This window comes from Marmota flaviventris, chromosome 6 (assembly GCF_047511675.1).
Source record: "Marmota flaviventris isolate mMarFla1 chromosome 6, mMarFla1.hap1, whole genome shotgun sequence".
Classification (NCBI taxonomy): Eukaryota; Metazoa; Chordata; class Mammalia; order Rodentia; family Sciuridae; genus Marmota; species Marmota flaviventris.
The window spans coordinates 27482607-27626785 of record NC_092503.1 but is presented as its reverse complement, the minus strand read 5'-3'; the positions used below and the strand labels follow the sequence as shown (position 1 = coordinate 27626785).

The 144179-nt window shown below is 37.4% G+C and overlaps 2 protein-coding genes, 1 long non-coding RNA gene and 1 pseudogene across 3 annotated transcripts; 2 read left to right on the top strand and 2 right to left on the bottom strand.

Moving 5' to 3' along the window:
- Positions 1-52890: 52890 nt before the first annotated feature.
- On the bottom strand, positions 52891-66710 carry Il22ra2 (interleukin 22 receptor subunit alpha 2). Its single transcript, XM_027938415.2, has 5 exons — positions 66650-66710; positions 65068-65203; positions 62469-62647; positions 53964-54133; positions 52891-53040 (listed from the first exon to the last, which is right to left on the bottom strand). Exons 1-5 carry the CDS (start codon positions 66708-66710, stop codon positions 52891-52893), a joined length of 696 nt encoding a protein of 231 aa, XP_027794216.2.
- A 10684-nt stretch (positions 66711-77394) lies between these two features.
- Positions 77395-112242, bottom strand: Ifngr1 (interferon gamma receptor 1). The gene is made up of 7 exons (XM_027938419.2): positions 112072-112242; positions 103775-103889; positions 98973-99139; positions 97079-97248; positions 93739-93922; positions 80333-80463; positions 77395-78756 (listed from the first exon to the last, which is right to left on the bottom strand). Exons 1-7 carry the CDS (start codon positions 112154-112156, stop codon positions 78178-78180), a joined length of 1431 nt encoding a protein of 476 aa, XP_027794220.1. The 5' UTR covers positions 112157-112242; the 3' UTR covers positions 77395-78177.
- On the top strand, positions 82472-83430 carry LOC114095244 (tropomyosin alpha-4 chain pseudogene; annotated as a pseudogene).
- A 318-nt stretch (positions 112243-112560) lies between the features above and the next one.
- On the top strand, positions 112561-121311 carry LOC139706191 (uncharacterized). The gene is made up of 4 exons (XR_011707838.1): positions 112561-112650; positions 115694-115820; positions 117910-118033; positions 119147-121311. It is a non-coding gene; the product is annotated as an uncharacterized lncRNA (long non-coding RNA).
- The last annotated feature ends 22868 nt before the right edge of the window (positions 121312-144179 follow it).

Genomic DNA, 144179 nt, shown 5'->3' with positions numbered 1-144179 from the left:
AAATCCCAAGCTTTATGGGTTTGAAAGCATTAACTCATGTCTTAGGAACATCCCCGATAGATTGTTATAATTCTTGATGTGCTGCCTGACCATCTGCTTACCTACAGGAATTACAATCAGATGGAATGGCCCTGCTCAAATCTAGACTCAGAAAAGAAATATGAGACTACCTGAATTCCTTTCTGTTTTGTTGAAGCAGCACTTTTTAAAATACTCTGCCCAGAATAATAATGAAAAGAGTGTTAATTTGTGACTTTTCTGGCTTCCAATTGATTGTGAGTAGGAAAATATTTAAACAGATATCTTTATGAGTAGGGAAATATTTAAACAGATATCCTCTTGTTCTATGAGAATATATCAGTGATCTTGTTCAGCATGCCAGGAAGCTAATAATACTTAAATGCTTGATGCCTTGTGTCTTGCTACAGCTTTAGCTTAATTTTGGTTTGCAGGTTGAGCAAAATCGAAGGAAAATAGCAGCTCTAGTAGGTCACCTGGTCATGGTTTTAATGGAAGAAGAAAGGCAAAGTGTGACAGAATGATTTGATTTCTTTATATTACTCCTTCCTGATAATTAAATGTGAATTTCTTTCTTTCTATTTCTTTAAGGTACCAGGGATCAAACCCAGGGGCACTTCACCACTAAGCTACATCCCTAGTCCTTGTTACTTTTTATTTTGAGATGGGGTCTTGCTAAGTTACCCAGGTTAGTTTTAAACTTGTGATCATCCTGCCTCAGCCTCCCCAGTCACTGGGATCAGTGGGTTCATGCCTCTGTGCCTGCTCAAATGTGAATTTCTTAGTGGCATGCAGAAAACATGAAAATACAAAATTTAAATTCCTTTTACCCCATTTTCTCAAATAACCTTATATTGTCCTATGACTCTATCCAGCTATAAAATTCAGATGGATTCCACTTAGTATAAGAACTACATTTTTTTTTCTTTTAAAATACGAGTGTTCTACCACAAAGACTGGTTAGAATACAGTGTAAATGAAAGCAATGATGTAATTAAATGCCAGTTAATTATCTTCTATTTCATGGCCATGGACTATACTTTTATGCCACAGGGCCCCTGGAAGACCAGAGAGTGTAAGTCCATCATTACTCTGGGAAAACAACCAAAATAGAAAACTCAGTTCCTTCTTTCCTTCATCAAATATTTTATCAGCACCTGAAAGTGCTGGCACAGGGCTACTTCTGAGGACCCAGAGGTGAACAAGGAGGCAAAATGCCTTATCTTATAAGGATGATATTCTAGTGGGTGAGACAGAAATAAAAGCTCTCACCCAGAACCCTGGGATCCCAGTGGTGGTGAGTTCCATGTCCCTGTTCCTGGATTTGGGGAGAAAAACAGAGGGGGAGAGGAGGAAGAACAAATTGCTATCAGTATTTTCTTAAATGAACTTTCACTGTTATTTTTCTGTCAGAAAGAAACACTGTAGAATTGAGCAGGACATTTCTCATCACTTTCTTTTGTCCTCTCCACTTCTTGGCCATTCTCAACAATTATTTGTTGGTGTTTGAGCTATACACAATTTTATGATAAAATAGTTTAATTCTAATGCCTTTATTAGTCCCCAAATCATTATACATCCCAAAAGCTGATATTTTTAAAATCACTTTCTATTTTTCTTAGAAAAACTCCTAATATTGTCTTGTTTAGGTTGTATCTTTAGGTTGTATCTTGTTTAGGTTGTATCTTTCAAGCACTGTTAATTTCCAGTTAGACAGAGGTCTGTTTTTCACTTGAGCTTAACAAATTTCAAAGATTTTTATCTTAAAAAAAGTGCTGATTTTGGTGGGTGATTAGCCAGTCTGCAGGGGGAACTGGGGGAGGAGAAAGACCTAGTGGGACTGGATAAAGGCCTGGAGGAGTAGAGCACCTGCTGGTGCAAACCCCAGGACCCAGCACATGTGGTTGATTCTGGAATTCTAAAATGGAACCAAGAACTTAAAAAAGAATTTCAAGTATGTAATAAATATTTAATATATTTAATTTCATATATTCAAAATACTATCATTTTAATATATAAGCAATATAAAAACTATTAATGAGGTATTTTGCATTATTTTCTTTTACAAAGTCTTTGAAAATCTGAATTTATAGCTATGAAATTTCCTTTCAGTTGACTTATTTCCCTCTGAGCTTATTTTTAATTCTCTGTGAACTCTAATTCCAGGGGATGTTAGCAAATGTTATATGGGGAAAAAATCCTCATAATTATGTGTAGTCATAATGCTCCTATAAAAAATAACAAAGGTAGTGCTTTAAAAAGAAAAGAAAAAGAAACAAAAACTATCTATGGTAAAATGAGTTTCTTCTGCCAGACTTCTGAGAAATTTAAAAATCCAATGTGCATTCTGAATCATCACGTCAGGAATAACAAGCAGTTATACTCAATTTTTTTTGATGGAGAATCTCTGTTTCTATTGAACATCTTATAGGACTAGTTGGTACTCCTTGGAATAGAATTTGGGAAACACAAGCTTAGAATACTTTGCTAAAGAAGTTTTATGTCTTGAGGATATCAATGGATGGCAGGGATGATGCTTCATAGCATTTAGAATAGCAGAGAAGAAAGTGCATAGCTAGCCAATGCACAAAATGGCTAAAGTTGAAAGTGGACAGTTGTTATTATTTAATTTCACAATGGCCTGGTGAAGATGATCTCCATTGTAGTTTCTATGTATATTGTGAGATTTGGCTATAGCAACCTATTCCATGTTCTTTTAGGATCCATTAGTAATGTTAAAATCATTTTGATTTCATTCTTTGAATCCATCTCAATCAATTTAAAAATATTCTTGATTCTTCTTTTGATTTAAATATCACTAGTTTATAGTATGTTCTTCCTTGTTTTACTAGGAATGAGTGTTCTGCTTAGGATGTGGTTTCACTGGAGATAAATGAACGTAAAATATAGCTGAATGCTGCATGATTTCATAACTCTGTAAAAACATATCGACCCGTTTGAATTGGTCTATCAAGATTGCTTTCTGTTTATCTCAATATCAGTTCCTAATGACTCTGGCTCCTATGTTCAGTGGAATTTTATAATGTCTCTTTAGTTTCTATTGTAATGCCCTGCCAACTTCTTTTTCCTAATTTACTGATAGAGGAAAAAAGCAAATGGAGCTATATTTGTTGTTGTTGTTATTCATTGGCACCTTCTTTTCTAAAACTAGATTCTTAAATTTATCTTTTTAAAATCATTCTTCAACTCATTGGCTATAGAAGTAGAAATTTTACTTATAGGATAAAGTAAAAGCACATTTCAGGTAGATGGAAATGTCCCCATTGAAATAAAAATGAGGTCCCATCTTGTATCCCAGAGGGGAAGGGAGGTGATTCTATGGCTATAGAATTAAGAGGAGTGGGTTATGCCTTTAATGTTTGAATTGACCAATTCTACCAAGTGTTTTTTTTTTTTTTAATCATCCATAAAAGGTATAAAGTTGAGGCCAGGTACAGTGGAAGGCACATGCCTATAATCCCAGTGGCTTGGGAGGCCATAGCAGGAGGATTCCAAGTTCAAAGCCAACTTCAGCAATTAAACAAGTCCCTGTCTGAAAATTAAAACAAACAAACAAAAATAAAAACAAAAACTAAAAAAGGGCTGGGAATGTGGCTCAGTGGATAAGTGCCCCTGCATTCAATCTCTGGTACCAAAAAAGAAAAAAAAGTTATAAAGTTGAAAATAACTTTTCACAGTTGTAATACTTTTGTAAAGATACAAAAATCCATTTGGTCTAATTTCCATTCTGCCACTGAATTCTTGGGGGCGACTTTCCTGAGTCCCTCAGTGCTGCCGACTCTCCATCTGTGGCATGGGTTAAGCCTTCTTTCCACACCATAGATTGAATGAATCATTTATTGTACCTCCACTTTTTGCTAAGTCCTAGTGTAATTAACCTTTGTTATGTAAGTGCTCTAAAATCCATGGTCATAAAGCATACCAGATTAATAAATTATTATAAGGCATTTGTAAATAATGAAACCTTGTCTGAACATTAAATAATAATGGAAGGAAAGTGAAGCTTAAGATCATTTCTGTCCTGGGGTGTTCTCATACCAACCTAGATCATGGGAAACTCTAATTGGACTTTTCCATCAGTTCAAATGTGGGATTCCTTTCTTTTCCTGTTTTCCTTCTTTAACGATCTGCTGTTAAGGGTATAGGATATAATTTTGATTATAGTGACTTTTAAAATATAAAGAAAGTCACACATCCACTTAACAATTGTGGATGGGTGCATATCATATGCACAGAGATTCCCCTTCATTTTTCCCCTGTCCACTGAGCCAGAGAAACCTATCCCTACAGGGAGAGGGTATCCTCTTGGCATTGGGACAGGCAAGTGGCTGACTGAATACATGGTTAAGACTGTGGCTTGGAAAGCCACAGTTCCAAAAGGTAGTGGGCTTAGATAACTGGTTATGACCATTCATTCATTAAGTTTAGCCTGAATTATGCCAGAACATGTATTTGCAGGGTCAAAGCTTAAAGTAGAACAGATATAGAAATTGCTGTCCAAAGCTAGAAGTCCCAGATGTTTCCTCAGGAGTGGCTTAGAACAGATAGAAGACTGTACAATAATGGCCTAAGTGTTTCAATTCTCCCCTCTTGGGGCTTCTAGGTTTTTCAAGATCTGGTATTTTTTTGTTCTAGGTAAAGAGTTTTAATTAAACTGGAGCAGTAATTGCAATAGTTCATGGGCAGTTCAGGATAGTGCTGCTAACAATGATTCTCCATGCATATTGAAGCATTATAATTTAGGAAGAGATTTCATAGGGACTAATTACTTTAACGTTACATCCTTTAAGGTTAAAGGCTATGAACTGTCAATCTCATGTAGACAGGAAAGATCAGGAATGTCTGTCTACATGACTGTTCTCATTTCTCTCCCTGACTTGCCTCCCAAGGTTTAGAGCAGGAATCAGCAAAGGAATCTGGGCCAAATCCAAATCCAGTTGTTTTTGTTTTCTTTCTCCATATTTTTATTAGTGCATTATAATTGTACATAATGGTGAGATCTGTTGTTACATATTTGTGCATGCATGTGATGCAACAATATAATTTTGCCAATATCATTTCCCAGTATTTCTTCTTTCCTGGCTCTATTCCCACCCCCTGATCCCTTTCCTCTACTCTACTGATTTCTCTATGTAAATTCAGCTGTTTTTGAGTAGCCCATGACCTAACAATAACTTTTTATACTTTTAAAGGATTGTAAAAACAAAAGAGAATATGCAACAGAGACAAAGCCTAAAATATGTATTGTGTGACCCTTTATGAAAAAGTTGGCTAATGTTTGGTCTGTAAGCTTATATATTTTCTTCCTGTTATCTAGAAACTATTAATAAAAATCACCCCAGAAAATATCTGGAAACATATGCTGTAACTCAAAAATTTTTTTCAAAATTCTTGTAAAATATTCTTAAAAACAAATCAGTTTGGGCTTACTGAAGAACGTGAAGAATACCAACCTAAAAATAGGTTGAATATGTCCCTGGACCAGAATGTGTAAGTTGGCAGCTGGAAATCAGCTGTGATGGAAATATTTACACCTCAGAAACTGGCAATGTCTACCAACTGGGGCCTCTTTCTCCCCCAAAAGCTGATTTTGAAACATTTATCATATACCTCTAAATATATGTCATTTGATGTCTGAAGTTGTTTATACCTGAAACTAATGTGGTTATTTTTGTGAGAAAGAGACTTGAATTTTGTAGAAGCTAATTTTTGATGATATTGATAAATTTGGTTAGAAGCCAAAGTCAAGAACACATACCTTCCACCCCACCCCCCCACACATAAGGAGAATAAAAATAAAAATAATTGGATAATTGGGTTGTTGTGGAAATTAAATGTTTTTATATATACACATACATACACACGTGTGTGTGTATGTATGTGTATATATATTTACATAAAGTTTCAGTAAAATTTCAAAGGTAAAGCATTCATAGTAGTACCCAACATGTCCTAATTATTCTATCAACATCTATCTCTATATTCATATCCAGACTTTAATTCTGTTCAATAGAGAATATTCAGACAAATTCCATGTAGATCTTATCTGGCGATGACACTGGACTTAGAGTCAGGGGAATAGACTGTTCATCTTTGTTTTGCTCTTTACTACCATGTACAGAAGTTGTCCCCATATTTGCAGGTTTGTTTCCCTTGGTTTCAAAATATTAAATAGAAAATTTCAGAAATAGATAATTTGAGAGTTTTAAATTACATGCCATTCTGACTAGTGTGATGAAATCACAAATCATTTGTCTGTCCCACTTGGAATGTGAGTCATCACTTTGTTCAGTGTATCCACTCTGTATAAGCTCCCCACCTGTTAGTCACTTAGTAATTCTTTTGGTTATCAGATCAACTATCACAGCATTACAGTGCTAATGTTCCAGTAACACTTATTGACTTAATAATAGCTCCAAGTACAAGACTAATGATTCTGGCAAGTTGGATACACCAAAGAGAAGTGACAAAGTCCTTTATTTAAAAGAAAAGGTGAAAGTACAGTCAGATATTTTGAGAAAGAGAGCAAGAGAGAAAAAGTGAGAGAGAGAAAGAGGGCACACATACATTCACATTTTTATTACAGCGTATTGTTACAATTGTTCTATTTTATTATGAGTTATTATTAATATCTTATGTTGCCTAATTAATAAATGTACATATAAGAAAAAAATAGTATATACAGGTTTGGGTACTATCTACAGTTTCAGGCATCCACTGGGGATCTTAAAATGTATTTCCCTTGGATAAAGGGGAACTATTCCAATCTCAAGTAAGTCATGTCACTTACCTTGCCAGTTAGTGGGAGGATGAGACAAGATAATACATGGGAAGGTGCCTTGCTAATAGTAGCATACCACATGAATATAAGGTGTTATTATCTTAACTGCAGCATGATCTTGACATGTGTTCAGTGAGACAGGCTGACATTTTGTTGAAAAGAAGAAATAAATGATTCATATCTTCCTCTGCCTCTCACTCCCTTCTGTCAAAAATGGTGAATCACTAGCCAGAAACGACAACAAAGCTGTCATCAAGACTCATATGAAAGTCTGCCTTCTACTTAGAAGAGATCTGATGGCCCCATGTGTGAGAGAAAAACAAAACTCTTGACTAGCAACAAAGAATCAAAACACAAATATGTTCAATATAGTTTATGTTATATAAAGTACATTTTTATAAAAGTGTTTTTATTTTACCCTCATTTTAAAACATAAGTTTTACCTAGACAGAGTTGCCTGTGCCTTTAATCCAAATCACTCAAGAGGTTGAAGCAGGAGGATTGTGAGTTTGAGGCCAGGCTGGGAAGTATACATTTTGCTATATACTTGCAAAAATGTTCATATATATAAACATTTTTGCTTCATGTATTTATATATATACACACACACAATTTTATTACTATCATAAAAGTTATTGAAGAAATTTGTTGTAAAATACTACCTAAATGTTGACATGTTCAATAAAATGACAAAATAATAAAATGATAAATAAAATAATAAATGATAAAATAATAAAATAAAAATCAATAAAAGTATTTTAAAAATCTATAAAGTCACTATAAACTAACATACTGAAAGATGGAGGTGGGAGAGAAAAATACTGCATTTTCTTGTTAATATGGCACCTTACTGCTCAAACGTTAACATGTGTAGGAGACACCTTGGGGTCTTGTTAACATACAGGTTCCATTGCCCTAAATGTGGGGTGGGGTTTGATACTGTGCATTTCTCACAGCACCAGGCAGTACACACCGCTCTTCTGCAGACCACACCTTGAGTTGCAGACAGAGGCAACAGAGTCAGTGGGAGAAAATGATTTTTCAACCTCTGTTGATTGATAACAAACTCTCTCTGGCTGCCAGTTGTTGTGGTCCTCAAGAGGTTTGCCCCTCTTTTGTGTCTAAGTTTTAAACCAGTTGGAAAATGAGGGAAAAGGTAAATTTTGAAGAAAGGTAGCATTTTTTTATGTTCAATATGCAAGTTATTTATTTTTAGAAATAATTTTGAACATTTAACTGGAATTTCTTTTCTCAAATGCTTCAGAATCATTCCGACAATAGAAGTTTTATGAAATAAAATTGTCAATAGCATAAAATTTCATAGAAATTAAGAAACAAAGAAAAAAACTGAAATACTAAGTTCTAGACTGACTTCTGACTAAAAAGAAACAACAACAAATGAGCAAACTTTGTTTCATGGTATGGCTAAAATAGAATGGCATTAGGAAAAGTGGCTCAGGAAGTCAGAACACAATATCAATCAGTAAGACTTTCCATACCTAGCATCTTTATTGACGGGAGTCTAATATGTAGCTTAGCATGAGAGCCAAATGGGTTGTTTTCTGACCCACAGCCAGGCCATTTTACCCACCCTTGAGCAATGCTAGCCTGTAGAAATGCCTGAGCAAGAAAATCGGAGGAGAGCTCCTGCTCTCTTAGGCTAGCTCACTCCCAAGAGGAAGAAGTGTGTGGTGGAATTAGAGGGCTGAGATCTTCTTCCTAAAGCCACCAATCATGTAGTGGAATCACTGCAAAAACAAAGGGTTGGGGCTGGCTTAGAGTTTCAAGACCTCATAGGAAGTAAACATCCAGAGGATCCAGGAAGCACTTCCTAGTAACATCAGGGATGGAATTATCTCCCTTATTTAATTTTTAAAATTTATTTAAAATTTAAAATTTTTTGGCAGTGCTGGGGATCAAACCTATGCTAGGCAAGCACTCTACCTCTGAGCTACATCCCAACTCTATCTTTTTTTTTTTTAAATGATTCACTCATTCATTTTTTTCATTTTCCTACAAATGCTTTTTTCTTTTATTTTAAAGTGTCCTCAAATTTTCAAATCCAAAGTTTAGTATCTTATTTCTGTGCACTCTACTTGGTACTATGGGAGCACAACATGCAGTCTGTAAGTGTCACCACTGTTGTCTCTCATTACAGTCACACTCTGAGTCTGGAGAGTTTTTGCTTGTTTGTTTGTTTGAAATTTGCAAATTAGACTCCTTCCATCTGACTGACCAACAATGAAGGTTTTTAGTACACATATAAAAATAGGGCTGGGGATGTAACTCAGTGATAGAGTGCTTGCCTACTGCACGTAAGGCTCTGGGTTTATCACCAGCACTGCAAAAACAAACAGCAAAAAAGATCTCCAAACAACACGAAAGTATAAAGCAGTATATGCTAAGTGTAGAGGTCCAGAGGAGGTGATAGTACTGTGGGCAAAGCAGTTGTGGAAGCCTTCATGGGAGACATTAGGAAAAGATGGAAAAGTAGGGGAATTTGAATCCTTTCTTCAAAATCCCTTTTGTGCATCTGACTTTGGAGAAAGTTACATTTTTGAGCTTCAATTTTTCATCTTTAAAAATGAAGATGAGACCATGATTGTGATGATTAAGTGAGACAATGTAACACCTGCCGGATGCCCCAAACATAATAGGTACTTAAGAAATATTTTTAAAAATATGGAAATTGTGTTGTGGGCAAATCATTAAGAAATAGACTGGCTTTTAAGTAGAGGAGAATACAGTGACAACTCATTTCCCGGTTATGACACTTTGGGATCAAACCTAGGGGATCATCACTGCAGTTGCTCTCCTGTTCTCTGGCTAGGGTTTTAAGTGCAAGAGGGCCCCTTGAAATATGGCCACAAGGGGTCAGTAGTGTTCCTCAAAAAAAGCAAAAACCTCTGAGCCCCTCAGTGTAGCTTGTAGCTCCTCAGTGTACCTCCCAAGCTTTCAGATAAATTGACAGGTTATATGGAAGAATGTATGCTTTGGTTTATAAAATGCAATGGGCTCTAACCTGTTCATAAAGATACATGTACTATTTTACTGGTGTGTCTGAAGAAATGGGTATTTTTATTAAACCTGTGTTTTGGTTAAGAATGTTACCACAGATGTTATATTTAGATTACAACTTTTCAAGGAAAAATAGACATGTCAAACATATACCAAGTATACGAAGGATAACTTAAAATTTCTTTGCTATTTGGAATAGCACTTCAATGTCTTGGATCTTGGATCATTTGGGGGCAGTTTCTTATCTTCTTCTAGCCTTGGTTTCTCATCTTTAAGATTGTATAAGAGAGAAATAAGCTATTACTATAAGTAAGTGAGAAAATGTAGGTGAAGTGCCCAAGATCAAGCCCTAAACATTTTAGGGTTTTGGGTGCCCAGTGTCTTTAATGTTTGGGGAGAATGCAAAGATGGGTAGAAGACAGCATTTGTTTCCCACCTAAGCAGATCGTTTTTTATATTCTTTGACTCCTAGCTGCTAGAGCACAGGCATATGACCAAAGAGTGTCTAAGAAGATGCTCCCACTGGGACTGGGCATCTCAAAGGCTCAGGGCCACGTGGGTATTATTTGTGATGGCATAATGTGAGGGTAGTGGCCCAACAGCAGGAATCCAGCCCAGATGTTGATGGGGCTTTGCCTGCCTCAATTTCTGCCTAAATAAGCATCATTAACTTGAGCTAATTTATATCTTTCTAACAAATGCATATTTTATTTATATTATCCAGAAAATGGGCTGCTGTTTGTAATCAAAACCACTGAGAAGTGCAAAGCTTCAACTTTATGTTTGCAGTAAATGTGCAAAATTACTACCTAAAGAAAGGTTCTGGCTGGTGGTAAGTAGAGTTGCTCCTGAGTTTATATAATTATATAATCGATGGCTGTAAAAGAAAACCTATATTATTAAAACAAAGGGCCAGTTTTTTGACATGACAGTAAACATTGTATCTCCGAGGCACAGAGAGAATTCCAACTATGGTGTTGTTGTGAGCCAAACAGCAGGCTCACTTGAGAATGGACTGTGGTTGCTCACCATCTTTTGGAGGAGTTAACTTGTTCCCGGTGGCTTCTACTTCTTCTAGCATGAGAGGCTGCAACCAAACTCAGTTTCCAATGGGACCTCTCTCAGACCCCTATCTGCTCCAGACTTTAAATGAGACTAACTTTAAATACCTCTCAAACACACAGGGAAGACAGCAGGAGAAGCAGTGGGCACGCATGAATATGTGTGGACACACTTCAATATTAAACACTGATTCCTAAGCAGCAATCATACAATGGCTCCATGTGGTACCCATCAGTGTATCAGAAGGTCAATATTTTCTCTTCAGCCATATTAGAAGAATAATTTGCTCAGTTTCTAAAGTTCAATGTCACCTGTTTCTGAAGTGTTTCATTATGACCCAAAGCCTGTAACTAAAATTAAACCTGCACCAAAACAATAACAATAAAATTCTAAACCACTGCCATCTGTATCAGAACTGATCTTTCTGCCTGATGTCACACTTGCAGTATCACAGAACAATCTTCTTGGTGGGAGAACCTCCATTTCCTCAATCCCCCCACCCCCACCACCTTTTAGATATTGCCAGTGGAAAGAAGTGGTCAAAGAAAATGATCATATTGGATATCTGTGAACGTGAATGAGTATGTCACCCTATACTATGAAAAGAGATTTGCATCATCATATTCTAGGTTGACGATAAAACTACCTTATAAAACTGATTAATTAAGCTAGGGTTTAACTGTTTATTATGTTGGAAAAGTAGGGTTTGGGGGCAGGCCTGAGATGAAGAGATTGGTCGTAAGGGAAGACTCAATTTACAGCTTTTATTACCAGTAAAATCTGAAGCCTTGCAAATTCTCAATGGTGCCCAATTATATAAAAACCAAGGTAATTTTTCTTGCATCATCAATATTTAAAAGCCACTTGGCTGACCATGTCGGGACACCTATGTCTTGAAGCATGTGAGGAAACAGCTGTGATCACATTTATAGTGTTCTGTTGACTAAGATGCTCCAAATCCAAGATGGATAATTTCAAATCTGTAATGTTTATAGACATGTTTGTGTCCAAAGTAGCCAAAAGAGTTAAAATGAGATAAAATCTTTAAATGAAAAGCTGCAGCTCAACCTCTTTTGCTTTTTCGGCCCCCTTTTGGAACTTAAAAATGCTTTTTGCATAATAGTCTTTCTTTTTGAACATTTTGAAAATCACTTTAAAGTCTTAAATGCCTCCTTTTCATATCAGAGACCCACCTGGCGTATCTCCTCTCACCAACACTAATGTGTAAACCTCTGTATCAACACATCTGGAATGTTGTAGAAAGGATGTTCTCTCTCAAAAATAAACAGAGAAAAAATATATGTAGCAAAATATAATAAAGGGAATGCAATTAGTATCATGGTATAGTAGGAAAAAAACAAGCTACTCTTTCTTGCATGATTGATATTTACAAGTCACTTGATGAGCCATTTTGAGACCCCTCTGTTTGCAGCCTGCAAAGTTAGCAGCTGGGTCACATTTATGGCATTCCACTCAGTAACTCAGAGTCCAGGTTTGGATTTTCTGATTTGCAATTTATAGGCATGCTTGCCTTCAGATATCAGACAACTTTTAAATGGAAAAAGCAACAAACAAACAAACAAAAACATTGCAAAGAAGTCACATGTTTATTTTTTTCTTCTTTTGGCAAGTGAAGAAATACTATTAACATGATAGTTCGTTTATATGAAATGGCCCTAAGATCTTAAAATGTCCCCTCTATACCAGAGCCAGAATTAGCAGTCTCTTTTACAGCTGCCCCAAAATTCCCAAAGCCAACCCTACAAAGATTCAAAAATAGTTCTTAGTAGGGCCTATTGTTGGCTTTAATGATTTCTCCAGCTTCTGATGACGTGATGTGTTGAGAAGTCACCTGGACTGTGCAGCTTGATCTATCTGTATTGCAACTGCAGCTCAAACACCCTTGGGCTTGATCTCAGGGAACCTTGGCTCGCTCTCTGGTGACATGCGTAAGTCGATACCAACTTCACAGAATTGTCTCAGGATTAAAAAAGAATACCAATAATACCTAAGAGTCATGAAGGACTTTCCACATGCCAAGTACTGTCTGGGAGTTTTAAAAACACTTCACACATCACACAGATCTAGTGTACATATGTGCTGCATGAATTAGGCCAGAGAAGTGTGATTTATTCCTCCATCCTATTCTTGTAAGAATGATTTTTAGTAAGATTGTAATAGCCCAATGGACATGCCTATGTACTTTAGCGTTTCCCTGTAATTGAAGTGCATTGAGATTGTTTCCACTTTTTGTTCTGCTATTAATTATTTTAATTAATATAATTATGATATTATCAATAAAATAATAATTACCTTTATATTCTATAGTATACACTGTAGTAAATATCACTGTGATGAATTTCATTCTGCATTAAAAAATATTTTTACCCTTGGTATATAGGCCCCAAAATGCAATTACTCAGTCAAGGGATGTGAACATTTTAAAGCCAATTTGCTTTCCAAATTGGTTTCCCTAATTTATTGATCTCATTCCATCTTTGCCAAAATGAGTATCATAATTTAATCTTTTCTAGTTGGTAGGTCTAGAATAGTATTGTATTTTAAGATTTTAAAATTATTGGTGAATTGAACAATGAAAAAAATGCTGACAATTTGTATTTCCTCTCTTGAGAACTGTTTATGTCTTTTTCTTATTTACCTGTTGTTTAGGTATTTTTATTATTGACTAATAAGAGTTCTTCACATATTAAGAATATGAACTTTTTGCTTATTATCCTTACAAAGAAAATCACACCTCACTATCTTTTAATTCAGTTTATGCTAACTTTTGTGATTCAGAAAGTTTGGTTTTAGGGAGCAAAAATATATCAATATTTTTCATTATGACTTCTTCCATTGTTAATACTCTAAAAACCTTTTGTTTTCCAGAGAGCAGAAAAATAAAGTACTTTCTTCTACATTAACTTTTATTTTGAACTTTTTCTGTTTCATTCTTTGATTAATCTAGAATTTGTTTTGATGTATGATATGAGAGGAGGGAAGGAATTTTCTTTGAGTGAACCACAAAGATGGACACATATACCTGGGTCCCACTAAAATAAAGAAACAAAGACACTCAAAGCAAATCCCTGAGGCCAAGAAATCAGTTCATACATCTTCTTGGAAACATTATTTTTATAAAAGAAAAACATTTAGGAAAGTTTAATGTAACTTCAGGTTTAGCTCAAGATATTTTAAACACAGTGAAGTCTCTTCTTTTTCTCATTCAATGTATATATTCAAGGCACATTACTTTTACCTTGTTTCAGAGTTATTTCTGTTGTTTGAAGACTTTGAGGTCCCCCCGCCCTCTGCATGTGAGCGTGTGTGTGTCTCCATGTCTCTTTCTCCCCATAGATATTTCTCATTAGGCTACCCACTCACCTCCTAAACCTACAGGAAGCAAAATTATCAATTTCAGGTGAACGAGGAATGTATAATTGTGACACAAAGGACTTGCTAGGTGAATTCCCTGCCACATTGTGAGTTAAGCCCTCAGGAGGGGATCCTGATTGAGATTGAAGCATATACATAAATAAGTCCCCAGCCAATGCTTGATTTGAATAGATATATGGGAGTTGGGGACAGAATTGACCAGATGCTGGACCATATGATGAACACAGAGGATCATGGTGGGGTATAAAAACCGGGCATTTATATGGTACAGCTGGCTCTGCATAATCTTCTCCTAATTTATAAGGCAGGAGCAGCTGCTCTCTAGCTGCTTGTCTTTCCAATTTTCTAACAGCCTTATCCTTGAGCCTCTTGTTTAATTGAGCAGCCCATGATGCTGCAGGAAAGAAAGGAGGGTCACCACCAGGAAAGAATGACATAGCCCAGATTCCTGCCTTCCAGAGAAAAGAGGGAGAAAGACTTTGATTCTTGGTCTCCTCCTGACTCAGCTTTCTCTTTTGGAGAGTGGCCTTTTGAAACAGCTCTTTTATGGAGAGTCTTGGGCTGCTATACTGGGGTAGGGTCTTTCTCTGTAAGAAATGTCTTTCTGCCCCTTAATCTATCAGACAAAAATTTAGGCCAAAATAAAGCCTCATGTTGCTTTCATTTAGAGTTTGTATTAGTTTTTGTTTAATTCGAATCATCTAGTATTCATGGGAACTGTGCAGGTAAAAGGGAGGCAAAATCTATAATGCTCTCTTGGCCTTACAAGCCTCTACCCCCACCCCATAACCTTTTGAGAAGGCCTTTCTACTCCGTATTCTTTCCTTTTCTGTCATTTTTCTTCCTACTTCCTGCCAGGGAAGGAGGGGTAATGATAGTGGCATGCCCCTCATTACCTACTAGACAAGGCCCAGCCTTCTACAACCTCTTTGCTCAACCTTGTTAGTTTGTGGAGGCTTAGAATATTTTTTATTTTAAAAGGGACTTCTAACACCAATATTAAAAGATTCAAGGAACGGAAAATCTTAATGGTAGAATTTCATCTCCTGGCACACATAGGTAATATAAAGAGAAGGACCACTTTACCTTCAAATAATATTATTTGAAAAGAGCCCAGGGTTTAGTTCTTATTCTTCCACAAATTTAGCCTTGTGATGCTGGTCACGCCACTTTGCTTCTTTTAAGAACTTCTCAGAACTTCTTAAGAACTTCTTTTCCAGAACTTCTCAGTGGAGATAAGAAGACCTCCAACTCATTTTATAAGAGCATCTTTTTAAGATATAAGACATTAGACAAATATAAGTGACTACAATTAGATCCATGGAAGTATGGAATGTTAGGGCTATCAGTAGAGTGACATATACCACATCACCCAAGCCAACATATTTTTGACAAGAAATAAAGTGAGGGCTACATAAGATATAGATAATAGTAATCTATTCAGAGAAAACCTGGACATACTGTTCTCCTTGACCATAAAGATTCTAGAAGCTATGAAAGTTATCAAAATGAAAATGGAGTTGCTTATGTCATTCTTTAAAAAAATACATATAAATGAATAAAACTGGGAGGTTATGATGGGAAGGTTGTCACGCACAATTGCCTGACAGTAATGATCACAAAATACTCTGCCAGAACCACAATCTTCCACAAAAGCTACTGCGACCTGACACAAAAAAATACTTCCGCAAGAGCAAATGCCAAGCAACTGACTGTTTAACCTCAGACTGGTGTGACCCTTGTTATTAATCTTTGTGGCCAAGGACTGTTGTTTCAAAATGTTTTATGCAATCGCTCTCATTTCACCTTTGAATGATTCCCCTTGTCTCAACCTCTTTGAATATGCTCATAGTTCTCTATGGCTTGTATATTCTCAATGCTAGGCCACTTTATTCCCACATAAATATCATTTTTAATGGGCTGTAGTTGTGGCTCAGTGGTAGAGCACTTGCCTGGCATAAGTGGGGCCTGAGGTTTGATCCTCAGTGCCACATATAAATAAATAAATAAATAAATAAATAAATAAATAAATAAATAAATAAAATGAAAGATCCATTGACAACTAAAAAAATATTTTAAAAAATCACTATTCTTTGGAGAACCTCTCTGATTGTTAGTTAGGTGGACAAAATCATATGTTTTGATTATTCATTATAGTAGCTTGGTGTTTAAATATGACTGGACTCCTAAGAGAGGAAAATAAATAAATAAAAATAAATAATAATAACCTGTTCATGAATGTGTTAAGTGTTTGAGGAAACCAAGTGCATTCAAAATACTCATGACTTTCAAGTAGCATTCAGTGACCTTCTTATGTTGCTCCTTGACCCAGAAACATGTTGGTCATTTGTAGTCCCATGAACCTTCTGCCTTCCCCACTCAATGGAATTGATAAGGGAGTATCCAAAACTCATGCCACATGATTGAGATGGTTACTGCTATCTTTGCATGCAAGGACCACGGGGTCAGGGAAAAACCCTCACCCCATCTTTTAACTTTACTCATTTCTCCTGGGACCTACAGGCTGTGTTTGAATGCCCATGATCTCTCCACCATGTCCTGCTCTAAGACCATATTCAGTGATGGTACCCTGGGTTTTGGGATAATAAAGTTTTCCAAACTCTTCTGAGCACAAGAATCACCTGGGGTCCTCACCTGATAATTCCGAGTCAGAAAGTTCCAGATGGAGACTACTGATCTGTGTATTTGACCAAGTTACCAGATGATTCTTATGATCATTTGAGTCTGAGACACACAGATTTAATAAACATGAAAGTAGAAAGATACCTTGTGATTAAACCAGTGGTTCCTAAAGTGTGCCTCTCCAATCAGAGCTTCAGCATCACCTGGGGACTTGTCAAAAATGCAAAGCATGGGCCCTACTGAACAGGAACTTTGGAGGTTGGCCCAGCTGCCTGTGACTCAGCAAGCTCTCTGACTTTTCTCATATTGGAGAAAATTCTACAACCACCAGTGTAAACTTTTCTGTTAACCTCATTTTACAGATGAGGTATGCTGGCACTTTTTCTCTCATTTTGGGAACTTGGGTGTTGAGGTTAGGGAGAGTGATTGTGAGCAGGGTGGGAAGTCAGATGGGAAGGAGGGACTGAGGATTGGCATCCCTGGGTATGATTCTCAGCTCCCTCTCCCCTCTCCCTGAGCAAGGGGTCTTGTCTGTCCATAGGGCTTATGGTTACCAAGGGCTCTGCTAAAGGACAGGAGAATTCTGAAGAGCCAATCTCCTGTGGTAAGCCAGAGTCTGGGTGCTAAAAGTGACGCCCACCTAGAAATCCCCTGAGGACTCAGCCGCCAGGAAGCCCCAGTTCCCTCTAGAGAAAGAGGTGTTTCAGTCTCAGAGAAGTTTCAGCTCTGCTTTCGGTGGTTAGGCTGCACTCATTCTCAGGGGGTTGATGTAAGACTTGTAATTTGTACTGCAGACGATCATCTGAAATTGGAACCTGTGGGCAGATACTGCCGAGGTTGAATCACACATCTTCCTGTCACATTGAGTGGGAAAGAGCAAGGGTTCAGCTATGGTTCAGCGGTCCCTGTTGTTGTCAGCATTCCCAAATGCTTGTCATTTGACTACAATTTCCACAATGTTTCCAACCTTCAAGTACAATATGTACTATCATTTAATAGTTTCATCTACTGAACTTTTAAAAAATATTTTCGAATAGTTTTAAATTAGCAAAATAACTGTAAGGATAGTATAGAGTTCCCCTATGTTCCACATGTAGCTTTTCCTCTTATTAGCCTCTTACATGTGTAGGGTGTGCTTGTCAGAGCTAATGAATAAAATTGATACATTAAGTAAAGTGTTTTTCTCTTAATTCACATTTCCTTAGTTTTAACCTAAGGGTCCTTTTCTTTTAGTTCCTGTATACCATTTAGGACACCATATTAAAGTTAATTGTCACATCACATTTGGGTCCTAACTCAAACCTATTGAGCTATGAACTGATGCAAAATGATGATACTCTGGCTACTGAAATTGCTGTTTTAAAGAACTGTGTGTCTGTTTCAGGAGTCTCCAGTCTTCCATAAGCATCGAAGAAACATTGACAGACCAATGAACTAGCTTCCAAGTAGGGTAAAAGAATCAGATCTCTTATAGTCTTGACAACTGGTTGTTCAATTGAAGTATTAAAAGATGGTAGAAAATAACTTAAATTCATAAATATTTAAAATAATTAAGTTGTAGAATCCTTTAAAGTGACTATTAGGAGTTGTCAGATTTAAAAACAGGGTTTATAAACATAAACAGATTCATGCACAATAAGGCTTGAGATGAACTTAAAAACTCAAGGAATAACAAGAGATTTGAATTTGTAGTTTTCATTTAAAAAAATCACAGCATGGGGCTGGGGCTGTAGCTCAGTGGCAGAGTGCTTGTTAGCATGTGTGAGGCACTGGGTTTGATCCCCAACACTACATAAAAGTAAACAGATAAAATAAAGGCATTCTGTCCATTTACAACTACAAAAAAAAAAAAAAAATCATAGCATTCTCCAAAATGACTTTTTTTTTTCTGTGCACAAAAGTCACTGGCAAGAATGCTATAAAATTCATACAGATATTACTAAACCAACCTTGAGTTGTGTTCTTTGGAACCTATCCTCTAAATTAATTTACTCAAAAGTGTTAATGGCTAAGAATGACCAAGCTCTATAGGTATTTACATTTTAGCACAAACGGAACAGCATTATCCAAAGAAGAAATGGAATGAATGGTGAAATTTTAACACGAGTACTGGATTAGTGCTCATTAAGTCACATTGTGAGGTAAGCACCTATTTTGCAGATACAAAGAATAAAACAAAGATGCTCTCCAGGGCCTCTTGGTCTCGGCTGAAGTCCCAAGATTTAGAACTGGCACATAATTGGTGCTTATGAACTATGTGTTAAAGGATTGCAATTGAATGAATCAGTGACAGATTTTTAGCATGGTTAGATTTTAGTTTGCTTTCATTCTGGCTCTGATATGAAAATTAGCAGGGAGGAGGCCACACTGGGTAGAAGACCAAGCAGGAAGTGTGTGACAAGCCTAGGTAGCAGCACACAACTGAGGCTTCTAGGGATTTGAACCTGTATACCATTTTCTGTTGCAGGTAATTTGTTTCATTCTGGAAAACAGCTATTATTTTAGTGTCAGGTCTGGAAGGATGCTGAAAATCTGTCCATGGGATGCTGTGTGATCATGTGGCCCAAGCACTCCACCATGAAAAGGGTGGGTGTTCTCTGGACTGTCAAGCCATGAGCAAGAGGGACATCTCAAGACTAGACCCAACCATGTTATGTGAAGCTTGGTGAAAGCCAAACAGATTCTATCTTATGTCTCTGACTGTCATTTTGAAGGCTGAATTAGTTGGGTGTGCATGACTAAACAACTCCCTGATGATGCAGAATTGGCCCATCAGGAGATAGTCTGCAGGTTGTCACAAAACAACCTTTTATGCAATCTTGTATCTGCAGCCCCTGTCAATCAATCCAAAAGTTTCTAAACAAGTGACTCAAGATCAGACTATTTCTGCTTGATTCCTTTAAAAATCTCCCTTCCCTCTCCCTTGTCAAACACACCCTTTGTTGTGTGCCAGAATTGCAATTTCCATTCTCAAATAAATACTTCATTTGCTTATATTAATATTATGTTATATTATATCTTGGTTGACAGTTCTTATAGCACAAATGGGCTATGGGATGTTGAGGATTGAGGGACAAGTGGCCTGCTCTGTGAACATGGAACCTACTCAGTCTCTTTTCCAGACAACCATGGTTTTCTCAGTGTGCACGAGAGCAAGTGCCTGTGCAGAGACAGAGGCTCTATCGGGTTCATCAGTGTGGGCTCCCTCACCTGAGACTGATCTGGCTGCTGCCAGTCTAAGTGCCCCATCAACCAAAGGCAGCAGCACATGTGTTAGACACATCTCAGTTGGTTTGGCTTTCGTAGCCCAACATGCTTCTCTGTGGCCCAGCACCATGGGCTGATCAGAGACTCATTCGCCATGTTTCATCACACACACAACACTGCTCCTGACAAAAGGACTCAAACTGGTTTTTGGGTCTGGTTGGCTCTGGGTCTGTCTTCTGCCAATTATCTGATCCAATGAACATGCTCAGATTTTTTTTCTGAATGTAGATCTTCTGAACAAAGATATCATTTTTTGGTAGCATAGAGGTTGGACACCCTTCTCTTTCCTCTTCCAATGGCCTTGAGTGAACCTGAAAAAAAAATTGGCTTAAGCAGGAAGGCAACACCCTGAATGTGTTCTTTGCCTGAGGCTTTCCCTCTTTGGCTGAGGATTTTAACAGGCCTTTGAGCAAGAGTTTTATGTTATGCCGGTTGGGGTGTGTTATCAGTTGACTTTTCAAGCCTTACAAAGTGTCATCCTTATGGATCTCTATATTTTTCTCCACCTCTGCTTACAGACTTGTCATTTCTTGCCTTCATTCACTGCATTAAAAAAAAAACAAAAACAATTTTTTTCAAACAGAGCAACCAACCCACATTAACATTCTGATTCTTTGCAGCAGCTTCCTTTGAAGGAACAGAAGGGATGTGCTTTTCCAGTTATTATACATGATAGTTTTAACAAATATTTTGTGACAGGAAAGTCATGAACCTGTTGGTCTGAAATACCTAGTTTCTCATTGCTACTGCTTTCCCATTATACCAATGCCATGTTTCAGTGTTTCATGATGACAGTATTGGGTTCCACTTCTGTATGATTTATGGTGGGTACTAAGCCTCTGTAAGGAGAATCGAAAGTGCCCTTGTTTAAATATGACAGATATTCCTTCTCAGTGCAGGACTGGTAAGTGCATTCTGCTCCATGACATTGTTGAGGAATTCACATGAACGAAGACAAGCCATTACCTTCCACAGGTAGTAGCTTCATGACTGCTGGGGAAACAGAAGAAAGAAGGGTGATTCAAAAGTAAACAACTTTTAGAAGGTGAAATAGCATGCATACACACCAGTTTCATTCATTTCTGACTGGTGAAAACTTAGGTGCCTGGCTATTACCTACCTGCAAAAAAATTTGAAAAATGTCATCTCAAGCAGGGCAGTCCCATCCTCAAAGAAGGGTGAGAATGTCTGGGGGCGATAGCCAACAGTCTGTCACGCTGGACAGGGGTCATGACTGCACCATTTGTTTTACACCACCCTTCTAGAAATTAGCTTTGCTTTTCAAAATTGCCCCTTGTGAGGTTGATCTTTTTCTGTTCTTTTTCTCCTTTGCCCAGCACAGTAACTTCTAAAAGAAAGCTCCTTTAAATGACAAAGCTATGAACTATTACAGTCAACCCTCCCAGGAAAAGAGGAAAAGCATGGGTCCCCAGACCTCAGAATCGATAATCTTTCAGAATACCTGGTGATCTTCAAATAACATCAAAATGTGGGCTAAAGATTTGCTAATCCTATTCTCTAATTAAAGGAAAAACAATGTACAACTTGCATGAAAATAAAGTGTTTATCTAAAGGATTGCAGAACAGTCCCAGGAGTAAGGTTGTTGGAATTGCAGGAATATTCAACAAAGTAGTAGAGTTACGTACCTAAAGGTTCCCGAAGGTACCTAAGTCCATACATAGCTTTTCCACCCATCATCTCACTTCTCAGGTTTTCCCCCTCATAAAAATCCTTTCACATACCAGGATTCTCTGAGATAACCATTAGGGCAAAAGTCCAGCCATTTTCTTAGTAAGTGTGCTTCGGTAATAAAACCTGGTTTCCTACTCAACAGCCTTACATGAACATTTAGGCCTTGTCACTTGGATAGCTGTACCCAAGTGGCCCTCTGAAGATGTGGCAATTATTCTCATCCTGGGGGTATTCACTGTGCCTACTTTTCCAAAGGTTTACAAAAATGCTTCTTATCAAACTTTTTAGTTTTTGCCAATTTAGTAGATACTAGATGGTGTCTTGTTATAGTTTGTGTTTTATTAATTATGTTTCGCATTTTCTCTTTATAAAATAATCTTAAGTCTTCTTTTTTGGAATGCCTATTTTAAATCTTTGCCATTTTTTTTGTTGGGCTACTGGCACTTTATTATAATCTTCTGAGCACTTTATCGATAGGTAAGGCTTCTTCAATTACAGTGATCCTGGGCCTCCCTCTACACCAAGGGTGGCACACCATGACCTGTGGTCCAAATATCTCCTTATGTGAAACTCCTGGTAACACAGGCATCCCCGTATTTTTACATATTGTCTGTGGTTGTTTTTGTGCTACAGTGGCCCAGTTGAGTAGCTTTGACAAACATTATATGGCCTACACCTTAAAAGATTTACTCTTTAACCCTTTACAGAAAAGGAATTTGCTGATCCCTAACCAAACTCACAGAAATAATTCCCAGTATTGGGGACTGCACATCTATATTTTGATAAAGCTCCTCAGATTTTTTTTTAAGTTCACCAAAGTCTAAGTTAGTGGTAGAATATAGAAAAGTCAGTTAGTGGTAGAATATAGAAAGTCAGTTAGTGGTAGAATATAGAAAGGCACAGTTTCTCACTAGGCTCTTTTTCAGTTCTTCTGCATTTTTCTCCACTTTCCCAACACATCCAACCACCCCAAAACCAAAGTCTTAAGAGAAATGCATAGGGGCTTTCCAGGCAAGTGTGTCTGGTTACTAAAGCTTTGCAAAAATTCCTTAGATGTATTTTAAAACAGTAAAAATTTTAGGCAAAGAGCAAGAAATTGGCATTTCTTCTGTGTCAAAAAAGAAAAGGAAACAATTCTCTTTAGAAAATAATTGTGACTTGCAAAGGTACATGTGTGAACATAGACATGTACTTACATGGTAATACTGTGTGTATCTGTAGGCATGACCCACACAGACGTATGTGTGTACATATGTATCAGAAGTGCCACCTTGGATCAAATGCATGATTCAGGCAGCCCAGTCCTTTGCTTCTGGGAAGTGTCCAAGAATAAAGCTACCCTAAAATCTTTCATGAATCAGGAAATAACCACTCACTAACTGAAGCTTTTACTTTGATGTCAATCCAAAGTTAAAGGAGGAATCTGAACAATCCTGTTTTCCCTTAGTACTCCATGTGACTCCATGACTTTATTAGATCATCTATAAAGGTTATTTTTATTTTTGTCTCTACCCTTGCTTCATCTCACCAAAGTGCAGTAGGGCTCTGCTCCTAAAAACAGAAAACACTTGGGGTGATGGCATGTAATTACTGCACGAGTCACTAAACACAGCATTTATCTACTGTGTTGTTTTCTCTCAGGAAATCTGTTTCAATACAATGCTCAATGTCAAGTAAATGCCAATATAAATACAAGTATTTTTACCTAAATGGAAATATATGGCATCTGCTAAATGAGTAGGGACATCTTCACACGCTGCATTGATGGCCTATATTCTTTTCATGTATGGATTAGCATTACAAATTGCTTCAAAACTTATAAAAATAGAATGGAAACACATCGAAGACAATGTACAACCATTTTATATGCTTCTTAAGCTTGTGGTTTGGAATTGATATTTCCTTTTAAATGACACTTTTCATGCCTAATATTTTAAGGGACTAGATTTCATCTAATAGGTGCATATGTTAAAAATAGTACTTTGGATTATGAATTACTCATATTTTCTAAAGTAGGAATTACAATTATTATTATTTAGAAAAAGAATTTATGTGCCCCATAATATTTCTGAGCCCTGAACACATCAATTGTGGAAGTTGGTGGTCGGCCATGACCTCCTCTGACTGAATATTGTATAAATTCAGTGTGTGGGGATTATGTGCCCCATTCCCCATTTCAGAAGGGAATTTAGCTCGTGTGCAGAGAGTGTACCATGGTATAGTTTCTATGGAAAATAGTTTGGCAGTTCCTCAAAAGATTAAACATAGAATTACTATATAATCCAGGAATTCCATTGTTGGGTATATAACCATAATTTATGGTTATATAAAAAGCAGGGACTTGAAGAGATATTTGTGTACTCATGTTCATGGCTGCATTATTTGTAATAGCCAAAAATAAAAGCAACTCAAGTGTCCATCAACAGATGAAAATATGTGGGGTGTGTGAATGTGTATATTACAGAATATTTTTCAAGCTTCAAAAGGAAATTCTGACACATTCTATAACATGGATAAATCCTGAGGAGATTATACTAAGTAAAATAAGGCAGTCATAGAAAGACAAACACTAAATGACTCTACTTCTATAAAGTATTTAGTCAAACTCAGAAACAGAAAATAGAGTGGTAGTTGCCAGGGGCTGATGGGAGGGAGAAATGTGGAGTCACTTCAATAGGTCTGGAGTCTCAATTCTTCAAGATGAAGAGTTTAGGAGATGGATGGTGAGAACGTAACACAACAATGTGTGACTCATACACTTAAAAGTAGTTTAGATGTTTTAGATGTTTTATGTCATGTCTATTCCACCACAATTTTAAAAGTCCACAACCTCCAATCTAACCTAGACCACAACAATCATCTCATCCAATTCAAAGTTTCTCCTACCCTGCCCCAGCTCCTCCTCCATTGCTCCCAACAATGAACTGAACTATGGTTCAAGTACCTATCGCAACAAAGGGCCTGGATTCTATTTGTTCCCTAGATTTTACTACTTCCAAAGTTCTGGTTATAGAAAATATGTTTCCAGTATTCTGGGTTTTCCAAGGACAGGACTCAGAAAAGTTTCTTTTTGCTAAGTTGGTGCTATTTATTATTCTCTTGTCTGCTGTCATGTACACCATTAGGGCAGTATCCAAACTCAATTTGTAAGGTATAGATAGTGCTCTTGTGAGATTTCCCTTGAGGAAGTCAGTGCGTTCTCCAGCTGTTCTAGTTATCTATTGTTGCATAGACATTAATTCCAAAATTTAACAATTTAAGACACAAACATTTATTATCACATGTTGTTGAAAGTTAAGAATTTGGAATGGCCTAGGTGGGTGGTTTTGGATCATGAAGTTGCAGTCCAGCTGTCAGCTGGAGATACAGTCATCTCAAGCTTCATTTTAGGCTGGAGGATGCAAACAGAAACCCAGGCTCATTCAAGTAACTTTTTTCAGGATGCCTCAGTTTATCACCTATGATCTTCTCTATAGTGTTTCTTCTGACATGGCAGCTGGCTTTCCTTAGAGAACTCATCTCAGAGATTGAGATAGAGATAGAGATAGATAAATACAGATATTATATATATGTACATATATAATTTATGATTATATATATATTATGTATATAGTATTTTTTATAACCCAATCTCAATAGCAGTATTCTCTTACTTCTGCTGTGATGATCAGATCTAGTTTGAGATGGGACTACATAAAGGTGTGAACACTCAGGGGTAAGGATTATTGAGCACAATCTTGGATTCTGGCTATTACTCCTCAAGTTTCAGCCCTCAGGAGACTACCTTATAACCAGTTACTCCTGGAGTACTCTAGCTCCAGCAGCCCTGTTATTTTGGATCCCTTCAAGATAGCTAGAACCCAGTTATCCCACATAACGTATGAGAAAACCATCATCCTGGCCATGCTGAAGGATGGAAATGCAGATGTAGGTTACTTCTTCCCTTTCTCCTTATGCTGCTATGGTGGGTTGTGTTAGCCAGCTCCTGCCTCTAGAATTCTTCAGGAGAAAAGGGAGCATCCCCATCTATATATGAGTATGTATGTCCATGAATCCAGGGAACACATCATTTTATCCCATGAGTGTAGAACTCTAGGCTCTCCCAAGAGCTCTCTCACCAACCGTGTGAGCAATGGGGTGGCTGATGAGTTCCAGCATTTCAGTGGAACACCAGCCTCCCCCTTATGTAGGTTTGTTCTTGGAGTTCCCTCAGATTCCTTGTGTGAGTCTCCTCTTACGAATTCCTCTCTTTTCAATTAACTCTTCTCTTCTACTTTTGTAAACTGGTTGAGGGAGTGGACATGAAGATTAAAGGACAAGTTTGTCCTCTACTTGGCAGGTCTGGAGAGACATTTGGCAGAACTTGGATACATACTTTAAAATATGGAGGTACTTGCCCCATGCACCACTGCCGGGTGATGGAAGAAGTCTCATTCTTCTTCCTGTTGGATATGTGATGAGAGAGGAAGGGCTGGATGACAGGGACCTTGGTGCTGCCTTTTGTCTGAAGAGCAGACAGACAAGTTGTTAAACCAAGCACATTTTGATCTGCATCCTTGACAAATGTGCCTTTATAACCACAAAATTAAAAGGCTATACTTTGTAAGGCTATAATTTTTATGTAACTGGAAGTGGGTCATATACCAAAGAGGACTGAATTTAATTATTATTACATATGTATAGGAAAGATATATAATAATAATATATTATTATTACCTACTTATTAGCGTTATCTATTTATGATCTATTTACTTCATAACATCTACTGATCATGCCTGTATTACCTCTTTTCATAATTACTAATTACATTGTTTTAATCAAGATTTTCACTTATTTTATGTTCCACTGGTGGTAATGACAAATTTCTACAATCACTGTAGTTCTTAAATAGTTTTTTTACTCATTTTGATTTGCATAAATTTTGTTTTGCTGAAGTCTATGAATTTCTTTGAAAAGGCAAAGTCACCAGCCTTAGACTGGTGGTATTGTCTTTATTTTATTTTTAGAAGACTTTGATGATTTTATTAATAGTGCACAACAGTTCATACCAAATAACTTTAGAGAATAAAAATTCAAAATTTATTTTATTTTCCACCAAAAAAAACCCCATGATTTCAGAGGACTTCAATATTCACTACACTCTTTTAGGTCATCTTACATCTTACATAAATTAAAAACCAATTGAATGAGAGTACCTCCTCAGTATGCTCATTCTTTTGTTTAAAAGCTGTTTGTAGGATGTGTTTCAACAAGTCATTTCACCTTTAGGCAGATGAAAATATTTGACATAATCTCTAAATTGCTCCAAAGAATGTTATTACTATTGATGCAGTTTGGCCTTGTCTACTGATAATAAATTATAATTATATAATATATGGCACAAGGAAATCATCTAGATATTTGATCAAAATCATGGGTGTTATCATTTTTAGAATATCTTGTTAAAATAAAATGTTCTAATTAATGACTAATGTATAATTAATACAATTATATTTATAATTTGATGGAAATATAAAATTACAATTACTTAAATTAGGCTGAAACTTTAATGTTCTGGAATTTAAATAAAATTTCATTGCATATTTTTATTAAAGTAACATAATTTACAAGTCTAGCATTTCATTTTCCTTTAGTTGTCTAGGTAAGCTATTGGTGTTATCCTTCATGATGTTACATCTAGGCCTTTTGTATACAATTTTAAGAAAAAAAAAAGAATTGTTCAGTATTGCAAGGAATTTCTTAGCGACTGTGTGTAACTGCTGCACATGCCACACTTGTGAAAATCCACAGAAACATGTATTGAAGCATGAACAGAAACAAGCAAATGCATGCTCTGGAAAGTGATACTTAACAATACAAATGTGTCTTAATTTAATTCTATAAAGAAGGACGGAATTGGCCAATTAATTTACTTTTTTTTTTTCTTACTAAGCACTTCTAACTCTCTTTTCCTCAAAGTCTGAAGCTACCTGCTTGGCATACTTGGTGGCAGAACCCAACGTGCTACCATATTTTGTTTTCAGATACAGAACAAAAGACGTAGAGAAGTGTTTCCTGGTGTTCTTGATTGTTCAAGAAAGTATGGTTTTTAGGATATGGCTTACACTGTGTTAGCACATTGAATGTGATGCTCAAAATATGTTCAGTATATTTTTATTAAATCAAAGAGTCTCTTGTAGTTAGGTCACCATAACTGAAAATGGGTCTAGTGTTACTATGGCAGTGGAACTTAGTGAAGAAGAAAGTTTACAGATTCTTTCTAATGTTCCAGGAACTTCAGTGCCTGAAGAAAATATATTATTTGATGGTTGTAAATTGTTTAGTGTTTGATTAATAAACACTGTAATTTATTAATCAACTGAATTTTTTAAAAAATTCCCTAAAAGATTACATAATACTTACACAAGTAATAAAAAAAAAAAAAAAAACGTTATGAATTTAACCAGTTAGAGTGTTCAAGCATTTGACATTTATTAAACATTTAATCAAATCTCTTTTAAAATTTTACTAAATCAAGACATAAATGCTCTAAATCCCATAAGAGACACATGAAATATAAGCTATTTAAAGTTTATAAAACTTACTAAAGCCTTTTTACCAAAATGATTCTAAATAGCATAGATTAAACATTAATTTTCATTCTTATCCTTCACATTTTCAGGGTCTCATTTTCTACATTTTTTGGAGGCTTGGGTCATACAGCCAGCCACTGTTTCACTACTTGCTTAGGATTTAGTAACTCTGCCAGACCTAAAGGAAAGTAATGGAAGGCATCACCCAGAAGCTGATGCTATAGGTTCTTGGGCTGCACTGTCCAAAGCAATTCAAACCCCAGTATTTATCAGAAGCTGAACCTGTTTTATAAAACAGTTTTCATTGTTTCACTGTAGGAATCTTATTCCACTTGTTTGAGGAAGAGTCTCGACTTTTGAAATATGAATTCGGGTTAAGCTGACCACAGCCATCCTGGGTTGTAACCAGCATGATTGCCCCCCAGTAACCATGGCTGGTTTTTCCCACATGTTTTTCTAAATTCTACTAGTAAACAAGACCATTAGAGTGATGTGGGGAGATTAATGACCGGATTCTGGTGCTACCAGAGTCAGGCACATGCCCAAGTCTTTGACATTAGCTTGAGATTAACTAGGTACTTCCCAGCTGGGATGAAGGCACATTGTCCTGACAATTGTGTATGCCCCTGCTACTGACCAAAATGTGCTGCCAGGACCACACTTCTGCAAGTCCCCCCAAAATTGCACTCTGTGCAGTCCTGGATCTGTCTGCCTCTTTTTTTTTTTTTTGGTCTCACAGCACCTGGGGGGCATTTCTCATACACTGGGACCACATTGTTCTTTTTTCAAATGGGGTCTCCTTCAAGTTTTGTGAGATTAGCCATACATTTTATTATGTCAACAGAGACAGCTGATATATTTTACAGCACAAGTATTTATCATTAGTATGTTATTAACATTAATTAGCTACAGTAGTAGTTTTTCTTTCCTAAGCAATGGGAAATGGAGTTGGCCTGGGTAGCTTTCTTCTTCCTCTATCTCTGTCTCACTCTCCTCCTCCTTCTTTTTCTTTTTTTCCTACTAAGGATTGAACTTAGGGGCTTCTTCCCGGGTTGGTGGGATATAGGCATGCTCCACTGTACCCAACTGGCAATTTTCTTCTTTTGGGGATATTTCTGAAAGTCTCCTTTTGGCAGCCTCCCTCTGGCTACCTTTCTAATTCTTCTTCCTGAGTAGTCACAGGTGCTAGCAAGTGCTGGGCCCCTGATTCCCCTACTGCTATAGGAAATCAACTGAGCTCATTTCTGCAGTTGGTAGAGTTGCTACTTTTCTGGGACTGTGTGGCTCATTGGACGTTTTTGTTCCCCCTTTTCTGTTTATGCAGATTGAAATGAATACATCTAAGCATTCTGAAATATGGATATGCTCAACTGAAGAAAAGAAATCTTCATGAATATCACCATTGGCCTGTATTTAAAACTCAATAAAAATGAACATAACCTGTTCTTCCATTTCATTTTTTGTTGCTACTGCAACCAATTTTTTGTGTGCACGTTATACTGATTTTTCTCTTTTTAGCTTTTTGAAAATCTCATTTTTGAATTGGCATAATTGGCTGTTGATAACCTCCCTACACTGATTTTACTTGATCATTTTAGCTCTGTCCCTGATGTTTTATGACAAAATTAGTATGCTCCAGATTCATCCTGATTTTTTTTTTTGTTCTGCCATAAGGACCCTTTAAAGAGTCCTGTACAGTGGCAGTTTGGTGGGAGATATTCTGAAAATCATGTTATTTGGCAGTTTCATCACTGCGTGAAAAATCACAGAATATATTTTCACAAACCAAGATGACTTCAATGTCATGAGGCAATAAAATTTTTTGGGACAACCATTGTACATATGGTCTTTTGTCCATAGAAACGTCATGGGGTGCATGACTGTACCTTTGAGATGGAGGCTTGTGTTAGGGACCAAAATCTGAGGGAGAGGACACATGGAGAGTTGTGAAGAGTCTGAGCTGCTGTTGCGGCTGCTTGCTAAATAGGAAGGAGAGACATTTTTAAGGTTATGTCTCCCCATTAATCTTTCAAATTTATTATAAAGTAATATCCCATTTTCATTATAATAAATGGTTCCATTGATCACAAAGATATTCTTCTACAGTGGCAACATGAAACTCAATAAAAAGGGAATATTTCCTTTTTTTTTTAAGAGATTAATGAGATCCCATGTCTGGGTCATCCAGAGGGAGATTTTTTTTTTTTTTTGTGTGTGTGTGTGTGTGTGACATATATGTAAATGTGAGGTGTATATTATGTAGTCCACAAGGTGAATGCATGTGTGTTTGGTACTGTGTATCGTGTATGATAGTGTGTGATGATATGGTGCATGTGTATGGTGTGGTGTATGTTATATATGTATGGTTTGTGTATGTGGTATGTGCATGTGGTGTGTCTGTATGTGGCAGTGTGTGTGTGTATATGTGATGTATGAGGCTGGCAGGATGGGGTGGGGCTGAGACTTAAGCTAAGTCAGGTGTGAGACTCCCAAGCATTCTTGAAATGTTTGATATAAAAATAGTGTGTGTTATTTTCTCCAATTTTGATGTTGATTAGATTAAGAGGTTAGATAATATTTCTTCTGAGCAGGCTGTTTCTGGAAGCATTTTAGCTGAGTCAATGAGGAAACATTATAACATTATACTCCTTTTGTCTACTTGAAACAAAAAAGAAAGTTCTCATTCCTTGAAAACAAAACTTGTATCCTCAGGACTGCTGCTTCACTAACCAGAGAGAAAGTCTACTGGGAGCTATGGTGACTCGTAAGTGATAACCAAGTGACTTATGTACATTCAGAAATTTGCCCCAAGAAGGATTTGTATGTGGAAGCTGCTGGCCAAGGCTGTCACAGCAGTGCCTGAGTGCTGGGGAATCCAGGCTCACCTTGTCTTTCCACCTAAACACTCTCTTGCTTATTCAGGCTTCTGTTCTGACTTCTGTTGCCTCTAGGTTGTAAGATGCTATTTACACATTCAGGATGACTCCTCTCCTCTCTGCCATTGGGAACAAGGGGGAAGCGAGAGTGAAAGTGTGTCAGTGTTTATTTCATAACATAATTAAAAGTCTTCTTCAAGTTGGGTGCAGTGGTGCACACCTGTAATCCCAGCTATTCAGGAAGCTGGGGCAGGAGGATTGCAAGTTGGAAGCCATCTGGGTAATATAGCAAGATCATGTCTTTAAAAAAATTAACCGGGAAAATTAATAAGGTTTGGAAATGGATTAGATATGAAGGAGGAGGGAGAGGGAGGGGCTGAGGATGATGCAATCTTTCTCGTTCTGGTACCTGGGAAGATTACTTAGAGAATAAATGGTGGGGGTTGTATTTTGGGAAAGGTCATGAATTTAGACAATTGCAGCATGAGATGCTTTTAAAACATCCATAAAGTAATGTAAAGTATACAATTGGATATATTTGTTTTACTTTTTCCTGTAAAAAGAGTTCTTTTGTCAGAAGAAATGTTGTCTAGTAAAACACAATGCATGAATGAGATGTTGAATAAACTCATGGTCCTGGCTACACAGACGCATGATACAGTAAGAAAGAAAACTCAAATCTAGAGGTGTTCACTCCAGGGAAAAATCACTGTCCCTTCCAACACACATTAATATGCAAGATGTTTGCAGGTTGCTGCTGGCATTGACTGATGGGGCTTTCAGAGGAGGGTGTGAGGCCAACCTCAGGAAGAGGGAGCCCAGGCCATTGAGTCTGGTAAAACCTCTGTCCCTGCTGCATGGGCACTCTGGCCTCAGGCCCATGTGGCCTGCTGCATGGGCCACATGATCACATGGCTCCCATGGACAGGTTTTCAGCCTCCCTCAAGACCTGACACTAAATGCTGCTTTCCAGAATGAAACTAGTTACCTGCTAAGGAGGATGGTATGTTGGCCAAAACCCTCAAAGCCTCAGAAGTGCAGCTGCTATCTAGGCTTCCCACACACTTCCTGCATGGTTTTCTACCTAGTGTGGCCTAACTCTTCTAATTTTCATATATACAGTGATTTTTCTTAAGCTAAAATCTGACTGTGGCTAAAACCTGTCACTGATTTCACTCAATTGCAATTTTGTAACGTGTAGTTCATGAACACCAATATGTGCCAGTTTTAGATCTGAAGGATTCAATGAAGACCATGCTAGACTCACTGTTGATCTAGTGGAGGATGAGAGTAAATAAAAATAATGCAGACAAGCAAAATGGTCAACAAGTGTGATGATTACAATCAGGGGAAAAAAGTCTTGCAGTATACAGTAAGGGAAAGGGACTTGTTTCCCATAGAATGACCAGGGAAGGCACTCAGTTGAAACCTGAGAGTGATGAGAGTTGTCTGAGGGTGATGCCAAGTGGAAGTAAGCAAAGGACATTCCAGGAAGAGGGAACAAGATGCCTTTTCCATCCTGATGCTCTCCATGCCTGAGAAGCAAAGTCCACTAGACAGTGTCAATAGAATCTATTTAAATAGGTCTGACAAAATACCCATTAAGGAATAAAAACTGTGCCTCCTATGGGGAACCAATGCCCTCCGAAAACTGGTCCAGGAGATGTTCTATGATTTACAGGGCTCCAGGTATATAGCTGGTAGGGAAGCATTAATAAAAAAAATAATTTGTAAAGGAAAAGGGATGATGGTATGTCCTTTGGTTGTTAAAACAGACTTATACTATTTTGGGGGGATGATTTATGAGTCAGTTTTGGGCTGCAATGACAGAATACCCTAGACTGGTTGACTTAAACAACAAACACTTATTCCTCACAGTTCTGGAGGCTAGCAAGTCCAAGACTGAGGTGCTGGAAGATCCTTACCTGGTGAGAGCCCTCGTCCTGGGTTCTAGCTCTCTGTCTTCTCATTCTAGTTTCATGTGGATGAGAGAAAAATCATCTGTCTATGACTCTTCTCGTAAGGGCACTAATCCCTTCCTGAGAGCTCAACCCTTATGACCTCATCACTGGCCCCTCTCCTGATACCATCACATTAAGGGTAAGGATTTCAACATGTGAATTTGGATGGGAGACACAAACTTTCAGTTCATGTTAATTAGATGTTAGATGTTAACTTTTAGAAAACTGAACGGCATGTGAATTATTCTCTAGAACAATCCAAGTACATTTTTTCTATAAAAATATAAAAAGTTTACTAGTAGAAAAGTTAATCCTTAAAGTTATGGTTTCATTGGCCTGTAGACATTAACATTTGTATTTAACTTAATATTTTTCTTTCAATGAGTATAAATATTTTTCTCCCATAATCCTTTGAAAACACACACACACACACACACTTAAATATGCCTAAGTAATCACTAGAATGACTAAAATTAAAAATGTTAACAATGCCAAATACTTATAAGGATGTAGAACAACTAAAATTATATTGCTGATTGGAATATTAATTGAAACAATCACTTTAGAAAAATGTTTGCTGGTATTCACTAAAACTAAACACACTCAAACTCAATGACTTACTTCTGGGAATATATCTTGTTGGGAGGGGTAGTTTGAAACACGGTCTCTGATTGTCCTAGAGCAGGAGCTGTGCCTGCTCTGGAACTTCCTGTATGAAGGTTGAGGTCAAGACTGCCCAGTTGTCATGGTGATGCCCTGCTTAAAGGAGGTTCTGTGCTAGGCACAAGACTATACATCTTGACCCTGAGTTCAAACATCAGCTGCCAGGGATAGAGAATTATGAGCACAAGTTGATAATTATAATTGGTTGTGCAATACTTCTACCTTCAATCCTTCATGTTTTGAAGAAACTTTCTCACAGAAAATACTTTTGATGATAAAATCTATATAATAAACCTGCTGAGCTAGCTTTGGGTCATTGCTCCTCTACCAGAAGATGGTGTCCCACCTGGTTCCAGCTTTCTTTCTCTCTCTGTGTGTTTGTCTTTTCTAATCTTCCATTGCCCCTTGCAGGTTTCTGAAATGTCTGTGCAGCTCGAGGAAATAGCTAACAGAAATCTGTGTTTATGTCTATTGAAAAAACAAATATAAGGAGGATGTTGGAAATTATTTTCAATATTCCCAAACTGAAGGCAACTAAATGTTCATCAATGGACTATGTGAATTCCATTACAAATATACAATGGAAAACTACATATTAATTTAAAAATGAACTGTTTAAACTTTGGTTTGTGTAGAGGGGAGTGAGGGGAGGGGTGGGGTTGTGGGGACAGGAAGGACAGTAGAAAGAGACAGACATTATTACTCTATATATGTGAATGATTACACTAGTGAAGTGACTCTGAACCATGTACAACCAGAGGAATGAGAAGTTGTGTTCCATTTGTGTACTATATCTCAAAATGCATTCTACTGTAAAATAAATTTAAAAAATTAAAAAATGAACTCTTTATGCATGCCACAACACATATGGATTTTATGGACATAACACTAAGTGAAGGTAGCCAGATGCAAATGACTGGCTAGGGGGACACTAACTGGAAATGCTAAAAGCTTAATATAGGGGGCTATATGAAGAAGCATTCTGTGCGCTGATAATACTCTGTAGAGTGGGCCCTTTCTATACCCTGTTGCCTCCATCTTGGGACTCTCCGCAGCCACTGCCATAGTCCCCTATGCAGTAATCTGCCTGCACCTGGGGGCATCTCACAGGCTCTGAAGACAGCCAAAGCCACAGGAATGAATGTCACAGAGCTCATCTTTGAACACACTGCACAATGCCATCACCCAGCTCTCCTACCCCACCCAACACCCTGGCAGCCCACCTCCATTTTGGCTCACCTTCCTCGCTATATTTGGTGGGGGCAGCTCCCAGATTGGAACTCCAGCTGGCCGGGTACCCCATTTCCAACTCCCCTCTCTCCCCATTGATGGTAACCTGGCACAGTAACTGCCCGACACAAAACAGCTCTCAGTGGGATGGGTGCTCAGTGCCACCAGGGCGCCGCCCACGAGAGCCCCAGTGAGAGAGGTCCCTCAGTTGGGAACTGCTAAGGGAGAGGGAGATGGTGCAAAAGTTCAAAGACTAACAGAGAGACCAGGAACTGGGAAATCTTCAGGCAAGACAGGGAGATAGGACAGGGTGCTCAAGTCATAAGAGAGGTCCCAAAATGAGATCCTTGAGGTGCAGTCTCCCACCAGGGATTTGTGGGCGCCATACTTGCTTTCAGGCACCCTGCACCAGAACCAGCCTTCCCACCCTGGTTACCTTCACCATCCTGAGGGCAGAGATACCACCTAAAAACAGACAATTCCACCTATTAGATGAGAAGGGAAGCAGGAAAGATACTGATCTCTAAAACTATCAAAAATCCTGGCTTCTTCCTTTGAGATTTTCTTTTTCATTTTTCTCTTTTTTTCTTCTCCCCCTCTAACTTCCTGCACTCACATCCCCAACATATGTGAAACCAAGTACTTTGCATGAATTAGGATTTTGAGGACTGGGACATTTGAATAATATACTAAAAGTGTGTTTAATATGCCCCCCTTTTCCTTTTCTTTCTTTTCCTCTCCAATTTTTACTATTTTAACATCCTTTAATTTTTCTGAATACATACGTATGTTTGTTTTGTGTACTCTACTGTTTTCCCATGCACTTGTCTACCCCAAGTTACTTCCTATGTATTCTCTTGATACTAACCCTCTTCATTAGATTTCTCTTTCACACTTCCTAAGATATATTAACTCTATATCCCCACATTCTACCTCATCAGCATATCATCCTACACCTCACCCCCAGTTCATTGTTCACCATCAGAAACTGTAAATCCTTTTACAAACCTACTGATTATATTATAGATAATAATCAAATTCAACATTTCTGTACATTGTGACCAAATTGTAAACGTCTTAATAGCAGCGAATTGTTCACAGGTGGTATATTGTTGACATTGGGATCTGTTAACATTTTCCTTCCCCACAAAGGAGAAGTTTTGGAACTGTACAAGAGGACTCTAAGCCTACAGGGTAAAAACAACAAACACCCCAGACCCGCAGTGCTAGAAGGGAAGACACATGAAAAGACAAGGGAAGAAAGTGCCCCAAACAAATCAAGATTCCACATTATTTCAATCCATGGCAAGCACAGCAGAAAAAATGATAGAGAAGGAATTCAGGATATACACGATTAAAATGTTCTATGAATTGAAGAATGATGTAAGAGAGCAAATATAGGCAGAAAAAGATCATTTTGACAAGGAGATACGTAAACAAATACAGGAAGTAAAAGATCACTTCAACAGGGAGATAGAGGTTCAAACAAACAAACAAAAAAAAAAAAAAAACCCAGAAATCCTTGAAATGAAAGAAACATCACCAACAGATTAGACCACTTGGAAGACAGGACCTCAGATAATGAAGACAAAATATATAATCTTGAAAATAATGTAGACCACACAGTGAAAATGGTAAGAAACCATGAGCAGAACACTCAAGAAATATGGAATAGCATAAAAAGACCAAATTTAATAGTTACTGGGATAGAGGAAGGAATAGAGTTCCAAACCAAAGGAATGAATCATCTATTCAATGAAATAATATCAGAAAACTTTCCAAACATGAAGAATGAATTGGAAAACTAAATTCAAGAAGCCTACAGGATGCGAAATGTACAAAGTCACAACAGATCCACACCAAGGCACATTATAATTAAAATGCCCATCATACAGAATAAGGAGAGACTATTAAAAGCCAGGAGAGAATAGAGTCAGATTACATGTAGGGGGAAATCAATTAGGATAATGGCAGATTTTTTTGTTCAATGTTTATAGCAGCACAATTCACAATAGCTAAACTGTGGAACCAACCTAGATGCCCTTCAATAGATGAATGGATTAAAAAAAGGTGGCATGTATACACAATGGAATATTACTCAGCAATAAAAGAGAATAAAATCATGGCATTTGCAGGTAAATGGATAGAGTTGGAGAAGATAATGCTAAGTGAAATTAGCCAATCCCCCCAAAAAACAAATGCCAAATGTTTTCTCTGACATAAGGAGGCTGATTCATAGTGGGTTAGGGAGGGGGAGCATGGGAGGAACAGATGAACTCTAGCTAGGGCAGAGGGGTAGGAGGGGAAGGAAGGGTGCCTGGGGTTAGAAATAATTGTAGAATGTGATGGACATCATTATCCAAAGTGCATGTATGAAGACACAAATTGGTGTGAATATACTTTGTATACAACCAGTATATGAAAAATTGTGCTCTATATGTATAATATGAATTGTAATGCATTCTGATGTCATATGTAAAAAAGTAATAAAATAAAAAAATAAATGAAAAGAACCAAAGGACTTGGAGGAACTTATAGGACCTTGGCAGACTTGGATGTTCTGAGAGCCAAATTTGAAGGCTGAACAGCCAGAAATAAGGTCTCCATTGTGTCACAGAGTGGTCTATTGGATAGTGAGCATAGTCATTGTAATATTTGCCCCTTAGAACTCTAACATTATATGCATGAGTAAGCCACTGAAAATGTAGCCACAGCTGTGTCTGTATCACTCACCCTCCACTCAACCCAGATACTTGAACTTTAGTTGCAAGGGAGGTTGGCAGAGAGAGCATCTGCCCCCATGTCATAAACTGGGAGAATTCGTCAGACATCAGAAGGAGTTTCTGAGAGGCAGCCTCCTGCAAAGATAACAAATTCTCCACAGGAGAGGTAGTTCAGTTAGTCAACCAATACTCACAATGGACCCATGCTGTACTAGCCACTGGGCTGGCAAAGAAAATCCTAGGAGCTGATTTCCTATTAGATCTATGGTTTTTCCTCATTCAGTTGCAGGAAGGGAAAGGAATTGGTGTAGTTGTTGAGAGATTAGATTCAGGTCTTAGTATCTGATGAGCCTTTTCATTTCAGACAAATGAAGATTTGCTTTTGCTTTTAGGCTTATAAAAAATAAGAGTAATGATCTCAACTACGTTTTCCTTAAAAGAGTGAGATCGACTACTTCTAATAATAAACTTAAATTATCCAGATACTTCCTTCATTAGTAGCAATGGGTCCCAGCTTGTGGAGGCCTTGACTGCCTGTCAATGTCTTACCTTCCCAGCTCTATTCTTGCCATTGTTGCAAAACCATGCGTGGGCCCATTTGTGCCTTGAGGTTGTTCTAAGAAGAAACAAACAAAGGTACCAGATTAATTTTAAACAATGGAAAATGTTGTTCTTTGCACAAATATGAAGGAGAGTGGTGAAGTCAGGTGTGGCTGGACTTTAGGGAGAAGAGAAAGTCTGATCTTTGTGGTCACTTAGATTAAGGAGTAATGCAAAGGACCAGTCTTCCTTGTAATCCTACATTGAGAAGCAGAGTCACTACTGTATTACAAAGCTATGTTTTTAAAACAATAAAAATGAAGAGCTAGAAGCCTGCATTGGCAAGTGCTAAGTGTGTGTGTGTGTCAGACTGAGAGAGAAATCATTTGAACCAAGTATGGAGGGCATTGCAGAATTGCAGATGTGATCTGCGCAATTGAGTTTTGTTTACCAGCATTGTCAGTACCATTTCTGGCCTGAACTTGGAACATGAAAAACAAATGACTTTCTGACCTCAAAGATTCTATCACTAAAGCAAAAGAGAGAGATTAAAACATACAGGTTTGGAGACTCTCTAAAATCAACAGCAATTTCCTCAGGCTAAAAGTGAAGACTGACAGGGCTTCAAGCCCCTAGCCTGACAGGTGCCAAGGAAGCAGAGGGTGGCATCATTCCTGCCCCCACCTGACCAGCACAGATTAACTAAATCTACACATGTATATCTCTTGCTTTTTAATCTCACTTTGCTGCCTCTGTGTCTTCTCTTTTAAAAATCTTCCTTGCCCTTAGAAGCTCTGAAGATAAAATTTTGCAAATGATAGATTTCTTCTACCCTTTTTCAAAGGTAGCTTTGCATGAAACATTTTTCCTACCATCTTGATTCAGAATATTTTCAGAGGTACAAGTAGCATAGCCCCACCCTTTCCCCAGGGCGAGATTAGTGGTAGCAATATTGACTCTTTGTTTATACTATTCATATAGCCATATGACTTTTGAAGAATATCACATGGAATCTTGATTGGCTGTCATAAAAAAATGAGTAGAAATAAAACCCTACTTTTACTTAGTGCCAAGAAAACTGAAAATTGAACAAGTGAAATAACCAAGATGAGAGTTTGCTGAAAACACTAGACTTTGACACCATCTCTGATGGAGCCCTGACCAGAATAACCCTGCACATTTCTGTAGGGCTTTCGGGTGCTCCAACTGCATCCATTGTGTCATCTACAGAAAGCTGCACTTTTCTAGCAATATTCTTCTCCATATTTAAAGGTTAGAGTAGACACGAAACAAGTTTACTTTGATTAATACAATATATAATTCATGCCACAAACACTTTTTCTTTTATTCCATTAGGCAAGAATCTTTGGGTTAAAAGTGATAGAAGTTTCAGACAAAACAAAGAAATAAGAAAAAGTAAATAAAAATTTTCCCTCAGGGTGAAAGTTCAGGAACTGGGCTGGTTTTCAGTGCAGCTGGATTTGCCTGGACATCATCAGGGATCTGTCTCTTACCACCCCTGCTCTGCTTTCCTTCCTGGGGACTTTCCTTCCTGCTGGGCTTTCTCCAGCTGCTGGAAGGTTGCCCTTGGCAGCATCAGGCTTAGCTGATCTTACTGCACGTGACCAGAGGAGGGAGCAGGCTTTTCTCCTCCACTCCCAACATTAGTATTTGGAAAGAGCTCTGCTCTACCTGTCAAGTCCTACCAGGAGATGCCCTGGGTATGTGTGTGGGGGAGGGAGGAGGATCCTTTGATAAGGTGACAAATAGGGACACAGAATGGAGGGAGCAGGGCTCTGTGGGTGTCGTGTGGCAGTCTTAGTGTTGTTGGAAGTGGGATGCCAGTGCAGGTGCTATGCCAGCTCCTTTCGTTCTAGACCTTTGAAAAGTCTAAACAGACCCATCTCTGGGACCATCTGTCTTGGGTGTAGTGTGATTACAGGGGCAGGGGAAGGGGCCTTTCTGCCTAAAATATCTACTTCCATTTGCATAGTGTTGTTTGGAATGATTTCCATTCCGAGCAAAGCATTTTGTTCTGAATTAATCTTTTACAGATAAAAGCTCCAAATTCAAATATCTGGCAGAACTGACTCCTTTGTGAATGTCAGACAAGGGTAACCAGCTACTTCCTGAATCCGAATGGGCATCATAAAGGAGGAGGATCTAGGACTCCTGAGAGGGAAGGAACGCCCAGGGGACCAGACCCTGCCCACAACAGGCCAGATTTGGGAAAGAAAGGACAGGTCTTGTTGAAAAAGTGCTTGAAAGGAATTGGGATCTCAGCTGAAAAAAAAAAAAAAAGTATATTTTTGGGACACTGGGGGCAAACCCTAGCCTGCAGAGATCAATTTTTGGGGTTCAGCTTAGGCAACATCCAGCAGTTGGCTACTAGATGAGTTTTGCTGGGAGCCATTAGCCAAGTAGGTATGACAATTTCCTTGCCAGCGTACCCCATGTTGCAGTGACATTGAATGTAGGTGACCTTGCTCAAGGACCAAGGTGGATTAGGGCGTTTCCCGGTTTAGGTTCCAGGTTTAAGGTTTAAGATTATTCCTGCTGGGAATAGGGCGTATCCTGCTGCCTGAGTTCCCCTTGAGTTCTCACGGGATTCAGACAGTATTTTTTGGGAGACAGAAGCCCAGTGGAGGTGGATTTGGGCAGAGAACGTGGATTTGGGCAGAGAATGTGGATTTCCCCAGAACGTGATTGTAGACGGCTGGTGTGAGTTCGGGAATAAAGAGTTGCTGTTTGAATCTACAAGCTGTGTGGTGGCTCGTGATTGTGTGCCCAGCCAGACTGCGGCAGAGTTTGACCATTGTTTAGACAGGAAGTCCTACTTTCCTTCCCAGGAAACAAGATCTCAACCAGCAGGATAAAGTAAACCAAGAAAATTCACCAAAATAGTGAAAAGAATTCTGTTTTCCTAGTTCACTTGTTTTCCTGGGTAAATGGCATACAAATTAAGGAAAGCAAGGAATTTGGTATAAGAATTTTAAAATGGCTATAGTTTAAAAATTAGACTTGTCTACAGTTCACTTGAAATCAGATTTCATTCATCAGATACTTTTTCCTAATTGAAAAATTGGAGCTTGATTTTTAAAATGAATTTCTGTTTTTCTTTTTCTTGAAATCAAGGTATCATAGAAATTACTGACAACAGCTTTAAAAGCAACTTGAAAAGACTGAACATTGGACAATAAATGTATAGACTTAAAAATTTTTTCTAATGAATATGTACCTTCCTATAATGCAATTACTTTTAGGTGCATTTTTCTTTCTTCCTAAGAGGCATGGACATCTACCAGCTCTCCTGTTGCCCCCATCAGATCTCTCTATCCCCATGCCTAAAGGTCAACCCTTTGCCCTTCAGTGTACTGACATTTTTTAAAAAGTCCTCAAGTTCAGTGGGGGCAAAGTTGACATTTTAGAAAGGAATTTTAAGTAAGAGATGAAATAGAAATCTATATGTACTAAGACCTAGAGGAAGTTCTTGAGGATGTGATTAACAGAGCTAAAGCTAAGGGGTTTTCCAGTCCTTGACAAATCACTTAACCTGACAGGGGATCACCTCTGAAATAGAAATAATCCTGACGACCTTGTAAGCAAGGGTGAGGGTTGAAGAAGTAGTGTACCTGTAGGTGTGGCACTTGGGCAGGCTGGAGCTTGGACTTAACTGAGATGTGCCTCCAACCAATGTCACCGCCAAGTCATAGGATTGGGCTAAGACTGTCACCGTTTGCTTGTTCCTGGTGAGCAGGCAGACCCTTAACCAGATTCCTCCAAGACAAATGAGAGGGGAGCCAGGAGAGTGTCAAATCCACAGGAGGATGCAAAGAGGGCCTCTGACTGGGGGGACTTATTCTAAGCAAATGGCAGTAGCCTTGAGCCAGTGTCTTAGTGGGGAAATACAAGGGGGGACCTGGGAGCTTAACTCCTGTCTTGGAGATGTGTGTTCTCCTCTATCATTTGTCATCTTGCCAGAATTCCATATCCTTTGCCTTTGAAGAAGGCATCATGTCTTGCGTGTCCTTTGGAATCCTCCCTTCTGTCTCATCACCATCCTGTGGGCAGTCCGTCACCATGAAAGTGCAGCACATAGAAGCCAGCTCCCTTCTGATGCCCCTCCCTCCAACAGCTTTGATCCAGCCCGAGATGAAATAGGCTTTTATGTTTCTAGGACATCCTGGTTTCTCATGGTTCACTCCCTCACCTGGACCCTGTCTTGAGGATGCTCTCTAAAATTCCTTTTTGTCAATGTGGATATGACCTTTTTATATTTTCAGTTTTATTCCCTCTCACCTTTTGAAGAAAATATGGGACAGGACTTCTGGACTTGACCTCTGGATGGGAAGAACCTTGGTTTTGATGTCTGGGAAAAGAATGACTTCTTCTCCCTCGCTTATCCTTGCAGGAAGATGATTAACCTTGCAGGTTGCACAACATTTCAAGAAAACCCTCCCTCCCATTGTTCTGACCCACTCCTCCCATTCTCTTAGTGGTTCCACTCTTGCTTCATTAATCTATTCAGTAAATGTTAATTGAATATCTACTATGTCCCAACTTTGTTCTAGAAAGTGAAGGTAGAGCTATGGGAAAGAAAAAACTTTACATTTTGATTGATGAGGGGGAAGACAAATAATAAACAAGATCAATGAATAAACTATATAGTTTATTGATTTAGGTAATTAAAGTGGTATGGAGAAAAATGAGGGATATCAAGAGTTGCAGTGGTAGATTGTGATTCTAAATCAAATAGTGAGGGAAGCATCAGTGATTAGACAAAGTGGTCCAGCAAAGATCTGATGGAGCTGAAGGAATGAATCTATGGAAATCGGGGTACAACCTTCCAAAAAAGAGCTGGTGCAAAGGCCCAGAGGCCAGAGCATTTGTATTTAAGGGAAAGTAATGAGGTCAGTGTGCTGAAATGAAGTTACCAAGGTGAGAGGGAATGAATGGAGTCTGAGAGGTAGTGAGAACAGGAAACAGGTCATCTAGGGCCTGGGAGGATAAGAAGGGCTTTTATTGTTAACCTTTAGATATGAAAAGTCACTGAAGGTCTTAAAGCAGAAGAGTGACATTATCTGATTGTATTTGAAGGCTCACCCAGCCTACCCTGTTGAACCTAGACTGGAGTGAAGCAGCAGAGCTGAGAGTCAAGAGGGGTGGACGGAATCCCAACCAGATGGGAAATGATGGGAAGAGGTGGTTGTGAGAAGCGTCATATTTTAAGGAGGTCCAATAGAACGTATTTATGCTTTGAATATAGGATGTCAGAGAAAGGGAGGAGACAAAGATGGCCTCACAGCTTCTGGCTAGAGCTGGAAGTGTGGAGTTGCCATACGACCATCAGGCACTCTCAGAGAGCGGCTGGCATCTCGCTCAACACCGTGTGCTCCTTCCTGGGTGGAACTCAGTGTAGACGGCCAAGTGGGATTTTAACTGACAGAGTTAAATACTGTATTCTCCTAAAAGCCCACTTGACAAATATTTCAAAATGCAAGCAAAAAAAAGGTGGACGTCACTGCCAGGCCAGGAGGTCCTTTCTCTGGGCACGGCTTCCGCTATCTCGGAAGCCACTGCTGCTGACACCCAGAGGTCTTTTCTCCCAGCGAGGCTGCGGCCCACATGCTTCCAATGCTGCTGGTGCTGTCACAGCTACTGAGCCCTGAGGTCCAGGTAGCCTGCAGGTCTTCTCTCTGGGTGCCGCTGCCCATGCAGCTGTAGCCAATGGCTGCCACCAACACAAATGCTCCCATGATGCTGTTGCTGATATCTCTGCTGTCCCCCATTCCAGGTTGCCTGGTTGATGCTATCTCTGCTGTCACTGTCCCACTACCACTGCTACCACTGCCCAGAAGTCTGCTGCAGGGGAGACTCCAAGTTTGGTTGCACATGGCCACATCCATCTTTGGACGCAGGCCAGGGCCTGGGGAACCAGAGTAGTAACAGGTTTGCAGCTGCCTCTGTCTGGGGACTCCAACAGGACGTGGAGGTCCAGTGTGGGGGTGCCTATGGGTTTGGCTGCACCTGGGGTCATCCTGCTGGGAATGCTGGTGATCCCTGTCTTGCTGCTACTTCTCAGGGTCCCTCCTTTGTTTGAGTGTATCCTTGAGGATCTCTCTGCAAGTTGGAGCAGCGATGAGATCTTGGGACTCCAGTGTGGCCAAGGCTGGGGTATTCCAGCCCAGATCCATGGGATAGTGACTGGGCCTGGTGGTCCTGTGAGATGTCAGAGACAGGGCTGAGAAACTTTTGAACACTGACACAGAGAGATTGATTTTCCATGGAGATTTATTTTATTTTATTATTCTCTAACATCTCTACCTTATTTGGAACAGGATTTATGCCTCAGTGTGTGGAGGATGGTGATATATGAATGGTGTTTTACAGTTTTGTTGTATCCTTACATTTTTAATTTTTTCTATTGTTCCTCTCACTTGTCTGTTTTCCTAGATTCTCTTTCTACCTTTTCTCCAACCAATAGCCAATCTCTGTCAGTTCCTCTTCTGCTCTTCCAGTGACTTTTTGCTTCTAGCTTCTCTCTTCCTCCCTCATGAACATCATGTACTATGCTACTTCTGTTCTCTCATCCACCATTTGAAATTGTAAACTGTTTTATTAAATTTTCTGCTTACACTATAGACAGTTCTTGAACTCATCATTCAGTTTGTGAGGAAGCAGTAGATGCCTTAGTGGGAGCTATTAGGTTTAAAGCCATATTTTGTTTACACTGGGTGCTATTGATATTGGTCTCACCTTTAAAGGCAAAGTACTGGAAATATTCAGGGACAATGTAAGTCTATAGGGTAGAATCTGTACTGCCTCAGATCCACACTGCTAGATGGGAAAACACAAACAACATGAAAAGACAAGGGAACAAGGTGCCCCAAACAAACCAAGATACTCCAGTAACAGAATCCACTGACAGCACAGTAAAAGAAATGTCCAAGAAGGAGTTTAGATTTTACATAGTTAAGCTGATCTGTGGAGTAGAGGATGATATGAAGAGTAAACACAGAAAAAATACAGGAAGTGAAAGATCACTCAATAAAGAATTAGAGAAGATTCTTTTTAAAAAAATCAGAAATCCTTAAAATAAAGGAATCAATAAACCAAATTATAAATTCAATCAAAAGCATCACCAACAGACTAGACCACATGGAAGACAGAACCTCAGGCAATGAAGGCAAAATACATAATCTTTAAAATAAAGTTAACCATACAGAGAAGATGGTAAGGCTGAACAGAACTTCCAAGAATTATGGAACAACACAAACAGACCAAACTAAAGAGTTATCAGTATAAATTAAGGAGCAGAGATACAAACCAAAGCATTTTTTTCAATGACATAATATCAGAAAATTTTGCAAACTTGAAGAATAAAATGGAAAATCAAATACAAGAGGTTTACAGGACCCCAAATGCACAAAATCACAAGCACACACACACCACGACATATTATAATGATAATGTGTAAAATATAGAATAAGGATAAAATCTTAAAGGGCGAGAGAGGAAAGACAACAACAACAACAACAAAACAAATTACCAGGGGGAAATCAATCAGATCTCAATTGATTTCTCAATCCAGACCCTCAAAACTAGAAGATTTTGGAATAATATATTTCAAGCTCTGAAAGAAAATGATGCCAACCGAGAATTTTATGTCCAGGAAAATTAAGTTTCAGGAAGATGAAATAAAAACCTTCCATGATAAAAAAAAATAGAAGAATTCACAACTAGAAAGCTTGCACTACAGAACAGTCTCAACAAAATAATCCATGAGGATGAAGTGAAAAAAAAGTGAAAATGAGCAAAGGGAGGAATTACACTAAAGGAATAGTCAACCAAAGGAGAAACTAAGTCAATTTTTAAAAAAAGAAATAAAATGACAGGGGATAAAAATCATATCTCAATAATAACCTCAAATGTTAATGTCCTAAACACATCAATCAAAAGAAACAGACTGGCAAATTGCATTAAAAAACAAGATTCAACAATGTGCTGTCTCCAAGAGATTCAACTCATAGGCAGAGACATCCACAGACTGAAAGTGAAAGGATGGGAAAAAATATATCATTTATATGGATTACATAAATAAGCAGGAGTACCCATCCTCATTTCAGATAAAGTGGACTTCAAGCCAAACTTAATCAGAAGGGACAAAGAAGGACATTTCATACTACTTAAGGTGATTATGTATCAGCAAGACATAACAATTGTAAATATCAGTATATATTATTATCAGTATATATTATGCTCCTCCCCAAATGGAGAATCTATCTATCTATCTATATATATATATATATATATATATATATATATATATATATATATATATATCAAACAAACCCTTCTCAATTTCAAGAATCAAATAGATCATAATGCAATAATGCTAGATGACTTTAACACACCGCTCACTACTGGGTGATCTTCCAAACAAAAACTAAATAAAGAAACTATAGAACTAAATAATACAATCAATAATTTATACTTAACAGACGTTTATAGAATACTTCATCCATCAACAAGTGAATATGCTTACTTCTTGGCAGTACACAGCTCCTTACCTAAAATAGACCATATCTTATAGCACAAAGAAAATCTTGGTAAATACAAACAAACAAACAAACAAACCCCCAAACGGAGATTATACCTGCATTCTATTATATCATAATGGAATGAAATTTGAAATCAACAATAAAAATAAAACAGAGAAACTACTCTAAAAAATGGAGACAAAATAATACACTATTGAATGATGAATGGATAGTAGAAGAAATCAAGGATAAAATTAAAATTCTTAGAGTAAATGAGAACACTGACACAATATACAAAATTTCTGGGACACTATGAAGGCAGTACTAAGAGGAAAGTTTATTGCATTGAGCTCATTCATTAAAAGAATAAAAATTCAACAAATAAATGACCTAACATTACACCTCAAAACCCTGGAAAAAGAAGAGTGAATCAACACCAAAGCAGTAGAAGACAGAAAATATTAAAATCAGAGCTGAAATAAATTAAATTGAAACAAAAATAATTGAAAACATTGAGGAAACCAAAAGTTGGTTCTTTGAAAAAATAAATAGAATAGATAAACCCCTAGCCATGCTAATGAAGATAAAAAGAGAAAACTCAAATAACTAAAATACATGTTGAAAAACAAACACTTCTGAAATACAGAAGATAATTAGAAACTATTTTGAAAATTTATACTCCAATAAAATAGAAAATATTGAAGATATTGACAAACTTCTGGAGACATATGACCTACTCAAACTGAATGAGGAGGTCATACATGATTTAAACAGATCAATTTCAAGTAAAAAAATAGAAAATGCTATCAAAAGCTTACCATTCAAGAAAAGCACAAGACCAGACAGAATCTCAGCCAAGTTCTACAAGGTATTTAAAGAACAATTAACATCAATACTCCTCAAAGTATTCCATGAAATAGAAAAGGAGGGAACCCTTCCAAACTCATCCTATGAGGCTAAAATCATCCTGATACCAAAACCAGACAAAAACATCAAGGAAAGAAAACTTCAGACCAATATTCCTGATGAACATAGATGCAAAAATTCTCAACAATATTCTGGAAAATTGCATACAAAAATATATTAAAAAGATGATGCACCATGATCAAGTGGAGTTCATCCCAGGGATGCAAGGTTGGTTAAACATACAGAAATCAAAAAGCATAATTCATCATATTGATAGACTTAAAAACAAGTATTATATGATCATCTTAATAGATTCAGAAAAAGCATTTGACAAAATACAGCACCATTTCATGTTCAAAACACTAGAAAAACTAGGGATAGTAGGAACATACTTCAACATCATAAAAGCTATATATGCTAAACTGAAGGCCAGCATAATTATAAATGGAGAAAAATTGAAAGCATTCCCTCTAAAAATTGGAAAAAGACAATGGTGCTCTCTTTCACCACTTTTATTTAACATTGTCCTTGAAACTCTATTCAGAGCAGTTAGAAGAAATAAATTAAAGGTATACAAATAGGTGTGGGAAGCCATCCTGACACGTGACTGGGCGACTCCCGTTAAGGGTCTGAGGCTTCTGGCTGTGTCGGAATTTTCCCGGCCCTTTCCTGATGAGAGAACCCGTCCGTGTGGGGGTGTGACTGACCACTGACCCCGGGGGCCCAATCACTGACCCTGACCTTGGAGTGCTGTCCCCCCTCAACCTTCATTGGATGGAATTATCCCCTGAATTTCTTGTTCCCCAATAAAAGGCTACTCCCTGGCGTGTTCACTCTCTCTCTCTCCTGCTAGCCCTGAGTAATCCTTGCTGCCCTGCTGGGCGGTTAGAGGTCGGAGCCAGAGAGGGGAGCCGTCTCGGACCTGGCAATAGAAATAAGGTAACTGAGTCTGTGTGTTTTATTTCGATCTCTTCTAACTAACTTTATGCCTAGAACCTCATTAATGAAACCATTGCGCAGGCCACATGGTAGAAATAGGTAAAGAAGAACTCAAACTATTTGATGACATGATTTATTGATGACATGATTTTATACTTAGAAGATCCAAAAAATTTCACCAGTAAACTTCTAGAACTAATAAATGAATTCAGCAAAGTAGCAGGATATAAAATCAATACCCATGAATCAAACACATTCCTATATATCAGGGATGAATCCATTGAAAAAGAAATTAGGAAAACTACCCCACTCACAATTTCCTCAAATAAAACCAAAACCAAAAACAACTTGGAAATTAACCTAACAGAAGTGGTACAAGACCTCTACAATGAAAACTATAGAACACTAAAGAAAGAAATTGAAAAAGACCTTAGAAGATAGGAAGATCTCCTATGCTCCTGGATAGGCAGAATTAATATTGTCAAAATGGCCATACAACCAAAACTGTTATACAGATTGACTGCAATTCCTTTTAAAATACCAATGACATTTTTTATAGAAACATAAAAGGTGATCATGAAATTTATTTGGAAAAATAAGGGACCCAGAATAGCTAAAGCAATCCTTAACAGGAAAAGTGAAGCAGGAGGTATCACAATATCAGACCTTAAACTATACTGCAGAGCTATAGTACAAAAACAACATAGTATTGGCACCAAAATAGATACATATACAAATGGTAAGGAATAGAACACAGAGACAAACCCACACAAACACAGTTATCTCATACTAGTCAAAGGTGCCAAAAATATTCGCTAGAGAAAAGATAGCCTATTCAACAAACGGTGCTGGGGAAAATGGAAAGCCACATGTAACAAAATGAAATTAAACCTCTATCTCTCACCCTGTATGAAACTCAAAGTGAATCAAACACAAAGTGAATCAAAGACTTAGGCACTAGAACAGAGATCCTGTCCATTCTAGAAGAAAAATTATGCCCAAATCTTCCCCATGTTGGCTAGCTTCTGACTTCCTTAACATGACCCTGAAGGGCAAGAATAAAACCAAGAATCAATTAATTGGATGGATTCAAACTAAAAAACTTCTTCTTATCAAAAGAAACAATCAATAATGTGAAGAGAGAGCCTACAGATTTGGAGAAAATATTACCAAATGCACAAACTAAAAAACTTCTTATCATCAAAAGAAACAATCAATAAAGTGAAGAGAGAGTCTACAGATTGGGAGAAAATCTTTACCACATGCACCTTAGATAAAGCATTAATCTCTAGGATATATAAAAAACTCAGAAAATTTAACACCAAAACAAACAAACAAACAAACAAACAAAACCAAAACAAAGCAAACAAATAACCCAATCAATAATTGGCTAAGAAACTGAACAGACACTTCACAGAAGAAGAAATACAATTGATCAACAAATATATGAGAAAATGTTCAACATCTCTAGCAATGAGAGAAATGCAAATCAAAACTACTAAGATTTCATTGCACTCCAGTAAGAATGGCAATTATCAAGAACACAGACAAGAATAAATGTTGGTGAGGATGTGGGGGAAAAGGCACACTCATACATTACTGGTGGAAACGCAAATTGGTTCAACCACTGTGGAAAGCAGTATGGGGATTTCTCAGAAAACTCGGAATGGAACCACCATTTGACCCAGCTATTCCACACCTAGTTTTAGACCCAAAGGTTTAAATCAGCATACTACAGTCATATGGCCATGTCAATGTTTATATCAGCTCAATTAATATGGAACCAACCTAGGTGCCCTTCAATAGATGAATGAATTTAAAAAAAAACACAAAAAAAATCCCCAAAAGTGGTACAAATGCACAGTGGAATATCACTCAGCTTTGAAGAAGAATGAAATTATGGCATTTGCAAGTAAATGGATGGAGTTGGAGAATATCATGCTAAGCAAAATAAGCCAATAAGCCAAAACCAAAGGACAAATGTTTTCTCTGATATGTGGATGCTAATTCACAATAAGGGGGTGGGGGCATTGGGGAAGAATAGAGTTACTTTTTATTAGGCAGAGGAGAGTGAAGGGAAGGGAGGAGATACAGGAATAGGAAGGATGGTAGAATGAAACAGACATTATTACATTATGTACATATATGACTGTATGACTGATGTGATTCTACAACATGTACAATCAGAAAAATGAGAAATTATACCCCATTTATGTTTGATATATCAAAGTGAATAGATGCATTCTACTGTCATGTATAACTAATTAAAACAAATAAAATTTAAAAAATAGAAAAAATGCAAGCAAATTTTTTTAAAAGATTTATTGAAATAATAGCACAATACATTACTAACATGATGAAGACAATTGTTATTTTTCAGAGTATTTTGTAATTGCCTAACTATGCTTAACTGCTTAGGTATGAAAAAAAAAAGCAAAGCAATTAAAATTAAGATAAAATTTGATGCTACTTGATAACTTTCACAAAGCAACCATAATTTTTTTTTCCCAAAAGTCAGCCTTCTTAAATGCTGTTGGCCACAAATGATCCCTACTCCACACCCACCCCATTGCTCCTATTTTTCCCCTCCCTAAGAAAGATAAAAGGCAAAAATAATAGCCAAATAATAAGCTAAATATAAAAAAAATAAAATCCACAATTCAAAAACATAAAATTCTTTTTTTCAGTCTCTAAGTCTATGCTCCTGGGCATATGGAAAAGCAATGAAATCAATTCTCTAACTCTTTTTCTTCTATCCCACCCCATACATTTCTGAATAATTGAAAATCCATTTATTATTGTGACTAATTTTATACAATCAGAAGTACTAGTTATATTGTTTTACAATCACATTTGGCACAATTTTTTATGAGAAATTATTCAAGTGTTCTCTGATCCACACCTCACAAGGTAGACAACCTTAAACATATATAAGAACTTAGCCCCGAGTGAAGATGACTTTATTGAGCTTTAGGCCACTGGTCTTTAGAGGTGTGTGTGGTTGGAGGACTCTGATTATCCCTATAATCTCCAAAAGTATCCCAAACAAAATGACCACCATCTGTGTGCCTTAGATTCAAGCCAAGTTCTCTCCAGGGACTCCAGTGAGTCCCAATTACACCTTTATTCATAAGATCCTCCACCAGCAAGGATGAAGGGGTTTTCAGCAAGACACCCTTTGCCAGGAGGGTTGAGCTGTTATTGTGGTCCAAATGGGGAGGTAAATTTTCTTTTTCTTTTTGAGAAATATTACACTTAATTTTTGGAATAAAGATATATTCTTTGAAGACAATATTAAAACCAAACCAAAACAAAAAAGAAAATCTTAATGTAATTACATGTTAATTGGGGGAAATTACATTGAGTGGGCCTCTCTTGATGTTTAGATGTTATTGTTAATAATCTAGATATTAATCCAGAGATCATGAGCATTTTTTTTCAAAAAACTGTTCTTATATATACAGAATAGGACTTAAAACAAAATTTTGGTCATTAAATAGAAATATTTCATAATAAAAAATAAATATAGGAAAAGTATGATTATATCAAATAGAAATGCATAGATAAACATTTGTATAAAAATGTTAAATTGGAATATCTATGTCAAATTAACTGACTCAACAGAGTGAAAAATGATTCTTAAGGTTTGTCTCTCAGCCTGTAATTCTATTTTGAAAAAATTCATTCAATACTTTTATTGAATGCCTACTATTCTTTGGTTCTTAGATTTTGTTTTGCTGTTTTAGGAGAATGAAGATCATTGTTCAGGATGTTACAATCAGAAATAAGTTTCTGTATTTCACAGAGCCCTTTATTCTTTACCTTCTTTAAATTCTAATTTTTGAAGGGTGTCAGTCAAATTTTGTTCACAAGTGAAATATTAAGAAAGAAACAATGGAAAAATAAAATAAGTGCCTGAAATGTAACAGTGAACATTGCTTAAAGAAAACATGGAAAAGACTTTCAAAAAATTCTTAAACATGATCCTTCCCATCCTCAGAAAGCTTTTGATTTCCATACTGCGGAGCACTCCATAATAAGTCATGGGGTTCCCACACACCTCTCTTTACTTCTTTGACTTCTTCTGTCTAACATGGGCAGATATATTTCAGCCACTACACAGTAGCCAGAGTGAGGCGTGAGAGCTTCAATTTCAGCAACACCATTAGCCCCTTCATATACTTGTTGCTCCTATATACAAGGGGAAGAAAAAAAAATCATAAGATAAATGATTTCCAGTGAGTCATGATAAGCTCTACCTGTGTTAAATTCAGTTAGCTGTCATGGTACCCTAGTTGATGGGTTGTAGGGTTCCTTCTTAGACACATCCTCTTTCCCCAGAGTCCTGGGCTGCAACTTGGTAAAGGGACTGGTCCAGTGGCCAAGTAGCTTCTTTCTACCCGAGACTTCCCTGAGGACTGTTGATGGATTAGCTCGAATATCAGAGTCTCTTTTTCAAGAATTTAAACTGTGAAGTGAGAAGAATGGTTTCCTGTTTCTGGCTGTCCATGAGATTGCTTGTTATCTCCTAGTAAAACTCCTCTGCTTTTGCATTTCAGTGAATTTGAACAGGATTTTTCTTCCTTACAATCAAAGTAATCCTGTCTTAGATGGACACCCCCACCACCAAAAGAAACATTCAGTTCATCACTACATCCAAATAAAGGCACCAAATGATGGATTTTCTAATAGCAAAATTGGTACAAATATATTGTGCTGTGATAAAAAAGCTACTCAAGTAAATAAAGCATATAAAACCCACAAAAAGAACATCTGTGGCGGTCAAGTGGAATGAAATATTGTCAATACTAGTTTCTAGATGTGCAAGGAAGACCAAGTGGAGACAAGCTGAGTGAAAGGGCACATAAGCATGCACTTACACACACACACACACACACACACACAACATACTTGTACACACATGCACACACAGAAATTCAAATGGTAATCCTAGCACTGATTCCTTCTCAACGAAGGTTAAAGTGAGAAAGAACAAGAAAATAAAAGAAAAAATAGAGGAATGAGTAGCAAAAGACAGGAAAATAATATGGTCAATGTGTTAGTTATGTGAACAAATTAAAAAGTATTAAACTTATCTGTTCATCCAATCTTACCTTTTTCAGTGAATTTTTAATTATAAAAACTCTGTATAGTAGGTTGTAGTAATTTTCTATTGATATATTTTTTCCTTTTTGTTCTTTATATGGCAAATGTGGAGCATGGAGTACCACCCATGAAGACCCATTTATTTGGGTTATGTTTACAACTGGAGGATCTATTTTCACTGGAAAAAGAATAGAAATTTTGACAAACCACTTAGAAAATGAAATTTTCCATGTGAACACATTATGCATCCTGACAGATCACTATTGCATTCAGAAACCTGGTGAAGGCAACACAACACAACCTGGATATGATTTGATTTATGTCCATAGTACAGTTCCATGGAGTAACTGGTCTTTTTAATAAGTGAGATTGGATCAATTTGGAGGGAAAATCTTGTTTCTCTAAACTACTCATTTGCAAAATCAAGTCTGGTTGGATAAAAGCAATAATTCTCAGCAACTACAGCCTATAAGCCAAATTTGGCCTGTTTGTTTTGGTAAATAAAGTTTCATTGGACCATAGCCAAACCTTTTCATTCTCAAACTGTCTATGGTTGCTTTTGCACCACAATGAAAAGCTGAGTAGTTGCAATACAGACACACGTGGCCCACAGAACCTAAGGTATTTCCTATTGGATCTTTTATAGAAAATGGTGATATTTGCTAACATAGGAGAATATTTTTATTCTTTGGGGGGAGGTAGGCCCCTAAAGTACTAATGACAAAGGAAATTAATGATAAATTGGATTACACTAAGAACTTCTGTTTATTAAAATATACTGTTAAAATGATGAAAAAAATCATAATTTATCAAAATATACTGTTAAAGTGATGAAAAAAATTCAAACATAAACATATTTTCAAAATGACCATGCTACCAAAAGCACTATACAGATTTAATGCAATTCCAATCAAATTACCAATGACATTCCTCATAGAAATAGAAAAAGAAGTCATGAAATTCATCTGGACAAATAAGAGACCCAGAATAGTTAAAGCAATCCTTAGCAAGAAGAGTAAAGTAGGCGGCATCACTATACCACGCCTCAAACTATACTACAGAGCAATAGTAACAAAAACAATATGGTATTGGCATTAAATAGACTTGTAACCAATGGTACAGAATAGAGGACACAGAGACATAAACCCACATAACTATAGTTATCTTATACTAGACAAAGGTGCCAAAAAACATACATTGGAGAAAAGATAGCCTCTTCAACAAATGGTGCTGGGAAAACTGGAGATCCACATTGCAACAAAATGAAATTAAATCCCTATCTCTCACCAAGCACAAAACTCAACTCAAAATAGATCAAGGACCTAGGAATTAAACCAGAGACTCTGTGCCTAATAGAAGAAAAAGTGGCCCTAATCTCCATCATGTGAGATTAGCCCCAACTTCCTTAATAAGACTCCTTTAGCGCAAGAATTAAAATTAAAAATCAATAAATGGGATAGATTCAAACTAAAAAGCTTCTTTTCAGCAAAAGAAATAACCTGTGAGGTGAATAGAGAGCCAACATTTGGGGGGCAATTTTACCACACGCACATCAGATAGAGCACTATTTCTAGGGTATATAAAGAACTTAAAAATCTTACCTCAAAAAAAAACAAATAACCCAATCAATAAATGGGCCAAGGAACAGAACAGACACTTTTCAGAAGATGATATGCAATCAGTCAACAAATATATGAAAAAAATGTTGAACATCTCTAGCAATCAGGGAAATGCAAAACTATTCTAAGATTTCGTCTCATGCCAGTCAGAATGACAGCTATCAAGAATACATACAACAATAAATGTTGACAAGGATGTAGGGGAAAAGGTACACTCATATACTGATGGTGGGACTGCAAACTGGTGCAACCAATCTGGAAAGCAGTATGGAGATTCCTTTGGAAACTGGGAATGGAACCACCATTTGACCCAGGTATCCCACTCCTAGTTTTATACCCAAAGGAATTAAATCAGCATACTATAGTCATGTGGCCATGTCAAGGTTTACAGCAGCTCAATTCAAAACAGCTGAACCGTGGAAGCAAAATAGATGCCCTTCAATAGATGAATGGATAAAGAAACTGTGGTATATCTCACAATGGAATATTACTCAGCATTAAAAGAGAATAAAATCATGGCATTTTCAGGTAAATGGATAGAGTTGGAGAATGTAATGCTAAGAGAAGTTAGCCAATCCCAAAAAACCAAATGCCAAATGTTTCCTCTGATATAAGGATGCTGATTCATAATGGGGTTTGGGCAGGGAGCACGGGTAGATTAGACAAAAAAGGGGAGGAAGGGGAAGGGACGGGATATGGGAGTAGGAAAGATGGTGGAATGAGATGGACATTATTACCCTAAGTACATGTATGAAGACATAAATGGTGTGACTCTACTTTGTGTACAACCAGAGATATGAAAAATTGTGCTCTATATGTGTAATATGAATTGTAATGCATTCTGTTGTCATACATAACAAATTAGAATAAAAAAAATTTTAAAAAAGAATTTAAAAAATAAACATTTTATGTAAGACATGTAAATATATTATATATAAATATAAATTTATATGAATATATATTCATATAAGTATGAAATATTTTGTTATATACATATATACACTTGCTATAAATATATATATGTATATATATATATGTGTATGTATGTATGTATGTATGTATATATATATATATATATATATATATATATATATATATTTGCTTTGCTTCCTCCTGCCAAAGGGTCTTTATAAATACTGCTCCATTTGTCTGGAATGCTCTACTCAACCATTTGTCTGATTAACCGTATTTCTCTTTAGATATCAGCTCAAGTGTCACTTCTCAGAGATGCTTTTCCTGATATCCCTGACCAAGTCCCTCCTTGTCTAGGGAGTTTCATGACACTGTACATCATTCCCTTGTACCATCTGCCACAGTATTGTTTTATGGATGCACGATTAGTTTATTAATATTTGTCATTCCTATTAAACAGAAAGCTCTAGAAAGAAAGGAACTTCTCTGTTCTGCTGTGCTTGCCATATTTCCTCTGGAACTTAGTAAAATGCCTTAGTAGAATGCCTGGAGTAATTTCAGAATGAACAAAGGCGCAAATCTGACAGTAGTTTACCTCATTACCATATCAGACCTAGTCCAAAAGTCCAAATGCATTTTTTTATCTTTATTTATTTATTTGTTTATATGTGGTGCTGAGACTCAAACCCAGTGCCTCACACATGCTAGGCAAGCGCTCTACCACTGAGCCACCATCCCAGCCCCAGCCATATGCATTTTTAATCCAATAAATTCTGGGTTCAGATAATATTGAAATTATACTGAGCATCAAATTCTATTTTTAACTTAAGGTTTTTAAAAATCTTGTTTTGTCTCCAGATAGACACCAGGAATCAAAACTTCAGATAATATTCTGCAGGTCAAAAACAGGTCTCCAGTGAGCCAATGCATACAGGTGACTCATGATCTTGTATCACAGGCTCTGCAAACATGTTGCCCTACGATCTGAAAAGCATGTTTCTTAAAAGAGGTTTTTCAGAAAGACTCAGGAGCTGTGGGAGGAGAGGGCCAAGTTGGAGGATGAGGAGAGCCAAGTGGGCAGGGCTCCTCAAGATTGCTTCCTGAGAGAAGCTGCAATTTTAACTGTTTTAACTGACTGAATTTCTTATTCTTTTACCTATTAGGCCCTGGCATAAAAAGACTTTTAAAACCATGTCCAAAACTTTTTTCTTTTCTTTTCTTTTTTTTTTTTTTTTAGAGGGTAGTCACACAGAAAGAAACTAAACCTTTCTTAACACTATTCAAATTTAAACAAAATTGTGCCAAAATCTCCCCTCATCTCAACCAATGTATTTTGTTATTCCTACCTGAGTAGCCTAATTGATTAGACTGGAGAAAGCTTTGTTTGATGAGTAATTTGACTGGAACCTATTTCTAGACTTGCACCTAGTCATCCAACCACTCTGAAATTCCCCTCAGCTAGTGTAAACCAGCTTCCTCATGCAACCACCTTTTCCTCAACCAGAGAATTGTTGGTTGAGTACCTTGAGCTTGAATTTCAAGTTCTCCTAAGAAAGCATGTACCAGAGACCACATATTGGTTTGCTCAATTCCTGTTTCTCCTGCCTGCTAATTAGAGAGTTGGAAAACAAAATACACAAAACAATAAAACAAACAACACAGCAAAAGAAAGAGATGTTTTCTGAATTCTATTGCATTCAGCATTTTTGACATGACCCAATTAATTTGGATTTAACTGGACATCACACAGGTTAGAAGAGGCATATGGATGGACCCCTCAGTGCTATTAAACCAAAACTCTATGTCACCAAGGGATCTCTGAAGTAAAAGCATTTGCTGAGTCATTATAGATGCAGAGTAAAATACAGGGTAAACCATAATGAAAAAAAGATCTGGGTCAATCCTACAACTATTAGTAGCAAGCTTAGGTAGCAGGTAGAAAATATCTGCTAGATCTAAAACTATGGGTATTTTTGTAAACTTAGGGGAAAGGAAAGTACTGTTTAAGTTGAGCCTACATTGGTTATAGGTAAAGGGGTGGGACTATTTGAAGTGGTGATAGCTTTGGGATGGGAGGGCAATCCACAAGAAAAAGTAATTGTTGCTTCTAGATTTATTGGTGTGAATAGTCCAGAAAGACTACAGGTAACAGGACACTGTGGCCCAAGAGACTGGTTGGTCTTGATGGGAATTGGTTCTAACATACATTGAAGAATGTAATGTTGTTCTTTTCAGTATATGATATTGATTAACTTTTCCTCTTTTCTCCTTCCTTCCATTCTCTGGACCTTTATAATTAAATTTAGGACATCTCAGTAATTTTCTTTTATCAGTATTAAGATCTAGAATGTTAATATTTTGGTGTCCATATGAAAGAAAAACAATAAGCACCTACTGACAGGAAGTATTTAAATAAAAGGTCTACATGACTATGGAATTGCAAGGGTCTCATTATAGCCAAAATAATCTTGAGGGTGGGGGAACAAGGTAGGAGGGCTCACCATTTCAATTTCAAAACATAATACAAAGCAACAGTAATCAGGACAGCATGGTTCTGGCAAAATGATACATTTATAAATCAATGGAATGGAATTGAGTCTGGAAATAAACATTTTTCAACTTATTTTCAACAAGGTTGCTGGCATCATTCAAGGGGGTATGCTAGTCTTTTCAATAAATGAGGCTGGGACAACAGAATAGCCATATTAAAAAATGACATTGAATCCTTACCTCACATCATATTTTTTTTTTAAAAAAACTAACTCAAAATGAATCAAAGACTTAGATGTAAGAGGTGAAACTATAAAATGCTTAGAAGGAAATATAGGATAAACCATAATGATCTTGGATTTGGCAAAGTATTCTCAAGTATGACACCAAAAGCATAGTGATCAAGAAAAAAAAAAGCTAAATTGTATTTCATCAAAGTAAAACTTTTATATTTTAAATGACAGCATCAGGAAAGTGAAAAGAACCTACAGAATGAAAGAAAATATTTGAAAATCATATATCCAATCAAGGACTGGTATCCAGAATATAAAATGAGCTCTTATAACACAAAAATAAAAAGATAAATAATCAAATTAAAATTGGGTGAAGGATCTGAATGCATGGTTCTCCAAGGGAGATATGTAAATGGCTAATAAGTATAAGAAAAGTTACTCAACATTCTAAATCACCAGGTTAAAATCACAGGAGATACTTTTTCATACCCACTAGGATGGCTATAATCAAAATGACATATAGTAAGTATTGCTAAGGACATGAAGGAATTGGAAACTTAATACACTGTTGATGGGATGAGAACTGGTACAGTCTGCCAGATCCTCAAATGGTTAAATATAGTGTTATCACGAGACCCAGCAATTCCACTCTTACATATATAACCAAAAGAAACAAAAATATATTCCCACATGAAAACTTGCATTCATTAATGTTTATAGCATATAATTCATAACAGCCAAAAGGCAGAAACAAACCAAATGTCCATCAACTGAGGAGCGGGTGCATAAATAGTGGGACATCCACATGATGTAGTATCATTTGGCCTACAGGGAATGAAGCATCGATGCATGCTACATCACAAATAAACCTTGAAAACTGGATGCTCACTGAAAGAAGTCAGTCACAAAAGACTACATAGGATTCCACATAGAACAGGAAGCTGTAAAGTGCTGGCATGTAGATCAGTTATAGCTTAGAGCTGGGGTGTTGGGGAGATGATAGAGAGGTGATAGCTAGAGACCATGGTTTTTTTTTTTTTGAGGTGGTGATACAAGTGTCCTAAAATCCACTATAGGTTGATGATTATACATATATGTGAATACATTAAAACTAATGAATTTTATATATTATATGGGTAAATTATAAGGTATGTGAATTTTAATCTCAATAAAACTTTTTAAAATACCTAGGAAGGCATAGTGACAGCCTATTTCCCCCAAGTGCCATCATTACTACTCTGCGGATTCAAGAACAAGATGGTGTGTGAAGTGGGTGGAGCCCGTACAGTCCTTGGTTTATAGTGGTTTGACTCATATTTTTTTTTTTTACTTTCCAGTGGGGTGAAAGTGATACAAATTCATCAGAACCTATTCTCCAAATGTTGAATTTTTCTCCTTTTCCATGCTAGTGAAATGCCATGCAGCCCAGGAGCTGTGCTTTCCATTCAGCCCTGTGACCATGAGGGGAAACAAACTAGCACTCCATGGTGGGCTGTACTGATAGGCCATTGTTAGGTTAGGGGCAATAAATGCAGTTTTATGATATTTTCAATGTACAGAGGGTTTATCAGGACGTAGCTCTACCACCCGTTGAAGAGCATCTGTATATAAACTCAACAATATGAACTTCTCAAAAAGGTTGTGCTGACCCTGCTGAGTATACAGCTTCCTAGTAAAGACCAGTGCTGAACGGAGACACACTCTGGTGGCTGTTATCTGCCACCTGGTTGCAGGCAGACTTTTATTTACTTGTTTATTTTGGTCTCTTCCCACTGGAAGGGGATAAGAGGCATTGGAATAGACACTTCTAGTTTAATGGTCTTTATTTCAGTTTTTCTTTACTTCTTTAATGCTTTTTATCAGCAGATTCCTCTCTACCACAGCATGCCCATGGACGTAGTGAACACCTTATTCATGACCAGATTCCTCCACGATACATTGCTTAAGACAAAGAAATCGTTAATATGGAAGAAGTGAAACAAAGTCTCATACCCACAGTAATGTTTGGCCTTACCATATATTCCACCACTCAGAAATTCCTGACTTTACAGGAAGCTGAAATGGACACCTGAAAACTCAGTTTGAAAGACACCTTGTAAGGTGATATTTGAATTGATATAAATAAGCTCTAAGCCTGTGACCAAAATAAGGTGCTATGTCTTTCTGATCTAGGATACAAAAGTGGAAGTGAGAGGGGCATATAGTGAACAAACCATAAACTTTTTGTTTCCTGTAGGCTTGACCTTTAATTCTTGTGGTTTATAACAAGAATAATTTCAAGACCTGGAAGCAGAGGCTGCCTCTTGACCATAATAAGGAAAATAAGGTTCTTGCATTGTCTACAGTGATTGATTCTGATGATCAAGGGAAACAGAGTTGTTCTGAGCACAATGGGGTCAGGTCATGCCTGGCATCCTCTGGAGGGCCTCTCAGGGCTTTAATATTTGGTGATAAAACTAATGTAAGATTATGTCAGTTAACTAACACCAGAAAGACTGAAAGAACTCCTTATTGTGAAAAAGAAAGTGCACATTGAGTTAATAATGTGAAAAGAAAATATTAACTACAGCTTCATGACTCTTTGCAACTGTGAGAATTGTGCTAAATGCCTGCATTTTCTTTCCTGGTTTGTTACATAGACAATACCTGTACATTAAGAGTTTTAGTTTTTCTCCCTCCCTCTCCACTAATATTTTATACAAGGTCTGTTGGTAATGGCTTATTTTATATTTTACATCTTAGACTATACTATATTATTCTGTGATTATGATTAAGCTAAAAGAGAAATAAAATCACCCAGAAATGTATTCCTAGAGAGCGTTTTTGTCTCTCCTTTTGGGGAGGTGTCTAAAAAATCTTTGTTTCCTCAAAATAAAATTCTTCTCCTGTAGGCATTTTCAGGAACTTAACTCTCTTATTTGGGGAAGTGTTGGACAATATGGCTTCTTCTCTGTTCTCTAAAAATACTTTTTCAATAGAAGCATCAATCTGGCAACGTGTGAGAGGGAAGGCTCTGTAGTCAGAGGCAACAGGGTTTGAATCCTGATTCTGGTAACCCACACTGGGAAACTTGAGCAAGGACTGAGCCTGGTTTCCTGGTCTGTTGGATCAGAGTAATAGAAGATATCCCTAGATTGTTCAGAGAACACGATTAAATAAGACCAGGGTAGACCTCCACCTAGCAGTACCTGGCCAAGCCCTGGAGGCTGTTCAAAGGCAGAAAGAGCAAAGGCAAAAAAAGTGCATGGGAAGAACTCACTTTCCCACCAAGGAAAGAAGCGCGGTGACAAGCTCCAGTCGGAGTAGTGCCCAGCAGAGGCCATCCTCACCCTTGCGTAGTAAGGTTCCTGCAGATTCGAGGTTTCATTGGTAAGGTCACAAAAGAGTTCTGGAGTCCCCCAGCAGTCCTCTTTATTTTGCCATTGTCTCTGGCCATACCTGGAGAGAGGAAAAGAGCAAGATCTGCATTTCTTTTCTTCATTAAAGGAATCTTCAGGGTTTTTTTTTTTTTTTCCAGTGTATTAATTTTTTAGAAAGCTTGAAACCTGCCCTCTAACATTATTACCATTGTGAACACTTACAGCTATCTTTAAGAATTTTTAAAAAATATTTGTTAGTTGTAGGTGGACATCAAAATAAATAAATAAATAAAGGTTTTTATATGGTGCTGAGGATCAAACCCAGTGCCCCACACATGTTAGGCAAGCCCTCCACCACTGAGCCACATCCCCAGCCACAAAAAATGTTTTTAAAATTCTTGTTAAATGCTAGCTTGGTGAAAGATGAATTCAACCTTGACAACTTCTGTATCACTAAGATAAGTGTGTGTGTATAAATACTGAGCAGTATTCTGATGTATGGATAAACTTCCATTTTTAAGTAGTCATCCTCCACATCTGTAATGCTTCTGAGGTTTTAAGTATGTGGCTTTTCTTCCTCTTCTCATCAGCTTGCTAGTGAGTAACACAGCTGAGCCTGAGAAGTTGCTGCCACTTAGATGATGCTTACTGAATGCACATAGCTTATATCTTTATTGACAATAGAATGGAAACAGTAGTGAGTGCTCCATGGTTAGCCCTGTGAGCAGCGGTTAGAAAGAGAGAGACAGAGGCTCCTGTACAAAAGGGTGGTAAGGCCAAGAAGCAAACAGGTTGGCTCAGCCTGAGGCCAGGGGATGGGTAGGCTTTACATCCTTACTAGTCACAAATCTCAGCCAGGGGTGATGGTGGGGGAACAGAGCAGGAAGTGGAGGCCAGAGAGAAGCCTCCCCAAAATATTTGTTGAAGGACTTGGAATCTTAACTTTCTAGCTATATAATGAGGAATATTGCTGTTCTTTCTCTTCCTAATCTATACAATAACAGCAGTCTCATTACAGTAGGATTAAAACAGAACCAACATATGGAGCACAATTTGATATTTTTTAATTGTTGTTTATTGATGAGACCTTGTGTTTGGTAGCTGAAGTTAGGTGTCAAGACCTCTTTTTTAATATAATATCTCATTTTTGCCACATCCCAAATGACACAGATATTAACAGTAGACCCACATAAATCGGATGCAACAAAAGTGAAAGTTTTCCAAATTATAAATCTGCACTGTGCTGCTGAAAATAGCACAATTAATTAATAGAGATTAATTCTATTTATAGCACAATTCCTATGGAGTCAGGAATGGATCCAGGTATTCTGAGTTCTGAAATTTATATAAGCTTGGGAGCCCTCTTAAAGAAAAAAGAATCACAGACTAAAAATTCTTCCATGAGGACTTGAAATTTAATCTTCATTAACTTCATGGTAAAAATAAATAAATACATAAATAAAAGTACCAATTTCTAGTTTCTATATGCTGGAATTACATCCCCAATTGTGCACAGATGTAATTTTTTTTTTGTAGTGGAGAACCTTTTATTGTAATGATTTTTACATCTTACAATTACTATACAAAGTACTTAGAGAAAAGCTGGAGCAATTAAACAAGAAAATTCTGGGGATATTCTTTCTGGAATTAATTAATAGGAAAAATCTGTTCTAGGACTTATCCCATATTGGAAAACACAGATGTATTTATGGAATAAGAATTGCTACCTTGATTCATGTCTACATCTGATTTTCTGAATTTCTGATGAAAAAATGTAAAAGCTAAATTGTGATGACCCTCTGTCTCATGCTCAGCCAGCATCTCGAACCGTGTCAAGGGAAGAAGAGCCTCAAAAACCCACAGGGAATACACGAGTGGGAAAGCCTGCCATTTCCAAATCAAGATGGTCTGTTTCTAAATCTTGATCCAAGAAAGGAGTTTATTATCTCTGAGTGTTGGCAAGGATCTTATAAGATTACCTTAAAGATCACAGGGAGAGGAGCATGCATCAGCTTGTTCCAGTATGTGTTCATGTGTACAAGAGTCATTAATGTTTGAAAAGAATTTTCTAAACAGTGAACCCACTCTTAAAATGGATTTTTAGATTAAAACATATCATGCACTCATCTTAATGTTTACCACAGGATTATTTCAACTATCAATCATTTCCCTGGAGTACTGGCCATGTGCTAAACAAGTAACTTTCAACATTCCTTTGACAAATGTCTATTGAGAGCTCACCCTGTACCAAGCACCATTGTGGAGTCATAGTCTTGGTGCTGTTTGCTAGGCTGTAGCATCTCCCCTAATGACTGCATGTCATCATGCATTTCAAGTTCCCAGACAGCTTTCAGGGAAGATAAGTCACCCTACCTCTGCTTCTTTTCAACCCCCTTGAAGCCCCTCAGATGAAAGCTTAGATCCTAACACCCCACTGCATTCCAGAACATGCTGTCCCTGTGGCCTTCTCTGCTAGGGGAAGAAGCTCAATTTACTTACATTTTGTATTGCACAAAATAGGTACTGTTGTTGCCAGTAAGTGCTTTCCCATGCTGCCATTGCAAAATGTTCTGGAAATTTCGGGACTGAAACTGTACCTTCTGAGGCTTCAGAGAATCACGGGCTGGCAGAATTCCTAATAAAAAGAAGGAAAAACACTGAACATGACTCTGAACACTATTGTTATTAATAGTAGTTTTTACTATAATATCTGCATCAGGGTTCCCTAGTCACACTAAGTGTAGGTGGCCCAGAAATCAACATTTTGACCCTTCAATGTGATGATTTTGTTTCATGATATAGTTTCTTTTCTTCTTTTTAATTTTCAGTTCTGGGGGATAGAACTGAGGGCCTCCTGCATACCAGGCAAGGTCTCTACTCTCAAGCCCAATGTGAGGTTTCAGAATGACGTGCTCCAGACTATCAAAATGTATGAGATATTCTTCCACCTACTCCCCAAGCTGTAAGGGAAATAAATCTCATTGAAAGATTATGGCCCTTCGTTCCTTCCAGATGGAGATGGGATATAATGACTGGGATGAATGCTCCACACCAAGGCCACATGTTCACCTTGCTAGGAGTCTCTTTCTTCCTCCCTCCACCTCCTCCTTGTGACTGGCATTCAGTGAACATTGAACTGGCATTCATATGAGCCATCAACTAAAATCAGGCTCTGTGCTCAAAACTTGTTAACTCATTTAATTCCCACAGCCACCAAATGACATAGGTATTTTTATTATAACCTTTTCAGATGGGGAAACTGAGGTCTAAAGCAAGCCCAGCAAGATGTAGAACCAGGGTCATTTTGGTAGCCCTGGAATTCCTGGAAACTGAGTTCTTGTTACTAAGGACCAGAGAAATAGTATATGCTAATTCATAGATTTCTGGAAGAGAGAGCTCTGAATTACTTTTATGTATCATTCCTGGACAACTGTACCGTCATGGGAATTTTCTTAAGCCCCTTACACTGAGAGATACCATGTGTTGACCTGGGATTCCAATGGCCTTGCTCTGAGGCATGTTGTGGTAATAACTCTTGGAGGGTTCTCTGTTAACATCAGTAGTGAATTCTCACAAGTTGCTTATGGTCCCTATTCTGTGCCAGGCACTACTGTATGGAAATTGGCACATATATTAACTCATTGATCTTCACAGTGACCTTCAATCCTCATTCTATTGAGGGGAAAATTGAGGCACAGGTAGTAAATGGCAGAATTGAAATCCAGACTCTGACATTCTGGCTTAGGAGGCCTGCTCTCATCATCACTAAGCAACAGTGTCCCTTCAAGGCAAAAGAAATTTTAAAGAGAGAGAGAGAGAGAGACAGATGCATGCACATTTGTTCCAAATGAAGTTCCTTGTGCCCGCAACAGTGCCTCCTTTTAATAGACACTCCTTAGGTACCTATAGAGTTACTCATGCTGTACATAGAAGATCACCCCGTGTCTGCTCTGACCATTTAGTGACTAAAAAAGCCAAAATCTTTACAAAACCCAGAAAAATATCAGTGTCATCTCTAACTGTCCTTTGATCAGATTCAGATGACAGAGATTGGGCAATTAAGAAGAAATGAATCACTTACCTTCTCCACCAGTCAGGAGGAGACTGACCAGGACACCTAGAAAGCAATGTTTTCGCCTCATGGTCGAAGTGCGACTGGTCTGGCAACAATGTTCCCTTCAATGAGAAGACAACTCAGGACAAAAGAGGAAATTAACACAAGCAGGCGGACCATCCTTTTTTTCAGGCTGTTTCCTTGAAGCAATTTTTTTTGTTACATTGCATTAGCAAAACATTTTAAATAAAATGAAAGCATGAGAATCACTTCAAGCTGGGTGCAGTGTTGCACCCCTGTAGCCTGTAGTCCCAGCAACTGGGGAATCTTGAGGCAGGAGGATGGCAAGTTCAAGGCTAGCCTGGGGAATTTAGTGAGACCTTGTGTTAAAAAACAAACAAAACAAAACAAAACAAAAAAATAGACAAACAAACAAACAAAACCCCAACCAGCCAAACAACAACAGCAACAACAAAAATAAACCATACACCAGGCGTTGGGTTTGATTTCCAGTACTGAAAAAAAAAAAATAGTAAAAAAGATAATTTGCTATAAGTCACATTTGGTAGAAGCTCGTTTTTGTTGGAGCTTTGCTAGCAGATCCTGAGGGCAGGGGCAGGGACTTTGCAAGTTGCAAGAAAGAGAGACTGACAGGGACCAGGATTGGGCCAATAAGTTGATTTTGAATAATGTGCTTCGTGATTACAGCTATTAGGGCCTTTGGCAGTTGTTCACAAGGTGGAGTCTTACTGATTCTTTCCATCTTTTTCTTTCTTCTTTTTTTGGTAGCTCCCCAATTAACCTAACTCCGATGCCTCAGGCCTTCCTGCACTCTTTGACTTTCCAAAGGGCTTCCTGCTGTATTATGACTGGTCCCCTCTTGTTGGTGGCCTTGGGTCCCACTAAACTAATGCCGCTCCCTTTTCCACTCCCATACTCTGGGTTCCAGCAACCTGGATAAAACCTGTCAAACCAAGATGCCCTTGAGAAATGAGTGTGAATCAGCATGTAGCTCAGTCACTGTGAACTGCATCAGATCTGTTTCATATCTCCTTCAAATCCGACTGGATTAAGTCATCTGTTATTTGCCCATGATTCACTATACTGTTTTTCTTACCATTTTTCTTCTATCACACATTTTTAGAGGCACTAAAATTATACTTCCAAACACAAGAAAGTCATGAAGATTTTTTTTTGTTGTTGTTATTAAAAGAGGCTCTTGAGGTCAAAAGAGGAAATGCATCTGGCTTCTTTGTCTTTGTAGGCAATTGGTCTTTTTCAAGTTCTTAATAGAATAGCCCCTTCAGTGTGGAATACATGGTGCTGAGTCTTACTTACTCACTCATTCATTTCCATTTAACAAATATTTGTTGCCCTGCCATAAACTAGGTACTGTTCCCAGCAGCAAGTAAGACAGACACTGTCCTGCTTTCTGGAAGCTTCTTTTTAGTGGAGGCTGGAGATGTGGATGATAAAGAGTTATGTCAGGGATGTTACTCTATTCAATTTTCCTCTTTCACTTTCTTCTTCTTAAGTGAAAGACACCGTTTCAGAGAGTGGCTTGAAAGCCACCTCACCCCAACCTCCATCACAAAGATTAGCCAAGACCAGAGCTTTGGGAAGGGAAGGGGAAGGTGTAGAAGAGCTCAAGGTCAGGGTGAGTGCTGCTGATGGAGAGGGGCAGTCTGTAGAGAAAGGAGAGGACAAAGAAAGGAGCAGAAGAGGAGTTTTCCCATGGGTGGACCCTCTCTGCTATCCCCAATCCCATGATCCAGCACCTTAGGAGAGCAAAGTAGATACTGGGGGCTTGTGACTCTGGGGCTTTGTGGGAAACTGGGGCCATTGCAGAGAAAGCCTCAACTATGACCAGTTTGGGAACAGAGCTTGTTAGGGGTTTTTTCAGAGACCAGTGGACACAGCTATCACCAGTGTCATATAACAAATTCCAGAGTTACTTGGGACAGCTGTGACCCACACTTTCTGTAACCAGAGCTGCATGGGACGGTTTGTGTGTAACACCAGGTGTGTTATACACACCTTCATGCTGTGTCAAACTTCTGCAATCCAGATCCTTATCTCCCCCCAGCTAAAGCTGTCATTGCTTATAAGGTAACTTGTGCTTTTAAAGAAGAAATGAGCAGCATATCTTATGTTACTTTCTACCTGGTTGGTGTGCCTTGTCTTCTGGCCTGCTTGGCTTCCTCCTTCACTTGCTGATATTGCCCCACTCAGTTCTAGACTTTACATTGACCTTGTTTTTTTAAGTGGGGGCTGATAGTCTGGGTTTCAACTATTGGTGTTCAATATCTTCAATACCAGTGGATCTTATTTTGATGATACCATATTGCTTTGAGTTCCAGTTAAGAACAAAGGGGAAATATATTACGTCAAGATTTTACATGTAGAGAAGCAGATAATGAAATTGGGACTTTTAATGAGTTATTGATTTTGTAGAAGAAATAAGAGCAAAAAAAAAAAAAAAAAAAAAGAAGGGGGAAGAATGTAGAATATTTAAGAATTGAATTCTCCAAAAGGGTGAGCTTTTGAGCTCTCCAGTTTTAGAAGCCAAACCAGTCCTATCATCCTTCCATGAGCTGAATAATATAATAACCTACATAGAACCCAACAGTGCCTCAAGGTAGATGAAAAGAGAAGATCAAGTTCTATTTCCCCACTAATCTGAAAGCAGAAGAATTTGTACAGAATTGTTTCAAATGCTATGTTATTTGGTGTAGGTAAAAAGAAAATCATAATTAACAGGGGACTTCTGTTTTGCCTTGCTTCTAGTGTGGAATGCTGGATTCAGACTTCATTCTTGGCTTTCTTCCTGCCTTCCACCTATACCCTGTAGGGTAGAGAGTCCACCTTGACCTTGACAATGGGTTCTTCCATTGTGTTGTGTCTGGAGAGAACTTACCCAAGCCTCTGCCTTGGAGAGAATCCATTTTCTTCTTCTGTTCTACTTGTGCCTTCAGCAAACTAACAATTCATCTAAGTAAGGAATCATCATTAGTTATTTCTAGTTGTGACATAGGATTTTATTATTATTATTTTTTAGAAAATATTGCAGTATTAAGAATGAAATGGCATAAATTCTGAGATTTTCTTTAAAATAACAAAGGTTGAGAATAGGGGTGGGTGACTGTCCTCAAGCTGATAATTGTTGAAACTGGATATTAGGTACTTGGAGGTCCACTGTATTTTCTGCTTTTATATATAATTTTTCAAGACAAAGGAAATATTTTAAAAGTTTATCTACAAGATGCCATCTTTATAATACTCGTTTGAATAATTCTAATGCCATTTTGATGTCAATAATATTACGTAATAATTATGGGGCTCTGTGTTAAGTTCTTTCCATGCATCATCTTAATCTTCTCAACAAGACTGGGAACTTGGTATTATTATCCTGATATTATGAACGAAGACGCCAAGACAGAGAGGCTATGAAAACTTGACCAAGCCTCTATAGCAAATGGGGTGAGGGATAAAATTTCATCAAGGGCCTGAGGGATAGCATAAAATTACTTGTGTGTTATTGTAATATTCATTCTATAAAGGGATAGAATGATGTCAAAGAAGATTTGGCCCTTCATTCCTTTAATTGTTTATTTATGCAACAAGAATGTTTATTGAGAATCTGCTGGATGCCAGGCACTGTGCTAGGAATCAGGAGGCAGAAATGAACAATATGGCAGAGCCAACCCATGGAACTGCCAGGTTGTGGTGGCAAAGGGCCATATGTTCCTTATTTTCCATCAGGAAAGTTTTTAAGAGTGGGTACCCAGGATGGTGGTATTCACCAAGGGAAATCAGATTGACTGAGTTTCTTGTTTTTGTACCAGATCCTTTCCCTCAGTCTGTGATGTGGAAGTATCTGTTCACCTTGAATTATAATTAGAATGTCAAACTCAAGGAAAACCTATAGAACCAAAACCACCAACAACGTCATTCCTTTCTTTATTAGGCCCTCCTAACTCCCCTGAGTAGTGCCCATGACCTTTAACAAGTTCTGCATTCTAGAAATAAGGATTTGCAATTCATAATAGTTTGTGGACTAGAATTTAGAAAAGAAGGAACTTCATTATTCAATCAGACAATAAGCATAATGACTAATTCAAGTTTAATTTCTATAAATTTTTGGACTATGAACACTTACACTTAACAGGCTGAGTCTTCTTGATCTGAAAACCTAAATATGAAATGTTCCAAAATCTAAAACATTTTGAACACTGATGTGAATTAAAGTAGAAAACTCCATACCTGACTTCAGGTGATGGATCATAGTCAAAACGCAGGTGCACTAAAAATGTTATAATACATTTACATTCAGGGAATATATATAAGGCATATATGAAACATAAATAAATTTTGTGTTTGGACTTGGGTCCTATCCCCAAGATATCACATTTTGTATTTTTGAATATTCCAAAACACTTCTGGTCCCAAGCGTTTTGTGATATTTGTAATAGTAATCAACTACTTATTTAAAAACCTTCACTCAAAAGACTTAGAGTTTCATTAAGTTAACCCTTTCTGCTCTTTGTTCATAGTTTTCTGGATAAGAGACTATTGATTTTGCATTGATTGTTCTGTCCAATGTCTTTGACTGACCTTGAAAACTCTACTGGTTATCACCAATCATTAGGTCCACATACAAGTATGTTTGTGTATATTGTTTTGACTCTGGAAAGATTTTCAGGGCATAACCAGAATCCCACCAATTCTCACTTTCTCCATTGCAACTGCTTGAGTCCTTGCTACCATGATATCTTACATGGATTGTGGCCACAGCCTCCTGTCTGGTCTCCCAGCCTCTGCCAATGTCCTTTGCATTATGGGCACAGTGTTCCTTTTAAATGTGAAATTAGAATTTTTGCTCAGAACCCTACAATGTCTTTCCATCTCATTCAGATTGAGAGCGAAACTTCTCTGACTCGGCCCTTTCTAATCTAACCCCATCTCCTATAAATTAATCTAGAACACTCCTAACCTACAGAACTCACTCCAGCCTGGATGACTTTTTTCCATTTCTTGAACATGCCAGATACATCCCCACCCAGAATGGTCCCCTCTGTTGAATTCTCTTCCTGAGCTGTCTAAGCTCACTCCTCACTCCCTTCAATCTTTGCTTAAAGATGACCTCATCAGTGGATTCCTCCTGACCACCCCAAATAGAGGCACCCCCTGTCCCTAACAACAGGCTTTCTTGGCTTAGCTTGTTTCTGTAACACTTAGCATCATTTAATAGGCATGTTTTATTTTGTTTCTGCTGTCTATGTCTATAGAATATAAATTCTATGAGGTCAGTGTCATTGTGTGTTTTGTTCTCTGCTTTCTCTCCCCCATGTAGGGTGAGGGTGGGCCCACAGAGAGCATTTGGCGCAAATTTAGTGAGTCAGTGGGAAGGACTGTGCATTAGCTGCTGGTGTGCATTTACCCAATATAAGCTAAGAGAACTGGAAGATGCTTGCTTGATTTTTATGATCTGGGTTGGGGGTCCTGGTCCATGAGGTCATTATGGCTCTTTCAGACACCAAAAGGGAACTGAATGGGCAACAATGGCCTGTGTAAGTTCACGAGACACAGCAACCAACGTTTCAGCTGGACAAATTAACTTGTTTGACCCAGAGATTATCTGATTCTTAAGAGTTAGAGCAATTTCTCAAAGGAATCATCTGGGTGCTTTCTTGGAGAGTGGTAGTGCTTCTGGGAGCATTTCTTTGGAATTTTCTCAATCCAATTTTTCTATGGTAATTGGTTCAGATTTTTCTCTCCTCTCTCCTCTAGCTTTAGTTTCTGCAAATTTTATTTTATTTGGAAAATCATCCATTTCATTCATGCTTTTATATTTACTTGAATAGAATTGAGCAAGTTATCCCTTTATGGTTTATTAATTTTCTATTTCTGTGGTTTCTCTTGTATAGTTTACTATTTTGAGTAATGATATTTTCTTCCTTGCTTTATTATTTTATTTTTTAGCTCAGTATTTATCTTTACATTTTTTTGAGAAACCAGATTTGTAATTAGTCATATAGTCTAATTAAAATATTTTTCCTGTCTCATTTTTATCTTCTTTTAAATTTAAAATTTCTTCTATTTTCCTTTTTTTTAAGAACTGGGGAATGAACCAAGTGTCTTGCATATCATATGTAAGGCAAGCATTCTATTATTGAACTACATTTCCAGCAATGACCACCTGATAGACACATCCAGAAATAACTGTAGGTGAAGTTGGAAATAAAATCTAAATAAGTTACCTATTGATTAGGTTTCTCCTAAACCATTGTTTGCTAAGTTGCAGAGGCTGGCCTCAACCTTGCAATCGTCCTGTTTCAGCCTCATGAGTACATGGGATTACAGGTGTGCCATTTTGCCCAGCTTGGAAATCCTCTTATTGTTTTGCTTTCTGGGAGAGAGGAGAGAGAGATGGGTTATCATTTACTGTTCAACTTGCTAAATGACTATTGAAGAACAAAGATAATAATTTAAAAAGAACAAAGATAAAATGTGGCCAGGCAACTGTTTCGGTATATATCAGCCCAACAAGATGTACACTGAGTTTCCAAACAAAATTTGAAAGTTCTCATGAACCACAAAGTAAGGAAAATACCTTTTGTATTTTAAAATAGTAACTTTAAGAAAGTGTTGCATTATGAGTAAATGAGTAATCAATAGGTAACTTATTTAGATTTTATTTCCAACTTCACCTACAGTTATTTCTGGATGTGTCTATCAGGTGGTCAAAGTTAAACAAAGCATGAATATATTCATATTGTTAAAAGATAAGTGAAAGGTCTAGAGGTGCTTTTTAATATAAGAAATTAGAGATGTCATACCTTAGTGGATAAAACATGGGCTTTTGAGAAAGGTGAAACCTGAGTTTAAATCCCTCAACATATAGTTTTCTGAGCTTTATCTACTTGCAAAGTTGTCCCCATCCTGGCATTCAAGGGCCTGTATAATGCTATTTATCATCCCTCTTCAAATGCCACACAAAACCAGATGTCTAATAACTTCATTTGATTTCTGGGGTTTCTGTACTCAGTTAAGTCCATTTAAACATTCATTATTTTCACAAATAGGGGTTTCATTTTAACAAGCAAAAGGTTCCTCTCTTCTCCATCCTATCTCTTCATGAGCCTAACCCATCTCCCAGCAGAGCTCCTGCCCCAGAACCATCAAGGCCTCAGGTGTCCATGTGCCAACTCAACAGGCTCAGTCTCTGGGCTTCACCTGTCCCAGCCCTGAGACCCCCCTCCCCTCAACTCCTCAAGGCCCAGCCCTGCCTCTTTAATTTGCATTCTTAGTTCCTACTGAGTTGTATTCCCAAGACACCTCTTTTGTTTCTAGTTTACCTAAAGGAAAACTTCAACTTTCTTGTCCCTCATTTCCTTACTTGGAAAAGGTGATTGACAGCCTGGTGACCATGGGTAAATCACTGAGCCTTGTGGGTGCAGGATTAAATTCTCTTTACCTTTTGGCTCTAAGAGATAGTATTTCCACTTGTGTAACTAATTAGGGCATCCTCTTCCTGACATAATTCTATTCTTAACCTTAATTTTAAGGCTGTACAATACCAGCCCCACCAGATAGCTATGAAGGTCAGTGAGAGAAACTTCATCAAGCATCTGCCTATAGCAGAGGTTGATGGTCATTCATGTCCCTCCTGTCTTCATTAGTTTGTAAATTCATGCATTCATTCATTCCTGATTGGTATCTCTGGTAGAAAGTGATGAAAAGTGTTCAAGCTCCAGAATATAAAGACCTAGAAGGGTCCAAAGCAGAGGAAGTGTACACTACACAGTGAAGCTAATCAAAGACTGTGAACAAAGCTAGCATTCAGTATTTAAGTCATCCACTTACATTCTTAGTAGGCACAAGAACAAGTACCTTAATTTTGACACAAGCGGTGATCTTCAATTATTTAATTTGGCATGAAATGATGATGCAATAACATGAGTTTCTGGCAACCAGCAATAATGTAAGGGAAAAAATACAAATGTTACAGAGCGAGGCCATTCATGGAGTTGATGTGATCACAAATGTCCTCAGTCACCAGTTCTTGTAACCATGCCAGAAAGACTTCATATGTGTTGCTCAGAGTAGTAGGCATGAGTTGATTATAAGGGATGGGGAAAGGAAAAAGGGAGAGTCTTCTTAGATAGGAGAGGGAATGGTGCACCCCTCCTGCCCTTCTGTTTTATTGGGGGGGTCCCAGGAAAGTTTCCAGAATACTGCCCAAGTCCACCCTTGACTTCTGAATGACAGCAGGATTGTATCAGACTTTCAAGTCCCCACTGCATATGGTCTTACCCAATGAAGGGGAGATTTTACTATTATAATGATGTATTGAGGATCTAAGGCAACTCTGGGTCACTTTGGCTGATTGATTCAAATTGGAACTTGTTCTTAGGCATGGGTGGAGTCTTTGCTCTTAATCATCCTGTGTCCTTGAGTCCTTGAGTCTTATAAAGGTTACAGAAGACTTCCACTTCAGGGTAACTTGTGTTCTTATTGGCAGGGAGGAGTAAGCCTACTTTTTTCCTGTAACAGGTTGTTTGATGAGATATATAGCATATCCTATTGACTTAAGCCAGGCATGGCTGCAGGTAAATTGCTTTTTAAAAGAAAGCACGTGGGGATTGGCATGGTAGGCCCATTTTATAGAATGACCCCTTCACCTCATGTTCTCGCCACTCACATGAGTTACTTATCAAGAAACACAATTATGTAGGAAATTAGTTAACACAATGGAAATACTGCCTCTTAAATGGTATAGGGAGTTCAATTTAACTCCCCCTGAGGGTGAAATAATTTACCCAGTCACCAGGGTTGGTTGATTGCTCTTGGGAAATACATAACACCAATTCATCATCTTTGAAAACGAGGAATAAAAGAAAAGGTATAATATTGGTAATAAGAATGCCAAATTACTCTTACTTATAGATGATACAGTTGTATACTGGGAAAACCAGTCAATTGGAAATCATGAGGAAAATAGTTTAGATGCTGGCTTAATACAAAAACAGTATGTAACAATAATATTTTTGTACATACAAGCAGTCTTTTAGAAACTACAATGCAAGAGTATGTTCCTTTTTTTCTCTTATTAATCTGCAATTTGTTAGCTTTCTGTTTGTTTGTGGTATTAGGGACTGAACCCAGGGGCTTTTTACCACTGAACTACATCCCCAGCTCTTTTTATTTTTTATTTGATACAAGGTTTTGCTAAGTTGCTTAGGACCTTGCTAAGTTGCTGGTTTAAAATGTCCAATCCTCCTGCCTTAGCCTCTCCAGTCCCTGGGATTATAGGCGTGTGTCACTGTGCCCAGTTAGTTTTCTAAGACAAAATAAGCTATCTCATTTTTATTTAAAAACAAAATTTAGATGAAGAATTAAATGTAAAAATGAAAACAATGAGTTCCCCAAATACCAGAAAAAAACATGGATGAAAATGTATTTCTTGGGGAAAACTGGACTTTTTAAGAGTGAAAAGAAACAATAAATAAATTTCACTTTATAAACATTTTAAACATCTGTGTGGAAAGAGTTTAAGTCAAAAGGCAAGAAATTATAAAATAAATTTTATGTAGCTCGAGGCAGATAAAGGTAACAATCAGTAAGAAAGGCATCACCTTAGATAATAATGGACAAAAGACCAGGTTAATTAAATCATGGAAGTATAAAGACCATATATATATATATATATATATATATATATATATATATATATATATATATATATATATATATATATATATATATATATATATATATATATATATATATATATATATATATTTATAAAATGCTCAACATTACTAATTATTAAAGAAAAACAAACAAAAGCATTAAAGTGTGTTTTACCTACAAAGACTGGTTGGTATCAGTCAGAATTAGCTAGGGCATAAAAATAGGTATTTCATTCACATTTGGTAGGAGTACACATTTGTATAATCCTTTGAGAGCAGTGACTATTACCTTACCCTTGGCTATTTCAATTTTGCTTTTTTTCCCATTTTAAGAATTTTTAAAAATACTTTTCTCATAAAAGAGATGAAAGTCTGTCAAAGGATCTATACTTTTATAGAATGTGACATGTACTTATATAACAGTTTGAAAAGCAATTCACAAGAAATTACCCCCAAAATGAGTATACTAGTTTCACTGTAAATTATACCAGTATTTACTACTATCACCCCCACTCAAATAGAATAAAATAGCATCTCATTTTAATTTGTACTTTTAAGTGAGGAGAAAAATTTTCCCATGGCTTATTTGTTAATTTGTTTATGTAAATTATTTTAAAAATTTTGTTGGCCATTAATTCCTGTGAGTCTTAATATTCCTACCCATTTAATGATTCCAAGAATTCCTGTATACAGATATCAACTTTTGGTTTTCCCCCTCCCTGGGGACTCTCCACACCACACACTTCTCATGGCTCCTTCCTCCCTCCTGTGGCTGTCTGTGAACACCACCCTTCTGCCAAAGGCTTCTCAGTCCTCAAGCTCTACAGTGACATCTGCTTTTCTTCCCAAAGCACTTAGAGCTGGGTTTTGCATTCTGGGTGCTATATACTAAAAGATAGATATAAAAGGCCATTTTTTTTAAAAAAAAGAGTAATTATTTTTAGGATTGTTTTAAAGGTCAGCTATAAACAATTTGAAAATAATTCTATAGCATTAATGCACAGAAACAAACAATGGGTAAAAAAAACCCTGGTCAACTATAAAAGACTAAGTGCTTGAATAAATAAATACCAAAAATAAGTTTTAAAAAGTATTTTATTAAAAAAAAACATTAAATGCAATGTTCCATAAAAAACTCTATATGCTTCTATTTATATATGGTAGTAATTCTATTAGTTTGAATTAGATTTTAAATACAATCCTGGAAAGGTTAGAGAGTTAAGCACTTAATACTATAAAACAAATAACAAATGAGGCACAGAAAAGACAAAACACCATTATATGGCTCTGGTTTGTGCTATATGGGGATTGAACCCAGGGCCTCGCACATGCTAGGCAAGGTCTCTAGCACTCAGCCATATCCCTAGCCCTTTTTAATTTTTAGTTTGAGACAGGGTCTTGCTAAGTTGCTTAGGACCTCACTACTTGCTGAGGCTGGCCTTGAACTTGCGATCCTCTTGCCTCAGGCTCCTGAGTTGTTGCAGTTATAGGCCTGCACCATTGTGTCCATAATTGTGTCATTATATCCCTTAAAGTGATGGGAATGTAGCACCCCTGCTATAGTAGGAAGCAGGAGTAAATGGAGAGTATTCGCTGATATTGCTAGGACCTAAATAAAAGGTTCATAAGTGCCATGATAGGTTTTTTGTCCTTTTTTTTTTTTTTTTTTTTTTAAAGAAGAGTCTTTGGTTTTCAAAGCAAATGCAAGGGTTCCAATGATCTTTATCTCAACCAAGATACTGCCTTTGGTTAATATCAACAAAGATACAATTTCTGAGGTTATGGTCTTTTCCCAAATCCAAAGCAGAAAACCATCCAGAAAAATGAGATTCTTCAAAATTTGGTGCATCTTAGATGATCTTATGAACAGTCTTTGGAATCTGTTGTGAGTCTATAACCAATCAAAGACTCTTTACAGCCATCATCCACAATCAGATCCACAATCACATGTGGTTTATCATAACCAAAAGAGGTAGGGGCATTTCTCAGCATTGTGGATATTTGTCCTTCTGTTTTTATTTCAGCTGTATCACTTGGGGGTAATTCTGATTCAGATACGAAGCCATTTGATCCCACGAGGCCACTATCAGAACCATTCCTGGAGTGATAGGAATTCAAGGTGCTGCTGCAGGGTGCTGACAGATTACTACTTGAATGGAGAGAATTCTCTCTCTCTATTGAAGACATAGGGCTGCTCAGGGCCAGGTCAGAAATATTTTCTTCAGTAGTCACCACTTGTGTTTCACTAGAAGGTTCTTTTCTGTGTTCTACTTTTCCTGGTTTATCTTCTGTCTGTATGCCTGGAATTGTTACTGGAGACAATGGCTCTTCACAGACCACCGTCTCATTTTCTACGACAAATGGCTGGTATGATGTGATGAGCGATACATATTTTGATTCAGGTTTTGTCTCTGAAGTGGCATTTCTTACCACAGAAAGCTAAGGGAGAGAAAGTGATTAAAGATAGCAAATTAATAAATTATTAAACTTAAATGCCAATTCTCAAAAAAAAAAAGCCTAAAGGTCATGGGCTACCATGGCATATTTAGAATAGTATAATGGAATCAGATAGTTGCTTTTATCTTTCTTTTTTAAATGAAAAATAATATATTGACATGATAAGCAAATTTGGGGGATTTTTAAGAAGTCATCTAATATCTTACCGAAGTATTATTGCTTTTTGTACATCACCTCCTATATGTATGCTTGTTAAATATGTAATGGGAATACAACTACTTATTTTTTAAAAATATTTATTTTTTAGCTTTAGGTGGACACAATATCTTTATTTTATTTTTATGTGGTGCTGAGGATCGAACCCAGTGCCTCACACATGCCAGGCAAGTGCACTACTACTTGAGCCACATTCCCAGACCCAACTACTTATTTTATATAAAAGTTTCATTAATTTTCTTTATCATTATAATTTTCACTGGCTTATATAATTTATACTGATAGATAATTTCTTTAATAGATGTTAAATTATTTCCAATTTTTGCCAGTTACAGAACATGTTGAATATTTCACATGTATTTTCATTTATGAAATTATTTCCTTAGAATAAAAGACTCTTTACAGGGATGGCAGACTTACGGTACTACCATATTGTACACCCTGCAGGCTTAACTTCCCACTAAGACTACATTATTTTTCCCCTGTACACATAACTTGTACTACTACTGGAATTACTGGATCATTAGGTTTATTTTTCTTTCTCTAGTGAGTTTAAAATGGCACATTGCAAGGTGTCTTTTTGCTTAATTCCTAGTAAGGATAACTATTATAATTCATATATGAATTGTCAACTAACTGTTGATAATTTTTAGCCACTTTCCTTTAAGGTAGTATTTTTATTGCAAATTTCAATATGCCCTTTGAACATTACAGGTGTTATTCCTGTCATACTTGATACAAATAATTATGACTTTGAAATGTTGGACATTTAAGTGTCAAACTCTTTTGAGAGTCCAATTTTTGGCCTTCTCTCTTCTACATTGCAACTATAATCAAAAGCCAGGCTTTCTGGACTTTGGACCTTAGCTCATACTGTGCCTTAGAAGCTGGATAAACTCTTACTGTCCTTCAAGACTGCTCAGCTATTTCTGCCTCTGGAAAAGCCACAACTAACCCCACCCCCAAAGATGGCCAGTGTCCTCACTGGCTCCTATGTAAGCCTCTGCCTTTGAACTTGTCACACAGCACACCAATCGTGTTCTCATCTTTTTTTCTCACTAGACTTTAAGCTCCTCACCAGACTCGTTTGTGTTTTTGTATCAAGAACAAAAGCAGCAGCTGGTGAACAGTAAAAAACATATGATTCTGGATATGTGGAGATTGAGTACTTTTCAATGTAAAGTACTATAGTAAGATTCAATATAACAATGTTCAGCATGTCACATTCTGCTGAATGATAATGAACATCATTTTACTTTACAAACAAAATTGAAGAAACCTTTCAAAAAAGATTCAAGTTACATTTTAGCATCTATAAATAAAAAAAATTTAAATACTTTACCAAGGACTTGGGTAACATTCTGCTTTTTTTCTTAAATGGATTCTTCTTAATATGACAACATGCACATACACATAGTATGATAAATACTAGAAAGACTGTGAACACAGCAATAACTGGAATCCAAACAAAATCTAAAGAAAGGGAAAAATAAAACATTAGAATTAAGATGGAATACTGCTATTGCATATCAAAAATCTCAGCCCTTTTCTTTAATAGCCTTACACATTAGGTAATTAATATGATCAGAGTTTTAAAGGACACTGGAACAGAAGTTATAGTCAGTGAGTGAAAAATTAGATATGTATCCTAGACAGGAATTGATTCTTCCCATTCTGTAATTCTGAAACTTTCTGGAACTATACTGCCATGATACAACATAGTTAAAATAGTTTTCATACTGACTTCCTTACAACCTCAAATATAGGGTGTTCTTAGGGTTATGCTTTTCTGTTAAAAATGTAAAAGAAGGATTTAAAAAGTATCTCTTTTGAGAAATAAACTCTGGCAATGTTTATAACTCTTAAAATAATTTAGCCCTATACCTTAGACTTTTCTGTTACAAGTGCTTATTTCAAGGCACACACAGAGGAATATTGTGCTGGAATAAAATCCTCTTGATTGCAAACCAGATACAAAGAGTAATAAAACATGGGAAAGATCTGGTTCAGAGCACACATCTCTATTAGCACCACCGTGTCCCTGTAATGCTGCTTTTTATTTTCACAGCACATTTTTATCCCCCACCATCTTCTCCTCTTAAAAATTAACAGTGCTCTACATATTATGGTGGTGTTTGGTTTCCTTCATGGCATTTAAAAATTTTTTCATTTGTTTTAATTAGTTATACATGATCTGCATGGCATTTTAGTAGCTCTAATTTCCATCCTACTTCTTTGGAATAGTGACTGTAAAAATTACTACTTAATAAATGCTTGCATCCTCCCTATTTATAGGTTATGAAAAATTAAATCATTACAATAGTAAAATACAAAATTATAACATAATAAATACCAGTACTATGAGAAGTCCCATGGGGGTCCATTTCATAATTCAGCCTTTTAAAAACAATGTGCATTATTTCAAATTCTGGGCACTAAGTAGGATTTTACTTTTCAAATAATACAATACAAATTAGCATAAAATGAACTACATGACTTTGAGCTACCATACAGTGGCCTCAAAGTGACTAGTACTAAATTTTAGTTGTTTGTTCTAATACTTCAACCTAGATTTTCATTATTTAAAAGGATATTTGTTAAGTAAAATTAGAGATGAAAAAGGAGATAGTACAATCAATACCACAGATATATAAAGGATCACTAGGGATTACTATGAAAAATTATGTGTTAGCAAACTGGAAAATGTAGAAGCAACAGATATACTTCTGGATACACATGACCCACCAAAATGGAATTATAGAACCAGGACCAGATGCTTCACTGTTGAATTTTTACCAAATTTTTAAAGAAGAACTAATGCCAATACTTTTTCAAAGTATACCAAAGAACTGAAAGAGAAGGAGCCATTCCAAACACAGTCTATAAGGTCAACAGTATCCTATTACCAAAACCCGACAAGGAACAAGTACAAAAAAATTATAGACTGAATCCCTGAAGAGCATATATGTAAAAATTCTCAAAATTCTAGCAGATCAAATTCAACGGCACAACAAAAAGATCATTTAGCCTGATCAAGCTGGTTTCATCCCAGGGATGCCAGGATGGTTCATTATATGTAGTACATTAACAAAATACATCTTATCCATAGAATAAAGAGAAAAGTCCCGATCATCTCTACAGATGTAGAAAAAACATCTGATCAAATTCAACATTTCTTCATGATAAAATCCTTAAATGACAGGTATAGAAGACTGTACCTCAACATAATAAAGACAAGCATGGAGCCAACACCAGCAAATAGGAAAAAGTTAAAAGCATTTCCTCCAGGATCAGTAATAAGACAAGGGTGTCTCACTACTCTTACTCAATTTAGGACTAGAATACCTAGCCTGAGAAACTAGGCTAGAGAAAGAAAGAAAAGTCACACAAACAGGTAGGAAGTCAAATTATTCCTTTTTGCAGGTGATACGATTCTATATATAGAAAAAATAGACTCCTCCAAAAGACTATTAAAGAGCAGAGCCCAGCCGATCGCCCGCTGCGTGCGCCCCCGCGCCTCCGCGCCATGGCCGGCCTCAACTCCCTGGAGGCGGTGAAACGCAAGATCCAGGCCCTGCAGCAGCAGGCGGACGAGGCGGAGGACCGCGCTCAGGACCTGCAGCGGGAGCTGGACGGCGAGCGGCGCGAAAAAGCCGAAGGTGATGTGGCAGCTCTCAACCGAGGCATCCAGCTGGTGGAGGAGGAGCTGGACAGGGCCCAGGAACGGCTGGCCACCGCCCTGCAGAAGCTGGAGGAGGCAGAAAAGGCTGCGGATGAGAGCGAGAGGGGAATGAAGGTGATAGAAAACCGCGCCATGAAGGACGAGGAGAAGATGGAGATTCAGGAGATGCAGCTCAAAGAGGCCAAGCACATCGCGGAGGAGGCCGACCGCAAGTACGAGGAGGTGGCTCGGAAGCTGGTCATCCTGGAGGGCGAGCTGGAGAGGGCAGAGGAGCGTGCGGAGGTGTCTGAACTAAAATGTGGGGACCTGGAAGAAGAACTCAAGAATGTCACTAACAATCTGAAATCGCTTGAGGCTGCATCTGAAAAGTACTCTGAAAAGGAGGATAAATATGAAGAAGAAATTAAACTTCTGTCTGACAAGCTGAAGGAGGCCGAGACCCGGGCTGAATTTGCAGAGAACAGTGGCCAAACTGGAAAAGACGATCGACGACCTGGAAGAAAAACTTGCCCAGGCCAAAGAGGAGAACGTGGGCCTACATCAGACACTGGATCAGACACTAAATGAACTTAATTGTTTATAACCAGAACCGGAAGAGTCTTGTTCCAACAGAAATTCTAGAGCTCCATGTCTTTCTCTTCTTTTGTAAGAAGTTTCTTTTGTTATTGCATCTTCGCTTTGCTGGGATTTCAAGCAAATTATGAATATGTGACCAAATATTTTGTATCAGAGAAGCTTTGGGCACCAGTTAAATCTAATTCCTTTTTTTTTTTTTTTTTAAATTTCCAAATGGCACCAGCTTTCTCAGCTCTACTTTTATCCTTAAGTTGCATTTATTCCTAAGGTAGGCAGGGCGTTTCATACTGAGCACACTCCCTTCAGATGGAGGGCTTTTGGTTTCTGGGAATATAGTCAACCCCACCTTTCAAGAATAAGCTCCGATGTCTAGTTGTGGGTTGATTTAAGATGCTAATGGGTGTAACGGTTCTGGGTCACTGTTGGCCAGGTTACAGGAGGCTAGGGACCATCACAATAAAATGGGTGGGGATTTCCCATCCAGAGCCAAAAAAAGAGCCAACGTGGGAAACCATAAACCACACATAGATAAACATAGTCGTCCTGCCCTTCTCCACACTCCACTGTGCAGAATACATATCCTTGGAGCAGTCAGCTTGACAGTGCTTGGGAAATAGTCATAATATTTACCCAGGAATTGCCTGGATAATCCTTGATGCTATGTACTACATTTTTCTTTCATTCTAAAGTTGTCCTCTGATGAGCAAGTGTCTTATTCTAATAATGACCCAAGCTTGACGGCTCTTGGGGCCATACCTGAGCAGGAATACCGTGCAGTACAGTCCTGTTAGGGTCAGCCATATCAAAAAGACTGCTAGCCATCCATAAATTACACAGAAGAGTTGTTTTTTTTTTTTTTCTGTCAACAAACATGTTGGGCAGAAGGGGAATCTCTGGCAGCAAAGTAGATATAGAAAAATAATTTGGCCTGACTTCATCTCCATCCTTCAGGGACTGGCAAATTAGCCAAGATTTGAATTCCTTCTTTGGGACCAAGTTAATAAAAGACCAAGAAACTCCTGATGAAACTGGATATGGAGAACTTTTAGGCAGGGGCTGCACATTTTGGCTTTGTTTTATTTTTGCTTTCTCGGTTAACATCTCAGAGCTGAAACATTCCACATTTCCCCAACAGTGTGGGGACCAACTTGAGTTTACAATTCTGACTAAATTCACCCTGCTTCCAGCTTATCCAACTCCCCTGCCCCTCACTCCTATTTATTAAGCATCACACTACCCAGGAGATACATTAGCAAATTGTGCAGCTGAATAAAATCCACACTCTTCTTTAGATTCTTGCGACTGTATCATATGTAATAGTATCACTTTTTCTACATTTTGGTCAAATAAATTTTTACATAAATGACAAAAAAAAAGACTATTAAAATTGATAAATGAATACGGTAAAATTGTAGGATACAAAATCGAAGTACAAAAATAAACAGCTTGTCTATTCACCAATAAATAATTTTCTGAGAAAGAAATTATGAGATTTGGCTGGAATTTAGTTTCACACTTCAGTGTCACAGATTGTTCTGTGCAGGAGCTGAGGATCCCAAGCAGGCCCGACTCCTGAGAACCTAGAAATGGAACTGTTAACATTAAGGATATAACCATTGATTTTACTGAAGAGGAGTGGGAATGCCTTCAGCCTGTTCAGAAAAACTTTAGAGATGTGATGCTAGAGAACTATAGAACCTTTGCGTTCCTGGTTATTTATGGTAGGGGCAGAGCAGAGCCGCCGCCCGTGCCTGCAAGGTAGACAGACCTGCGACCGACCGGCAGAACAGGCCCAGGGGTCCGCAGGCGTGGTAGACAGATCACCCCAATTGGAGGAGGAGCACAGCCGCCGCCCGCCCCTGTAAGGGAGACTTTTCAACTATACAAGAGCAATATAAATATATAGGGGGAAAATTTCAAAAACACAACAGATTCACCAAGCAGAAAGAAACGCGAGCAGTATGAAAAGACAAGGAAAGAAAGGACCACAAGCAATGCAGGTCAACTCAACTTTAGAAGAGGTAATAGCTGCAGCAGATGGAATGTCAGATAAAGAATTCAGGATATACATGCTTCAGATGATCTGGAGTCTCAAGGAAGACATTAGACAGCAAAATCAGACAATGAAAGATCACTTCGACAATGAATTACATAAACATATCCAAAGAGCAAAAGATCAACTATATAGGGAGATAGAGGTTATAAAAAACAAACAAACAGAAATCCTAGAAATGCAGGAAGCAATAAACCAACTTAAAAACTCAATTGAGAATACTACCAGCAGAGTAGAACACTTTGATGATAGAACATCAGACAATGAAGACAAAGTATTTCAACTTGAAAAGAACATAGACAACTCAGCAAGACTGTTAAGACACCATGAGCAGAACATCCAAGAAATATGGGATAACATAAAGAGACCAAACTTAAGAGTCATTGGGATACAGGAAGGTATAGAGGTCCAAACCAAAGGAATGAGCAATCTATTCAATGAAATTATATGAGAAAACTTCCCAGACTTGAAGAATAAGACAGAATCCCAAATCCTAGAAGCCTACAGGACGCCGAATATGCAAAATCATAAGAGATCCACACCTAGACACATAATAATGAAGATGCCCAACATACAGAATAAGGAGAGAATTTTAAGAGCTACAAGAGAAAGGAAGCAGATTACATTTAGGGGTAAGCCAATCAGGATAACAGCTGATCTTTCAACACAGACTCTGAAAGCTAGAAGATCCTGGAATAACATATTTCAAACACTGAAAGAAAATGGGTTCCAACCAAGAATTGTGTATCCAGCGAAATTAAGCTTCAGGATGGAAGATGAAATTAAAACCTTCCACGATAAACAAAAGTTAAAAGAATGTGCAGCTAGAAAACCATCTCTTCAAAACATCCTCGGCAAAACATTACAGGAAGAGGAAATGGAAAATAACAATGAAAACCAACAGTGGGAGGTAGAACAGTAAAGGGGGGGAAATAATCAAAGAGGAAAACAAACCATGTTTAGTAACAGAAATAAACAAATATGGCTGGAAGAACAACCCATATCTCAATAATAACCCTAAATGTTAATGGCTTAAACTCACCAATTAAGAGACACAGGCTGGTAGAATGGATCACAAAACAAGACCCAACAATATGCTGCCTACAGGAGACGCATTTGATAGGAAAAGACATACATAGACTGAAGGTGAAAGGTTGGGAAAAATCATATCACTCATATGGACTTCGGAAACAAGCAGGAGTGTCCATACTCATATCAAATAAAATAGATTTCAAGCTAAAGTTAATCAAAAGGGATAAAGAGGGACACTACATACTGCTAAAGGGAACCATACAACAACAAGACATAACAATCATAAATATATATGCCCCAAACAATGGTGCAGCTATGTTCATCAAACAAACTCTTCTCAAGTTCAAGAGTCTAATAGACCACCATACAATAATCATGGGAGACTTCAACACACCTCTCTCGCCACTGGACAGATCTTCCAAACAAAAGTTGAATAAGGAAACTATAGAACTCAATAACACAATTAATAACCTAGACTTAATTGACATATATAGAATATAACACCCAACATCAAGCAGTTACACTTTTTTCTCAGCAGCACATGGATCCTTCTCAAAAATAGATCATATATTATGTCACAGGGCAACTCTTAGACAATATAAAAGAGTAGAGATAATACCATGCATCTTATCTGATCCTAATGGAATGAAACTAAAAATCAATGATAAAAGAAGGAAGGAAAAATCATGCATCACTTGGAGAATGAACAATAGGTTACTAAATGATCAATGGGTTATAGAAGACATCAAGGAGGAAATTAAAAAATTCTTAGAGATAAATGAAAACACAGACACAACATATTGGAATCTATGGGACACATTGAAAGCAGTTCTAAGAGGAAAATTCATTGCTTGGAGTTCATTCCTTAAAAAAAGAAAAAACCAACAAATAAATGATCTCATACTTCATCTCAAAATCCTAGAAAAAGAAGAGCAAAACAACAGCAAAAGAAGTAGAAGGCAAGAAATAATTAAAATCAGAGCTGAAATTAATGAAATCGAAACAAAAGAAACAATTGAAAAAATTGACAAAACTAAAAGTTGGTTCTTTGAAAAAATAAATAAAATCGACAGACCCTTAGCCATGCTAATGAAGAGAAGAAGAGAGAGAACTCAAATTACTAGCATACGGGATGAAAAAGGCAATATCACAACAGACACTTCAGAAATACAGAAGATAATCAAAAATTATTTTGAATCCTTATACTCCAATAAAATAGAAGATAGTGAAGGCATCGATAAATTTCTTAAGTCATATGATCTGCCCAGATTGAGTCAGGAGGATATAGACAACCTAAACAGACCAATATCAATTGAGGAAATAGAAGAAACCATCAAAAGACTACCAACTAAGAAAAGCCCAGGACCGGATGGGTATACAGCAGAGTTTTACAAAACCTTTAAAGAAGAACTAATACCAATACTTTTCAAGCTATTTCAGGAAATCGAAAAAGAGGGAGAACTTCCAAATTCATTCTACGAGGCCAACATCACCCTGATTCCTAAACCAGACAAAGACACTTCAAAGAAAGAAAACTACAGACCAATATCTCTAATGAACCTAGATGCAAAAATTCTCAATAAAATTCTGGCGAATCGGATACAAAAACATATCAAAAAAATTGTGCACCATGATCAAGTAGGATTCATCCCTGGGATACAAGGCTGGTTCAATATACGGAAATCAATAAATGTTATTCACCACATCAATAGACTTAAAAATAAGAACCATATGATCATCTCGATAGATGCGGAAAAAGCATTCGACAAAGTACAGCATCCCTTTATGTTCAAAAGTCTAGAAAAACTAGGGATAACAGGACCATACCTCAATATTGTAAAATTAATCTTTGCTAAGCCTCAGGCTAGCATCATTCTGAATGGAGAAAAATTGAAGGCATTCCCTCTAAAATCTGGAACAAGACAGGGATGCCCTCTCTCACCACTTCTGTTCAACATAGTTCTCGAAACACTGGCCAGAGCAATTAGACAGACGAAAGAAATTAAAGGCATCAAAATAGGAAAAGAAGAACTTAAATTATCACTATTTGCAGGTGACATGATTCTATACCTAGCAGACCCAAAAGGCTCTACAAAGAAACTATTAGAGCTAATAAATGAATTCAGCAAAGTGGCAGGATATAAAATCAACACGCATAAATCAAAGGCATTCCTGTATATCAGCGACAAATCCTCTGAAATGGAAATGAGGACAACCACTCCATTCACAATATCCTCAAAAAAAATGAAATACTTGGGAATCAACCTAACAAAAGAGGTGAAAGACTTATACAATGAAAACTACAGAACCCTAAAGAGAGAAATAGAAGAAGATCTTAGAAGATGGAAAAATATACCCTGTTCATGGATAGGCAGAACTAACATCATCAAAATGGCGATATTACCAAAAGTTCTCTATAGGTTTAATGCAATGCCAATCAAAATCCCAACGGCATTTCTTGTAGAAACAGAGAAAGCAATCATGAAATTCATATGGAAAAATAAAAGACCCAGAATAGCAAAAACAATGCTAAGCAGGAAGTGTGAATCAGGCGGTATAGCGATACCAGACTACAAACTGTACTACAGAGCAATAGTAACAAAAACAGCATGGTACTGGTACCAAAACAGGCGGGTGGACCAATGGTACAGAATAGAGGACACAGAAACCAATCCACAAAACTACAACTATCTTATATTTGATAAAGGGGCTAAAAGCATGCAATGGAAGAAGGATAGCATCTTCAACAAATGGTGCTGGGAAAACTGGAAATCCATATGCAACAAAATGAAACTGAATCCCTTTCTCTCGCCATGCACAAAAGTTAACTCAAAATGTATCAAGGAGCTTGATATCAAATCAGAGACACGGCGTCTGATAGAAGAAAAAGTTGGCTATGATCTACATACTGTGGGGTTGGGCTCCAAATTCCTCAATAGGACACCCATAGCACAAGAGTTAATAACTAGAATCAACAAATGGGACTTACTTAAACTAAAAAGTTTTTTCTCAGCAAAAGAAACAATAAGAGAGGTAAATAGGGATCCTACATCCTGGGAACAAATCTTTACTCCTCACACTTCAGATAGAGCCCTAATATCCAGAGTATACAAAGAACTCAAAAAATTAGACAATAAGATAACAAATAACCCAATCAACAAATGGGCCAAGGACCTGAACAGACACTTCTCAGAGGAGGACATACAATCAATCAACAAGTACATGAAAAAATGCTCACCATCACTAGCAGTCAGAGAAATGCAAATCAAAACCACCCTAAGATACCATCTCACTCCAGTAAGATTGGCAGCCATTATGAAGTCAAACAACAAGTGCTGGCGAGGATGTGGGGAAAAGGGTACACTTGTACTTTGTTGGTGGGACTGCAAATTGGTGCAGCCAATTTGGAAAGCAGTATGGAGATTTCTTGGAAAGCTGGGAATGGAACCACCATTTGACCCAGCTATTCCCCTTCTCGGTCTATTCCCTAAAGACCTAAAAAGAGCATGCTACAGGGACACTGCTACATCGATATTCATAGCAGCACAATTCACAATAGTAAGACTGTGGAACCAACCTAGATGCCCTTCAATAGAGGAATGGATAAAAAAATGTGGCATTTATACACAATAGAGTATTACTCTGCATTAAAAAATGACAAAATCATAGAATTTGCAGGGAAATGGATGGCATTAGAGCAGATTATGCTAAGTGAAGCTAGCCAATCCCTAAAAAACAAATGCCAAATGTCTTCTTTGATATAAGGAGAGTAACTAAGAACAGAGTAGGGACGAAGAGCATGAGAAGAAGATTAACATTAAACAGGGATGAGAGGTGGGAGGGAAAGGGAGAGAGAAGGGAAATTGCATGGAAATGGAAGGAGACCCTCAGAGTTATACAAAATTACATACAAGAGGAAGTGAGGGGAAAGGGAAAAATAATACAAGGGGGAGAAATGAATTACAGTAGAGGGGGTAGAGAGAGAAGAGGGGAGGGGAGGGCAGGGGAGGGGAGGTGGGATAGTAGAGGATAGGAAAGGCAGCAGAATACAACAGACATTAGTATGGCAATATGTAAATCAATGGAAGTGTAACTGGTGTGATTCTGCAATCTGTATACGGGGTAAAAATGGGCGTTTATAACCCACTTGAATCAAAGTGTGAAATATGATATATAAAGAACTATGTAATGTTTTGAACAACCAACAATAAAAATAAAAAAAAAAAAAAAAGAAATTATGAAAGCAATCCTATCTGCATCAAGTATGTACAAAAATACCTGGTAATAATTAACCAAGAAAATGCAAGACCTCTACATTGAAAAAGAAATACTATTGAAAGAAATTAAAGACACACAGAAAAACAGAAAGACCTGGATCACAGGTTGGGAGAATATTGTTAGGCCACATTACCCAAAACAGTTTGCAGAATCAATGCAATTTCCATCAAAATACCAATTCCATCTTCACAGAAGAAACAATCTTAAAATTCATATGGAAGCATAAAAGATGAAATAGTGAAAGCAATCTTCAGCAAAAAAGAACAAAGCTTGAGGCATCAAAATACCTGATTTTATGAGATACCATGGAATCAGAGAAACCCAAACAGCATGGTATTGACATAAAAACAGAAACACAGACCAAAGGAACATAATAAAGATCCCAGAAATAAGCCCATACATCTGCAGCCAACTGATTCTTGACAAAGGTGCCCAAACCATACATTGTAGGAAGGACCGTCTCTTCAATAAATGGTGCTAGAAAAATTAGATATCCATAGGCAGAAGATTAAAACTTGACCTCTATCTCTATATAAAAATCAACTCAAAATGGATCAAAGACCTAATGTAAGACCTGGAACTTAAACTACTAAAATAGAACATAACAGAAATACTTTAATACATTAGTACCGGGACTTATTTTCTGAATAGAACCCTCAAAGCACAGAAAACAAAAACAAACATAAACAAATGGGATTACGTCAAAGTAAAAAACTTCTGCATGGCAAGAGACAATGTACAGAGTGGGAGAAAATAATGTCTAACTATTCACCTGGTAAAGGGTTAATATCTAGAATAGACAAGGAACTCGAAAAACATAACAAAAATATATAATCTAATGTAAAAATGGGCAAATAATCTGAATGACATTTTTTAAAAAGAAATACAAATGGCCTACAAATAATATGAAAAAAATTCTAAACATCATTAGTTATCATGAAAATGCAAATTAAAGCTACAATGAGATACCGTCTCACCCCAGTAAGAATGGCGATGATCAAAACAACAACAACAAAAACAAATGCTAGCAAGTATGTGGGAAAAAAAGAACTTTTATATACACTATTGGTAGGAATGTAAATTAGCATAATCCTTACAGAGAACAGTATGGTGGTTCCTGAAAAAACTAAAAATAAATATGCCATATGACCCAGCTATCCTATTTCTAGGTATACATCCAGAGGAAATGAAATCAATATACCAAAGAGATACCTGCACTATTGTTTTTGTTCATTACAGAACTATTCACAATAATTAAGATAGGGAATTAGTCTAGGTGCTAATGAAATATTATTCACACAATGAAATATTATTTAGCCATGAAGAAGAATAAAATAATGTCTTGGAAGCAAAATAGATGGAATTGGAGGACATCATGTTAAATGGAGCAAGCTAGACACAGAATGACAAGTGTAGCACAATCGCTCTCATATTTGGAAGCTTAAAAACAACTTAAACTGAATTTAAAATAGTGATTAATAGAGGTTGGGGGTGTGTGGGTGGATGGGGAAGGTGGATAAAGGAAAGATGGATTTGATTAGTGCAAGTGTATGTATGTGTGAGAATTACATGATGAACTACATTAACATGAACAATTAATACATATTAATAAAAAACCAAAACTTATTCCTTGATTTTTCTGTACACGATGATAAAGTCAGTTTATGATACCTATTAATCAATAGGCTATATTTTTAAGATTATATTATTGTTAAAATTAATTTAAAAAAACTCACAAGATAAGTCAAGCTTAAGGAAGGTGTTTTTAGGGCATAATGGAACATAGGGATTTATTTATCATGAGCAAAATATCTATTTTTTCCTGATTAACAAGTAAAAGTGGAATACATACTGATTATATTCTACTTCATGGAATCACTGATATAGCCATAGGTAGAAGAATTAATCTCATCATTTAAAAACATTTAGGCCAGCGCAGTGGCAATGTGTCTGTCATCCTAGCTACTTGGGAGGATTTCTGAGCCCACGGTTGGAGACCTGTCTAGGCAATACAATGAGATCTCATTTCAAATGCATAAATGAGTAAGTATAAACATGTAAAAAGTTAGTGTAAAGGTAGGTATGGTTTTATAGAGTCATGAAAATAAAATTTTCAGGTTTTAGATAGTATTAGTTTGCATTTATCATTGGCTTCTTAGTGAAAACATTACAGAGACAGTTTTGTTTGGGTTTCAATTTGACATTTTTTTTTCCTTTTAAAATATTACTCTGGAAAACTGGATATGTACCCCTTTTTAAAATTTCTGTTGATGTCATTTTATTTGTGTTGATTTGATGTTAAAATGTGTTGGTTTTAGTATTGAGAGTATTATTAAAACTTTGCTAAACGGAAACATTTTCTTCCTTCTCAACTGCTTTTCATTTTCCCCATGAAAAATTATATTGAGTTTTTGTTAAAAAAGAAAAAGACATTTGTATTATAAAATTTAAGTACACTGTTAAGCCTATAAAATACATTCTAAAAAATACCTTAACAACAGGAAAATATATACACATACACATAAAGACATTCATCAAAGTATGATTTATCATAATAAAAACCTGAAAATAATCTTAAAGGACCCACAATTAGGCAACAGTAAATAAAAATAATATACTATAAAATGAAATACTCTACAGAGATTATAAAATGTTAAGAAAATATGTGAAGTGATATAAAAAATAGTTAAAATATATGTATAAGGCAGTACAAAAAATTATATATACTATGCAATATAATCATGGCTACAGAGAAAGATAGGATGTGAACAACGGGGTATCTTTTTGGACAACAGAGCTATAGATAATTGTGTTTTCTTCTAGCTCTTTATAAGTTATCCATATGAACATTTGAAATGTAGATATTTATGTATATAATTTTACACATATTTTATATTTTTTCTTTCTTGAGTCAAAAGGCTCTCACATGGCTTTCCTAATTAGTTACTTTGCATATTTTAATGCCTGAGAAACTGTCTTATTTTTAATTTTGGGTTTCTCTGAGAAATTATTAAATATTTTTAAAAGAAAAGAGATTTGTTGAAGTTACAAATAAATTTATCTCTTTTCACATTACTGTATTTTAGTCCTCACCCTCTCTATTTAGAAAATAATGGCAAGAACTTACCCTTTATGTTGTCATTGGAAATAGTTATACAAACTTCTTTGGACGCTTCCATTGTAAATCCCCACGTGTTTGAGTTTCCTGCTGAAAAGCAGTACTCAGAATTCAGTGAAGACACAGGAATTCTCAACTGGCACAGCGACTCATTACAATCATCTTCCTTTGGTTCAAATTTTATATCTGCCATCTATATGGGAAAAAAATACAATGAAGATGTCTGACTTCTTTATCTATACAAAAATCCCCATAGTTATCTTGGTCAAACACCTAAAGAAAACACATATATGACAAACACTAAATATGTCTGAAAATAGTATTCATATCAAATAATAAGTCAATTTGTCACTTCAAATACAGCATGATAATGTGCATTTGTTAAAATGTTCTTTATGGGAATAGTAAGTTTAAAAACTTGAGCAGGGATGTTCATTATTAGTTGTTAAACCAACAGATAGATGTTCATTTGTCCCATTGCTTAGAGTGTTAGAAATTTAGCTTGTTGAGGGAGAACAGCATTTATAGGAAGCATAATAAAGGCACTGCATGAAGGCTGCAGGGTCTCTGGGCAGTGATACACAGAAATGACTGAAGCAACCCCTCCTAGTTCCTCTTTCATTCCCCAGTGTGTGGACCACCTGTGCATGGGCCTGAAGACGCAAAGGTAGTGCTGTGGTTTGGCTAAGTGTTCCCCATAGGGTAAGGATTGGTTCCCAGGTGGTGGTATTGGGAAGTGCTGTGGACCTTTAAGATATGGGGTCTTATGGGAGGTCATTAGGTCATTGGGGCATATCCTTGAAAGGGACTGAGAGACCCCAGTCCCTCCTCTCTCTGCATGGTGTGAGATATAATCACTTGAGCTGTGGGTGTAGCTAAGTCATATAGTACTTGCCTAAGAGGTAGGAGGCCCTGTGTTCAATCTCCAGCACTACCAAAAAAAAAAAAGGAGGGGAAAAGAAGAGATGCAATCATGTAATCATTTGTTTAATCACTTGTTTGCTCCTACACGTGTGCTCCCACTGCGATGTGCTGCCATCTACTGCCTTCATTAGAACTAAGCTGATGCATACCTTTGAACTTCTAAAACTGGGAACTAAATAAAACTTTCTCTTTACAAGTTAGCTGTCTCTGGCATTTTGCTGTACTAACAGGAAGCTGACTAAGGTAAGTAGGACAGCGGTGACTATTACAGTTTGGGTCTAGAATGTCCCCCAAAAGCTCATGTGTTGAAGGCTTGGTCCCCAGGGAGCAATGCTCAGAGGTGGGGCTCTTGAGAAGGGGTGACTGGATCATGAGGATCCTGACTTCATCAGTGGATTAATCCATTTGATGTATTAATAATTTCATGCTATTTCTGAGAGGTGGTAGAAACTTTAGGAGTGGGGCCTAGTTGGAGGAAAGAAGTCACTGGGGGCATGACCAGGAAGGGCATTTCTTATCTCTGGCCCCTTTCTCCCTCTTTCCACTTCCTGGCTGCCATAAGTGAACAGCTTTTCTCCACCCTTACACCATGATGTTTCTGCCTCGCTATAGGTATAAAAAAGCAACCCAGCCAGCTAACCATGAACCGAAATCTTTCAAACCATAAGCCATAATAAATCTTTCCTCCATTAAGTTGTTTTTCTCAGGTATTTGTCAAGGTGGTGCAAAGCTGACTACCACAGAAAATTGGTACCAAGAGTAGTGATGTTGCTATAAACTCCCATTTTTACCCCGTATACAGATTGGTTCAATACCCTAATTTGAGAAAGTCTGAAGATGCAGGATAGAGAAGTCTTAGAATGTTGTAAGAAGAGCTTAATGGACAATTCTGGAATGAGCTCAGAAGACCAGATTGCTGACAGAATGCTGGGAGAAACTGCTTGTGAGGTTTCAAACCAAAATGAAGGCTCCACTGGGAAATGGATTAGAGGCCATTCATGTCACATTCTGTCTACAATCTTGTCCATGTCCTGAGACTGGGTAAGGCTGAATTTAAAGGTGATGGACTAATTAATATGGTGGAGAAATTTCAAGAAGCAAAGCATTCAGGCAGTGGCCTGGGTTTTGCTGGTTCCTTTTAGGTAGGTTTACAATGAAAATTGGGAGCAAAAAAACAGCAGAAAGATTGGAAAAATTTGCAGTTTAGTCAAAAAAAGCACATTTGTTGGGAACCAGGAAGATGCGGTTGTTCAAGAAATTAGCATCACTGAAGAGAAGCCAATTACTTTGCACCGAGATAATATAAAACAAGCCTTGAAGGTATCTCAGGCTCAAGGGTATAAAAGTGAAAACTCTTTGAAAGTCTTTACTTTGAGAAAGGAGTTCTGGGATGTCTTGATCATATCCTGCAGGGCCCCAGGAAGTTGTAGCCCTAGAATTTTTTTCAGAATGCTCAGATACCCAGGGACTCATAGACCACAGTAGCCATGGTCCAGGGGTGCCTGGTTACTGCCCCTATTGGTGGCAGACCTTAGCTTTGTCCACATAGTGCTGGTTTTAGGAATGTGAAATGCAAGAGTTACAGAGTCATGTAGGCTTTCACTGAGATTTCAAAGACAGGCCTGCGAAGCCAGGCAATGTGCTGCAGGTTTGGAATTCCTGTAGGAAGCTCCTGAAAGTGTGATTCTTAAAGCGCTGAAAGTAAAGTCAAAGCAGCAATGGAGACCCCAGGAAGTTACTGATGCCAGGAATGTGGCAGATCTGCTGAGGAAAGCTGTAGGCAGAAGGAAAAACCAAACCTAAGGGAGGTATGGGGACTACAACCAACAAGGCCATAGGGATGGGCTGTGAAAATAATGTAATTATATTCTCACAGTTGTACTGTTAACTTCTCTTTCAAAAAAATTTAAATGATCCTGCCAGGCTCAGCGGCACAAATCTATAATTCCAGCAACTCAGAAGGCTGAGGCAGGAGGATTCAAGTTCTGAACTGGCCTCAGTGACTTAGTAAGTCCCTGTCTCAAAATAAAAAGAACCAGATCTGGAGATTAGATCAGTGATAAAGCCCCCTTGGGTTCAATCTCCAGTACAAAAAAAAAAAAAAAAAAAAAATCCTTATGTTTCCAATAGAGAAATTAAGGTTAAGAGTAAAATTTTAGATTAGGGTCATGTGGCTAAATGGGACAGAGAAAACTTTAATGTACACATCTGGTCAATGTTAGCGATTAAGTCCATACTACTTCCTTTCAATAGTGTGTGTGTGTGTGTGTGTGTATATATATATATAAAATTCACCCCCCCTTACCCAAATCTATGGTTCATGAGCCTTGGCTGAAATTCCATTCTCATTATATTGTACAAAAGAATGACTTGTGCTAGCTACAGAATAATTTTCATTTTGAAAAGATTAAATAGAAACACATACCTCACTTCTGTTAATTTTCATATGTACAATGTACTTAAATGGGTAACAAGGATTTTCATCATCATATAAAGTCACCTCCTCTTTTCCCATAATAATTAAAGGGTGAAATATGTCAATAATGATTTGGTCTTCCTTCCTTCTGACATCTAGTGTAGGTGGTCCAATCTTTCCTGGAGGAGAGAGGGAAAGTGTAATTACTACTAGCCTAGGAACTTCATGGTGCATTTCAAAATTATCAAAATCACTCAACCAACCTACTCTTCTTTTTTTATTTTTCTAAAGTAGGGTCCCATTCACACTACTCCACAAAGATCTAGAAGATATTCCAAATATCATTCATAAAGAAATATTTAATAAATCTCAGGCAAACTTCTCTTTATCAGTTTAATTTCACTTCTAGCTCTAGAGAAATACAACTGGTTATAAAAGTTGGTTTAAAACAAAACAAATAAAACAAAACCTTGCAGTAACAGAAGCTCTATTAAGTACAAAAAATTTTCCTTTATTTCTGTAAATTAAGAAATCTGGTTTCTAAAAAGGAATTTGAGATATCTTTCCCCACAAAACTCTCTTTAACATCCACAAGTGTTTTTAATGCCTATGGGAATTTAAATCCTAACTTAATACATTACAATTTCACAACTTAATCTTTCCAACCCCCCATGATTTTCACTCTTCCCACATTCTTTACTGGATCTTTACTGGCATATCTGCTGAGGAAAGCTGTAGGCAGAAGGAAAAACCAAACCTAAGGGAGGTATGGGGACTACAACCAGGAAGGCTCTAGGAAGGTTCTATAAAAGTTTGCTAATAATGATTCCTTGTGAAAATCAGAACTAGACATTTAACTACTCAGCAAATATTCCCTGTGTCTTTGATGTGTGGAACTTGGTTGGTGAATACACTTCACATACTAACTGTGCACCTACTATGTGCCAGGCAAGTCTGGTTTTATACCAGTGTATCTCAGGGCGTGGCATACTTACTAACACATAGTAGGCCCTTGAAAAATCTGACATACTGATGGTAATGTATCAGAGGGAAAGGTATGAACTCAGGAGAACTTAATATTTAAACCTTAATATTTAAAGAACAAGCAGAGGAAGTGCCTGTGCAAGAGCCCAAGGCAGCACAATTAGAAAAACAGAAGCCGAATCAAAGCAGTGGAGAGAACTGGCAGGCAGCCATGGAGGTAACCAAGCACAGGAGCTGAACAGGAAAGAAGTGAAGGTAGAGGAAAAGGAACCAAGGTTGAGCACACTAGGGAAGAGCCAAGTGACTCAGGCTTCTTTTACCCAGGAGTGAGGATATGATTGGCAAGGTGGGATGATGTAGTCAGAAAACAGGAAATGGCACTGAAGATTCTGGAGTTTGGGTTGACAGTAAAGATCACACATCTTATGGGAGTAGAATGTGGGAAGAGTGAAAATCATGGGGGGTTGGAGAGATTAAGTCTTAAAATTTTAATGTATTAAGTTAGGATTTTTTAAATTCTCATAGGCATTAAGGACTTAAGGTGGCTAGGAACAATGAGAACCAAATGAGCACAATGAAAACAATGAGCCAAAGTCCTCAGGGAATGTAACTTTGAAATGAATCACAGAGAAGATGGGGGGAGAGGGGAGGGAACTGATACAGACTACAGCTGGACAGCACTGATCCAGAAATGTAGAGAGCAAAAACATAATGGTTTTGAAGCAGCAAAGGGATGGCTATCTCAGCCATATTTTGTGGAGCTTGGGAGAAAGGAATGTTATTGATGCTCTGAATTCCTCCAAGTGTTTCCCTGGCACTGTGATCATTTTTAGCAACTACTAATAAAGGCAAACATACACTGAAGACATGTGTGAGTATTTTCAAATTTAAAAGTTATACAAGCTTACATTCTACTCACCGTGTATGCATAAAATAATTTCTTTTGACTCTGCATAGACAGATTCTTTTTGTCCAATCCTAGCTTTAACTCTGGCCCAGAAAGATTCAGATAAATCATAAACTTGTTCAGAAAGTTCACAGTAATGATGAGAGATATTAGTGCAAGCATCAGTCCATTGTTCCTTCCTAAAATGAAAAGGAATAAAGAAACATAAAGGTAGTTTTTATTGTTGTCACATTAACTTAAACTATCTCTGTATTCTGCTTTTCATTTATAACACAGAGCTAGTAGAAAGATGCTGAGAGCCATAGCTAAGTAGGTACGACACATGGCAATTTCCTTGTCAGCGTACCCCATGTTGCTTAGAGGAAGGACTCTCCATTGTGGAAATGGGCTTGCCTTGGACCCAGGTCATTTGCAGTGACTTTGCATGAAAGGTGACCTTGCTCAAGGACCAGGGCGGATCAGGGTTTAGGGCGGATCAGGGTTTAGGGCCATCCAGGTTTAGGGCGGTTCCAGGTTTAAGGTGATTCCTGCTGGGAATAGGGCGTATCCTGCTGCCTCAGGCACCCGCCCGCTCCTTGAGTTCCTGTTGAGTTCTCGCGGGATTCAGAGAGTATTTGGGATGTAGAGTGCCAGTGGATTTTCCCCAGAACGTGGGTGTAGAGTGCTGGTGACAGTTCGAGAATAAAGAGTTGCTGTTTGAATCTACAGGCTGTGAGTGGCTCGTGATTTTATGCCCAGCCAGACTGCGGCAGAAAGAGTTTATAGAACAGGACAGGATTAGAACAGGACATAAAAACCAAAGTAGGAAGCCCTTACTCTTTGGTTAGAAATATATGTCCAGCATCCTTAATCCAAAAAATTCAAACTCCAAAAGTCTCCCAAATCCAAAACTTTTGAGTGCCAACTTGATACCCTAAGAGGAAAATTCTACACCATTAAAATGTGTTTCATGAATAATGTTATTTAAAACATTATATCAACTGATCTCAGGCAAGAAATTATCTAAATTTCTCTTGAACTTCCGGCTATGTATACAAGGTATATATGAAATACTGATAAATTTCATGTTTAGATTTGGGTCCCTTTCCCAAGATATATCATTATTATATACAAATACTCTAGAAATCTGAAAAAAATCAGAAATATGAAATACTTCTGATTCCAAGCACTTGACATAAGGGATAGTCAACATGTACCATAAATTTCTTTACAATAAAGAGGCTCCATTCAAAATATAAAACTGTACAAACAACATGACACTATAGGTTTTTAAAATCTGATTTTTACTCAACTCTAGATGCTAAAGATGTAGATGCCTAGAAGTGACTCAATTCCAAAATCTAGCACATTACAAAGCCTCTTAACAGTAATCCATTTTTTAAAAAAATTATGCCTTTCTGATGACAAATACACACACCATAGGAAGCAGGATGACATCTTAATTATTAGCTTCATTTGTTATGCCTTAAAATCTTATAAGTTATTGTCCATAGAAGAGCTCTTCATTTTCTTCACTACTACTATTATTAATAACAATATAAACATGGGGTTCTTTTCCAATTTCAATATGTTATGTTCTTATTCATACTGAAGCTCAAACAGTCCCACCTTTGGGCCATGAGAAACTATTGAAGGTGGCTCCTGGATCCTTTGGACACATTCCCCAACATTTTAAAAAGAAATCCTTTCATCAGAAGAACACTTTCTAGTTACCCTTAGATTTTCCCTGGCTTAACCCTGCAGTCAGCATTTCTCCAATGAAGAAACAGATGGGAGTTTTTTCCTGCTCACTTCCATGTATTGTTACGGTCCCCCTCCTGGTAGTCATTTCACTGACTTCAGATTTTCAGTTCGTATTTTTTTTTTAATCAAAATTAGTACCTACAAAATATTTATTCTCATTTTTTAACCAAAAAGGAGTAAACCATATATACTTTATGAAATTAATTTTTCATTTCAATGTATCCTGGAAATCACCATATGTAAGTTCATAGAAATTTTTTTCATATTTTCATTTAAAGCTACACAGCGTTCCATGTATTAATGAATGGTCAGATGTATGATAATCTCCTATATATGAGTGACATCTTTATAATCTTTTAAGTGTATTTTAAAGGTAAGGTCCTAATGTGGGATCATAAGGCCAAAAAGCAGACACATGGAGCATGGGGGTGAAGCTTGGAGGTATAGTACTTGCCTAGCATGTGTAAGGTCCCGAGTTTGATTCCTAGAGCCAGAAAAAAATAAATAAATAAAATAAAAGTTTTGTAAAATACTGCCAAATTCTTCCCAGAAAGCCAGATTGCCTTCATGCCAGTAATGTATAAGAGTAATCTCCAGTCTTCAAAGTGCTAAACTTTTGAATTTTTATCAATCTAGTGTACATGGAATCAGCAAATCTTGAAAAAATTATGAACTTTGAATCTATCACAGAAATAACAGATACAATCAACTGGTGTTAAAATATTTGTGGATTTATTGATTCTTGGTTTTAATTCTTGCACTATAGAAGTCTTATTAAGGAAGTTGGGGCCTAATCCCGCATGATGAAAATTAGGGCCTACTTTTTCTTCTATTAGACACAGTCTCTGGTTTAATTCCTAGGTCCTTGATCCACTTTGAGTTGAGTTTTGTACCTGGTGAGAGATAGGGGTTTAATTTCATTTTGTTACATATGGATTTCCAGTTTTATTGGCACCATTTGTTGAAGAGGCTACCTTTTCTCCAGTGCATGTTTTTGGCACCTTTGCCTAATATAAGATAATTATAATTTTATGGGTTAGTCTCTGTGTCCTCTATTCTGTACCATTGGTCTACTAGTCTGTTTTGGTGCTAATACCATGCTGTTTTTGTTACTATTGCTCTGTAGTATAGTTTAAGGTCTGATATAGTGATGCCATCTGCTTCACTCTTCCTGCTAAGGATTGCTTTAGCTATTCTGGGTCTCTTATTTTTCCAGATGAATTTCATGATTGCCTTTTCTGTTTCTATGAGGAATGCCATTGGGATTTTGATCGGAATTGCATTAAATCTGTATAGTGATTTTGGTAGTATGGTCATTTTGATAATATTAATTCTGCCTATTCAAGAGCAAGATAGATCTTTCCATTTTGGAATCAAACTAAAAAATTTCTTCTCAGCAAAAGAAACAATCTTTGAGGTGAAAAGAGAGCCTACATCTTGGGAGCAAATTTTTTACCCCTCACACATCAGATAGAGCTCTGATCTCTAGGGTATATAAAGAACTCAAAAAGCTAAGCACCAAAAAAACAAAAAACCCAATCAACAAACGGGCCAAGGACCTGAACAGACAAGTCTCAGATGAGGATATACAATCAATCAACAAATATATGAAAAAAATGTTCATCATCTCTAGCAATTAAAGAATTCAAATCAAAACTACTCTAAGATATCATCTCACTCCAGTCAGAATGACAGCTATTATGAAGACAAACAACAATAAGTATTGGCGAGGATGTGGGGAAAAAGGTACACTTACACATTGCTGGTGGGACTGCAAATTGGTGCAGCCAATTTGGAAAGCAGTATGGAGATTCCTTGGAAATCTGGGAATGGAACCACCATTTAACCCAGCTATTCCACTCCTCGGTCTATACCTAAAGTACTTAAAAACAGCATACTACAGGGACACATCCACATCAATGTTTATAGGAGCACAATTCACAATAGTTAAACTGTGGAGCCAACCTAGATGCCCTTCAATGGATGAATGGATAAAAACAATGTGGCATATATACACAATGGAATTTTACTCAACAATAAAAGAGAATAAAATTATGGCATTTGCAGGTAAATGGATGGTGTTGGAGAAGATAATGCTAAGTGAAGTTAGCCAATCCCCAAAAAACAAATGTTGAATGTTTCCTCTGATATAAAGAAGCTGACTCATAGTGGGGTAGGGAGGGGAAGCATGGGAGGAATAGATGAATTCTAGATAGGGCAGAGGGGTGGGAGGGAAAGGGAGGGGGCAGGGGATTAGCAAGGATGGTAGAATGTGATAGACATCATTATCCAAAGTACACGTATGAAGACGAGAATTGGTGTCAATATACTTTATATACAACCAGAAATATAAAAAATTGTGCTGTGTAAGTGTAATAAGAATTGTAATGTGTTCCGCTGTCATTTATTTTTTAAAAAAAAAATCAATAAAAAAATTTGTGGATTCATGTGGAATAGGATATTTATGTCCTCAAAAAGTTTCTCCCCACAGACACTTACTTAAAAGAACTTATGCAATGGATAAATCTGAGGGCTAACTTCTAAGTCAAATGATGAAGCCACACATCACCATTAAAGAGTGTCCTGTATAATGGATACAAATTAGCTTTTGACAGGCCTCAGATGTTTAACCTCAGATCATGAGGGAAAAAAATAAGACTAATCCACACTTAATTGGTTCTTCCAATTTGGGACCATGTGAACAGTAACTATTTGTTCTGAGACAATACTGCTAAAATACTGTCAAGGTGGTATTCTCCCTTGCTTCCAATAATCACAATAAATTTAGCTGTGCTTTATTAACAGTACTCTTTGCTTTATTAAGATATCAGAGAGAGAAAAAAATCTCAGAAGGTAGTTAGCTTTATTTCTACACTTCAATATTGACAGGAAGGAAAAGCAAGAGACAGAATGTATTCAACAAAGGAATAATTTGCATCCTTAGCACCTCCAGACACCTACAAGCAGTTCAAGAAGTTTCCCCAGACAGGAAGGAAGGATGATATTAGGAGAATACAGAAAGTGACAGAATGTGTAATGACTTGAATAAAAAGGATAAGAGCAACACTCACCTGTAGTTTTTCACCTGTACTGTGAAAACAGGGGTCTGTGGTATGATCTGGTACTCCCAATGCAGAATAGGGTTCATATTATAGGTTGTAATTGTAATATTAGTTGGTGTAGGCACTGTAAGAGATTCAAAAAGTTAAATGAACAACAGTAAGAAACTAATATTATCATTAGAAATCCTTGCTGTAAGATGTCATGTTTGTCAAATATTGTCAAATTTGATGAAAAATTGAAATAACTAGGATATATATATCTCACTTGAGTAAATTTCTGGAAATTATTTTTATTGAAAAATGTACAGAAGAGTTCTACTTCATTTTAAATTCTGGAAACACCATTATGATATAAGGGAAACACATACATGGTATAAGGAAATACATTTCCATAACCTTTTAGGACACTTTATAAATAAATTCACTGATTATTGTAATGATAATCATTGCATTAAATCATTAGAATTTTTGTCATTTGATATCATGGACTATAACCAATGTCTAGAGAAGAACTACCTACATGAGGGATGGGCAATTTTATCCTAAAATCCCACCAGGTTCTCAACCCTACATCCAGTACTCTTATGCTTTTTAATACCTTTTCTGTAGCACAAGAGCATATGCCAAAAGATTGAAAGAACCACTGACCATCATACCAGTTCCATCAACATTTGCTTTCTGGGCGTGAAGGGCTTTTAACAAAACACAACCAACATTTCTTTTTGCCTTCATTCTTTTAAGCCATTTTAGAAAAAAAAATTATATATATGTATGTATGTATATATATATATATATATGTATGTATATATATATATATATATACATATATATATATACATATATACATACATATATATATATATACATATATATATATACATATATACATATATATATATATATATATATATATATATATATATATATATATAGGCAAGATTTGAAGATTTGAATCACATGGGATAAAAGGTGGATGCACATAAAGGTTTAGATATTAGGTGTCTCCCTAATATCTAAAAGCTCATGTGTGAAACAATGCAAGAAAGTTTAGAAGTGAAATGTTTGGGCGATGAGAACCTTAACCCAATCAGTGAATTAATCCCCTGATAAGGGTTAACTGGATGGTAACTGTAGCTAAGTAAAGTGTGGCTAGAGAAGGTGGGTCATTGTGGATATGCCTTTAGGGTATATATTTTGTATCTGGTGAGTGGAGCTCTCTCTTTCTACTTCCTGATAGTGATGTCTTGAGCCACTTCCCTCCACCAACTCTTTGGCCATGATGTTCTGCCTCACCTCAAGCCTGGAGGAATGGAGCCGCTGTCTATGGACTGAGGCCTCTGAAACCATGAGCCCCCAAATAAACTTTTCCTCCTCTAAATTTGTTCTTGTCAGATCTTTTAGTCATAGCAGTGAAAGAGTTGACTGAAACACACATTTAGTGATGTGACCCAAAGTGAAGATAATTCCATCCTATCTAGCTGGGAAACACTATTAAACATGATCACTTATAAAATCAAATAAATGAATGGCAATAAAGCCATGTGCAGCATTTTTTGAACATAACTTATCACCCTCAAAAATTTTGAGAGTATGAGTTTGTATTTTTTCAAGGGACCCTGGATGGTAATGATGTTTACCTGGACTACTCTAATTAAACAAAAAAGTACTCACTGGGTCAGATATTAAAAAACCCAGATTGTTTTCTGGTTATAGTGCTAAATAGTTTTTTCAGATTTCCTCATATATCAAAATAATTATTAGTTTTATGTTCATAAGGTATTTGCTTACTGTTTAAGAAAATACTATATTTTTAGTAAAATAAAAATTCTAATACTGAAGCTGAAATTGTTTAGTTTATAATTAGTTAACACATGTATTATTTCTTCAAAGCACAATTAATCAACAGTCATTTAAACAACAATCCATACCTATTGCCAATTATATTCTAATGCCCCCCCCTTTTTTTTCTTTTTTTCTGATAATTTTTCCCTTAACATTAGTGATTCTCAGCAGGAGGTGATTTTGTCCATTAGGGAGCCCCAGGCAATGACTGCAGACATTTTTGGTTCTCAGAACCTGAAGGAACAGGGCAGCGGGGGATACCCCTGGATGTAGAGGAGAGAAGCCAAGGATGCTGCTAAATACCCTACAATGCACATGGCAGTTCACTATAGCAACACATAATCCAGCTCAAAAGGCCAACAGTGCAAAAGCTGAGAAACCCTGCTTTATGTTTATAATTTAAGTGTTTATTTCTAATTTAGGAGGAAAAACTAATTTTAAAACAGAATGCTTTATAGTATTACACCAATATTGTATATATCTTGCCCCCCAATAATAGATTTGGCTACTATCAAAATATCTTTCTTTTTTTTTGTTTTTTAAGATATGCTTTTTTTTTTTTTTTTTTTTTTTAAACAATGCCTTTATTTCTTTGTGGTGCTGAGGATCGAACCTGGGTCTTGACCATGCTAGGTGAGCACTCGACCGCTGAGCCACAATCCCAGTCCCATCAAATCATCTTTCAAATTATTTACCAATGTAGTTTAATAATTTGTGCCAAAAGGTTGAGATTGTAAAGCCATAATTGAGGTGGGGAGTTATCTCACAGATTTAAATGCACTGAACGCCTAACTGACCTTTCTGTGGTCAGTAACCAGACACCTATAAACTTTCTACTTATGCTTCCTGAAGCCCTACTGAAGGCTGTTGGTACCTATCAACTTTGGTCTATAAGCAACTTCCTTGTAGGCAAGCCCAAAAGCACGTTCTATCCGCGGCTCTTCTCTTTTGGTTTTGTTAGAGTGCTCATGGCTGTACATAGCAGGTAATTCCCAGGCTTCTTTAAGAGGATTTTTTTTTTCCTTCTTATATTTGCACCTCAATTTCCTAGTCTGTTTACAATCCATGGTTTTGGTAGAAATAAAAGTCAATCTCCCTTCCTCTGATCAAGTCAACATTAACATCAAATATCATACAAAAAATATGTTTGTAACTAGATAAGAAAGATGTTAAGAAAATACATAATGAATCTGAACTTCTTTCAGAAGCCATTAAGAAATTTCAGCATCTTTTGCCTCTTGAGCCGCTGACAATTTTCAAACCACTGGATCCGGGTTTCTTTTTACTAGTCCTTTCAACAATTAATCTGTCCAGGATCCCACCTTAAGGACGAAGCAAGAACAATCTAGATAACACTGTCAATACTCTGCCTGGAATCCTCCTGAGCTGGATCACACAGCCCATCAGGCACATTTTCTACTTTTCATGTTATTGAAGGTAAGAGTAGCTGAGCTTTCTGTCACTACATAGCAAAGATCTCCTACCTCCAGTTTCCAACAAGTCTTTTGCTTCCTTTTAAATCCCTCTTTTTAATTATTCCCAATAGAAATGACTTTAAAACTGTATATATTCAATCTGAAATTCCTGTTTTGAGGAAAAGGCACATAGAAGTCAATCATAATACTTTAAATATCAAAGTACATTTGTATTTAGGAGGGGTTGACTGAATAATACATTATAAAAATACAAACAACAATAGACTTGTGCAGCATTAGATTAGTTTTTAATGTGAATCAAACTGTTTCCCATAATTTAAGTAAAATCCGAACATGATTACACTAGGACTTCACATAGATTTCAAAGCAATCAAGATGAACATGTGGTAGGAGGAAGAAGTTTCAGTGGATTAAGACAGACAGAAATTACTATTAAAGGAGAAGCTTCTGAATATTTAGGTCAAAAGATGTAACCTGTGGTTTTAATGTTACCAGAAAGAGAAATCATGGTTATTAGACATCGCCTTTGTTGTCTTTGCCAAGATCACATGACCAGAGACATGAGTAGTTTTCTTCTCAAGTTTCATAATTTTGTAGTGTTTAAAGTTGCCAAATGTTCAGATTAAAATAATTAACTTTTATTCATAATATGCTTACATTGATTAAATAAAAATAGAGAGAAAGGAAAAGAGTATTATTATCTATGGAGTTTTAGGAAAGATTCTGCTAGAATGATTTAATGAAATAAAAAAAATAATCTTATAGATTTTGCATTTCTTAAAAATGCTCAAATAGATAATTGTGATAATTTTGTGTAACTCATTGCTTTCGGAAATGGGCTCAGAATTATTTGGCATGCTGTCTACAATTATTCAGGATAAACTTTAGCCATTTTAAGATCTAATTCCACAAACTCCTCCAGAACTCCAAAACCAATCACAGTAGAGAAGCATCAGGTTTTCAATACACTTTAATTACAGTGTAGGTCAAACAAAGAGCTCTGGTTAGAGCCAACTGTTTGCTGGGAAGTTGATAAGCCAGAAGAGACAGGATATGAAAGGCTAGCAAGTGAGAGGACAGATAAGGCTGGTGAAGATCAGGAGTGATGGAGCAGTGTCACTGATGGGGCAATAAGAATGTCACAAAAGACCAAAAACTAGCAGCTAGAACAGCCCTGCAATAATTGCTGGTCAATGTAGGGTGGTGAGGGTGGCAGAGTACATATACCTACAGATTAGTTTGAGGACAAGAGCAATTTCCTTTGTGTTGACAGGTGATAGGAGTAAAGACTGCTGCTATCTGTGCTTCACCCTATAACTGCCAAAAGCAGTCCTGTTTTTTAAAGAGGGACCACCTGTGGAGTCCATTACCCACTCTGACACACTAATGTATAATGTCTGTATAAAGGAGTATATATCCACCTGAAATGGAGTCACAGACACTGCAGACATCTGCTGACTAATCTCTCTATATAGGAAGAACAAATTGAGAAGCAGACAGAAGGATAAAGGGGCCAGTCATTCAATGAATTTTTTTGGATTCTAAGTCATCTGATACTATACTTTAAAAACAAATCCTCCATATAACATCTGGCCCTTTATCTGAATGAACATCTCTTAGAACAAAATCTCAACTTCCTAAAGACAAAAAGTTTTATACTACTATCACAATTAAATCATGGCCACTCCAACACTTGAACAATGTATTATCATAAATCATTTCTATAGAATGAACAAGACTGAAAAGGATAGGTAGGATTCTGATTTCTAAATATTGAGATATCTAAAAGATATCTCTTTAACAAGACCATTACAAGTAAACCAACTCCTTTCTGTCAGGAATACACTTCATTCTGGTTCAAATTTCATTCTGATTCTTTGTCCATTTTAAATGAAACCATTAATTATTCAACTTACTTGTAAAATAACTGCACTATTGCCATGTGCTGCCAAATTCTGTAAGACAGCTCTTTAAAATTATTTTTCTCTTTTATTCTTTGGGTTTTCCTTTATGGAGGACCAAAGTGTGTTTATCCTTCAAAGTCTATGAATCATGAATAAATTAAAAAGAAAATGTAATACTTACTTAATAAATAACTAAAATGTATTATGTTAGTACTTTGAATCTCTAAAATAGGAAAAATTGATTCTAAAGAAAATAATAAGAAATTGGAACACTACCCAGAATATTACCCTAAAGTCAGACAAGAGTAGAAACATAACTGATAAAATAGAGAGGGTGGCTCTTTAAGCAGTACCCAGAGTGCAACAGCAGAGAAGGTAGCCACCAGCAGACTCTGATTCACTTAAAATCTATTAATTTTATATGTAAAAGTGCATGAAGAAACACTATTAATTAATGCCTATGACTGTAACAAAATACATTCCCAAACACTTGGATTTCTCAAAGACTATTTCACTATAATCTCTTACCTCCTTCCTTGTTCACATCAGGTTCCCTCATCTAAGATGAACTTTCAACTTTGTACAGATAAGTCCAGCAACAGTAAGAGTTACATGTAGACTGCAGACCAAAAATGGGTACTGGCAAGCCAAGAAACTAATCAAGAGTCAGAAGCAGAGGTCACTATGGGTTTTCTTCCTATGCTCTGGAGATTTTGCATTTTAAAATAACTTTAAAAACAATAAAATTTAGAAAAATGCACTGAAAATCCAAAGACATGTATGGAAAATGCACTACAAAACAGCAAGGGTTGTCTAGGGGCACTCACCAACCCTTGTGTTTCTAAAATTCTAGAGTACAGAAGGCTTCAGATCTTCCTATGGGAGGCAGGAAGGCATTGCACTACAAGAGCAGACTCTGAATAAAGACGTGCAAATTTTGCAGTCATGAGGGGCTCAATGCTCAGGAGGAACCTATATTCAGAAGGATTTGGCACTTGGTTTAATGCTCAGTCCCATTCAGGAATCTGAGTCATCTACCTCTCTGCCCAGTCAGTCAAGAGTTCTACTGACTCTGCCTTAATGCTTCCTCAGACTGTCCTCTCTTCTCCATTTACATCATTATTTCTCATTGACTCTTCCCCAGACTTAAGCAGCAGCCTCCTAATGCACCTCCTTTATTTGTATCTACCCTCAAACTATTTTGTAAGATGACTGGCTTGTCTAACTGGCAGATCTAATCCTGCATAAAATGATTCCCTTTTGTAAAATAATCAGTGGCTTCCCACTGACTTTAGCCAGGAATAATGGGCATATTATTTTTTTGGCTCAGCACCTGTACTTCTTTCAAGAACACCAAGTCTCTTATTCTGAGAACCCTCCAGCACTACCCACTTTTATAATGTCTTTCCCATATGAGCTGGCATGTCACCAAGCTGGGCAAATCAGAGCCTTCCCCTTGGATTTTCTTAGGATGGAAGAGGCTGCCAGATTTTAAAACCCTAAAGCCATCAGTATCAGCATCCATGATTCCTGCCAAGAAATAAGAAATTGCAAGTTCAAGCAGTTTGAGTTTCTATTTTCCTAAGGCCCAGTTAGCATCTCTAATTTTCTGTTCAATTCTTGCTTGGATTCTCTGAGCTAATAAATTTCTCTTTTTGCTAGTTAGCCAAAGCTACATTTCTATCTCTTGTTGTTATACATGACAAGGTATTTCACTAACTGGTTCTCACCTCCCCACCTATCCTATCTCTCTCCCCTTGGATCTTCAAACATTCAAGTCTATGAATGTATATTGTTCCACTAATTCAACATGCTGTTTTACACCTCTGCCTATGCACACACAGATCTCTCTGCACTTCCAATTCTAAGGCTGGGCTCACCTTCTCTGTAGAAGTCACTGACTCCTCTGGACAGAGCCTGGTAAACTTATCTTACTTTCCCATAACCAATACATAAGTTCAAGATCTTGTCACAAGGTACTGTAATCACCCACGTAGACACCTAACTTGCCCTAGTAATAAAAGTTGGCAGAGTGGTTAAGAACTTGGACTCTGGAGCCAAGCAATAAAGATAATCTCTATGCCCGCTGGACAGATTGCTGTGCTTCACCAATTTCTCACCCATAAAAGGAGATATAAATAGCACCTACTTTGTAGGGTTGTTGCAAAAAATGAGATCTGAGAGGTGCCCACCCTTTAACTTTTTAACAGCCCACCTTTTAACTGCTAACTATGATAAATCATGATTCTTGAAAAGACAAATTGCTGTAACTAAGATTTTTGTCTTCCCAGAACTTGAACCATGTCTGTCCTAAGGAATTTCTAAGTATTTATTTGCTTGACTTTTGAAGATCAAGCCAAAGTAGGGTTAGATATAAACAAAAAGGCGCACACACCTAACAGGAACTCAGGAAAGAAGTCATAATACAAAGGCTTAGGCCCTGAGTTCACCAGGGTTGGGAGGCTGGGCCCCCTTATGCCTTCCAGGCAGATACTAACTGGAAAATGCAGAGACACTCCAGACTGGAGGCTGAAAAGGTTTATGGATTTCACTAAAGCTCATTATTACCATACTGTAAGCTTCAAGAAAGCTATCCTCGGCCTGGGAAGTGTCAAAAAGCAGGCAGAAACAAAATGTTCCCAGGACCTAAGCTATGTGAAGAGGCCCACTGCCTAACAAATCCGCTACACTTAGAAGATTGACAAGTTGCCACCAATAACAAATCTCAGAAGTTGGGGTACACACTGAGAATAAAGTTACATAAGCCACGAGCGGTGGCCGTGTCAACTGCCGGCCTGGAAAACCACTTGTTGAAAAACAGGCTAAAAGAATCTGAGAAAAAGGGGAGCTGTGTTTGTTGCATTGACAAGGATGAAAGAGGCTAAAATGAAGCGTGTAAACCGCACGGACCCCGCGTCGCCTCCCGCGCGGCTGCCAGCCTAGGGCCTGACGACCGGGTGGTCCCGGGATCGCGGGACTCCGGTATGGAATAGCGGGCAAGCACTGCAAGGAAGAACTGGTGGCGGCCTGACCAGGCGGAGCTTCCCGGCCGGCCCGGGCGGCCCCCGCCCTCCCACGTCCCCTCCAGCTTCACTCGGCAGCGGCTCAGCCGCAGCGACAGTACCCGAGGACTGCTCTGGGTCCGCGACGTTCATCTCAGCCCTGCTCCCGGCCTGCACCATAAGGATCAGGAAGACGAGGAAAGTCATGCTGGTAACGAGGGCCTCCGGGTCCAGCCAGCACCAACTGCGGGCGTCCCCGGGTGCTGCACCCGCGGACCTCCGGCTTTTGTCACTTCCGCTGTCAAGTACTCACAGGCAGGCAGGAGGCGGGGCCAGGAGGGCGAGGCGGGGCGCGGATACGCAAATGGGGCGGAACCCAAACCCTACCCGGAATCCGTTTGGACTGGAAGACCCCGGGAGGGCGGGCTGGAGAGAGGCGGGGCGTGGGCGAGGAAGTGGAGCCTGGGCGAGGGCCGGGCCTGGAGGGGCGGGGCCAAAACCCTGACCCCGGTGCCCAGCGCGACCTGGAGAACCTGGTCCGGCGGGAGGCGGGCCCGGCACTGCCAGGCGGGGCGTGGACGCGAGGGCTGGGTGTGGGGCGGGACTAGATCGCCAAGGGGAATGCTCCCGTGACACCCAAAGTCCTGGGAGACGCAGCCTGAATTCAAGATCTGAGCCCAGGGATACGTGAGGAACCAAAGGTTACCTTGTTTCAGCTTGACGCTCATCTTCCGCAATTCATCTTCCTGTTTGTGTAGTGTCCTGGGGTTGCAGAACTTGGCCTTTGCCCACAGTCTGACGATGATTATTATTTCACCCCTTTAGACGTCGCCATCTAGGCGTCTTAGAGCCTGAGATGTTAGAACAGAAAGATCCCTTAGAGACCTTTTCCAATCCCCGCAGTTTTGTTTGAGGTTCCTGTGGCTTCGCTAATGATATAGTTTGTGCAAGCTCCCCCAAGCCAGTTTGAATGGGCTTAACTACTTTATTCTTGGAGTGAAAACAACTAGCATTACCTTTTTAGCTTTGAAATGTCAAGTAGTGATTTATTAAGCAGTCTGTCATCGAGAGATCTGCCTTCTTGTCTCTCTGATCACATTTATTAGTTTACATCTCTTATTCCACTCCCACCACTTGGCCCTTGTTGCAACACCCAAGCAAGAAGCTCACAAAAGTATATGTCCACCTACTACTTCAGTTCTATAATTACCATGATCTTTTGCAAACATATTGCAACCCGCTCTGTCACCCTTTTTACTTCACTCTATTTTTTCATGACACTTTTTGCCTTTTCCACATTTATTTTCTCTCCCTTTTAGAATGTAAGTTCCATTCAGTTGAAATCTTTGCTTGACATTCAATTAGTATTGGTTGAATGAAAGAATGCACTACAACACTAGATTTAAGCAAAACTTTTGAGAGAAAAAAATTTACAAAGACACTGTACAAACTAGAGAGGAATGAATCAGCTAGATCATTTTATTTATATTAATAAATCCCTTAACTCAGTATTTCTGAAACTTTAACGTATGTGTGAGCCAGAGTGAGCTGTGAAAATGCATGTTCAGATTCAGTGGGTCTGAACAGGTTGAGGTTTGAAGTAACGCGGTTTCTGACAGTGTATACTTGGAATGCCAATACCCTTGGTGCTAGGACCACACTTTGAATAGAGAGACTTCAGTTTAATCTAGACTAATTTATGGGAAATATTACCTTTTTGTGTTTATTATGATGACTATTATAAAAGGCACCCTCCAATCATTGCAAGGGCATAAGAATAAATAACTGATCTTTGCTGTTTAGGAGTTTATGGACTAAAATAAATCATAATATTCAGTTTGTAAATATTTTGATGGTACCCATCACAGGCTAGGTTACCCAGGAATAGACATTGACTGTGGAGATCAAGGTGCAAGGCACTTGTTAGGAGGTGCTTTGGGATAAACCTCTGTGAATTAGAGGCGGAGGAAGCACAGCAAAAAAGAAGTTGATCTGTGATTCCATCCCAACACAGGCTTCAGACCCCACAGGAAGCTCTGAAGCTGGGGTGACCCTGCAGAGGTGTTTAATTGATATAAGAGGCTGGGCCATACGTTTCAATACAAATCAGTCATTGAATGCAAATTGCCCCCAGAACAGAACACAAATTGGGGCTTCTGTATTTTTAACTGGAGCTTTACCATGAAGAAGGCTAATAGTTGAGGGTGTCTACTTAGCAGCACTTCCTGTGGCAGGGAGAAGGTGGGACTAATTCTTCTATTTCCCAAGGAAGATTTTGGCAAAGCTTCACAATCACAGCACCCATTGGGGAATATTTTTCCAAGGGTCTGTGCTAGTTATTTGGAGGTTAAGATGCTTATTAATTCACTAAATATTATTGAGTGCTACTATTTATAACTAACAGAAACAGGCACTGAGATACAGACTTGCACAAGACAGTTGTGGCTCCTGCCCTCATGGAGTTTACAGTCTACTGAGTGAAACTAAGCGTTAAATAGGTATTGCATAAATAAGTTCTGAAAATGTGGGAATTGTTCATTCTCAGGGAAAACAATTATCTTAAAGGAGCACAAACCAGGATTTAGGCTGTTTTAAGAAAATTCTTTCTGAAGGGAGTTACAATTATGTTGTGGCCTGAAAAAGTTGGGAGATGGGGTTGTGAGGGTCACAGGCTAATAAGAGAGGTAGGATGTTGATGATAAAATACACATAATTAAACATCCAATATACAAGTCTTTTTAAAAAATTTTTTTGTTGTCAATGCATCTTTTATTTTATTTATTTATATGCAGTGCTGAGGATCAAACTCAGGGCCTCACACACTCTAGGCAAATGCTTTACCATGAGCTACCACTCCAGCCTCCCAATACAAAAATCTTGAATATCTTATAAGGAAAAAATGAGAAGCATGACAGCTTCCCTGGTAAATTTCCAAGGCCTAATGATTAGAGAACATCCAAGTATATGTTGGTTTTCACTAGAGCCTCTGGTGAGTTTTTAAAACCAAGAAAACAAATTTGGGTTTGCGGGGTAGATGGTGAAGGGTAGATCATTCCAAAACCAAGAGTACACTGAAACAGGGTTACATTTTGAAGGCCACACTTGACATACCTTAGAGGAAGTTAATAGGCCAAGTAAAATAATTTAAGAAATTAGAAATATGGTGAGGACAGAGACTGGGTGTGCAGAACATACTGTGTGTTTGAGCTCTGGCACTGTGTTTCCTTCCCTTTTCTCCAGGGCTGAAGAGTTTGCTTGCTTCCCTTTAAAGGAGACAGCTTGAAATTTGTGACTGAAGCACTAGTTCAATTTTCTAGATTATTCTATAAATTATAGCCAATGCTTTTGCTGTCCCACATGTAGCCATGCCACTGTATCCACATTGCCCTTAACTTCGTTTTGTTGTTGTTGTAGAACTTATTACCATCTGGAGATATCACTGGAAATTAAACACACACATACATACACACACACATTTATGCATACAATATTTTCTCCACAACTAATTACTGAATTTGTGGTAAACATTAACAAGGACAGCTGGATTATAGAAATATAAAAAGGGACTTAATCTTAGATTTAAGGAATTCCTCAGAAAATTGGGAATGGAACCACCATTTGACCCAGATATCTCACTCCTTGGTTTATACCCAAAGGACTTAAAAATCAGCATATTACAGTGATACAGCCTCATCAATGTTTATAGCAGCTTAATTCACAATAACTGTTATGGAACCAACCTAGGTGTCCCTCAATAGATGAATGGATAAAGAAAATGTGGCATATATACTCAATGGGATATTACTCAGCTTTAAAGAAGAGTAAAATTATGGCATTTGTCAGTAAATGGCTGGAGTTGGAGAATACCATGGTAAGTGAAATAAACCAATCCCACAAAACCAAAGGCTGAATGTTTTCTGTAATATGTGGATGCTAATTCACAATAAGGTGGGAGGTGCTAGGGAAGAATAGCATTGCTTTAGATCAGGTAGAGGGAAGTGATAGGAGATAAGGAGAGGGGATGTGGGGGTAGGAAAGACAGTAGAATGAAACAGACATTAATACTGTATGTATATATGTGACTACATGACCAATGATTCTGCAACATGTATACTCATAAAAATGAGAAATTATATCCCATCTATGAATGATATATCAAAGTACATAAATGCATTCTATTGTCATGTATAACTAATTAAAACAAATAAAAATTTAAAAAAATAAGTTCATATGTCTAGATATATATAAATATATGCATATACACATATATGCATATGTATAAAAATTTTTTCAGTTGTATCTCTCTTCTAGCAAATAAACTTCTTGTTTTCTCCACTACTATGTCCCTTGCACCTAAATAAGTGCCTATCATTTCATTTATATTTACTGAATAAATATATGAATGAACAAATAAGCTTATAAATAGATGTACAATTGAAGCAGGTATAAATTTATGCTATATTTGGGTCACCAATGAGAATCTAGAGATGTTTGAATATTATGCTGGTCCTAAACAGAGCACTATCCATTCTTGTCTTGCTCACCCTTCTTAGCTGCTATACTGACATCTGATCATATTGGACCAATGCCTGCCTCAAAGACAGTTATCTGTAAATGGCAAAGTTATCTAGTAGATGGCTTGTGGAGCACAGCCAAGGATTAATCCCCATGTTGCATGGCACAATGGCAGAAATGGTTAATTAGCTCACTTTTAACAGCATTTCTCAACCTCTTTCTGTCTTGCTGCCTTCCCACTATAGAGGCAATAACAGCTCACCTTCCCAACCTTTGTGGCAGCTAAGTATTGTTGTATGACATAGTTTTGGTCAGTGTGACATAAGCAAAAGTGTGTGTGTGTGTGTGTGTGTGTGTGTGTGTGTAGAGCATTATTTCATTGTTCATAGAAGGGAAGATGCAAACCAGACATGGAAATACACATCTGTAAACCCCATTTACTCATGAGGCTGAGGCAGGAGGATTTTAGACTGGAGGCCAACTTAGCAAGGCTGTCCCAAATTAAATGAAAAACAATAAGGATGCAGCTTAGTGGTATAGTGCTTGCCTGGCATGCATGAGGCCCTGAGTTCAATGCCTTGTGCATAAATAAATAAAAAGGGATAGAGGCAAGAGGGGAGCTCATTGGCATTGAGCCTTTCGAAGTCTACCTGCTTTGTATGTAGACACATTGATGACTACCTCTGTAGGGGGCCTCTTGCAGCTGCAATAATATTGAGGATAAAAAGTCAATTATTAATCAATGGATGAAAGGAAAAAGAAATTATATTACACACACACACAGGAAAATTATTCAGCTTTAAAAAAAAGAATGAAATTCTGTCATTTATGACAATACAAATAACCTGGAGGGCCTTGTATTAAGAAAAATAAGCCAGGCACAGAAAGAGAAATAATTTATCATCTCATATGTGGAGTCTAAAGATGTTTTGAACTCAAAGAAACAGAGTAAAGTGAGAGATGAGGGATTGGGAAGATGTTGGTCAAAGACACAAAATTTCAGTTAGACAATTCTAACTGGATTCGTTCAAGAGATTTATTGTGGCTATAGTTAATAATAATGTATATTTAAAAATTGATAAAAGTAGAGAGTCTCATCACACACACAAAATGATAAGTGTGTGAGGTAATATATGTTAAATAATTTGATTTAGCCATTCCATATTTAATATATATCAAAACATAGTGTTTTACACCATAACTGTGTACAATTTTTTCTTGTCAGTTAAAAAAAACAGAAAATGTAAATTTAAAATAAAGTCAATGGCTAAAAATGGGAAAATAGGAAGATTGAGTCATCCAGTCATTAATGAGCAGCTGAACCAATATCTGTGATCACCTACCTCTGGACTCTTGTAATGAGAGGAAAAAATAAACCCCTGTTGGTTTAAGTCACTGTCATTTTGATTTTATGTTGATTGTGCTGTACTTTTTTTCTTACCCAGGGTCATACCACAATGAATCCATTCTCTTTCAGAGAATTGGAGTGGAAACCACAATGGAGAGGAGGATGGCACTGGGGGGAGGATGAAAAGAGAAAAGAAGAGGCCACAACCTCAAGAAACAGAGGTAGAGATAGAATAGTAAGCAAAAAGAATCATGTGGTGGAAGGAACAAGAACAAGACCTCAGTGAGGTCTGGCTTACAGCTGCAGCTGTGCTAGAGGCTTGGTGGAACTGTCTGAATGAACTCTCTGGTCCCTAGGGACTCATTTTCTGACTTTCCCCCACACATAGTGACAACATCTCTGGCAACAGGCAATTGGAGTGTCTCTGTTCCTTGCAATGAAAAAATCCCAACAAACATAATTCTAGCCATGTGTGCTTAGACTCAGAAAAAGGATAGCTACCATGTTCTTGAGAACACATTTCTCAACATCACTCAAAACACTGGGCTGAAGAAAAAAAACAATAGTTGCTAAAAAGAACCAAGAAACCTAAAGAAGTATGCATTTTGTCCTTGGTGCCTTGTTACTTCCTCTTTCAGTGTGTCTTCCTCTCTATGCTGAAAGGGAAGTTGCCACTTCAATGTCCAATGTCCTCTCTCTGTTGGTGACACCCAAGTCCCCCATACTCTGAGAATACATAGCACTGCCCTGATTCATAAGGCCTTAGTTCCTCTCTCCACCTTGATCTTTTATCAACATATAGGTAAATAATTCTGTATTGTGTAGGCAGATGTTCTTAGGTGGCTCTGGATAATGATGGTTGAACAAATTAATTTATTAACATCAATATTGGATAACCATTTAGGGGTTAGCACTCTAAAATATATGTTTTAGCATTGTAACAATTTTTAACTAACAAAACAATGAATTTCCAATAGTGATGTTGGAAGTCTTGACAGAAAAGTAGAGAATAATATATTTTTCCTTGGGAAAAGAGGTCTTTTGGGTGCCTTACAAATCACATGACAGCTCACTTTCAAAAGGCAAGTCTATCTTACATTAGTGAGTACAAACTAGCAACTTGATGACTGAAGTCAACCAGCAGATATGTTTTGTTTGGTTAACAGAGAAAATCTCATTTTCATTGGTGCTAGACAAGGTCATTCACATTATTTTTTTTAATCTCACGTGTCTATATTTATTGCTGTTATCTTGAATGCCAATACTAGTGACTAGAGCAGAGAAGATTATTTATTTACAGAAAATACTCATGCCTGCACCTTTTTTTTTCCCAGTTGTTACCCAAGAGGTCATGCAATTAAAACCAAATGGTGTCGTCCTACACATTTTGGTGTATACAAAAGTCAAAGAAACCATCAAAAATGAATCTGGTACTGGAGGCAGTGATGCATGCCTATACTCCTATCTTCTCTGGAAGCTGAGGCAGGAGGATCGCAAGTTCAAGGCTAGCCTGGGCAACTTAGACCCTGTCTGTAAAGAAAAAATAAAAAGGGGTGGAGATGTAGCTCAGTAAAATAAAATAAAATCTGGAGGTGTGTGTGTGCATGGATCTTTCCCACTCTGAGATATGAAGAGAAATATTTTATTCCCTAGTATAAACAATTTCTCCTTGGGAATACAAAGGAGGATATAGGTGTTTACCCTTTGGAATATAAATAAATTTCTCCACAGGAAAGATAAGGCCAGAACTCTAGCTTTACCTCCTAGAGATGTCTTCATGGCCCTAGGGGTTCACTCCTCCTTAAGATGAAAACACACATACTTTGGGGGAGGTAAATCTCTCTGGAATTCTCATTAGCTAATCACTCTTCAATTAATTCCAGGCTTGGCCTTTCAACTCAGATCCCAAATCTCAGTAAAATTTGTTCAAAAAACCTTAATCATGCAGAAATAGAATACTTTGCCTATGTTGGCTGAACCACAGGCCTACCATCTTAAATGTCTCATGAGCTGCTTGACTTATGTGGCCTTCTTGGTTCTGATTGTAAGCATTTGCCTCTGATGAGATTTAGGAACATGACACTCCCAAATATGGCATTTTAGATTTGAGAAGACAGCAGAAGCAGAAAGGACTCCCTGACCTCTTCCCCTTCCCCTCTGAAGTAGACCATGAAAGAATGATCTTCTTTTGAAGCAAATCATGAGGTAGAATAGAAGAGATAAAGGCAGGTTGAAAGGAGACAAAAGGAAGGAAAAGGAGTACAATTTTAATCTAAAAGTCTTGTGCTAAAATTCCTCATACCTTCACTTCCAATGTCAGTTTTTCCTCAGGCCCTTTACTCTCAAATTTCTGAGAATTCTACAGAGTTTTACTCATTATCTTCAACTTTCTGGAAATTCACTATATACATGTCCATTACTGCATACATTTTAAAAAATAGATTGAGCAAATTAAGATATGAAACTGGGGAAATATAGTGTATTTCCCCAGTGTTATCTAATGATCCAACAATGGGGAAGACATCAACCTAAGGATCCCGAGAACTGCCATACCACCACAAAACATCTTGTGATCACCAGACTGATGTCATCCCCACATACCTTCCCATGCCCACCACTTACAAGGTTTCCTTTAAGAGCCTGAGGCTGAAAAGCCTGTCTCACTTTCAAAATAGCCTGCATTCTTCTTTGAATGTGTACTCCTTGCTTTTCTGAATAACTCTCCGTTGGTGCCTCTACTTGATATGTCTTGAAATTCCTTTCTCCAGTGTTTTTCAAGGATCCTGTTTTCCTGAGTTGAGGGTCCCCTCTCCTTGACACACCCCCACTCCAGTGACAATAAGACTTTCATTCAAGAGGTAACTTTTCTCTATCTGAATTAAAGGAATATCCTTTTTCTGAAGACACAGGGACACAGAGTAGAACATGAACAAACAACTTGCTCAATTACTCCCAGTTTTTCACTATTAGATCATTGTTATCGTTTGGATGTGAGGTGCCCCCCAAAAGCTCACATATGAGACAACCTTCTAAGGACTAAAACCTCAAGCCCTGAGGAATGGAGCTGGCCTTCTATGGACTAAGTTCTCTGAAACCATGAGCCCTCAAATAAACTTTTCCTCCTCTACAATTGTTCTGGTTGGATCTTTTAGTGAACTAATTAAAACAATCATACATAGCCTCTTGGTTCAGTCCTGCTTCTCCACAACTGTCCATGCTTCATCAAAGTTAGCATAAAAATACATAGCTTTCCCTGCTTTTTTCCTTTCCTTATGAAGGTTCCCATGTCATGTAAAACTTGTATTAAGTAATTCTGTGTGCTTTTCTCTTGTTAAGCTGTGCTTTGTTATAGGTGCTTCAACCATGAACCTACCAATGAATGAGAAATGACATATTTTTTCTCTTGTACCTCCAAGTTATTATCAATACTTTGATCAAAGAATGTATGTGTGCATGACCAATGTAATTCTGCAACCTGTACACTTAGAAAAATGAGAAATTATATCCCATCTAATTCAAATGTATGATATGTCAAGATCATTGTACTGTCATGTGTAACTAATTAAAACAAATAAAAAAATTTTAAAAAATAGAAAGATAAAAAAAAGGAATATATATGTGCCAACAACCAGACCTTTAAAAAAGAATTAAAATATACTGTGTGTGTGAACAAAAAATTTATAATATGACTTTTTGGACTAGAAATCAGATGAAAATGAAAAGGTAATTTCTTGCTACTCCAAATAAGATAACTATCCACATGAAAACCTATCATCTAGAATAATGTGTTAATTCTGGGCAGAATTTCTAGCTGTAGATTAACAGTGAACATGACAGCCTTTTCTTCAGTCAGGTAGACATTTTTTTTGAGTTAGGCAATAGAGTACTATGGTCAAACATGAAGCCCCTGAAACTGAACCACCTGGATTTGGTACCCCTTCATTTCATCCTTGATAAGTCATGTGACCTTGGGCAGTTTGCTTCATATATCTGTGCCTCAGTTCTGTTACTTGTAAAGTGGAGTTGGGATAATGTATCTCAAGAAGAAGAAGAAGAAGGAGAAGAAGGAGAAGAAGAAGAGAAGTAAAGAGTCAGGGAGAGAGAGAGAGAGAGAGTTTTAAATTAAAAATAGCATTATAGCTTTATTTATCTTGCAGTCAAAGTTCACAGAGGTTCTGGTGAGAACACATCAGGGGCATATCAGTTCTACTCAAAGGGCTGGGGAGTGGTCAGGAAATTCTTTGTAATAGGAAGGGACATTTACCCTTAATCTTGAAATTGGTTTTTACTCTTATATTGGGCTCTTAGCAATGAATAGATAGTGGTAGGGAAGAAAAAATAGAAAATATTAACAGTAGCACTGTAAATTTCCTATAGACTAAAGAGAATGACCAAATTTTTGGAATGCTTACTGCTTTACATTTGAATTGTTGCAGATGACAAAGCAATGTCAGCTTGTGCTTCCCCTGATTTTGTCTTTGCAGTGCCTGCACTTCCTGTCCCACAAATGCTGCCTTTCCACCCCATTCCATTTGTTTCAGCTAAAGTACCTCGGCAGTCTGGTAGAAGACTATTAAAAAAAAAGCTTGCTTATTAAATTTTCATATAATGCACTGGGTTTAGTGGTGCATACCTGTGGTCCCAGATAATTGGAAGACTGAGGCAGAAAGATGGTTTGAGCCCAGAAGATCAAGGCTAGCCTGGGCACTGGGTAACACAGTAAAACACTGTCTCCCCACGAAAACAAAACAAAAACATGAAAGACACCAATCCTGCTCAAAAAGGGAGGAATAATTTAACTGGGACCTAAGTTGAGACATAAGCATAAAATAAAACAAGAACAAATAAACAAAACATAAAACAACTACATTGAAAGAAGAGAAATAGAATAAAAACATGGTAAAAATATGGAGAACAAAAATATAAAATATAAAAAGAGAGAGAGCAGGAGCAACACACACACAAAATTGTTCAGTGTATCCCCAGCGAAGTGCAGGAAAAAAAGGCGTCCTTTCCTGATGATGCACATATCTAGTCTCTTTGATATTAACTGAGAGTGTAAGAAAGAAGACTGCCTGTGTTCAAACCCAAGTTGCCTCATTTAATAGCTTTGTGAACTTGGGTAACAAAATTTGTACTTCTGTGTGCCTTGAGCTCCTCATCTGAAAAATGGTGATCACAGTTGTTACTCATCTCAACAGAGTAGATGTAAGAATTCAATGAATGCATGTAAGACTTAGGTAGTGCCTGGGACAGAGAAAATGCTGGATAAATCATGGCTATTATTTCTCTTTACTCAGCATTATCTGGTCATAGTTCCATTCTTCCCCCTGGTCTTCAGTTTGAGCACATTTCACATACAAGCCCACTCCATTTTGGCCTTCCTGACTTTAACTTTGGTTCTTCTATACATTTGAAGCTGAGACTCTTGACTGGTGGTATTCAGCAAAATCATCTGCTAGGGTCCCTCCAAATGCACAGAACAAGTAAGCTTGGGGATGGTCACAGAATATTAGGAGTCTTTCTAACTATCATGAAACAGGAGGCTTCAACAGATTCTAAGCCATTATCCTGGATTAAAATGGGACTGGGCATCCCTCAAAATGATTTTGAATGCTTTTTGCAGTTGGGACTTGAAATAGAAACTGACCTGAGGAATGACACAGAGGAGCAGTTGGTCTCCAAGAGAAAGTCACCATGACTGCAGAATCTGAGAGGATGATTCATGCTGGGCAGAAAGACTAAACTGTAAGTGATTGTGGTAAAGTGTAAGTTTGACTTACAATGATACACTTCCATTCCCACCCAAGTATCTGTGCACTTAAAGAATAAATGTAAGTGGCATGTAGCATTCATGGCCTAACAACCTCTTTCCAACACATTTTCGATGGCTCCTCATGGTGTGATGATTCCCTAAGTTTTGCCTGCTTAAGGTAGAATTAAAACAAACAAACATTATGTCTCCCAGACTCCCTTCTATCCTGGGTATTGACAAATGATTAAATTTCTTCAAATCCTAAAGTGCAAGACTTCGGTTGAAAGGGAGCTACCATTTTGTTAGTACAGGATAGTGGTCAAGATCACCAAATCTCCATTGCATTTTTCCCCTTCCACACAGGCCACCCTCAGTTTCTCCCCAAGAAAGATGAATGCACATGGCTCCTCACATTCCAGCAACTTAGCAACTGAAATGATGCGCTAACAGAATATGCTGGATCTGCAACTGGGAAAGTCAAAATATTAAGGATGGAGCTCAGGAGAATTGGGTTCTAAAGTTGGCCAGATAAGAAATTTTTCAGAGGGTGGAAAAACAGTCTCTGACCAAGGAGCATTTCCATTTTAGAACTCCCCATCTGATGTACCACCAGGTAGAGGACTGCACCATGGCATGGGCTGGAGGGAGTGAATGGAGGGATTCTCCTAGGTTGTTCAGGAATTCAGATCTCTATAAAAAGAGAGAGAGCAGGAGCAAAACACACACACACACACACACACACACACACAGAGAGAGAGAGAGAGAGAGAGAGAGAGAGAGAGAGAGAGAGAGGAAGAGAAACACAGGGTTTTAGACCTGCACATGGCTGGTATGTTGGGTGATGCTCCTTCCTGGTGAGAAATGAAAGTGCAAATGGAGGTCTAGACACATTCACCACAGAAAATTCTTTAAAAGCTGAGGCTCAGTAAACAGCAATACTAGAGTGGGGCAAAGCAGAGGCCAACAACATTGGGGGCATCGAGCCTATATTCAGACCCACTGACCAGTGGGAATGGCATTTGGAGACATTAGATGCGTCTTCCCCTGCCATCTGATCTAAGGAGTCAGGATATTCACTGGTTCATAAATAGACATGTGGGAAATAGGGTTAGCTTTAGACCTGGGTCATACAATTCTACTTTTCTGTGCTTTTCTTGTTTCTTCCTCTTCTTAAGGCTAACTTCCCCCACGGTCACAAGGTAGACTGCAGAAGCAATAGAACCATGAGACTCTTCCTTTCCAGTGAGTTGGGGAGAGACTGCATTTTCCACAAAAAAAAAAAAAAAAAAAAAAAAAAATCCTTTGACAGTTTCTGTGGACAGGGAATAGGGAGAAATAATGGCTCACACCTGAATTACCATCTGTTAGGCTGTAGTTAGTAATAGGTAGTGGGATGTATAGCAAGATTATGCATTTACTTTGAGTTACTCATAAAGTTTTCTTGAAATTACTGCCAAGGCAGATGAGTAATTAACTTGTAGCAGATAACCTGTAGAAAAATATGGGTACAAAGACCTTGAGAGTAAGCAAATAGAAACAAAAGGAGCTAAAGAGGGAGCTAATTGGAGAAATGCATCAAGACAGAAGGATTAATGGGACTAACTCTTGACAGGAACCACTGAAGTTAGGGTAAAACTAGGAATTATGGCCACTGCTGCCTCCATGTATCTTAGAAGGGAGGTTTCTTTAGTAATGCAGGCACACACTGATAACTTCTGACTTGCCTCTGACCGCCCCCTATCCACGTTAACATAGGATTGACTTGTAGATGAAGTCCCCCTACATAGGACAGTTTTGGAAAGGACCAATTAGAGTCCAAATCTCCACTGCCCAACGTGAAGGAGGAGTGGCACACCTTATTGGCAAAGAGTGCAGAAGGTGGAACCCAGTTCTCAAGGCAAATATCAAACAGGAATAAATTTGGAGAGAGCACTGTTTCCTTTGTCATTCTCCACTGGGAGACCACCTGTTCTCTCTTTTCTTGAGAGTGCTCTTTTGCCTGAGCCTTACTTTACTTTCCTTTCAATTTTTATAAAATTCTCTTGCATGGTTTTTGGTGCCTGACTTTAAATTTTCTTTCATCTGAACACAAGAGCCTTGTTGCTTTATCTCCCCACTGTCCTGTGACAGTTCCATTTAATGTGAAAGATGAGGTTTGCTTTACCTGAACCCCATGAGGGGTATACAGAATGAAAAGCCTGGCATGGGATCTAACAAGAGACAACCCAAGTGTTCAGAGGGGACCAGAAATAACTAGCAGTATAGTCCATTGAATAAACTTGTGACACATTAAGCATGACTGTACAGTTAAGAGTTCATTCAGAGAAACCGAACTAATGGGGATGTGTATACAATAGTAGTGTTAGGGGAGAGGAAGGTATATAGTTATTTAAGGAATTGGCTCACATGACTACAGTAGCTGGAAAGTCCAAAATCTTGAGGGTTAACCAATAGGCTGGAGACCTAGGAAAGAATGGGTGTTGTGGTTCAAGTCTATAGGCTATCTGTCAGCCAAATTCTTTCTGCTGAATCTTCTTATTACAGTTTAGAGGGCTAATGTCTGAGTGAATTGAGGAAGGAGGTGGGAGCTGGCACAGAGCCAAGTTTCCGGAATTAAGCTCTATAGCACAAGAGAAGGCCAAACTACCTAGGCATACAGTTGAACTTTTCCAAACTTGTCAGGTAAAATGATCTGGGAAAGGTAATTTAGTTGGAATCTGCTTTAGGAAGAAGAAAATTGGTGTGTTACAGTTTTCATATATATTCTAGAAATGGTACCTTAGGAAGATAGAACATCTGAAACAGAGATGAGTTGTTAAAACAGAGGAAGGGAAGTGAATTCTGTCTATAGGACATGGGTGCTGAGCCTGACTGGGTGAGTAAGGAGACAAAGCCCCCAATCCAAAGCCATTGTTGGCTGTGCTCGACCTCATGGGAAACGGATTCTGTGTTTGGCTGTTTTATCATTGCCTTAAAATTATCAGTTACTTAGTAGTTTTATTTTAAAATGGCTGTTGTAATAATAATTGTATTAAATGTATTTTTAAAGCATTTCTTTTAAGAAAAGAGAATAAAATTATGGGAATAATAACTTCTGAATGGCAGAAATGATTTCCATTGTCTCTGTCCAGAAAATTCCCGGGAGGTTTTAAATTAGTCTAGAAGTTTAAGCAGCTGTAACAATGTTTCCTTTTTAGAAGGTGTTAAGTTCTAATCATCACCTCTTAATCACTTCCAAAGACTTGCTTTTTCAACTCTTTGTTTTGTGTTGGTCAATGTGACAACAATGAAGAGGAGCTAGGGACTTTGGTCAGCTGTAGTTACAGTCCTTAGCCAGAACATTTAGTGTAAACATTGCTTTAGTTCAAACTTATGGGAGCAGATTCTTCAAGTGGAAGATTTTGAAACAAACAAAAAAAGGACTGAACATAAAATTAATTTATCAGTTAATTTCCTGTTTCTTTGTAATTTTTCATATTTTTATTGGTGTATTATGATTTATTTTTAAAAGGAAAATATTTAAATTTGAAAATCTATAAATTCAGAGCAGTCTGTAGAACAAGAAATAAGAAAGAAAAAAGTCCTTTATTACAGCTTTTTGAAAATATACAATACACTATTGTTATCTATAGTCACCCTACTGTGCAATAGCACACCAGAATGTATTCTTCCTATCTAACTGGAACTTAGTACCCACTGATCAACCCTTGCCTTTCCCTGTTTCTATTACTCTTCCCAGCCTGTGTTAACCACCTGTTTCTTTATACCCTTCTTATACTTACTGAATATGGCTAATAGAAAATTTACAATTATCTATGTAGCTTGCACTAAAATCTGCTGTACTAGAAAATAGTGTTCTTTATTTCTGCCTTTTCCTTTACTTATTGGTTGATCTTGGGTTCTTCCCAGAGGTCAGGTCTTCAAATCTGTTCCCAGAGGTCAAATCTTTCTCAGTAAGAGTGCCATCTCTTTCAAAAGGGTTAAAATATGCTATTCTGGCATCGTGATTATTTAAAGATACTTGAAAAACAGCCTGTACAAAAAGATCTCTTTGCCTTTCATGTTGTTCCTTAAAAGCAGAAGATAAAATTCCCCTGTGAAAGACCTTCTCTCTGTACTAGAAAGATTAGGCACTTTTACTCTAAAGGACAAGAAGTCAAACTTTGAGAATTCTGTATAGTTCTTATTAAAATAACTCTTATCTTTCAAGCCTCCCTACATGATTTGTTTACTTCTTTAAAACTATTCTTTTTTTTTTTTTTCAATTCAGTATAGAAGTAACTAATTCTGTTTTGGGTCTGCATTTCCTCATGAAGTCTCCTGTGCCATGTAAAACTTCTAAGTAAATGTATGTGCTTTTCTTCGGTTTATGAACTCTGCCAATTTAATTCTCTGTGCGCTTGCTTCTGGGTTCTCTGCCTGATCTTTCCTTGCATCACTATGAGATTTTGAAATTATATATTGTCTTATTCCAAAATATAGAATTTATTGGCAGGTCAAGGGTATATCTCAGGGGCTCTAAAATCTGGGCCTTGATAAAGTAAGCAGAGACTAGAGTATCATGGGCAATTGGGGAAAAAAGTTATTTCATTATATTTATTTTTCTGTTTCCATGCACATGTGTATACATGTGTTCATACATATGCACAGACACAGAAAAAAATAACATGTATGGCTTTTATTTTTACTAATGAATCAGTTTCACATTGTGACATTCTGATTCAAAGTTGGAGGTATCAAGCTTGGGTTTCTGGAGTAGGAATTATATCTAATAATTCTTACACTTTTCCATGTTGCAACTGGTCTGAGCACATGGACCATCTCTCAATACTGACTTTTGATATAATAATAGTCACAGGAACTTATCATGGTATGCTTGACAATTGAGGTGGCCCTTATAAAAAGCTATGATATTATTGCATTCTCACAATGGTGAGCAATAGGTGGCACCAATATTGTTGGTTATCATTTTGTAAATGTGGTTACCAAGGGTCACTAACAGCCTGCCCCAAAGTTCCAAGTGGGATGGGGGCCTGGAGGATGTAGCCAGCTTGTTCTAAAGGCTAAACCCTTGGCCAGATGTGTTCAGGACTTTTGCATACTTCCTGCGAATGTCATTCCTCAGGAAAATCCCCTTGGCTCTGACTCCTGAAATAAAGCTTGTCTTTTAAAGTTGCCAGTCTACTTTGTACCAGCGGCTTTTTGTATTGTGGGAAGAGAAAAATGTGCAGCTGTGCTAAATAGATGAGTCACTTCAAGATTGAGGAAGTCAAGATTTGTATCTTGGGGACTTTTTAAGAGAAGGATGGGTGTTTCTTGTTGGTAAAAACAAATAAGCGTAAGAAGGGAGAAAAATGTACCCCATTTTTATTTTCCCTTCTCCCTTTTGGTGCACATTCTTCCTGTTACATTTTCCATTTGCCACATATCTTGCTAATTTTTTTATTTTTTTCATTTTCTCTCCTCTGTGTGTGTGTGAGTGTGTGTGTGTATTGTTGTTTGTTTGCAGTCCTGGGGATGGAACTCAGGGTCTCACACTTGCTAATGAAGTGGTCTACATGGAATCATACCCCCAGCCCACATTTCTTATTAATTTTAACAACTTTTTATTAAAGCTTACTACCCAAAGTTGATCACTACCCAATATACATGAATCAAAATATCACATTGTACTTCATGCTTATGTACAAATACTGTCAATCAAATAAATGATTTTTTAATTAAAAAAGAATATTAATCATTATTTTACATGCCAAAATGGCAGTTTGCTTTTTACGTGGCCTCCACTGAATGCCTCTGCGTGGGAAGCTGGTCCATAGACTTCCAAATGTGTTTATATTAGAATCCTTTCCTACTGACATTCAGGAGTGGCCCTGAATTACACAAACGCCTCTGGGGTTCATCACTCTGCCTCTCCTTAGGTGCCTGAGTGTTCTCATCCTCCCCCTCTCCACCCATTCACAAGAAGCAGTTACGAAACGTGCCTTGCCTCAACAGGATATAGCCATATCTCTCTTCTGTATAAGCACCTGGATGAGTCATGTTTATATCATCTTCTTTTCTGGAATAGTTATGATCTTTAAATGTTTTATTGCCAGACTTATCATGCTTTTATGGTATTAGCTGTGAGATTAGGGAGAAGTAGTCAGTACTAAGTGAACAGAAAGTGACCACAACACTCGGAGCGACCAAGAGATCTTTACTGCAGCAATGCAACAGAAGAGAAGAGAGAGAGAGAGAGAGAGAGAGAGAGAGAGAGAGAGAGAGAGAGAAGAAAGAGAGAGAGAAGAAAGAGAGAGCAAGAATGAGAGCAAGAGAGACAGAGAGAGCAAGAGAGAGAGCAAGAGAGAGAGGGGCCCAGCAGGAGGGAGTTTTTATAGCCCAAATCTCCGGGTCTGTAAGCTGCCTTGTTGGCACAAGGGGGGGGGGGTGAGTGTTCAGCCTTGAGTGCCGGTTGAATGTTCAGCTTTGATGCAAACAGGTGATAAAGGACCAGACAGAAGGAGATTTGAGTGCGTGGGCCATCCTGCAGCTAACATCGTTCAGCCTGCCCTGCAGATAACATAGTTCAGCCTGTTCTGCACCTAGCACTAAGTCCTCAATTTTTTTTTTAAACCTGGTTGCTTGCAATGTTGAGATAAATAAAGTTTTCTACCAAGATTAATTGGGTGATGTTACATTTGGGCATAGTTTAATGTAGATGTCTATTATCTTTTAAATGTACAGTTTTGCTTTTTTTCCCCCTGCAAAGATGACTTTAATACTTTTCCTTAAAATACCTTTTAAGTGTTAGGGATGTAGCTCAGTGGTGGAGCACTTGCCTAGCATGTGCAAGAAGGCCTTGAGTTTGACTCCCAGTATTAAAAAAAAAAAAAAAGCTTTCAGCTAATTGTAAAATACATAAAAGTGTACATGTTGTAAGTGAATGTAATTATTCATTTTTGAAAAGTAAATACACCTAAGTGATCAGCATCCCTAAATCTCCTTCACGCTTCCTGTTTAGTCTCTACCCTTTGGTACAAGGGGACCCTTTGTCTTCACTTCTAACAGAGATGGGTTTTGCTTGTTTTTGTAACTTATATAAATGGAGTCATACTGTGTTTATTCTTTTGTGTCTGGATCCACTATCAACAATTTTTTTAATTTGTTTTAATTAGTTATATCTGACAGTAGAATGCACTATGAGACATCATATATAATGGAGTATATAGCAATTAGAAATGCATCTTACCCCAGTCAGAATGGCAGTTATCAAAATACTAACAATAAGTGTTGGTGAAGATGTGTGGGGGGGGAATCTATTCAACAATTTAAAAAAATTTTAAAAAATTTTAGTTATATATGGACACAATACCTTTATTTAATTTATTTATATGTGGTGCTGAGGATTGAACCCAATGCTTCACACATGCTAGACAAGTGCTATACCCCTGAGTCACAACCCCAGCCCTAAACTTGTTTTTGATATTGTTTTCAATTCATTCTCATGTAGAAGAGCCTATGAGGTGCAGATAAATGTAAAATCAAAATAAAACAAGACAAAAACAAAAACAAAAAACAAAATAAAAACAAACAAGAATCCCAGAAAGCTAATAAGCATAATCTCATCCTATAGAGAACTAACAATATTTTTGGCTACTTCCAATCCTTCTTTTATGAATCGTCTTCAAAATTTACATAGCTAAGATGTAATGAGTACTTAATTTTGAATTCTGTCTTACTTTTCTTAATATTATATTTTAACATTTTCTTTGTCATTAAAGATTCTTTGTAAGTATCATTTTAAAAGATTATATATTGTGATTTTACAAATTATCTTTGTCAAACAAGTAATGCAATGGTTAACATTTGAATACAAAAATGTTTACCTGTGCTCCTGATTATTTATAAAGTAGGCTTCTAGATGTAAAATTATTTGTCAAAGTAATTTGGGCTGTTTTTCTAAGTTTGCCACTAGTTGAGGATCCTCCGTATACTATGCCTTGGGACTACACAGTGTCTGCTTTTGGCACTTCAACCTAATATAGAAGATGTTTGATATATAACATACTGGTTATTTAAAAGAGATTTGATTTAAGATTCTTTCTACTAGAACTCACTAATGTTTACTTTGATTAAGTTGATCTTTGAATGACTGGTTTTGAGCTCCTAGCTTAGCAATTTGGAGAGAAAGTTCTTTAGATATATAGAAAGGTAAATCTATTCTGTGTTAATGTGGACTCCCAATCAATTTAAAAGATGTTGTATATGATGTATTTTTCTCTTTTGTTTTATATCTGTATTATTTCAACCAGAGATATATAGAGTCTTGATAATCCTTATTTGCATTTTAGAAATTGGAAAGAAGACCCTATGGTCCACAAAATCTAAAACATAAACTTTACTCTCTATTCCAGACTATTTAAAAAAAAAGAAATAAAACATTTCATAAATTTGAAGTCAAATGTTTAATAAATTAATTCTGAAACTATTGTGAAGGATAAGATCTATGCTAGTTTAAGAATTCATGAATTTGAGAATCTAAAGAAAGTTCAGACTAAAATTCAGAATTAGATCTTCCTCCCCACTCTCCTTTTCTTTCTTTCCCTTTTTATTTTCTTCTCTCTTGGTCTCCCTCCCTCCTTCCTTTTCTCTTTCTCTCCTTCTGTTTCCTACCATACTTTTCCTACCCCAAAATACTTATTATGTGACACTTGCTGATTTAGTTACTAGGGATAAAGTAGCAAGTAAAACAAAGTACTTGTCCTCATAGAACTTTCTAAAATTGGGTTTACCAAAGTATTATTTACACTCAGTACAACTCATGACTTTTACATGTATGTTTTTATGACTTTGACAATATATCCAATCATGGAATCACCACCACAACCAACATGCAGTATGTTTTTCTTTATTGCCCAAAGTCCTCCTCATTTTCTGTGTGATGCCCTCCACTTTCCATAGCCCAGATAAGCTCTGATCCATTTTTCTATTCATAGAGTTTAGCCTTGTCCTGAATGTCATATAAATGGAGTCATGCAGTATGAAGCCTGTGTACCCAGATTCTTTCACTTAGTGTAGTGTTTTCAAGATTCACCCGTATTGTTTCATGTACCAGGAGTTTGTTCTTTTTTATTCTAGAATATGATTCTTTATGGATGTACACCAATTTATTTATACATCCATTCACTATTGGATGGTTATTTGGGTTTTTTTTCCATTTTTTTGAAGGTTGTGAATAAAGCTACAATAATCATTCACTTACAGATATATATATATATATATATATATATATATATATATATATATATATATATATATATATATATTTTGGTGTGGACATAAGTTTTAGTCATTTTGGGATAAAAACCTGAGAGGGGGACCAGTGGGACATGTGTCAATTAGTTGAAAGACAGGCGCGGTAGCATATACCTGTAATCCCAGGGACTTGGGAGGCCGAGGCAGGAGAATGGAGAGTTCAAAGCCAGCCACAGCAAAAGCAAGGCACTAAGCAGCTCAGTGAGACCCTGTCTCTAAATAAAATACAAAATAGAGCTGGATATGTGACTCAGTGGTCAAGTGCCCCTGAGTTCAATCTCCAGTACCCGCCGCCCCCCAGAATTAAAGAAAGATGGGTAGGATAAGGGAATAATCTCAATTAATAGCTGAATATCTACATGAGAGTAAATGAAGCTTTCATGTACTTGAAGTCTCACATTTAGAGGATAAAGAGAAGGATCCCAATAATACAGTGAAGCATTTTACAAAGTCCACATCTTGTTAAAACCAAGGGTCTGTTCAGCATCTCTAGTAATTAGAGAAATGCAAATCAAAACGACTCTAAAATTTCATCTCATGCTAGTCAGAATGGCAGTTATCAAAAATACAGACAACAATAAATATTGACCAGGATATGGGGGAGAAGACATACTCATTCATTGCTGGTGGGACTGGAAATTGGTGCAACTAATATAGAAAGTAGTATGGAGACTTGGAAAACTTGGAATGGAACCACCATTTGACCCAGCTATCCCACTCCTCGGTCTATACCCAAAGGACTTATTAAAATCAGTGTACTATAGTAATGCAGCCATATCAGTGTTTATAGTAGCTCAATTCACAATACCTGAACTGTGGAAGCAAACTAGATGCCCTTCAATAGATGAATGGATAAAGAAATTGTGGTATATATACACAATGGAATATTACTCAGCATTAAAAGAGAATGAAATTATGGTATTTGCAGGTAAATGGATGGAGTTGGAGAATAGCATGCTAAATGAAATATGCCAATCCCAAAAAACCAAAGGCCAAATGTTTTCTCTGATAAATGGATGCTGATCCATAATTGGGGAGATATGGCAAAAATGGAGGAACTTTAATTGGACAAAGGGGAGGGGGCATGGGGATAGGAAAGATGGTGAAATGAGATGGACATCATTACCCTAGATATATGAATGACTGAACATATGGTGCGACGCCACATCCTGTACAACCATAGAAATGTAAAATTGTGCTGAAATTGTGTACAATGAATCAAAATGCATTCTGCTGTCATATATACCTAATTAAAATAAATTAAAAAGAAAAAAGGTCATGCCATTTCCCAGAGCCATTTTGCTTCACTAATCAGCAGTATCAACATAGGCCAATTACACAATTGAAGCTCCCTTCTCTCTTCCCTTGACCTTAGGATATTACTTCCTTTGTTTCTCCTTCTGGTACACTGGCAGCTCATTCTCCCTTGCTGCTTCCTCCTCACCTTCCCCATTTCTAAATATTCACATCTCTAGTCTGAACTTTTTCCTCTGTCCCCAAACTTGCATATCTAGCTACCTACTCAATGCCTCCACTCGAGAGCCTAACAAGCTTCTCAAACCTCACTTCTCTACAACCAAACTCAAACAATTACTTGCTGTCAGTTAAAAATGTGTCATTCAAAATAGAAATCCTCAGTTGGAAGATAAGGACCTACACACAGTAGTATGTAATGGGTCAGATCTCACAAGTCATAGGATGCTAATTTGAGAGAAATGTTTTTAAAGGTAATAGTTTAAAAAGTGAAAAAAAAAATACATCAAAAAGAGTAAGGGCCTTTAGGCTTTATCTTTTGGAAATATCCAGTTGTGGGGAAAAATGATTTCCTGAAAAATAAAATAGAAGCATTAATTCTGGAGTCAGGCAGATCTTGTTTCAAATCTTGATTTACAGGTATATTAGCCATGCAACCAATTCTCCAACCCTCCTTTTTTCTCACCTATAAAAAGGGGATGATGATGATGATGATGATGATAATAATAATAATAGTAATAATAATAATAATAATAATCTTTTTCATAGGATTTTGTAAAGAATAAATGAGATAACCCAGGTAAAGCTGTACAACATCGTACATATAAGTTAAACACTAAATAAATGCCATTTAGCATTTTTATAACTTATAGAAAGAGATAATTCTATAATAGAAAATACCTAAAGCTGCATTAAAAAACAAAACAGATCTTTATCTATAGTCCCAACTTTGAATGTAAAATTTTCAGTTACTCCCTCATGAGGATGTGACTGTTTATGCTGTAATTGTTTGTGGTTTGGCTGTAGGGAAGTTACACAATGTGGTTTATTTATGCTGACCATTTAAGAAGTTTCTCTGTTGCTACAAAGAGCTGAACATTTCTAAGCAATCTAAACTATGGTTTAAAAGCTAGAATTTCTCAGTATTGAGAAGAGTTAAGATGTTTCTGAATTGGTCAGTTGTTTATTCTGTTTAGAAAGGAACAAAAAATTGCTTTAGATTGGCAACTTGCCCTTATGATTGTAGAGACTAGATAGAACATGCATTGCTTGTCTCTTTTATGTTGTCACTAAAGGAAGTTCTTTAATCTTTTTTTTTTTTTTGCTTCTTTTTTTTTCTTTTTTTTAAATTTTTTATTGTTGGTTGTTCAAAACATTACAAATTTCTTGACATATCATATTCCACACTTTGATTCAAGTCCCCATACACAGATTGCAGAATCACATCAGTTACACATCCATTGATTTACATATTGCCATACTAGTGTCTGTTGTGCTCCGCTGCCTTTCCCATCTTTAATCTTAATGTTGGACATTACTTTATCAAAAATCGGAAGATGATTTTATTCTCTATTATTTCAAGGAGAAATGCATTTAGGGAGACTTTTTTTTTTTAAATTTTAAAATCAGCTGGATAATTAAAAAAGAGAGGCTACAAATGCTCCTATTCTAACTCCCTTAACTTTGTCATTTCAGAATATCTGAGGCTTAGATTTTGGAAAGATATCCCATCTAACTATTCTATTTATCACTGAAGAAGTCTTAGCTATTGACTCACTATTCCTAGGACATGGATTGATTTTATGGTCATGATTTAAAAGCAAAACACATGCGACTGAGTGTATAAGTTTAGCGGTAGAGCCCTTGCCTACCATGGAGGCGGCCCTGGGTTCAATTCCCAGCAGTGTAGACCAATCAAATAAAAAGAGCAAACAAAGACTGTTCGTGAATCCAAACTTTCTCTTGGTACCCCCTGTGCTTCTGTGGTCTCAGAAAGTGACATTAACTGAAAATGAAAGAGCTCCCTATCTAGTTGGAAATAACAATGTGGGGACCGGGTTTCTTAGTGTGGTGTCTAGTATACATTAGTAAAATATTTGAGGGCACAAACCCTGGAATTATGATGGCTTTCTAGAAGTTCTTTTCACTGTGAATTTTTCTGACTGGTTATGACAATTACTCTCACTATGTGTTTGTTAGAATTTACAAGCTCAGTGCTGGGAATATCTGCCTGTTGAAATAAGGATCTACAAGAACCAATGGTGCTCTGTTTCGTGATTCAAAGAAGAAGTCCACTGGCCATTTTAGAGTTAAGATTCAGATTGTTGTGGTTTAGATACGAGGTGTCCCCCCAAAACTCATTTGTGAGGCAATGCAGGAAAATTCAGAAATAAAGTGATTGGGGTACAAGAGCTTTAATCTAATTAGTGGATGAATTGACTGATATAGATTAACTGGGCAGTAACTATAAGGAGGTAGGATGTGACTGAAAGAAGTAGGACACATGGAGCCTACTTCTATGAGGTCTATGATTGAAAAATATAATCAGAACAAGAAAAAAAGATAAAATATTAACATTGTTGGTAATTGTCATTAATCATTTAGTTGACTGATCAATCAATCATCATTAATTACCTAGTTCATAAATATTGGTTCTCCATTCAATCTTCATCTGGAAAATACATCTTTAGTTATTCTAAATCTTAATATTCCCCCAATTCTCCTATGTTTTGCACAGGTTCAGGGCTTGAGGCTTCTATCCAATTTGTGGAAATGAATCCTCTCCCCCTTTTTTAAACTTTCTGACTGCTGAATCTTAAAGTTGTTGCCCCCAAATTTCTTAGCTCCTAATCAAGGCTTTTCGGAGATTCTCATTCCCTTTCACTGAAATTTCTTTTTTCTTTATTATTAGGGAAGTAAAAGAGAGATTGTTTCTGCCCATGAAATCCTTCATTGTTGCCCCAGTAACAAAATAGGTAATATTCAACTGAGTAGGAAATGCTTTCTCTCTTCTCTCAACCTTAGCTTCAACTTTATTATTATCCTAATGTATATTGAATGGTCTTTTCACAGTCACCTCCCTCAGATCTACAGAAAACAGAGGTATAAAAAACCCTAAGTTTAAAATATTTGTTGATACAAAATAGCAAACTTTCCAAGCTTCTCCATTATGTAGGATATTTATTAAGCGTTTGTGCTAGATGATCTTTTTCTTTTTTAACTTAAGGAATTCTCTCCATTCCATTTTGCCTCTGCTGCATAACATTTCATTACTCCCATCCAGAGCATTGATCCATCCATTCCACAGGTAATGGACAATGATACCAGAAACAGGGCCAAAAGGCTCATCCTGTGTAGTTCCTCTACACACAGGTTGAGATGTATCACCAGCAGGTAGGTACGATAAAGATGTGGTAATGCTTCCAGATGTCTTTCTAGGATTTTTATCTATTTTATGTATCTGTTCAAATCATTATGTTTCAATTTTGTTAATATTTTGCTGTGTTTTAGTCAACTTTTGCATTGGTGTGACAACTTAGAGGGAGAAAAGTTTATTGGGGAATCACAGTGTCAGAGGTCTCAGTCCATAGACAGCCAAATGCAATGCTCTGGACTGGAGGTGAGGCAGCACATCATGGGGGAAGGGTCCAGGGGAGGGTTGCTGCACACTTAAGGAAGGTTCAGGAGGCAGAGAGAGAGAGGGAGATGGATTAAAACATCACTTTATTTCTGAAGGGTCCATGGGAGAGTTATACTTTCCAGGGCATGCCCCATGACTAATTTCCTCCAGCCATACTCCACCTGACTACCGTTACCACCAATCAGTACATTTAAACTAGGATGAACTAATTAGGTTTTAGGTCTCATGATCTAATCATTTTACCTTTGAATGTTCCTGCATTAACAGGAGCTTTTGGGGGCTCACCTCTTATCTAAACCATAAAATGCCCTATTAATTTCTAAACACGTTTTTAATCATTCCCTTATTCTTTTCTGTTTTGTTTTGTATTTACTCACTTGCTATCCTATTCTTGAGATATTTTATCTTTAGATAATTGACCAAATCTGTTTGCACTTACTATACTTACTATTACATTAAGTCCTTTTTTTTTAGTGATTTGGAAAACAATTCAGTTTTATTATGTCAAGTTAAACATTTGAATAGCCCATGTCCTAGCCATTTCACTCCAAGGTACATATACAACAGAATATTTGGTGCTTTTGAAACAGAAAAGATACACAAATGTATTAGTATAATCTTGGATCATAAGAGCAAAAACTCTGTAAACAACCTAATTTGATCATCTACCAGACAAAGGGCAAATAAATAATAGCACATTTTTGTAATAGAACAATGTTTAGCTTAGAAAATGAATTGAGGATAACTATATGTAATAACATGAATGAATTTTAAGACTATAATATTGTCAATTTTTCAGAATGAAGAAGATAATGCATATTATAATACCCCTTCTAGAAAGTTAAAAATAGAAAAGACTAAATTTTATCATATGTATACACTTACCTATTTTTAGTTCACATGTACTTATTATGGAATAGAAAAGGCAAGAAAATAATGAATACAAAGTTCAAGAGAACTGTTCCCTGTGAGGAAAATTAGAGGTTTAAGATCTAGGAAGAGCAAATAAGTAGACATAGATGATTTTTAATATTCTAATTTTTGGGTGATGAGTTCATGTGTTTTCACTACAGTATTTAAAACTTTCACATATGTTGCAAAAAGTTAAAGGGGACCACATATGGAGTGGTAAACTAATCCAATTAAACATGACTGAAGTTTTAATACAACAAAGAGAGATACTTCTGCCTCCTGCAAAGATCTAGCTCTAGCAATTCTTTTTTTTTTTAAATTTTTTATTGTTGGTTGTTCAAAACATTTCAAATTTCTTGATATATCATATTTCACACTTTGATTCAAGTGGGTTATGAACTCCCATTTTTACCCCATATACAGATTGCAGAATTACATCAGTTACACATCCATTGATTTACATATTGCCATACTAGTGTCTGTTGTGTTCTGCTACCTTTCCTATCCTCTACTATCCCCCTCCCCTCCCCTCCCCTCCCCTCCCCTCTTCTCTCTCTACCCCCTCTACTGTCATTCATTTCTCCCCCTTGTATTATTTTTCCCTTTCCCCTCACTTCCTCTTGTATGTATAGCTCTAGCAATTCTAACCTGAAATGTCAAGTAAAACTGAAGTAAGAAGTGGGAGCATGAAGGGAATAGAATCAGATGGAGATAAAAGTCCCTTGTTCAAGGGAAACAAATAAATCTTGGCAAAGAGTAAAGAAAAAATTACTCCATGACACTTGTTACAGCATGGTGTGGTAGATTTTATTCGGGACCATAACTATAGGTATAGTGATCACTGTAACTGGGTCCTGCGGTGAGAGAGAGATTGAATACAGTGTGGGCAAGTGGGAATTTGAACCCAAGGAGCAGGATGGGGGTCCATGCGAGGAAAATAACTAAGAGGAAGCATTAAGAGTAAAGGGGGATTCTGGCTTAACTTTCCTAATAAGATTTTTACAGGATTTTTTCTGTAGACGGGCCAGGGTAATGAGATATCACCAGCAGGTAGAGTGGAGAGAAGAATGAGCAACCTGATCAGATATTGAGGTTGATCAGATATCAGAGGTGGGGGATTCTTGCTAAACTGACTTCACAGGATTCTTGTTAAAATTGGATTTCATAAGAAAGTGAATAGATGGTCCTAGGACTATAACTCCATGTGGTCAAGCAAAATATTCTTGTCATAAGGAAATTGGTAGGGAAAAGCAAAAACAATAAAAATAAATATAAATATACATTTTAGTAAGATACTAAGGGGCACTCACAGAGTGCAAAAAAAATGTTTAAGTTTGAAGACAAGCAAGTCTGAGCTACTGTGAAAGGTATAATAAAAAAAAAAAGTATGGCCAATGGAAAACAGGAAATACAACCACAGAAAAAGTTCCTAGCCAAAGGTAATGATAATAGGTCTAAAGTTTTAAATGTACTGATAAAAAAAGTCCCCTATTAAAATGGTATAGAAGACCAAATTCTATCTGCCTCCTTGAGTCACAATTCCTCATGAATTCCTGCACTATGTTCTGAATGTCCCTTCCAACACTCATATTGGACTTCTGTTGCTACTTTAACAGTAGGAGGTGGGATCTTTAAGAGGTATTTAGCTCATAAGGTGGGGAGAGGGCTCTGTCCCCATGAATGAACTAAAACTGTATCTTGGGAGTGGGTTAGTTTTTGTTGGAGTGGGTTAGTGATAAATTTTGATGAATTCCAGTTTTTTCCACTCTTGCTTGGCCCTTGCCAGATGCCAGTACCATATACTTAGACTTCCTAGCCTCAGGGTGGTGAGCCCAATAAAATTCTATTGTTTATAATTTACCCTGTCTATGGTTATCCATTCTAGCAGCAGAAAATGGATTAAAACATCATGAACAAAATTAAATATTTTTTATTCTCCCGCTAATCTGTTTTCTTTTAAAATCTTTTAACCTAAGAGAACAGAGCAAAGTTTTTCCTCTCAATACAATGGGAAAAGGAACATTAGATCAAGAAGTTATGTGGGAAACCAGACTATGTCTACCCCAAACATGAAGGACAGTTGGACTGAGGGAAGCAGGAAATAGCACCAGAAGGCTCTCTGCTCTCCTTCTCTTTGCCTAAAGCGAGGTATGGATTACAAAGACAAAGCCCTTCTCTCCACCAGGGAGAACAAAGGTTAACCACTGAAGACAACTTTGGACCCTTACGAGTGAGCCTAGATTGGGTGTCAGGGGAATCTATATTGGCAAGCTTTATTAGCTTGCCTTTATCTGTCATTTATTTACCTCCTTCAAGCTGCTATCTACAGAGATCCAAAGTCCTTTTCCTTTGTCTTGCCACTTCTCTGAACGGTTCCTATTCTTTATTAAGGATGCTATTAGAAACTGGAGTTCAAAGCCACCTTTGAGAATGCCTCATCCCCTGGATGTCTCTCATGTATGTTGAAAATACACACATTAATAAACTTGTGTCTGTTTTTCTCTTTCTACTCAGTCTTTTGTAACAGGAATCTGTTACAAATTAATTTTCCCCTACACAGACATGCACCAGTCATTTAATGTTAAAATATGCAAGACAACAATTGATAAATTGAAAAGTCCTTACTCAAGGCTCATCAGGCATCTTGTTATTTTCCTGGGAAGCTAACATCTTGTCCTTAACTGGTTATGTGGAGCTGGAGGAAAGGGACAGAGCTTCATTGCAGGCTAAATGCATTGAAGAAGTGAGGGAGGGGAACTCTCTGCAGCCTGGAGAGTTCTGATGTGAGGTAAGATCCCATTTATTTATTCCCATCATCTTGCCTCCTGGAGGTCCTCTCTGAGCCTCAGCCCAACACTGTCCCTTTTGCAAAAGCTGCCTTCCTGAACTGGCCTCACCTCCTGGGTCTTAGGGATGACCTTGATGGAGCTGGGGGAGAAATGATCAGGAGGTCTGTTTTCCTGTTGATACTCTTCACCATAGCTGTCCTGATGAGACACCACCACCTCTGCCAAGTACTCTAGACCCTGAGTTGTAATGGTCCAGCCAGTGCACATAAGCGTAGCAGTCACCATAAGAAGGCACTTAGTGTGTGTGTGGCACCTGCTGTCGTCTGTTCCAACTCTGGAATACAGCCCTTTTGTCTCTCCTGGGGTTATTCAGAGTCCTGATCATCATCTTCCTCCTTTTCATGGTGATATTTCTGGGCTCAGTTTGGGGAAAAGTGATGACATTGAGAATTAGGTCATCATCTCACAAGGAACTTGAACTCCGCATGCATCTTTATACTCCCTTGCACATAGTATGTGCTTAAGATTTGTTTGTAGAACACTGACCTGGGCGGCCTCACCAAGGAGTTCATTATGAGGAACAAGTATTTTTCATTATAAGGGACAATTATGTTTGAAAAAATATACATAAAAATATATTGTACTATACAAGTTAGTATGATTTAACACATAATGACTTCTTGGTAAATGAGCGCTAAATAAATATTAATTTGCATAAGCAATAAAGGTAGACTGCATACCACTATTACAGCACTATTTCTTTGTATTATAGCAGTTGTACTCTGACTCAAGAGAAGAAAAGATTACTGCAGGTCAATTTTAACCAAATCCTTTTAACATATTTGGTTATAGTTTGGGACTTGTCATTTCAAAAATTTAACTTCTCGATTTTGGTCAAAATACTATGAATTTATTTGTGAATAAGCTTTGCAAAATTGATTGTAGAAGTTTTGATTGTGAGGCCAAAACTCTCTCATCTTGTTTTAACAAAAATCCATATGCCCTTTTTTTTTGATATTCCAGGGAGAAAAAAGTGCTCTCTGGGATACAAACTTTCACTACCTGTGTTTTTCCTCCCATTATAAGGGTGGAACAAATTTCCACTAATCTGGCAAGCAAAATGTATTTCACAATTTCCAAATAAGTTTGCCACATGTACATTTGGTGCCTTAGACCTGTTATCAGTTAAAGAATATTTATATTCTATGAACTTATGGGAAAGCTCAGGTTTGAGTTGATTACTAATTAATTAATGCAAAACATGCAATGAAGCTTACTGATAGCAATAACAGATTAAGTAAAACATTAGCTATTCATACTTACTAAGAATAGCCCTTTATCAAACTAGTTCACCAGAAATTAAACTATGTGACCTGAGTTAGTAAAACTCTGTAAAATTGCCTTTACTGATTACAAATTAACACTGCTGTCCTTGATATTCCTGAGTATTGATATAAGGAAGGGTTCTATGGAATGAAGGTTTCTGTACCTTTTATAAATCTGAGGCAAAGATTAATAATCCTGTAATAGGTACCAGTCAGGAAGTAGACTGGATGTTCCAGGCACATGCTTTACTGACTTGAATTTCCATTCCATCTTTCTAGGTGGATACTGTAATTCTTACCTTCCAGAAGAAAAAAATCAAGACCAAGTTAAACCACTTTCTTACAGCCAATAATTGCTTTGCACAGGATTCAAATAATAATCTGTTCGACCTTGAAATCTAAGACCTTAATCAATGTTTTATATTGTTATTAAACAACTGTTTACCAAGATAAGGATTCTAGAGTAATTGATTAATTATTTTTATAAAATGGAAGGAGGTGATCTGCAGAGTAGAGGAGCTACATTCTGGAGCCAGGAACCTAGTAGAGGCAGCAAACTATAAACAGGATGGTCTGTGCCACATGGAAGCTTGCCAGGAAATTCCCAAATTCTTTTATCAGGATGCTGGAAAAATTGCACTTAGGTCACCCAAGCCTCCTGGGGAAACAGTGTGTTTATGACTTGGACATTGAAGGGGAGCAGTTTCATGTGCAAGAATGGCTAGGACATTTAGGAGATACACATACATGTGAGTTCATCTTTGATATCAGGACCTTCAATGAATCACAGATTAAGAACTCCTGATTCAAGCCATGATTCTTCCCAGTTTTTCTTGGCTTTTGGGAGACTCCATATCAAATGAAAAGCTGAATTCCAACATTCCTCTAAACGTTATTGTGTTTTTCCCACCCTCTAAGTCAGTAGGCTCAACTGTGCTCTAGTGAGCCTTTCAAGTTCCACAGTGCTGGGAGAAAAGGGAAGCATTGGAACTGTATCCCCACAGCTTGATGGGAGCAGGTTGGGGACACTGTCATGAAGAATGTAAGCTCACTCTCCCACTGTCTAATGATTTGATTTCTTTGTATCTTAGGTGTCCTCAATAATGATTAAAGGATTTAATACATGTGTAACACTCAGAACTGTGCCCAAGAGAAAAGCACTCGGTATTGTTATTATTCTTATTGTTTGATTATGCTTTTGTACATAATTTTGTTATAATCTAGAGCACTGAAACTAAAAATATTGAAAAGTGCTTTCTCTATGATCTTGGGACCTCTTTATGTTTAAATTATCTGTTTAAATTGCCTTTTTCTGTTCATTTAATTTTTACTTGTTATATATCTTTCACAGAAAATGAGGTATAATTCATTCCTCCTCTGCTTCCTTTGAACCAA

What these genes read in the sequence shown, in the direction of transcription:
- Il22ra2 (XM_027938415.2), bottom strand. Translation starts at nt 66,710, where the DNA reads ATGAGGCGAAAACATTGCTTTCTAGGTGTCCTGGTCAGTCTCCTCCTG. An exon ending in CCTCCTGACTGGTGGAGAAG is followed by an intron (nt 65,204 to 66,649) that starts GTAAGTGATTCA and finishes TCTTTTTATTAG; the next exon opens with GAATTCTGCCAGCCCGTGAT. An exon ending in TTAAAAATTCACTGAAAAAG is followed by an intron (nt 53,041 to 53,963) that starts GTAAGATTGGAT and finishes CCTTGTATATAG; the next exon opens with GAGCAACAAGTATATGAAGG.
- Ifngr1 (XM_027938419.2), bottom strand. Translation starts at nt 112,156, where the DNA reads ATGACTTTCCTCGTCTTCCTGATCCTTATGGTGCAGGCCGGGAGCAGG. An exon ending in TGAAAATTAACAGAAGTGAG is followed by an intron (nt 93,923 to 97,078) that starts GTATGTGTTTCT and finishes TTTCCCATATAG; the next exon opens with ATGGCAGATATAAAATTTGA. An exon ending in GAATGTTACCCAAGTCCTTG is followed by an intron (nt 78,757 to 80,332) that starts GTAAAGTATTTA and finishes TCTCTCCCTTAG; the next exon opens with CTTTCTGTGGTAAGAAATGC.